The sequence below is a fragment of the Salvelinus alpinus genome, chromosome 11 (assembly GCF_045679555.1).
Source record: "Salvelinus alpinus chromosome 11, SLU_Salpinus.1, whole genome shotgun sequence".
Taxonomy (NCBI): Eukaryota; Metazoa; Chordata; class Actinopteri; order Salmoniformes; family Salmonidae; genus Salvelinus; species Salvelinus alpinus.
This window is the reverse complement of record NC_092096.1, coordinates 58,846,539-58,969,362: the sequence shown is the minus strand read 5'-3', so window position 1 is coordinate 58,969,362 and position 122,824 is coordinate 58,846,539. Positions and strand designations below refer to the sequence as shown.

Here is a 122,824-nt window from a genome sequence, read left to right as displayed (position 1 = left end):
CTCTTTCTCACACATGCAACACAAACACACACACACACACACACCCCTTCAGCCTGGATTAATCTTGCGAACAGGAGCATCATTCTTTTGTAAGGTCTCAGAGTCAGCCAGTGGTTGTTAAGCTGCTTTGTTGTGACGCAGTGCTGGCTGAAGTTTACTTGTATTCTTGAGTGTTTCAACTTGTCTTACCTATGTTCCATATAAACATTTTATAAAACAACAAAAGTCACATGGTCGACTTCTGCAGATTAATGTTACATACTATACATCCCCAAACAACCAAGAGAATACCAGCTTTGTTACTTGGTTAGGCCACACAAGAAAACAAGTGATTTTTCTTCTGAGAAACAAGTACCAACATATTATTTAAAAGGGCAGTAGAAAAGACCTTCTCTCTCCTGCCACATTCCAAGCCACCAACTGGTCACATTGTCCTCTTCCAGGCAGCTGGGTTACCCCACGTGAACCGTGGGTGGACTGAGCAGTAAAACATGAATGGCAGTGGTTCTGAACTGTTGGCATTCAGAGTCCATGGCATTTAGACAGAAGGCCATTGGAAATAATACCTTGAGTGTTGTGCAAATAACCTCTTGCATGCATTTGCCCCCATGCTCGTAGAAGGGGACTGTGAGATCTGAACTCTTCATTTTGTGAAGCGCTTACTGCATGCTGCTAAAGTTAGCTACCTGATTAGTTAATACCAACACAATAAGTGTCTGTTTCCCGGACACTGAATTAAGATTAGTGCTAAATAAAAAGCTATTTCAACTGAGATTCTCCATTCACCGTGCATTTCAGTCTAACACTAGGCTAAATCTGTGTCCGGGAAAATGTAGGCACCAGCCAACAAATGGCATAATTTTATTACTGTTATTGTTCTAAATAGTACTGTAACATCGTATTAAAATCGAAGGATCTACGCCCATTTATACTTACTTGAAGATCATTTACTTTAAGATAATATACTTACCTTAAGGGTCTCATTCACTATACTGCTTAGACCCCCAAAGCCTCTCAAACCACATGGAATAATCTGCAACAAACTAAAAACAAAATACATTACTGCCTTGGCATAACTTACACAATACAATTCTGAATATTGTCAAGGATAAACAAACAAACACTGATAACCAAAGTCAACATGCAGATTTGCAGGTGTTATAGCAGGTGCAGCGAAATGCCAACAGGGCAGTAGAATGCCTTATGTTACCAGCTCCAACAGGGCAGTAGAATGCCTTATGTTACCAGCTCCAACAGGGCAGTAGAACAAACGTCTCATGTTACCAGCTCCAACAGGGCAGTAGAATGCCTTATGTTACCAGCTCCAACAGGGCAGTAGAACATCTCATGTTACCAGCTCCAACAGGGCAGTAGAATGCCTTATGTTACCAGCTCCAACAGTGCAGTAGAACAAACGTCTCATGTTACCAGCTCCAACAGGGCAGTAGAATGCCTTATGTTACCAACTCCAACAGGGCAGTAGAACATCTCATGTTACCAGCTCCAACAGGGCAGTAGAACGTCTCATGTTACTAGCTCCAACAGTGCAGTAGAACAAACGTCTCATGTTACTAGCTCCAACAGGGCAGTAGAATGTCTCATGTTACCAGCTCCAACAGGGCAGTAGAATGTCTTATGTTACCAGCTCCAAAAGGGCAGTAGAATGTCTTGTGTTACTAGCTCCAACAGAGCAGTAGAATGTCTCACAAATACAATACAAATACACAAATAATCTAAAATCTAAAGAGAAGAGATCTAATTAACAATCAAGAGTGTCAGAATCCAGAATATAAATATGTGGTGTGTATAGACAGTATATCAAAGAAAATGCCATGTACAGTAGTATGGACCACACCCCAAAATTGTCCAGTGTAGCTCAGTTGGTAGAGCATGGTGCTTGTTATGCCAGGATAGTGGGTTTGATTCCTGGGACGACCCATACTTAAATGTATGCACTCATGACCGTTAAGTCGCTTTGGATAAAAGCAACTGCTAAATGGCAGTTGTTATTATTTACTCTCCAACGGAATGGTCACAAAATGGTTGCCCTCAAACAAATAGACTGATGCAGCAACGGCAGATCACACTGTACATTCAGAATGAAGCTTTCACCTGAACAGGGTTATGACTAGTTACCACAGCCACAACATCAAAATTGTCTATATTATAAAAATTCATAAAAACGTCATTTAAGGTTAGGATTAGGCATAAGGTTAGCAGCGCGGTTAAGGTTAGGGTTTGGTTTAAAATCAGATTTTAAGAAATAGGCAGGGTTTAGCCATAATTATGACTTTGTGGCTGTGGTACCTAGTGATGACCGCTGAAGAGGTCTATGGCTGCTATTATACTATTTGTCATGTCCCTTCCTAATTAGGGTCCCCTGGGAAACACTGACCAAAGAAATGATACCTGCCCTATGAAAATACTTTATGGCACAAGGCCACTTGTGCAGGCAGCAAAAACATAGGACATACATCATGAAACATGGTTTCACTGCGCCGGGTGGCGCAGTGGTCTAGGGCACTGCATCGCAGTGCTAGCTGCGCCACCAGAGTTTCTGGGTTCGCGCCCAGGCTGCGCTGGGTTCGCGCCCAGGATCTGTCGCAGCTGGCCGCAACCGGGAGATCCGTGGGGCGACGCACAATTGGCATAGCGTCGTCCGGGTTAGGGAGGGTTTGGCCGGTAGGGAAGGTTTGGCCGGTAGGGATATCCTTGTCTCAGTATGTAAAAAAAAAATATATAATAATAATAATAATTAAAAAAAATACAAAAAATGTAATAAAATGTATGCACTTTACTGTAAGTCGCTCTGGATAAGAGCTAGGGATATCCTTGTCTCAGTATGTAAAAATGTAATAAAATGTATGCACTCTACTGTAAGTCGCTCTGGATAAGAGCGTCTGCTAAATGACTAAAATGTAAAAAAATGTAAAATGTAAATACAAGTTATAAAAGTTGATTTATTGAAAGAGCATAGCCTAGTTGCTTAGGCTTGTTCATGTGGTTCAGGCCGGCAGAAAGGAAAGTAAAGGACCACGCTCACACACACTGAAGGGTCGACAGCACCACAGAAGAAGCACCACGCGCTTTATTGATTTGGAACGGAAAATCGATAGATTTCGTAGTCTTGATTGGATTAGGCTTAACTGTTTGGAGATCCAGCTTTAATTGGATTTCTACACTCTTTTTTTCACCTACAATGACATCTAATGTGAAAATCAATATGCCAAATCAATACCTTCACTGACCAGTCCAGAAAGTGGTTCTGCTACAGCTGCTAGAGTTGGGAGGAGGGACATTCCAACCACCTGCTAATTTAGACACAGTAATGAAGAAGAAACCCCACTTTTAGAACCACCTGCTAATGGAGACACAGTAATGAAGAGGAAACCCCACTTTTAGAACCACCTGCTAATGGAGACACAGTAATGAAGAAGAAACCCCACTTTTAGTACCACCTGCTAATGGAGACACGGTAATGAAGAAGAAACCCCACTTTTAGAACCACCTGCTAATGGAGACACAGTAATGAAGAAACACCACGTTTAGTACCACCTGCTAATGGAGACACGGTAATGAAGAAGAAACCCCACTTTTAGAACCACCTGCTAATGGAGACACAGTAATGAAGAAGGAACCCCACTTTTAGTACCACCTGCTAATGGAGACACGGTAATGAAGAAACCCCACTTTTAGAACCACCTGCTAATGGAGACACAGTAATGAAGAAGAAACCCCACTTTTAGTACCACCTGCTAATGGAGACACGGTAATGAAGAAACGCCACTTTTAGAACCACCTGCTAATGGAGACACAGTAATGAAGAAGAAACCCCACTTTTAGAACCACCTGCTAATGGAGACACAGTATTGAAGAAGAAACCCCACTTTTAGAACCACCTGCTAATGGAGACACAGTAATGAAGAAGAAACCCCACTTTTAGTACCACCTGCTAATGGAGACACGGTAATGAAGAAACCCCACTTTTAGAACCACCTGCTAATGGAGACACAGTATTGAAGAAGAAACCCCACTTTTAGAACCACCTGCTAATGGAGACACAGTAATGAAGAAGAAACCCCACTTTTAGAACCACCTGCTAATGGAGACACAGTAATGAAGAAGAAACCCCACTTTTAGAACCACCTGCTAATTTAGACACAGTAATGGAGTAGAAACCCCACTTTTAGAACCACCTGCTAATGGAGACACAGTATTGAAGAAGAAACCCCACTTTTAGAACCACCTGCTAATGGAGACACAGTAATGAAGAAGAAACCCCACTTTTAGTACCACCTGCTAATGGAGACACGGTAATGAAGAAACCCCACTTTTAGAACCACCTGCTAATGGAGACACAGTATTGAAGAAGAAACCCCACTTTTAGAACCACCTGCTAATGGAGACACAGTAATGAAGAAGAAACCCCACTTTTAGAACCACCTGCTAATGGAGACACAGTAATGAAGAAGAAACCCCACTTTTAGAACCACCTGCTAATGGAGACACAGTAATGAAGAAGAAACCCCACTTTTAGTACCACCTGCTAATGGAGACACAGTAATGAAGAAACCCCACTTTTAGAACCACCTGCTAATGGAGACACAGTAATGAAGAAGAAACCCCACTTTTAGAACCACCTGCTAATGGAGACACAGTATTGAAGAAGAAACCCCACTTTTAGAACCACCTGCTAATGGAGACACAGTAATGAAGAAGAAACCCCACTTTTAGTACCACCTGCTAATGGAGACACGGTAATGAAGAAACCCCCCTTTTAGAACCACCTGCTAATGGAGACACAGTAATGAAGAAGAAACCCCACTTTTAGAACCACCTGCTAATGGAGACACAGTAATGAAGAAGAAACCCCACTTTTAGAACCACCTGCTAATGGAGACACAGTATTGAAGAAGAAACCCCACTTTTAGAACCACCTGCTAATGGAGACACAGTAATGAAGAAGAAACCCCACTTTTAGTACCACCTGCTAATGGAGACACGGTAATGAAGAAACCCCACTTTTAGAACCACCTGCTAATGGAGACACAGTATTGAAGAAGAAACCCCACTTTTAGAACCACCTGCTAATGGAGACACAGTAATGAAGAAGAAACCCCACTTTTAGAACCACCTGCTAATGGAGACACAGTAATGAAGAAGAAACCCCACTTTTAGAACCACCTGCTAATTTAGACACAGTAATGAAGAAGAAACCCCACTTTTAGAACCACCTGCTAATGGAGACACAGTAATGAAGAAGAAACCCCACTTTTAGAACCACCTGCTAATGGAGACACAGTAATGAAGAAGAAACCCCACTTTTAGTACCACCTGCTAATGGAGACACGGTAATGAAGAAGAAACCCCACTTTTAGAACCACCTGCTAATGGAGACACGGTAATGAAGAAACACCACTTTTAGTACCACCTGCTAATGGAGACACGGTAATGAAGAAGAAACCCCACTTTTAGAACCACCTGCTAATGGAGACACAGTAATGAAGAAGAAACCCCACTTTTAGTACCACCTGCTAATGGAGACACGGTAATGAAGAAACCCCACTTTTAGAACCACCTGCTAATGGAGACACAGTAATGAAGAAGAAACCCCACTTTTAGAACCACCTGCTAATGGAGACACAGTATTGAAGAAGAAACCCCACTTTTAGAACCACCTGCTAATGGAGACACAGTAATGAAGAAGAAACCCCACTTTTAGTACCACCTGCTAATGGAGACACGGTAATGAAGAAACCCCACTTTTAGAACCACCTGCTAATGGAGACACAGTAATGAAGAAGAAACCCCACTTTTAGAACCACCTGCTAATGGAGACACAGTAATGAAGAAGAAACCCCACTTTTAGAACCACCTGCTAATGGAGACACAGTAATGAAGAAGAAACCCCACTTTTAGAACCACCTGCTAATGGAGACACAGTAATGAAGAAGAAACCCCACTTTTAGAACCACCTGCTAATGGAGACACAGTAATGAAGAAGAAACCCCACTTTTAGAACCACCTGCTAATGGAGACACAGTAATGAAGAAGAAACCCCACTTTTAGAACCACCTGCTAATGGAGACACAGTATTGAAGAAGAAACCCCACTTTTAGAACCACCTGCTAATGGAGACACAGTAATGAAGAAGAAACCCCACTTTTAGTACCACCTGCTAATGGAGACACAGTAATGAAGAAGAAACCCCACTTTTAGAACCACCTGCTAATGGAGACACAGTAATGAAGAAGAAACCCCACTTTTAGAACCACCTGCTAATGGAGACACAGTAATGAAGAAGAAACCCCACTTTTAGAACCACCTGCTAATGGAGACACAGTAATGAAGAAGAAACCCCACTTTTAGAACCACCTGCTAATGGAGACACAGTAATGAAGAAGAAACCCCACTTTTAGAACCACCTGCTAATGGAGACACAGTAATGAAGAAGAAACCCCACTTTTAGAACCACCTGCTAATGGAGACACAGTAATGAAGAAGAAACCCCACTTTTAGAACCACCTGCTAATGGAGACACAGTAATGAAGAAGAAACCCCACTTTTAGAACCACCTGCTAATGGAGACACAGTAATGAAGAAGAAACCCCACTTTTAGAACCACCTGCTAATGGAGACACAGTAATGAAGAAGAAACCCCACTTTTAGAACCACCTGCTAATGGAGACACAGTAATGAAGAAGAAACCCCACTTTTAGAACCACCTGCTAATGGAGACACAGTAATGAAGAAGAAACCCCACTTTTAGAACCACCTGCTAATGGAGACACAGTAATGAAGAAGAAACCCCACTTTTAGAACCACCTGCTAATGGAGACACAGTAATGAAGAAGAAACCCCACTTTTAGAACCACCTGCTAATGGAGACACAGTAATGAAGAAGAAACCCCACTTTTAGAACCACCTGCTAATGGAGACACAGTAATGAAGAAGAAACCCCACTTTTAGTACCACCTGCTAATGGAGACACAGTAATGAAGAAGAAACCCCACTTTTAGAACCACCTGCTAATGGAGACACAGTATTGAAGAAGAAACCCCACTTTTAGAACCACCTGCTAATGGAGACACAGTAATGAAGAAGAAACCCCACTTTTAGTACCACCTGCTAATGGAGACACAGTATTGAAGAAGAAACCCCACTTTTAGAACCACCTGCTAATGGAGACACAGTAATGAAGAAGAAACCCCACTTTTAGTACCACCTGCTAATGGAGACACGGTAATTGACAGAAACCCCACTTGTTAGAACCACCTGCTAATGCGAGACACAGTAGTGAAGAAGAAACTCGCACTTTTAGTACCGACACTGCAGTAATGGAGACACAGTAATGTAGATGAAACCCCACAATTTTAGAACCACCTGCCTAATGGAGACACAAGTAGTGAAGAGGAAACCCCACTTTTAGAACCACCTGCTACATGGAGACACAGTGAATGAATGAAGAAACCCCACTTTTAGGACCACCTGCTAATGGAGACACGGTAATAGAAGTACAACCCACACTTATTAGATGACCACCTGCTAATGGTATGTACACAGTAATGAAGCATAGTTTAAACCCCACTTTTAGATACCACCTGCTACATGGAGACAGCAAGTATGCAGTGAATGATATACCCCACTTTTAGATACATACCTGCATAATGGAGACACAGTAATGTAAGATATGTAAACATTACTATTAAGTGGCACTTGTTTAAAGTGGCTAGTGATACATTTTTACATGAATTTCCATCAATTCCCACTTATTAGAAGTGGCTGCGAGTTGAGATACAGTAATGTTGAAGCAGCGGCCACTAAATGTTAGTGGTGGCTGTTTAACGGAGTCTGATGGCCTTGAGATAGAAGCTGTTTTTCAGTCTCTCGGTCCCTGCTATTGATGACACCTGTACTGACCTCGCCTTCTGGATGATAGCGGGGTGAACAGGCAGTGGCTCGGGTGGTTGTTGTCCTTGATGATCTGTATGGCCTTCCTGTGACATCGGGTGGTGTAGGTGTCCTGGAGGGCAGGTAGTTTGCCCCCGGTGATGCGTTGTGCAGACCTCACTACCCTCTGGAGAGCCTTACGGTTGTGGGCGGAGCAGTTGCCGTACCAGGCGGTGATACAGCCCGACAGGATGCTCTCGATTGTGCATCTGTAGAAGTTTGTGAGTGCTTTTGGTGACAAGCCGAATTTCTTCAGCCTCCTCCTTTTAGAACCACCTGCTAATGGAGACACAGTATTGAAGAAGAAACCCCACTTTTAGAACCACCTGCTAATGGAGACACAGTAATGAAGAAGAAACCCCACTTTTAGAACCACCTGCTAATGGAGACACAGTAATGAAGAAGAAACCCCACTTTTAGAACCACCTGCTAATGGAGACACAGTAATGAAGAAGAAACCCCACTTTTAGAACCACCTGCTAATGGAGACACAGTAATGAAGAAGAAACCCCACTTTTAGAACCACCTGCTAATGGAGACACAGTAATGAAGAAGAAACCCCACTTTTAGAACCACCTGCTAATGGAGACACAGTATTGAAGAAGAAACCCCACTTTTAGAACCACCTGCTAATGGAGACACAGTAATGAAGAAGAAACCCCACTTTTAGTACCACCTGCTAATGGAAACACGGTAATGAAGAAACCCCACTTTTAGAACCACCTGCTAATGGAGACACAGTAATGAAGAAGAAACCCCACTTTTAGAACCACCTGCTAATGGAGACACAGTATTGAAGAAGAAACCCCACTTTTAGAACCACCTGCTAATGGAGACACAGTAATGAAGAAGAAACCCCACTTTTAGAACCACCTGCTAATGGAGACACAGTAATGAAGAAACCCCACTTTTAGAACCACCTGCTAATGGAGACACAGTAATGAAGAAACCCCACTTTTAGAACCACCTGCTAATGGAGACACAGTAATGAAGAAGAAACCCCACTTTTAGAACCACCTGCTAATGGAGACACAGTATTGAAGAAGAAACCCCACTTTTAGAACCACCTGCTAATGGAGACACAGTAATGAAGAAGAAACCCCACTTTTAGTACCACCTGCTAATGGAGACACAGTAATGAAGAAGAAACCCCACTTTTAGAACCACCTGCTAATGGAGACACAGTATTGAAGAAGAAACCCCACTTTTAGAACCACCTGCTAATGGAGACACAGTAATGAAGAAGAAACCCCACTTCTAGAACCACCTGCTAATGGAGACACAGTAATGAAGAAGAAACCCCACTTTTAGAACCACCTGCTAATGGAGACACAGTATTGAAGAAGAAACCCCACTTTTAGAACCACCTGCTAATGGAGACACAGTAATGAAGAAGAAACCCCACTTTTAGAACCACCTGCTAATGGAGACACAGTAATGAAGAAGAAACCCCACTTTTAGAACCACCTGCTAATGGAGACACAGTAATGAAGAAGAAACCCCACTTTTAGAACCACCTGCTAATGGAGACACAGTAATGAAGAAGAAACCCCACTTTTAGAACCACCTGCTAATGGAGACACAGTAATGAAGAAGAAACCCCACTTTTAGAACCACCTGCTAATGGAGACACAGTAATGAAGAAGAAACCCCACTTTTAGAACCACCTGCTAATGGAGACACAGTAATGAAGAAGAAACCCCACTTTTAGTACCACCTGCTAATGGAGACACAGTATTGAAGAAGAAACCCCACTTTTAGAACCACCTGCTAATGGAGACACAGTAATGAAGAAGAAACCCCACTTTTAGAACCACCTGCTAATGGAGACACAGTAATGAAGAAGAAACCCCACTTTTAGAACCACCTGCTAATGGAGACACAGTAATGAAGAAGAAACCCCACTTTTAGAACCACCTGCTAATGGAGACACAGTAATGAAGAAGAAACCCCACTTTTAGTACCACCTGCTAATGGAGACACAGTATTGAAGAAGAAACCCCACTTTTAGAACCACCTGCTAATGGAGACACAGTATTGAAGAAGAAACCCCACTTTTAGAACCACCTGCTAATGGAGACACAGTAATGAAGAAGAAACCCCACTTTTAGTACCACCTGCTAATGGAGACACAGTATTGAAGAAGAAACCCCACTTTTAGAACCACCTGCTAATGGAGACACAGTAATGAAGAAGAAACCCCACTTAAATCAAATCAAATTTTATTTGTCACATACACATGGTTAGCAGATGTTAATGCGAGTGTAGCGAAATGCTTGTGCTTCTAGTTCCGACACTGCAGTAATGGAGACACAGTACTGAAGTAATCTAACCCCACAATTCCAGAACCACCTGCCTTATGGACACACAAGTGTAAAGGGATAAAGAATACTGTACATAAAGATATATGAATGAGTGATGGTACGGAACGGCATAGGCAAGATGCAGTAGATGGTATAGTGTACAGTCTATACATATGAGATGAGTAATGTAGGGTATGTAAACATAAAGTGGCATAGTTTAACCACGTGGCTAGTGGATACACAGTGTTGACATAAGAGATGGCACTTTTAGATGCACGTGCTAATGGATATACAGTACATGTATATACATACTACACTATGAGATGAGTACCTGCTAGTGGTATGTACACAGTATATGAAGATGAAGCCCCACTGTTTAGAAGCGGCTACGTGCTACATTTAGACACAGTAATGTCGCAGCAATCCCCACTTATTAGAAGCGGCTGCGAGTTGAGACACAGTAATGTTGAAGCAGCGGCCACTAAATGTTAGTGGTGGCTGTTTAACGGAGTCTGACGGCCTTGAAGATAGAAGCCTCGCTTTTCAGTCTCTCGGTCCCTGCTAATGGATGACACCGGTACTGAAGAAGACACTCGCACTTCTGGATGACCAGCGGGGTGAACAGGCAGTGGCTCGGGTGGTTGTTGATACACCTGACTGATCTAGTACGGCCTGCTCCTGTAGACATCGGGTGGTGTAGAGATGTCACTGGAGGGCAGGTAGTTTGCCACCGGTGATGCGTAATGTGCAGACCTCACAGTACACCTGCTAAGGAGAGCCTTACGGTTGTGGGCGGAGCCAGTTGCCGTACCAGGCGGTGATACAGCCCGACAGGATGCTCTCGATTGTGCACTCTGTAGAAGCCTGTGACGTGCTTTTGGTGACACAGTCGAATTGCAGCAGCCTCCTCACTTTTAGAACCACCTGCTAATGGAGACACAGTATTGAAGAAGAAACCCCACTTTTAGAACCACCTGCTAATGGAGACACAGTAATGAAGAAGAAACCCCACTTTTAGTACCACCTGCTAATGGAGACACAGTAATGAAGAAGAAACCCCACTTTTAGAACCACCTGCTAATGGAGACACAGTAATGAAGAAGAAACCCCACTTTTAGAACCACCTGCTAATGGAGACACAGTATTGAAGAAGAAACCCCACTTTTAGAACCACCTGCTAATGGAGACACAGTAATGAAGAAGAAACCCCACTTTTAGAACCACCTGCTAATGGAGACACAGTAATGAAGAAGAAACCCCACTTTTAGAACCACCTGCTAATGGAGACACAGTATTGAAGAAGAAACCCCACTTTTAGAACCACCTGCTAATGGAGACACAGTATTGAAGAAGAAACCCCACTTTTAGTACCACCTGCTAATGGAGACACAGTAATGAAGAAGAAACCCCACTTTTAGTACCACCTGCTAATGGAGACACAGTAATGAAGAAGAAACCCACTTTTAAAACCACATAACCTTTTACTGCACCTCAATGAATGTGATTCAAAGCAACTGGTATCAAGTAAACATTGTGTCCTACATAAAAAACAGTTGATTAAATCACACATTTTCTGTCAAGTAGCCATGGCATTTTAAAGATTGCAGGTTTGTGGATATACTTTTGAACCTCTGACATTCATGCTGGTCATGGAAAGTTCTATGTCGTTGCTCTTGTGAGAAGGCACAACATGTTTCATTTTTATGGAGATGCGACATGTTGGTTGTTTTGGCTATGATTTTCTTTGAAGATAACTGTGTTAGAATTAATAAAACATTGTTGGAAATATAATTAATGTCAAGGCAATTCCAACACACTACTAGATGCATATTGTAGATAAATTAAACGGACCAAAACATTTTTATGTGTAGTACATGTTTTGGAAGTTTTTTTGTTTACCAACGGAAATAAAGAGCACATCATAAATTCTATTAGCAAAGTATCACCAGCCGTTTCTATGCCATAATTATGTGGCAAGCAGACAGAGTGCTGCCCAGCATTTGTCATATAGCATGCATTTGACCCACCTGGAAACAAAGAGACCTGAAGTTTTTAAAAAGAGACTGTCTGCGATTAATTACCAATTAAAAAAATGTAAAGATGTTTGACATGTCTATCACATACTTAATCCTAATCTAGGTGCGGTGAAATGGAGCAGAGCCATTTGTGGCAGTAATGCCTCCAATCATACTCCTAATAAAGCTCTACGTAGGCATGGCTTGCATCCTCCACGCTTTAGTTATGTTTATATCAAGCCTATAATTGTTTCTTTTGTTCAGCCAGATGTCCTCTCCTGTACTGGTAACAGGTGGCCCACTTGTTTAATTAGTCCACTTGACGAAGCAGGGCCAGAGATTAAGGAAATAATTTAACATGGACTCTAGGTAGAACATTTTCATATCATATAATTACTTAAAGAAATATGCCATTGGCATCGACCACTCGTGATGGGTAAGAAGTAGGCCCATCTCATCTTCATCAGTGACTTTGTAAGTTCACTCAGACATACACAACATATGTGGACATGTCTAAGCATGGTTATATAGGGTATGTTTCAATGTCAATGTTACACCAAAGTTAAATTGGTTCATAAAAATCCATGTCATTATCTGAATATTAATTCGCAAAAGGGATTTGTCTGGTCCCGTGTGGCTCAGTAGGTAGAGCATGGTACTTGCAACGCCAGGGTTGTGGGTTTGATTCCCACGGGGGACCAGTACAGAAATGTATGGACTCACTTAATCGCTCTGGATAAGAGCGTCTGCTAAATGTCAAGTCTTCTTGGGACCAGACTTTAAAAAAAAAAAATTGCACTAGGTACAAAGTTTGCACCTGTTATTTCCTAAAGTAAATACAACATTTAGAAATAAACAAAAAGGTAAGATTTAGTCAGAAGAAATAAAACATTAAGGTAAATTGTAATGTCACTGGATTAGAGAATAGCCCCACAGTACCCATACACTTAAGTATGAAACATTTAACTTTGTAAATTTAAAAGACAGAAATGACCTCTATGTCAGTTTTGCTTGGGGCATCCAAAAGGCACAAGTCATCAGAGTTTGCGAGGAACGTGTGCCATACATGTTGCCACCAACAATGGTGGCATAAATTAAATTCACGGATCATGCACACATTATGAACACTTCATTGAGTTGTTTGGACCGGGGGGATAGGGACAACGGACAATGTAGGAGGACCCACATATTATTTTATTGAATTTTAGGACACCATAGTTACACCATGGTCATCTTACGTATGAAGTCATTCAAACAGTGAACAGTCAGTCATAACTACATCACACACCTATAACCACTACATACATGTGACATAACAGCTTTATAGATAATTACATTATCTATTTTTATGTATACTTCATTTAAATAACCAGGAAGATCATAATGACATAGACATTTAAGAACTTGAATGTACAGGGGTCAGCGGCCAGCCTGCTCTACTGAACGTAGAAGGGTTAATGGCCAGCCTGCTCTACTGAACGTAGAAGGGTTAACGGCCAGCCTGCTCTACTGAACGTAGAACGGTTAACGGCCAGCCTGCTCTACTGAACGTAGAAGGGTTAATGGCCAGCCTGCTCTACTGAATGTACAAGGGTTAAATGGCCAGCCTGCTCTACTGAATGTACAAGGGTTAAATGGCAAGCCTGCTCTACTGAATGTACAAGGGTTAATGGCCAGCCTGCTCTACTGAATGTACAAGGGTTAATGGCCAGCCTGCTCTACTGAACGTAGAAGGGTTAACGGCCAGCCTGCTCTACTGAACGTAGAAGGGTTAATGGCCAGCCTGCTCTACTGAATGTACAAGGGTTAAATGGCCAGCCTGCTCTACTGAATGTACAAGGGTTAAATGGCCAGCCTGCTCTACTGAATGTACAAGGGTTAATGGCCAGCCTGCTCTACTGAATGTACAAGGGTTAATGGCCAGCCTGCTCTACTGAACGTAGAACGGTTAACGGCCAGCCTGCTCTACTGAACGTAGAAGGGTTAATGGCCAGCCTGCTCTACTGAATGTACAAGGGTTAAATGGCCAGCCTGCTCTACTGAATGTACAAGGGTTAATGGCCAGCCTGCTCTACTGAATGTACAAGGGTTAATGGCCAGCCTGCTCTACTGAACGTAGAAGGGTTAATGGCCAGCCTGCTCTACTGAATGTACAAGGGTTAAATGGCCAGCCTGCTCTACTGAATGTACAAGGGTTAATGGCCAGCCTGCTCTACTGAATGTACAAGGGTTAATGGCTAGCCTGCTCTACTGAACGTACGGGGGTTAACGGCCAGCCTGTTCTATTGAACGTACAAGGGTTAACGGCTAGCCTGCTCTACTGAACGTACGGGGGTTAACGGCCAGCCTGCTCTACTGAATGTACAGGGGTCAGCGGCCAGCCTGCTCTACTGAACGTAGAAGGGTTAACGGCCATCCTGCTCTACTGAATGTACAAGGGTTAACGGCCAGCCTGCTCTACTGAACGTAGAACGGTTAACGGCCAGCCTGCTCTACTGAATGTACAAGGGTTAATGGCCAGCCTGCTCTACTGAATGTACAGGGGTTAACGGCCAGCCTGCTCTACTGAACGTAGAAGGGTTAATGGCCAGCCTGCTCTACTGAATGTACAAGGGTTAAATGGCCAGCCTGCTCTACTGAATGTACAAGGGTTAATGGCCAGCCTGCTCTACTGAATGTACAAGGGTTAATGGCCAGCCTGCTCTACTGAACGTAGAAGGGTTAATGGCCAGCCTGCTCTACTGAATGTACAAGGGTTAATGGCCAGCCTGCTCTACTGAATGTACAGGGGTTAACGGCCAGCCTGCTCTACTGAACGTAGAAGGGTTAATGGCCAGCCTGCTCTACTGAATGTACAAGGGTTAAATGGCCAGCCTGCTCTACTGAATGTACAAGGGTTAATGGCCAGCCTGCTCTACTGAATGTACAAGGGTTAATGGCCAGCCTGCTCTACTGAACGTAGAAGGGTTAATGGCCAGCCTGCTCTACTGAATGTACAAGGGTTAATGGCTAGCCTGCTCTACTGAACGTACGGGGGTTAACGGCCAGCCTGTTCTATTGAACGTACAAGGGTTAACGGCCAGCCTGTTCTACTGAACGTACAGGGGTTATTGGCCAGGCTGTTTTACTGAACGTACAAGGGTTAATGGCCAGCCTGTTTTACTGAACGTACAAGGGTTATTGGCCAGCCTGTTTTACTGAATGTACAGGGGTTACTGGCCAGCCTGTTTTACTGAACGTACAGGGGTTATTGGCCAGCCTGTTTTACTGAACGTACAGGGGTTAATGGCCAGCCTGTTTTACTGAACGTACAGGGGTTAATGGCCAGCCTGTTTTACTGAACGTACAGGGGTTATTGGCCAGCCTGTTTTTACTGAACGTACAGGGGTTAATGGCCAGGAGAGGGCATTATCGGCCTTGCCAGCAGAGACTGGAAACACATTGTGTGACCAAGACAAGAGGTCTGTTAAGTTTATCCTTCCTCAATGTCTTTGGGTGTGCAGGCTTTTGCTCCAACCTTATTCCAACACCTGATTGAGTAAGTGATTAGTAGAACCAGGTGTGTTTTAGCAGGGTTGGAGTGAAAGCCTGCACACCCAGGAGCAGTCGACCACCCCTGCTGTACAGAAATGATCACGTAAGAAACAACAATAAAACCCATTTCAGAACTTTGTTACACCATTTATTTAATACATGATAATAACTCTTGGCAGCATTTATATTCCCCATGATTAAAACATATGGTAAAATAAAATGTATATATTATAACCCAGATAAATTAATATTCAACATTTGTACATTAACTTCACATTATTTCTCTCCTTACATGTTCCCAAAAGATATTTGAACTGAACAATTAAAAAAAAAACTTTTTGGGATAATAAAAGGCCACTCTAAAATGTGCAGTTTTGTCACAAAACACAAAGCCACAGATGTCTCAAGTGTTCAGGGAGCGTGCAATTGGTATGCTGACTGCAGGAATGTCCACCAGAGCTGTTGCCAAAGAACTGAATGTTAATTTCTCTAGAGAATTTGGCAGTACGTCCAACCGGCCTCACAACCGCAGATCATGTGTAACCACGCCAGCCCAGTACCTCCACATCCGGCTTCTTCACCTGCGGGATTGTCTGAGACCAGTCAACCGGACAGCTGATGAAACTGAGGAGTATTTCTGTCTGTAATAAAGCCCTTTTGTGGGCAAAACTAATTCTGATTGGTTGGGCCTGGCTCCCAAGTGGGTGGGCCTATACCCTCCCAGGCCTACCCATGGCTGCGCCCCGGCCCAGTCATGTGAAACCCATAGATTAGGGCCTAATTAATTAACTTCAATTGACTGATTTCCTTAAATGAACTGTAACTCAGTAAAATCGTTGAAATTGTTGCATTTATATTTTTGTTCAGTATATGTATTATAAGTGCAATAAAAAAACTGTAATGGCGTATAGGTGGCCCATCAACATCTTAGAGACATTTCCTTTAAATATATATATTATGTTGCGTATGGAGACATCAGCATTGAGTAGAGTAATTGAGATACAGTTAAATTCAATTCCAGCTTATTGCAACCTCCTGGGGACAAAAGCTTATTAAGCTTCAAGCCTCTATAAATTCTAATACATCCCCAAGTCTATGTCTTGATGTCCGGTTAGAGTCCAATTCATTACACAACAGTCAGGAAGATATAAATGCTGTATGCACAACACATGCATTCTCCCTAATTACAGTGAGAAAGAAAAGTTGTTGCCGCACAAAAGGCCTAATGAGAATCAAATAGCAAAACGTACGAGTCAGCACAACTTTGGTCCTTCAAGCTGAAATCTCTAACCGTGAAATATTACAGCTTATTTTTTTAAATATAAGAGCAGCAAACAATGTGTAAATGTTTATCTTTGAACATGCGTGACTCGTCTATGCCAATTAAATTAGATTTAAAACTACAATAGACTTAACGTGGTCTCTCCTTCCTAGTTGTTCCTACATTTGAGTCATTCAGCAGGAGGTACTCTTATCTAGAGCAAGTTATTAAACGTTGATTCTAATAAGGAGGTTAAACAACAAAATAAAATAAAACATTTAGTAGATCCATGTCAATGGCAAATGTTAATGCCAATTTCCTTACCAAAACAAAATAAAAAAGTGCAAAATCCCAACATCAAGGCACATAATGGAGTGCAGTAGTAGGAAGTCCAATGACTACAGCAGAACTGGTACATTACATGACATAAGACAACACACCACCAAGTGATTAAGTTAGGGGGGAGGGTTTGGTCAGAATTGGCCCCTACAGTGACTTCAGAAAGTATTCACACCCCCTACTTTTTCCGCATTTTGTTGTGTTACAGCCTGGTTTTAAAATGGATTACATTTAGATTTTGTGTTACTGGCCTACACACCCCATAATGTCAAAGTGGAATTCTGTTTCTTGAAATGTTTACAAATTAATAAAAAATCTAAAGCTGAAATGTCTTCAGTCAATAAGTATTCAACCCCTTTGTTATGGCAAGCCTAAATAAGTTCAGGAGTAAATGTGTGCTTAACAAGGGACATAAGATGCATGGACTCATTGTGTGTAATAAGTGGTTAACATTATTATTTTTTTAAATCATTGACTACCTCATCTCCGTAGCACACACATACAATTATCTGTAGGATCCCTGTCGAGCAGTACATTTCAAACACAGATTAAACCACAAAGACCAGGGAGGTTTACCAATGCCTCACAAAGAAGGGCACCTAGTGGTAGATGGGTAAAAATAACTACAAAAATAATAGACATTGAGCATGATGAAGTTATTAATTACACTTTGGATGGTGTATCAATACACCCAGTCACTACAAAGATACAGGCGTCCTTCCTAACGCAGTTGCTGGAGATGAAGGAAAACGCTCAGGGATTTCACCAAGAGGCCAATGGTGACTTCAAAACAGTCACAGAGTTTAATGGCTGTGATGGGAGAAAACTGAGGATGGATCAACAACATTGTAGTTACTCCACAATATGTACCTAATTTACAGAGTGAAAAAAAGGAAGCCTGCTCAGAATAAAAAAAGATTCCAAAACATGCATCTGGTTTTAACAAGGCACTAAAGTAACAGTGCAAAACATTTGGCAAAGCAATTTACTTTTTGTCCTGAACAAAAAGTGTTATGTTTGGGGCAAATCCAATACACCGCATTACTGAGAACCAGTATCCATACGTTCAAGCATAATGGTGGCTGTATCATGTTATGGGTATGCTTGTAATGGTTAAGGACTGGGGAGTTTTTCAATATAAAAAAAGAAATGGGGATGGAGCTAAGCACAGGCAAAATCCTAGAGGAAAACCTGGTTCAGTCTGCTTTCCACCAAACACTGGGAGATGAATACACCTTTCAGCAGGACAATAACCTAAAACACAAGGCCAAATCTACATTACCCTGGAGTTGCTTACCAAGAAGACAGTGAATGTTCCTGAGTGGCTGAGTTACAGTTTTGACTTAAATCTGTAGGAAAATCTATGGCAAGACCTGAAAATGGTTGTCAAGCAATGATCAATAACTAATTTGACAGAGCTTAAAGAATTTTGAAAATAACAAAATGGGCAAATGTTGCAGAATCAAGGTGTGGAAAGCTCTAAGAGACTTACCCAGAAGGACTCACAGCTGTAATCAATGCCAAAGGTGATTCTAACATGTATTAACTCAGGGGGTTGAATACTTATCTAAGCAAGATATTACAGTTTTATTATTATTTTCTATTATATATCTATTTTTTTATTTATACAAATGGTATACTTTTTCCCCCAGTTTGACAGAGTATTTTGTGTAGATTGTTGACAAAAAAAATGACAATTAAATCAATTTGAATCCCACTTTGTAACAACAAAATGTGGAAAAAGTCCAGGGGTGTGATACTTTCTGAAGGCACTGTACATGGAGAACAGCAGGGGACTCAGCACTCAGCCCTGTGGGACATAGTGAGGATACAGATCCTCACAAAAGGCCCTTGTTAGACGCCAAAGTAGGTTGGTGATTCTGTAAGCAACAGTTGTAGTGTTAACAAATATTTTTTTCAAATACATCTATGGTTCAAGACAGTTGTTGGTAGAACTCCTATTGGTGATGTGCAATGCATTGACAGATACTTCAAGTGTAAACGAAAAACATGTACTTTGCATTAATGCAACATTAACATTCCCCTTATCCTATATATAATGCATACTATATGATGAAGAAAGTATGAAGTATAAAACATACAAATCAACACAATGCCAACCAGGAAATTAAAATTAAAGACAATATTGTTATAAAAAAGAAAGAATTCAGTGTCCACTACCATTTACGAACAATCAAAGAAACTACAAGTATGACAGACAATTGACAGCAGCTGTCCTCACAATTAACATGAAAACAATTCAACATCAATCAATGTCTAGATACTAACATAAACAGTGTTCTGAGACTCCACTAACCTAATGAGTCCCACCGTAATGCCGGGGCGTTTTGGACTTCTAGACCCTTTTAAACATAGTGTGTTTGAGCTACAGACTTCTGGGTTTCACCATTGGATTAATCTATTTCTTCTGCATCCGTAGATACCACTAGTCTGTGTGATTAACAGGGGCTGACTAGAGCTGTGTTGTGAGACAAGGGCGGATCCCGAGGGGGCTCAGACCGGTTCTTTTTACAAAAATGAGTCCGAATAGTTTGAGCTATAAAAACGATTGAAAGCTGCCCATGAAAAGCCAAAAATCTTACAAACACGCACGTGTAAAATGTTTTGCTCTGTGATGCCCACATGTTACACAAGAGTCATTAGAAGCTAAGGGGTTCTTCTACATAGAAGATCATAGGAAATCCCAGGGCATAGTGTCTATACTACTGTAACAAGCTCATAGTTGCTATCAAACTCCAAAGAGTTGTCACTGACGAGTTGGATATTAATTTCCCAGTAAGCAAACAATTTCTGCACTTACAGTGTTCATATACATTCATTTATATCAGCTTTTTGCTTTGGCTGATTATTATTATTATATATATTTTTTTTTTTTACATTTGTCAATAAAACTCATGAATGCAACTATTTATGTCAAATAGTTTTGTGTTCTACTTGTAGCCCTGATAACATAAGGGTTGTACATGCAGATACATTTAAATCAAATTTTTGCTGGGGTCTCGGGACTGATAGGGTTAATTAAGTCACACTAGGTTCAGAAAACTCAAAGTTAGTATCATATATTCAAATTATCAAAAGTAATCGACTCAACAGTCATGAAAACATGTACATAAAAACAAAATAAAACTTGAGTAGAAAAATAAAGTGGAATGTGTACAAAAAAATACACAGAGGTACAGTATATCAGTGTATATTTAGTAGGAGGAGGATTTATGAACAATGTTACAACCAAGTGTACAACAGCAGATAAATATAAATACATCTATTTGGTATACCCTGAAATTAATGTTGATACAGTTCATTGTGACATTGTGACATTTTTAGTCTTAGTCTGTGGTCATTGGTAAGGTTAAATCATTTGGCTTTAGGCAGTGTGGAGGTTTGAAAAAGCAAGAAGCAAAAATGTTTTTAAAATGGATGAACAAAGACTCTGTGATGTTTGTCTAATTGATGGTAATGAAAGTGGGAGATAAAGACACGGTTACCACTGTTGATGCAAAATAAGTCATGGTTGGTTGTTAAAGCCCTGTAGCTCGATACGTAATTAGCTATCTATCAACCAATTTTGTAAGGTACAGTATGTGAATAGTGCACACATTTGTACTTTTTTATTTATTTATACTATATAATAAATAAAATATATACCATTTAGCAGACGCCTAATCCAAAGTGACTTACAGTCATGCGTGCATACATTTTACGTACGGGTGTCCCGGGAATTGTACCCACTATCCTGGCATTGCAAGTGCCATGCTCTACCAACTGAACTACAGAAACAAACAGTGCAACTGAGTTGCGACGGCTAAGAAATTCAACTAACAACTTTGACAGTAAGATATTTGGGTAACGCTTTACTTGAACCCTGTCATAAGGCCTGCATAATACTATCATAACATTTACATTTACATTTAAGTCATTTAGCAGACGCTCTTATCCAGAGCGACTTACAAATTGGTGCATTCACCTTATGATATCCAGTGGAACAACCACTTTACAATAGTGCATCTAACTCTTTTAAGGGGGGGGGGTTAGAAGGATTACTTTATCCTATCCTAGGTATTCCTTAAAGAGGTGGGGTTTCAGGTGTCTCCGGAAGGTGGTGATTGACTCCGCTGACCTGGCGTCGTGAGGGAGTTTGTTCCACCATTGGGGTGCCAGAGCAGCGAACAGTTTTGACTGGGCTGAGCGGGAACTGTACTTCCTCAGAGGTAGGGAGGCGAGCAGGCCAGAGGTGGATGAACGCAGTGCCCTTGTTTGGGTGTAGGGCCTGATCATAAGGCCTGCGTAACTGTCATAAGGCCCGCGTAACTGTCATAAGGCCTGCGTAACTGTTATAAGGCCTGCGTAACACTTTCATAAGGCTGACATTATAGATATTATTAGGCGTCATGCTAGTTTATGGCAAAATGATGCATGACAGACAGTCATGTTGCAAGCAAAGGTCTCCTTCATTGCCGGTCTCTACCATATATCTGTGGCATGGGCACAACGTTGGGTTTTAGAAGTGGGGGGGACATTATTATTATTAGATTAAAAAAAATAATAATAAAGTCTGATAAACACTCCAAACAACCGACCCGACCGCTCGGAGGCGTCGCACGGTCCTAAAGTCCACCGTTACCTCGTTTTGTATCACATTCCAATTATAAAATGGGGGGGGGGGGCAAAAATGCAACTTCAGTATATGTCGGGGGGGTGGTATGTCCCCCCCCCGTCCCCAGTGGAAGTTGCACCCCTGATCTGTGGTACACTAAACCTTGTGTTTCAGTGCATAATATAATAATAATAGAACATAATATAACTTTATTTAGCCAGGTGAGTAAATTCTCCTTCAAACCCTTCATAAAAAAGTTCATGGAGCAAATATCAAAGATGCGACACATAATGAGTTTCATGGCAACTTTAAGTTTACCTTCTGTACGAAGCATTATAACATTGTTCAAATCAGGTGTTACTAGTGGCATTTCTTTTTGGTAGGAGCATCATAACACATTCTTTAAAAAATATGGGTAGAAAAGTCAAGCAGAGGAACTCTTTTACAATATCATTATGGAATGCAGTTCAATCATGGAACTACTCTTTCTTATAGCAATCCACAAACCAATTTGCCCACCACTTGATATCCAACTTCTAACCAAAATAATTACTTGTATAGCCTTCTGTAAAAGGCAAGTATACAAACCACTTGGGAGATTGACAAAAAAAAATCATTTTTTATCTTGAAAACAACAGGCCACAGCCCACCAGACAACAGCAGAAACTGTTGATTTATGACACATGAATGGACCATAAGTCCCAAGAAGAAGGCACAAATTATATATATTTTTTAATTGGCTGTCTATTGGCTATTGAGTTAGAGTTAGCATCGTTTGAAGGTCTACATGGCCCTACAATCAACTTGTAGTTCTTAGCGATTTCCCTTTTGTCAAAGTTTCCTTTAAAAAGCAATTTCCCCTTAAAGTGGTTCCCTCAATGTAACAACAGAGCACAATGGAGCCCCTAGTAAGTATAAGGGAGGGCATTAGGTTGCACTTGGTAAAATGTCTCTCGACTGTGGCAGAAGTTTGTGACCCAGTTCAAGCACTTTCAATGTGATTCCTATAGGAAAAGACGAAAAGGTATCCACTGGCCAACCAATACTACCAACCAGCTTAGATGGCACAAAACAGGGAGGTGAAGGCAGGTGGGGGGTGCTGAGAGTGTGCATAGTGTATTCTCTGTCGGAGATGGCAGCCTACCGTCTGGACTGAAGTGGGACAGAGCTCCACTTATCTACACATGACTGCGGAAGTGGTGGGGAAAGGTCAGTGGTTGCCTGCTCCTCAACGGGATGAACCACAGGATTTTCCAGGTAGTGCCAAACACCTCGGCCAGAGTCCGCTGCCAGGATTTCTTTGACCCACCACCAGACCCGCCTCTGTGAAAGAGAAAATAATGTGCACAAGCGTGCGCACAGATCTCAAGTCTGAATGGGCCCAAAATGGAAAAACAGAGGTACCAACACTGAACCTTGTGGAACACCTAATTCAACGTAATGGTACTGCAATGACTTGTCAACTAGCTGGACAAATTGTGTCCAATCAGATAAGTAAAATCGGAACGTGAAGAGGCTGTCCAGAGCCCGGCAAATTATTTTCTTGTCCCTTGTATCAAAGGCAGCACAAAGGAACAAACCCATGCTACTTACATTTCATTTGAGAAGTGAGCCATTTTCTCAATAGTGGTGGTGTCCTGTTAGGCGGTAACACAAGAGGAACATAGTTTAAACATTGATAGATTTCACATCTTTGAGTAGGGTGGCTAAGAAATCTGCCGATGTGCCCTTGAACAAGGAACTTAACACTAATTGCTCCTGTAAGTCGCTCTGGATAAGAGCGTCCGCTAAATTACTAAAATGTCATTTGCATGATCACAGGCTGTCCTGGAATATATATTTGCATGTGTACTAATTAGCCAGGTAAATCTCCTCAAATGGACGCCTTACACACAAAGCGCGACACCAAACAGATAACACACCACATGCTAATTAGGAGACATTAATGCACCTGCCCACCCGTGCTGTGAGGCCCAGGTTTCCAAATTAAGTTGTTTTCTGAAAAGGACATTTCTACGTGTTTCATCAACAAGAAAATAGCCTAACTAGCACATGACTATCCATAGTTATTGTCAATTGTTAACATGCTGTTATCATCTTAACGTATTCCTGAAAGGTTGTTTTTCTCTGTGAACAACAAACAACTGATCAACATCCTGCAATTCCCTTCCTTACCATAGGATTTGTTGTCTGAAAATAACCTATGGCCTCTGGTGACATGCACCTATACATTGAGACCTGAACGTGTAGGGATTTGGCCAATCACCAAATCTGTTACTAAGCTTGATCATGGGTCTGTGCAACAAGACAAGTACGAAACTAACTAGGCCTTCAAGGCCCCAATCCCTTAATGTCATCAAGTAGAAAAAGTCCGTGTGGCTACGAGAAGGCCCCACGTTTACCCAGAGGGACAGTAATAGAAATAAAGACTTAGCAGTCCAGATAAGACGGTTTTACGCAGCTGGGCTCACATGTAAGCTGTTAAGTCTATTACACCTTGGTGCTGGTGCATTACATCCTGTCAATCCACTCACAGAGGTTAAAGGTGAGGTCTCATCTGGTAAGGAGTCATGACAGTCAAGGACACGGTAAAGTTCACCAACACATCCTAATATTCCCACTACTCCAGTAACAATAGCTGAATGGAACTGAAGGCAGATTGGCATACATCGGAATTAGAAAAGAACTAGGTTGCATGAAATGGGCAGTGTAAACAGTGCATAACATGCTACTTTGATACATAACAAATACGTTGATATTTACTTGACTACAATTTTCTAACAAGAGACAGTAGGAAGAGTAGCTGCTGCTTCTGCAAAAGCTAATGGAGATCCAAATAAACAGGAGAGAGATTTGACTCACTGTCAGGATGCCAGCCATCTGAGTATAGAAGAGGCTGCTCATGCCTCCGATCATCACCAGACCCATGATCGCAGACACACGGATCAGGGCGAGCTCATGACGTGCCATGAATGCCTCCTATGACAGTACAACCAGAAGAGGTCAAAGTCAACTTCACAGCACCATGTACATACTCCCGTACTCCTTTCACACATTCAGCATACTGCCCATCTACACCTCCTACTCTGCATGTACTCTGCTTACAAACCTTGGAGTCTCATCTCTGCAGATTCTTTGCTCAGAAGCTTGCAAAATCCCAGGAAAACAGCACATGGTTGTCTGAGACGAGGCCATTTCTGTTGCAGATCTACCCGATCCAGTCAAACGGGACCTTCCCTACTCTCACTGACATATTACTACAGCCCTATGCCTGCCCTACTTTGTGAGACTGCTCAATGCTGCTGAACTGTGAAAAAGGTTTGATGAAATCTGAAATACCAGTAACTTAAAAAATATCTGTTTTGTTTATTTGCCTACGTAGGCCTATGTATGCTGCAATTCAGCTTTTAGCTGCAAATGTGTACATGTACATCTCTATTAAAATGTTCATCATCAAGGCATAGAAGGGAGGGTTGTTTTAGGGGTGCGGCAGGCAGTTATCTGTAAGAGCTTGATTACACACTTTCCAAGGAAATATGGAAAATCTTGAATTGAATTAGAAAGTAATCCAAATCGTTGATGACGAAATTCTTCCTTGTGATTGCTATTACAACAACAAAAAATCATGAAACCAAGCTGTCCAGTAATGTTCATTCTAGTTTAGCGTTAAAGCGCTCACTTTTCATTCTTGACTTTACCTGGTCCAATGTGGTCAAGGGCTGGAAGTAATAGAACTGGCAGAAGTCTAGAACCAGGGTGAACAAACTGAGGACCTGTGTGTAAAAACAGAGTTGCAAGAAGAGCCAGTGGTTGTCCTCCCCTACACAATTATTGATCCTGCCAGGAGACAAGAGGGAGAAAAATACATTTTACAGGACTGCTCAAATGCCTAGGTTACAAGTATTACAAATATCAAGCACATTTTCCCAAGCAGATAAACAGATATGTCAGCCTAAACCATTCAATGAACTGTCTATCAATTTTTAAAATATATGGCAATCCTGGGGGTGCTGCTAGAGAAGAGGTGCAGCGCGAACTACTGTGCAGTTGTCCCCCTCTCTTGGCCGGTTCAGTGAAAGACACCCTGACAATATCACCGTCAGCTCTTTTAATGCAACAGAAAATTCTAAATGTCCCCCCCAGAACGAGCTGTCTTGTTTAGCTGAATGTCCTATGGGAGTGATAGAAGTGTCTGAAGTCTTACCATGGACAGTGGTGGTCCATTCTACGTACACAATGGCCACAACGACTGCAGTGGTGGGACCTTTTTGGTCTCCTCATGTTGCACTTGGTACACATTTCCCACTGCTCTCGCTCTGAAACAAAGTAACCATGTCGGAAACCAAACTTTTGCCATGAACCAGGCAACAAACCTCATATCAGTGGACCTTATCCCGAGTGTACAAAACATTACGGACACCTTCCTAATATTGAGTTACACCCCCCGTCCCCAGATGTCCTTTGGGTGGTGGGCCATTCTTGATACACACAGGAAACTGTTCAGTGTGAAAAACCCAACAGCTTTGCAGTTCTAGACAAAGTTATTGCACCTACTACCATACCCCGTTCAAAGACACTTAAATAATTTGTCTTGCCCATTCACCCTTTCAATGGCACACACACAATCCATGTCTCAATTGTCTCAAGCCTTTCAAATCCTTCTTTAACCTGTCTCCTCCCCTTCATCTACACTGATTGAGGAGGACATCAATAAGGGATCATAGCTTTCACCTGGCCAGTTTGTGTCATGGACAGAGAAGGTGTTCTTAATGTTTTGTACACTCAGTTTATATTATATATCAGTATTTGTGACAGAGGGTGTGGAATGTCAAATTACCTGAGTGAGGGATGTGAGGGTCGGGTGTGAGTCGGCCAGGATTGGCTGTAGAAGCTCTAAAAAGTGCAGCCATACAGAGGGCTGATGCTAAGTAGTAACCTAGGAGGAGAGGTACAGGATGACTACAGCAGTCAAAGTCATTGATGAAGCAGACCGAACTAAACACCTGGTCTGTGGGATTAATACTCACTGACAACCAAGGCCCAAGGGATATTCCCCTCATAGAAATGGGGCAGTAGCACCAACTTGGGGACGAAGAAGGAGTTGTAGAGCCAGATGGCGAAAACCATACTGGTGCAGAACCAGCCCATGGGGTCCATCACAAAGTGCAGCCGAAGCTTCATGGCTCCTGTCACTTTGGGACACAGATGGACAATGTGTCATAACCTCCCTGGAAAAAAAGATAGCTAAATTAGAGCTTATGATCAGAGTTAATCAATAGGTTAGGTTGCACCTGTTAAGGCTGTTCTCAATAACCATTGAGTTTACAGTCAATTTTATCTCACTTTCTCATACACTTCTTCTGACTTTTATCTGAGGTGTGTACAGGAGTTATTAAGATAGGGTACACCCCCCACAACACGTCTCCTTAGATACACACACCCACAACAACACAAGTTAAACAATCTGATTGTACCTTACATACTGACACTTTAGTAGCCAGCTACATATTTTCTGAAAGTAGATCATGTCAAGCATACAGGTAGATACTAGAATATAGAAACATTAAACATGTTGGCCTATCTACTGTACCTTGCTAGCTAGCTATTCTGACAGGTAGCTAACGCGTTAGCTAACTAGCTGGGCTTGGTCTTCCTAGAAATTTAACTTGATTTGTAAATAACTAACGTTAGACCTGGTGATAACTAGTTAGCATAGCAGTAACCGATCAAAATGTAGATATCACATTACTTTAGTTACTCCACCTACCTATCAAGCTGGGGATGTGTATTGCTAAACTTCAGAGGGATACCCACTTACAATCGCTCTTTTACCATGAGCACACACATACTTCCGTGGAGGTGCAGCAACACTGTGATGAATGATATGCCGTCAAAAATATGAGTTCTGCTGCCACCTATTGGACTTGCGTTCGAACTTATTTTGAGATTTATTTTTTGCCAGACCACAAAAAAATATTCTGGCAGTGTTATTTCTATTCGTAAAAATTATATTCAAACGTCAAAAACAAAAAATATATATAATTTCAAAAGCTAAATGTAATTGACCCCTCATGCAATCTGAGGTCAAGGTTCGTTTTGCATTGCTACTTCCGCCTCACTTGCCGGCCGCTTCTTGTTGTCAAGAAACGTCACTTCTCAGCTCAGAAATTTAATTGTGATATTGGGGATAAAATGGCATCACCTAACTCATATAAACTAAGCTGCTCTATACCTGGTCATGAAATGGATGTGCGAGGTCTTTCAGCTGCTTTTTTCCCTGACGGAGCCTTTGTGTCTGTTTCCCGAGACCGAACCGGACGAGTCTGGGTACCAAACTCAAGGTACCGCGAGCTAGCTTAGCTCAACAGACAATAATGTGGTTCTCACCATTTTAATGTCGTAAAGATAATCAGTTAGGAACCCTAGCCACACACATCGATGCCTCTCTCAATTCACCATAAGCATTATGTAAAGGCAAACCAACAAGTCGCTGCTATTGCAACGACGCTAGCTAGCAAAATTAGCGTTGTCATTCTCTCAGCAAGTATTATGCCGTGTTTTTTCCACATCGGATAGTCCCCCATTCATAACACGCCAACTGTAGGTGACACAAGGTTTCTAAAACTTGAAGGACGAGATTTATCGCTCGACATTATGGCTATTGTTAGCTAGCTAGTTGGCTAACGTTTCCTTTATAGCTAGCAACGCTTTTCTATAGCTAACGTTAGTTAATCATTAGAAATAGCCAGAGCCTGTTCAGAATTTGACACCGCCCTGTTCTGCGTTTTAAATGTAATACAATTTAATTTCATATAACATGTTTTGTCTCTCTTCAGCCCAGACAGGGGGTTCACAGAAATGCATTGCATGACAGGTCATCAAAATTTTGTATCCTGTGTATGCATCATCGCTCCAAGTGACACATATCCTCGGGGACTCATAGCCACTGGTGGAAATGACCACAACATATGTGTTTTCACACTGGACCAACCGCAACCATTGTTCACCCTCAAGGGACACAAAAATACAGGTAGAGTTGATACAGTTGTTGCATTATTGTGCAACACCTAATTGAACGTGATTACTTTACTTCAAATACCAACTTGGTCTGATGACACTTTCGTTGTGAATAGTTAGAAACTATCCATGATATGTATGTCCACAGTGTGCACTCTGTCCTCTGGAAAGTTTGGAACCCTACTGAGTGGCTCATGGGACACCACAGCAAAAGTCTGGCTCAACGAGAAGTGCATGATGACCTTACAGGTAAAGTGTATGAGACATGTTCAGTAGGGCTCAATTTAGCAAAAACGTTTTGCGACATAAAACGAAAATCTGTGTTCTTAATGAATAAGTTTCGCAACATTTTCTCTGTACTGAACACAACCCAGGTGAGTGAATATGGCTAGATGTGCTCTTTTGTATTCCAGGGGCACACAGCAGCAGTGTGGGCAGTGGTCATATTACCTGAACAAGGCCTCATGCTGTCAGGATCAGCTGACAAGACCATCAAGCTGTGGAAGGCTGGGCGTTGTGAGAAGACATTTACAGGTGAGAGATTAATGCACCCACAAACCACCGTTCCCTCCATAAATATTGTGGCAGTACTGAGGCCAGACATCACTGAATGCGTTCGTCTGTCCCAGGTCACGAGGACTGTGTCAGAGGGCTAGCGGTGGTCAGCGACCTGGAGTTCTTCTCCTGCAGCAACGACGCCAGTATCAGGAGATGGCTGGTGACTGGGGAATGTGTGCAGGTATACTACAGCCATACCAACTACATCTACAGCCTGGCCGTCTTCCCCAATGGACAAGGTACAGTATGGACGCCTGATACCAGACAATCTACCTGTGCCCTGTTTGTAGAACCACTATGCCCTAGGAAAGTTTGACAGTCTGTTTGTGGAACCACTATGCACTAGGAAAGTTTGACAGTCTGTTTGTGGAACCACTATGCCCTAGGAAAGTTTGACAGTCTATTTGTAGAACCACTATGCCCTAGGAAAGTGTGACAGTCTGTTTGTAGAACCACTATGCCCTAGGAAAGTGTGACAGTCTGTTTGTGGAACCACTATGCCCTAGGAAAATTTGACAGTCTGTTTGTAGAACCACACGTCCTGGTAATTAGTCTGGCCCTGCGGCCTGGTGAATGTTGACCTGTTTAAAGGTCTTACTCACATTGGCTACAGAGAGCGTGATCACACAGTCGTCCGGAACAGCTGATGCTCTCATACATACTTCAGTGTTGCTTGCCTATAAGCGAGCATAGAAGTAATTTAGCTCGTCTGGTAGGCTCGTGCCACTGGGCAGCTCGCGGCTATGCTTCCCTTTGTAGTCTGTAATAGTTTGCAAGCCCTGCCACATCCGACGAGCGTCTGAGCCGGTGTAGTACGATTCAATCTTAGTCCTGTATTGACGCTTTGCCTGTTTGATGGTTCGTCTGAGGGCATATTGGGATTTCTTATAAGTGTCCGGGTTAGAGTTCCACTCCTTGAAAGCGGCAGCTCTACCCTTTAACTCAGTGTGGATGTTGCCTGTAATCCATGGCTTCTGGTTGGGGTATGTACTTACGGTCACTGTGGGGACGATGTCATCGATGTACTTATTGATGAAGCCAGTGACTCATGTGGTGTACTGCCATCAGGAGAATCCTGGAACATATTCCAGTCTGTGCCAGCAAAACAGTCCTGTAGCTTAGCATCTGCGCCATCTGACCACTTCTTTATTGGCCGAGGCACTGGTGGTTCCTGCTTTAGTTTTTGCTTGTAAGCAGGAATCGGGAGGATATAATTATGGTCAGATTTGCCAAATGGAGGTCTAGGGTGAGCTTTGTATGCGTCTCTGTGTGGAGTGAAGGTGATCTGAGGTCATTTTTTTCCTCTGGTTGCACATTTCAATATGCTGATAAAAATGAGGTAAAAAGGATTTAAGTTTCCCTGCATTAAAGTCCACGGCCACTAGGAGTGCCGCCTCTGGATGAGCGTTTTCCTGTTTGCTTATGGCCTTATACAGCTCATTGAGTACAGATTTAGTGCCAGCACTCTTTTGGTAAATGGTGTGGTCTACAACTTATCATGAGATACTCTACCTCAGGTAGAGTCCCGCCAGCTGTATTTTATCCATGTTGTCATTCAGCCACGACTTGATGAAACAAGATATTACAGTTTTTAATGTCCCGTTGGCAGGATATTCGTGATCGTAGTTCGGCTATTTTGTTATCCAATGATTGTACGTTGGCTAATAGGACTGATGGTAGAGGCAGATTACACACTCGTCGTCAGATCCTTACAAGGCACCCCAACCTACGTCCCCAATATCTCCATCTCTTTCTCATGTGAATGACAGGGATGTCATAAGAGACGGTGTCAGAAACATTATGTACAAAATAAGTTACAAATGACGCAAAAGAACACACACAATAACACAATTGGTTGAGAGCCCGTAAATGGCAGCCATCTCCCCCGGCACCATTATGTTTTCAGTAGTAGAAAAGATAACTCCTGCACACACGATATTGCCTCTGCACATTTACTTTGTTGAAGTTTCCGTCAGACATTTTTCAAGACAATCTGTTGGTGCTCTCCTCCCCTCAGATTTTGTGAGCACAGGAGAGGACCGGACCTTGAGGATATGGAAGCAGGGCGAGTGCCAACAGACCATCCGTCTCCCAGCCCAGTCAGTGTGGTGCTGCTGTATCCTGCCCAACGGGGATATAGCTGTGGGAGCCAGGTAAACCCCAAACCCCACTGTTAATCCACTGTCCAACCATTTCTATCTCACTGTCAAAGGATATGAGACATAGCAGTATAATACATGAAAACCATTGCATCACCTCTTATCAGAGATAGATATACAGTACCAGTCAAAAGTTTGGACACACCTACTCATTCCAGGGTTTTTCTTTATTTGTACTATTTTCTACTTTGTAGAACAGTAGTGAAGACATCAAAACTACGAAATAACACGTGGAATCATGTAGTAACCAAAAAAGTATTAAACAAATATTTATATTTAAGTATCTTCAAAGTAGCCACCCTGTGCCTTGATGACAGCTTTGCACACTCTTGACATTCTCTCAACCAGCTTCATGAGGTAGTCACCTGGAATGCATTTCAATTAACAGGTGTGTCTTGTTAAAAGTTCATTTGTGGAATTTCTTTCCTTAATGCGTTTGAGCCAATCAGTTGTGTTGTGACAAGGTAGTGGTGGTATACAGAAGATAGCCCTATTTGGTAAAATACCAAGTCTATATTATGGCAAGAACAGCTCATATAAGCAAAGAGAAATGACGGTCCATCATTACTTTAAGACAGGAAGGTCAGTCAATATGGAAAATTCAAGTGCAGTCGCAAAAACCATCAAGCGCTATGTTGAAACTGGCTCTCATGAGGACCACCACAGGAAAGGAAGACCTAGAGTCACCTCTGCGGCAGAGGAGAAGTTCATTAGAGTTACTAGCTTCAGAAATTGCAGCCCAAATAAATGCTTCAGAGTTCAACAGATACATCTCAACATCAACTGTTCAGAGGAGGCTGCGTGAATCAGGCCTTCATAATCGAATTGCTGCAAAGAAACCACTACGGACACCAATAATAAGAAGAGACTTGCTTGGGCCAAGAAACACAAGCAATGGACATTAGACCAGTGGAAATCTGTCCTTTGGTCTGGAGTCCAAATTTTTTGTGTCTTCGTGAGACGCAGTGTAGCTGAACGAATTATCACAGCATGTGTAGTTCCCACCGTGAAGCATGTAGGAGGTGGTGTGGGGGTGCTTGGCTGGTGACACTGTGATTTATTTAGAATTCAAGGCACACTTAGCCAACATGGCTACCACAGCATTCTGCAGCAATACGCCATCCCATCTGGTTTGCGCTTCGTGGGACTATCATTTGTTTTTCAACAGGACAATGACCCAACACACCTCCAGGCTGTGTAAGGGTTATTTGAACAAGGAGGAGAGGGATGGAGTGCCGCATCAGATGGCCTGGCCTCCACAATCCCCCAACATCAACCCAATTGAGATGGTTTGGGATGAGTTGGACCGCAGAGTGAAGGAAAAGCAGCCAACCAGTGCTCAGCATATGTGGGAGCTCCTTCAAGACTGTTGGAAAAGCATTCCAGGTGAAGCTGGTTGAGAGAATGCCAAGAGTGTGAAAAGCTGTCATCAAAGCAAACGGTGGCTACTTTGAAGAATCTAAAATATATTTAGATTTGTTGAAAACATTTTTGGTTACTACATGTTTTCATGTAAGAAAGACCCTTGAATGAGTAGGTGTCAACTTTTGACTGGTACTGTATATATTTATATATGCACACACATACAGTATATACACATACAGTATATACAGTGCATTTGGAAAGTATTCAGACCCATTGACTTTTTCCACGTTTTGTTGCGTTACAGCCTTATTCTAAAATGGATTAAATAAAACATTTTCCTCATCAATCTACACACAATACCCCATAATGACATAGCAAAAACAGGGTTTTAGAAATACCTTATTTACATAAGTATTCAGACCATATGCTATGAGACTCAGAATTAAGCTCTGGTGCATCCTGTTTCCATTGATCATCCTTGAGCTGTTTCTATATCTTGATTGGAGTCCACCTGTGGTAAATTTCAATTAATTCGACATGATTTGGAAAGGCACACACCTATCTATATAAGGTCCCACAGTTGACAATGCATGTCAGAGCAAAAACCGAGCCATGAGGTCGAAGGAATTGGCCATAGAGCTCTGAGACAGGATTGTGTTGAGGCACAGATCTGTGAAAGGGTACCAAAACATTTCTGCAGCATTTAAGGTCACCAAGAACACAGTGGCCTCCATCATTCTTAAATGGAATAAGTTTGGAACCACCAAGACTCTTCCTAGAGCTGGCCTCCCGGCCAAACTGAGATATCAGGGGAGAAGGGCCTTGGTCAGGGAGGTGATCAAGAACTCGATGGTCACTCTGACAGAGCTCCAGAGTTCCTCTGTGGAGATGGGAGACCTTCCAGAAGGACAACCAGCTCTGTAGCACTCCACCAATCAGGCCTTTATGGTAGTGGCCAGGCGGAAGCTACTCCTCAGTAAAAGGCACACGACAGCCCGCTTGGAGTTTGCCAAAAGGCACCTAAAGGACTCTGACCATGAGAAACAAGATTCTCTTTTCTGATGAAACCAAGATTGAACTCTTTGGCCTGAATGCCAAGCATCACGTCTGGAGGAAACCTGGAACCATCCCTACGGTTGAAGCATGGTGATGGCAGTATTATGTTTTGTGGATGTTTTTCAGCGGCAGGGACTAGAAGAGACTCGTCAGAATCGAACTAAAGATGAACTGAGCAAAGTACAGAGATCCTTGATGAAAACCTGCTCCAGGTTCACATCCCAACAGGACAACGACCCTAAACACACAGCCAAGATGATGCATGAGTGGCTTCGGGACAAATCTCAATGTCCTTGAGTGGCCCAGCCAGAGTACGGACTTGAACCCAATCTAAAATCTCTGGAGAGACCTGAAAATAGCTGTGCAACAACGCTCCCCATCCAACCTGACAGCTTGAGAGTATCTGCAGAGAAGAATGGGAGAAACTCCCCAAATACAGGTGTACCAAGCTTGAAGCGTCATACCCAAGAAGACTCGAGGCTGTAATCGCTGCCAAAGGTGTTTCAACAAAGTACTGAGTAAAGGGTCTGAATACATATGTCAATGTGATATTTCCCTTTTTTTATATATACAAATTACCCAATATTTTTAAAAACTTGTTTTTGCTTTGTCATTATGGGGTATTGTGTGTAGATTGATGAGGGGGGGGGAACTATTGAATCCATTTTAGAATAAGGCTGTAACATTACAAAATGTGGAAAAGTCAAGGGGTCTGAATACTTTCTGAATTCACTGTATATTATTATTAATTAGTCAGTGAGTAGTTCACAGTAAATTAAGAGAAACAGTTAGATGGAGAGAGCAATGTTGCTGCTATTACCTTGCTTTTGTGTCACCGATTTGTTTTATTCACCTCACAGTGACGGCCTCATCAGAGTGTTCACTGAGATGGAAGACCGCATGGCCAGCCCTCAGGACCTCCAAGCTTTCGAGGATGAGCTCTCCAAGACCACCATCGACCCCAAGACCGGGGACCTGGGGGACATCAAGATGGAGGATCTTCCAGGAAGGGATCACCTTGATGAGCCTGGTAATTATATTACGTACATATTCCATTATATTAATCCATTTCATTACACTACATATGTATTGATATCTATATATTCAATTAACAGAAAACTATTAGGACATTACATGCCCAACATCGCTGTTTGGCTGTTATTGTTTTTTTGCATCTACAGCCCCTGATCACTGACATCTTTCATGAATGATAAACGTATTTTACCAATCACCAATCTTTAGTAGAACCTGAAACTATAAACCACAGAAGCACATGAAATGTGGAGTAATTCAGAAACCCCCCTTGTTGTATTGGAGTGTGTAAAGTATGCACACTCATTAAGATGTGTGTCTGTCTCCCAGGGAATCGGGACGGACAGACGCGGCTGATCAAAGAGGGCCAGAAGGTGGAGGCGTACCAGTGGAGCGTGGCCGACAGCCGCTGGATGAAGATAGGAGATGTGGTGGGAGGGTCCAACCAGCAGACCTCCAAGAAAGTCAACTATGAGGGGAAGGTGCGGTCACAAAATTTTGTCAGCCGGTGATTGTCAAGCAAATAACTGTCGGTCTCACGGTAATTGACCGTTAATTAACATGAACACATTTAGCATATCCTGGCTTCCCCATTGATGCAGACATTTGGAACATCTACATTTTAAAAAGTGTAATAAATACATTTATTTTAGACAGGTCTAAAGAAGCATGACATGAAGAAATTGTAGTCTTTCAGAAGAACAGAATAGCATACTGTGAGTTGTTCTTATGTTGGGTCCAGATCTGGCAATGCCAAATGGCTGTGGGCTACGCAAGTTCATTTAGGAGACGATATTTGCATTCAATTCCATGGCATTTGTTTATATTATTTTATAGTATGAAGAATACAATTGAACAAAGTTTAATAAAATAGAAAGGATATTTTCTCAACGATTTGAGGGAGTGCAAACATGCAGCTATTCTGTGTTGAGTGGTTAACAAAGAAATAGGTACTCCTATATGCTTTATTTAGAGTTATTCATGTAACTTTAGTTGTTCTACAAACGTTGGGCATGATGCGACACTGATTTGAAAGTTTTTTTTGAAAGGTAAGAGTTCTTCTTTGTTTTTTGTGCAGGCTGTACACACTTCATCAGTCTCATTCAGAATTTGACAAGCAATTGATAATGACTGAAATTTCACGGCGGCATCCCCTTTGTGGGGCCATAATGCACCCTAAAAAAATCTGCACTTTTTGTGGCCGTTGTGCCCTAGGCCTGGAGTTCTGTGTTGTGCCCTTCTCCCTGAGTGCTGCGCGCTCCGAAGCACCTCGCACTCATATGGCTCTCCATCACATGATCAGGTCTTTCTCGCAGGCTACAAGTGAAGACAGACGCATCGGGGACGCAACTGCGCACGTCCTTATCCAATTCCGAGGTGCATATTGAAGATAATGGAAGAACTGTCCACTTTTACGTTTCGTCAGCCAACAAGATGGTTAGGGTTAGGCCTAACGAACAGCAAAAGCATTAACCTATGTAAATTTACTGTCCCCCAGTCGTGGCCAAAAGTTTTGAGAATGACACAAATATTAATTTTCACAAAGTCTGCTGCCTCAGTTTGTATGATGGCAATTTGCATATACTCCAGAATGTTATGAAGAGTGATCAGATGAATTGCAATTAATTGCAAAGTCCCTATTTGCCATGCAAATGAACTGAATCCCCCCCAAAAAACATTTCCACTGCATTTCAGCCCTGCCACAAAAGGAACAGCTGACATGTCAGTGATTCTCTCGATAACACAGGTGTGTGTGTTGACGAGGACAAGGCTGGAGATCACTCTGTCATGCTGATTGAGTTTGAATAACAGACTGGAAGCTTCAAAAGGAGGGTGGTGCTTGGAATCATTGTTCTTCCTCTGTGAACCATGGTTACCTGCAAGGAAACACGTGCCGTCATCATTGCTTTGCACAAAAGGGCTTCACAGGCAAGAATATTGCTGCCAGTAAGATTGCACCTAAATCACCCATTTTATCGGATCATCAAGAACTTCAAGGAGAGTGGTTAAATTGTTGTGAAGAAGGCTTCAGGGCGCCCAAGAAAGTCCAGCAAGCGCCAGGACCGTCTCCTAAAGTTGATTCAGCTGCGGGATCGGGGCACCCCCAGTACAGAGCTTGCTCAGGAATGGCAGCAGGCAGGTGTGAGTGCATCTGCACGCACAGTGAGGCGAATGAATAAAGAATGCTACCAACACATCCTCCAAGAGTAACTTCTCCCAACCATCCAGGAACAGTTTGGTGACGAACAATGCATTTTCCAGCATGATGGAGCACCTTGCCATAAGGCAAAAGTGATAACTAAGTGGCTCGGGAACAAAACATCAATATTTTGGGTCCATGGCCAGGAAACTCCCCAGACCTTAATCCCATTGAGAACTTGTGGTCAATCCTCAAGAGGCAGGTGGACAAACAAAAACCCACAAATTCTGACAAACTCCAAGCATTGATTATGCGAGGATGGGCTGCCATCTGTCAGGATGTGGCCCAGAAGTTAATTGACAGCATGCCAGGGCGGATTGCAGAGGTCTTGGAAAAAGAAGGGTCAACAATGCAAATATTGACTCTTTGCATGAACTTCATGTAATTGACAGTAAAAGCCTTTGACACTTATGAAATGCTTGTAATTATACTTCAGTATTCCATAGTAACATCTGACAAAAAATATCTAAAGACACTTAAGCAGCAAACTTTGTGGAAATTAATATTTGTGTCATTCTCAAAACTTTTGGCCACGACTGTACATAAGTTGACATTCTATTCTGTGCAAGAAATAAATATTCAGAACAGTCTGAGACAGTTGTGAGATGTGATAGATCCAAAATGTAATACAACTACTAGCATCCTGAAAAATGTTTACGCAATGTGTCTAACGCAACAGATCAGAACGTTTAGCTTTACATTTTGATAAACTATTAGGTTATTTGTTCACATTTAAAAGCACAGCAATGCGCACATGGCAATAGGCTAAAAGTGCGAATGTTCCATTAGCGTGAAAACACCATTATAAAAAGTGACCACAAATGCGATTATGCATGTAATGCTTTTATTATAAAGGTGCATTTTTAAGGTGAAAATTATCTTCCCCAAACTTGAAACTCACGCGCTGCAAATGTATGCCAGTTAGGCTCTACAACCGTTGTAAAGCAGATGAATGTGCTTAACTTTTTTAAATTATTTGGCCACTTTAGTTGTGATACTAACCTTATCAAAACATATAGGTCAGAAGGGCAAGGCTACATGAGGTGTGCGACTATGATTAGAAAAAGTCGCAAAAAAAGGCATTGTTTCTTGCCTTAAGCTGGGCTTCATAAGTGATAATATATAATTCACAAGTGATTGGCTAATATTGTCACCCATCAGAGTATTATTGATTTAATCTTGTCATTACATATACTAAATAAAATATTTGTTTTGATTTAGAATGTGCCTTTATCATGCACCTGTCTCAAAACAGGGGCAGCGGGAAAAAATACGTCACCTATGCACTTAAATAGCGAATGGAGGACGCTTTTTCCATGGTTCATTTTCATGACAGCCAGGTAGGCTATACTCCTGTTGTAAAGAGAAGCAATGTGCTTAATATTAGGAAAGTTGAGAAATAAATATAGTAGGCCTAGCCTATAGAAAGCTGATGGGATCCTCCTCTTTTTAATAGTGGCCATCACTCTGTTTTCTCACTCAATTGCGTGGCCAAAGAAATGTTGCGTTACATGAGCTTCTCATGAAGTGTTTGATTAGATTTTCAATCACATTTGCATTGATGTCAGCGTTATTAGAGGGACAATAGAGTGCTGAGTACCAGGCAGTTAAGCAAGTTTGATAGGCTACTAATGACCATCAGCAGCATTAGAGCTTGGAGAAGCCTAATTACTGTGACTAAACGGTCACTTGGAATTTGACTTCCTTCATGACTTGTGACCGCCGGAATGGCGGTAATAAGGTCACCGCAACAGCCATAGGTGCACCCCAACGTTAGGTCAATGATGATAACAATAGATGGACGGATAGAGAGAGACTTTGTCCTCAGAGGAAAATTTGTGTGCTGACTACAAGACAACTCTGGTGAACAGAGTACAGACGCAAGGCAAATTATTCACAACAAGTGCATTTGATCTTCACTGAGGCGAGCTGTCAGACAGTGAATCACTCAACCCATCTTCCGAATGATTTTCCAGGAGTACGACTTTGTCTTCACCATCGACATCAACGAGGGTGGCCCGTCCATGAAGCTGCCCTACAACGTGACGGACGACCCCTGGCTGACGGCTCACAACTTCCTGCAGAAGAACGAGCTCAGCCCCATGTTCCTGGACCAGGTGGCCAACTTCATCATCGAGAACACCAAAGGACACACCTTGGGAGCCGCCCCACCCAGCGCTGCCGACCCATTCACTGGTAAAGCCACTGGATCAACGAGCGCCACAGGCTACACTTAGGGCAATGTTTTCTTCTAAAGAAAACTTGCAGTGGACCAAGTTCCCATAATGTTTGAAATAGACCAGCCTAGCCCAGTAGTATCAATCCATTCACTGGTGAAGCCATTGAGCCATCTTCACTCTATAGCCTACCCCTTGTTGCAGCATATTTCTCTTCGAAGGGCAATTCCACTGTAACAGAGTGACTCAGAATTTTCACTTTAAAATGTATGTCAAACAAAAACCAGTGATTGCAAAGTTAAACAAACCACACAAGTCTTTGCACAAGAACGACTTTCTAAAAAGGTTCACTGAAAATTTCACAAATGCATTGACTTGAAGAACAGTGCAGACGCAAAGTCCGGTAACAGAATGACGGCACCAGCAGCACAAACCGTCATTCCGTCAACTGCACTCTTCTTCAAGTAAATGTGTTTTTGTAAAATGTTCTTTGGAAATTCTTAAGTCATCCTTGTGCAAAGAGTTGTATAGAATGTTTAAATTTGCAATCATTGTTTTTTTGTTTGACATACATTTTAAAGTGAAAAATCTCAGCATCAAATCAAGTTTATTTTATATAGCCCTTCGTACATCAGCTAATATCTCGAAGTGCTGTACAGAAACCCAGCCTAAAACCCCAAACAGCAAGCAATGCAGGTGTAGAAGCACGGTGGCTAGGAAAAACTCCCTAGAAAGGCCAAAACCTAGGAAGAAACCTAGAGAGGAACCAGGCTATGAGGGGTGGCCAGTCCTCTTCTGGCTGTGCCGGGTGGAGATTATAAAAGAACTATGCCAAGATGTTCATAAGTGACAAGCATGGTCAAATAATAATCATGAATAATTTTCAGTTGGCTTTTCATAGCCGATCATTAAGAGTTGAAAATAGCAGGTCTGGGACAGGTGGCGGTTCCATAACCGCAGGCAGAACAGTTGAAACTGGAATAGCAGCAAGGCCAGGTGGACTGGGGACAGCAAGGAGTCATCATGCCCGGTAGTCCTGACGTATGGTCCTAGGGCTCAGGTCCTCCGAGAGAGAGAAAGAAAGAGAGAAGGAGAGAATTAGAGAGAGCCAAGATTTTCAAAATGTTCATAAATGACAAGCATGGTCAAATAATAATCAGGAATAAATGTCAGTTGGCTTTTCATAGCCGATCATTAAGAGTTGAAAACAGCAGGTCTGGGACAGGTAGGGGTTCCATAACCGCAGGCAGAACAGTTGAAACTGGAATAGCAGCAAGGCATCACTCTGTTACAGTGGAATTTCCCCTAACAAACATTGTGCAACGTCACCGTAAACAATTGGAATAGACGAGATCACAGCAAGTAAATACAAATGTGTTTGGAATACCAGACTAACTGTATATTTACCCTGCTTTTGTCATGTTCACCATCAGGTTCAGGCCGATACATCCCTGTAGCTGCCGACAATAGAGCAGGTTTTGGGGCTGACCCCTTCACAGGTAAATAAAAACAATTGTCCTTTTCTTGTAGATTTCAGTTTGTTGAGAACATGCTGCTCTAATGCATTATATGGCATTTTCATTCTATGGCTATGCTAATACATTATTACGGCGCTTTCACCAGGCACTGGGCGGTACATCCCAGGATCGGGGACTCCCACAGGGGCGCCGGTGGGCGTGGCAGACCCCTTCACAGGTAACAGTCACTCTAGCAATGCCTCGGGTTCAATCAAAGGTTACATTGACACACAATCCTGTTTTTTTATTTTCACTCATAATAAAAGACAACCCTATAACACTGCTAAAGCAGATGAAATCTAGTCTCTAGTATTGTATTTTGTTTGTTTGAGGTGTAACATTTGCCTGTCTTCTCTTCCCAGGTGGGGGTGCCTACTCCTCAGCTGCCTCGAGGCAGACCTCCACCAACATCTACTTCCCCAAAACGGACGGGGTGACCTTCGAGCAGGCCAACGCCACACAGATAATGGGTAAGTGAGCACTGACCAAAACATGATCCCTTCGTATTCTATTCCATATTTTCCTACTATCAGAAATAATGTATATTTATTCAGCGTACAAAACTGATCAACCAGCACTGTGGCTGAACTGAAATAATGTGCATAGCTATATGAAAACCTCACTACAGAAAATACATACTGGAAATTAGTGTCCTAACATACTCAATTCCCTCTCTCTATGTTAACGTTGCCCTTTGCCCTTCCACCACCAGCCAAGCTGAGGGAGCTGAACGGTGGGGCCCCTGGGGAATACAGGCTGTCTGAGGAGGTGCTGGGGAGCCTGGAGAAGCTGCTGGTATCTGTATGTGACCCCTGTGCCTCAGAGCAGCCCACCACCGAGCAGATCAGCCTTCTCTGGAAGACCTCTCACTGGCCAGAAGGTAGGCTAACAAACATTATGGGTTTTGTATTTGTATTTATTAAGGATCCCCATTTAGTTACTGCCAAGGCAGCAGTTACTCTTCATATCAAAGTTTATTTGTCACATGCGCCGATTACAGGTGTAGACCTTACAGTGAAATGCTTACTTACAGGCTCTAACCAATAGTGCAAAAAAAGGTATTAGGTGAACAATCGAGAACAATAAAGAAATAAAACAACAGTAAAAAGACAGGCTATATACAGCAGCGAGTCTACATACAGACACCGGTTAGTCAGGCTGATTGAGGTAGTATGTCCATGTAGATATGGTTAAAGTGACTATGCATATATGATGAACAGAGAGAAGCAGTAGCGTAAATGGGGGGTGGCGGGACACAATGCAGATAGCCGGGTTAGCCAATGTGCGGGAGCACTGGTTGGTCGGCCCAATTGGGGTAGTTTGAACATGAATGTATAGTTAAAGTGACTATGCACATATGATAAACAGAGAGTAGCAGCAGGGTAAAAAGAGGGGTTGGGGGGAGGCACACAATGCAAATAGTCCAGGTAGCCATTTGATTACCTGTTCAGGAGTCTTATGGCTTAGGGGTAAAAACTGTTGAGAAGCCTTTTTGTCCTAGACTTGGCACTCTGGTACCGCTTGCCGTACAGTAGTAGAGCGAAAAGTCTATGGCTGGGGTCTTTGACCATTTTTAGGGCCTTCCTCTGACACTGCCTGGTGTAGAGGTCCTGGATGGCAGCTTAGCCCCAGTGATGTACTGGGCCGTACGCACTACCCTGTGTAGTGCCTTGCGGTCAGAGGCCGAGCAATTGCCGTACCAGGCAGTGATGCAACCAGTCAGGATGCTCTCAATGTTGCAACTGTAGAACCTTTTGAGGTTCTCAGGACCCATGCCAAATCTTTTTCGTTTCCTGAGGGGGGATAGGCTTTGTCGTGCATTCTTCACGACTGTCTTGGTGTGTTTGGACCATTCTAGTTTGTTGTTGATGTGCACACCCAGGAACTTGAAGCTCTCAACCTGCTCCACTACAGCCCCGTCTATGAGAATGGGGGTGTGCTCGGTCCACAATCATCTCCTTCGTCTTGGTTACGTTGAGGGATAGGTTGTTATTCTGGCACCACCCGGCCAGGTCTCTGACCTCCTCCCTATAGGCTGTCTCGTCATTGTCGGTGATCAGGCCTACCACTGTTGTGTCGTCTGCAAACTTAATGATGGTGTTGGAGTCGTGCCTGGCCATATAATGTAATGCCTGGGGTCCAGAAACATTAAGGCAATTATATGCAATTTTAAAATATTACATGACATTACATTTCATAACACTTTTCCCAACACGTTGTGTTCTCAGGCCACTACTCTATCACATATCTACAATACAAAATCCATGTGTGTGTAGAGTGCCTGTTCTACCTACATGTACATATTACCTCAATTACCTCGACACCAGTGCCCCCGCACATTGACTCTGTACCAGTACCCCCTGTATATAGCCTTGCTATTTTTATTTTACTGCTGCTGTTTAATTATTTGTTACTTTTATTTTCTATTTTTTACTTAACACATTTTTCTTAACTTCTTAAGGCATTGTTGGTTAAGTAAGCATTTCACTGTATTCGGCGCATGTGACAAATAACATTAGATTTGTTTTATCGTGTGTGTGTGTGTCTCTTCACAGTCCCCGCTGTTCCATAAGGTGTATTTTTATCTGTTTTTTAAAATCTGATTCTACTGCTTGCATCAGTCACCTGGTGTGGGATAGAGTTCAATGTAGTCATGGCTCTATGTAGTACTGTGCACCTCCCATAGTCTGTTCTGGACTTGGGGATAGTAAAGAGACCTTTGGTGGCATGTCTTGTGGGGTATGCATGGGTGTTCGAGCTGTTTGCTAGTAGTTTAAACCGGCACTTCGGTGCATTCAACATGTCAACACTTCATAAAAAAACAAGAAGTGATGAAGTTAATCTCTCCTTCACTTTGAACCATGAGAGAGTGCTTCCCTGTTCTGAGCCAATTTGTAATTTTCAGAGGTGCCTCTTTGTGACACCTGACCACACGACTGAACAGTAGTCCAGGTGTGACAAAGCTATGGCCTGAAGGACCAGCGCTTTATTATAGACAGACTTCTCCCCGTCTTAGCTACTGTTGTATCAACATGTTTTGACCATGACAGTTTACAATCCAGGGTTACTTCAAGCAGTTTAGTCACCTCAAGTTGCTCAATTTCCACATAATTTATTATAAGATTTAGTTGAGGTTTAGGGTTTAGTGAATGATTGTGTCCCAAATACAATGCTTTTCGTTTTTGTAATATTTAGGAATAACTTATTCCTTGTCACCCATTCTGAAACTAACTGCAGATCTTTGTTAACTGATGCAGTGATATCACTCTCTGTAGGAGCTGACGTGTATCGTGTTGAGTCATCCGCATACATAGACACTCTGGCTTTAGTCAGTCAGTGGCATGTCATTAGTAAAGATTTTTTAAAGTAAGGGGCCTAAACAGCTGCCCTGGGAAATTCCTGATTCTACCTGGATTATGTTGTAGAAGCTTCCATTAAAGAACACCCTTTGTGTTCTGTTAGACAGGTAACTCTTTGTCCACAATAAAGCAGGGGGTGTAAAGCCATAACACATACGTTTTTTTTTTTCATCAGCAGACTATGATCGATAATGTCAAAAGCCGCACTGAATTCTAACAAAACAGCTCCCAAAATCTTTTTATCATCAATTTCTCTCAGCCAATCATCAGTCATTTGTGTAAGTGCTGTGCTTGTTGAATGTCCTTCCCTATAAGCGTGCTGAAAGTCTGTTGTCAATTTGTTTACAGTAAAATAGCATTGTATCTGGTCAAACACTATTTTTTTCAAACGTTTCCAAAGGGTTGATAACAGGATGATTGGTGGGATATTTGAGCCTGTAAAGGGTGCTCTACTATTCTTGGGTAGCGGAATTACTTTTGCTTCTCCAAGCCTGAGGGCACAAATTGTTTTACTATAGCCTTGGGCAGGACTAAGGTTTATCTCACTAGACTGGAGTTCTGATAAGCATTTTATTGTTTGACTTCAGTTTCAGTGTTTGTGAGAACACGTGAAACTATTGCACATTCCAGTATTTAAACACATGGTGATGTCCCTTGTGAGCCTGCTATCACTTCATTGACCTGTAATCTTCTCTCTCCTGTCCTACAGACATCGTCTTCCCCGTCCTGGACATCCTGCGGCTGGCGGTGCGCCATCCACAGGTCAACGAGAGCCTGTGCGGCGGCGACGCGGACGATGGCGTTGCGCTCTGCAACCACCTGCTGAGCCTGATGAAGCCGCAGGCCCGGCCAGCCAATCAAATGCTGGCGCTGCGGACACTCTGCAACTGCTTTAGTGGCTGGCGTGGCCGAGCCCTCTTATTGGCCCAACGGGAGGCTGTACTGTCGCACGCTGCCGACCTGTGCTCCGTGTGCAACAAAAACATTCACATCGCCCTGGCCACTCTCGTCCTCAACTACGCCGGCTCCCTCCACGGCCAGCCTGACCTGGAAGCCAAGGCCCAGTGTCTGTCGGTGGCCAGCGCGGCGCTGGAGTCTGTGCAGGACAAGGAGGCAGTGTTTAGGCTCCTAGTGGCCCTGGGGACCACAGTGGCCTCCGACCAGACGGCCCAGGATCTGGCCAAGTCCCTGGGGGTCATGTCACAGATCGCCAAGTATACCTCCGTCACCGACCCGGCCAAGGTTGGCGAGTGCTGCCAGCTGGTATTAAAAGAACTGCAGTGATCTGATCTCATTTCCTGTGTTTTAATCCGCACCAGTATCCCCTTTCCCCTTACATTATTACTAGTCTTTGTTCAAGTGTTTTATTGATTTCAGACTGGTGGACTGTTGGATTGCATGTGCTGCAATAAAAAGATGTACAAATTGAATATTTCATTCAGCCTTTATTAATGATGGAGTTGGTGAGAAAGTAGAATTTAAATAGAAATGGCTGTGTTTACACATGCAGGCCAATCCTGATCTTTTGACCAATCAGATCAGCTCTGAAAAAGATCTCATGTGAAAAGATCTGACGTGATTGGTCAATAGACCAATTAGTGGAAAACATATCCGAATTGGGCTGGGATCAGGCTAGTTTATCACCCATCTGCTACATTAACGGAGTTAGACACGGTTGAATTATTAGATTAATACTGAAAGGTCATTGATCTTAAAGGAATAGTTCACTGAAATTACAAAATGACACATTTGGTTTTCTTACCCTGTCCATAGACTGCTTACAGGGAAAGGAAAGCAATATGGAATTTGGGTGAACTATCCCTTTAAGTTTAGAAAGTCATGTAACATCAAGCAAAAGCAAGTTTTCACCTGGCATCGTGATCCGAGACTCAGAAATGCATCAATAGCAGATCAGATCACAGGTGAAAGCATGCAATGAACGTCCACTCTGCAACAATGAAGTAAGTGGCATGTTGTCCCCGGTGCCACCCTCTTGGTGAACTATTTACCCAGCACCTCAGTTCCTCATGGTAAATACTGTAACTGTAAACAGTGGAATCTCAACTATGACGCTGCATGGGATAGCAGCTGTCTTACGGGCTCCTAACCAATTCTGCTATGTTTTTTTTTGAGCTGGTCTTAACTTTCTTTTGTGCATAATGTTTCTGCCATCATTTCCTATGACTGGAAACCGCTTCTGGACATCAGAACAGCGATCACTACCCTCTATTTGGACGAAAATGTCGACTTAAATGAGTTGGCAGCTCTGGACGTTCTGCTTACTCTGGACCAGGCCCTAATCCCCGGGAATCGAAAGAGGAAGCGGCGGAGAAAGAGAGGCAGGTGAGCCGGCACCATGACAAGACTTCGTCAGTGAGTAAATAGACCGCCATTGCCCTCTGTCCTACTAGAAAACGTGCAGTCACTGGAGAACAAACCATGACTATCCTATCAACGGGACCTAATATCCTATGTTTTTTCAGAAGTTGTGGCTGAACTAGGACATGGATATACCAGTCAAAAGTTTGGACACTTACTCATTCAAGGGTTTTTCTTTATTTTTACTATTTTCTACATTGTAGAATAATAGTGAAGACATCCAGACTATGACTAACACATATGGAATCATGTACTAACCAAAAAAGTGTTAAACAAATCAAAATATATTTTATATTTGAGATTCTTCAAAGTAGCCACCCTTTGCCTTGATGACAGCTTTCAACACTCTTGGCATTCTCTCAACCAGCTTCACCTGGAATGCTTTTCCAACAGTCTTGAAGGAGTTCCCACATATACTTCTCGTCAGATTCTCTCAAGTTGGATGGGAAGCGTCTCTGCACTGCTATTTTCAGGTCTCTCCAGAGATGTTTATCGGGTTCAAATCCGGGCTCTGGCTGGGCCACTAAAGGACATTCAGAGACTTGTCCCGAAGCCACTCCTGCGTTGTGTTGACTGTGTGCTTAGGGTCGTTGTTCTGTTGGAAGGTGAACCTTCGACCCAGTCTGAAGTCCTGAGCACTCTGGAGCAGGTTTTCATCAAGGATCTCTCCGTACTTTGCTCAGTTCATCTTTCACTCATTCCTCATTAGTCTCCCAGTCCCTGTGGTGATGCTGCCACCACCATGCTTCACCGTAGGGATGGTGCCAGGTTTCCTCCAGACGTGATGCTTGGCATTTTTGTTACTCATGGTCAGAGTCCTTTAGGTGCCTTTTGGCAAACTCCAAGCGTACTGTCATGTGCCTTTTACTAACGAGTGGATTCCGTCTGGCCACTCTACCAGAAAGACCAGATTGGTGGAGTGCTGCAGAGATGGTTGTCCTTTTTGAAAGGTTCTCCCATCTCCACAGAGGAACTCTGGAGCTCTGTCAGAGGGACCATCGGGTTCTTGATCACCTCCCTGAACAAGGCTCTTCTCCCCCGATTGCTCAGTTTGGCTGGGCGGCCAAGAGGAAGAGTCTTGGTGGTTCCAAACTTATTCCATTTAAGAATGATGGAGGCCACTGTGTTTTTGGGGACCTTCAATGCTGCAGAAATGTTTTGGTACCCTTCCCCAGATCTGTGCCTCTACACAATCCTGTCTCAGAGCTCTACGGACAATTAATTTGACCTCGTGGCTTGGTTTTTGTGCTCTGACATGCACTGTCAACTGTGGGACCTTATATAGACAGGTGTGTGCCTTTCCAAATCATGTCCAATCAATTACATTTACTACAGGTGGATTCCCATCAAGTTGTAGAAACATCTCAAGGATGATCAATGGAAACAGGATGCATCTGAGTTGAGTTGAATATTTATTTAATTAAGGTATTTTTGTTTTTATTTTTATATATTTGCAAAAATTTCTGAACCTGTTTTCGCTTTGTCATTATGGGGTATATTGATGCTTTCCAAATGCACTGTATAGGGAGAAGGTCAGAGACCTGGTAGTGTGGTGCCAGGACAGCAACCTCTCCTTCAACGTCAGCAAGACAAAGGAGCTGATCGTGGACTACATGAAACGGAGGAGGATGTAGTGGAGCGGGTTGAGAGCTTCAAGTTCCTCTGTCTACATCACTAAGGAATTAACATGGTACTCCCACACCCACACAGCTGTGAAGAGGACCCGACAACACCTTTTCCCCCTCAGGAGACTGAAAAGATTTGGCATGGGTCCCCAGATCCTCAAAAAGTTCAGCTGTAGGGGCCTCCCAGGTGGCGCAGTGGTCTAGGGCACTGCATCGCAGCGCTAGCTGTGCCACCAGAGATTCTGGGTTCACGCCCAGGCTCTGTCGCAGCTGGCCGCGACCGGGAGGTCCGTGGGGCGACGCACAATTGGCCTAGCGTCGTCCGGGTTAGGGAGGGTTTGGCCGGTAGGGATATCCTTGTCACATCGCGCACCAGAGACTCATGTGACGGGCCGGGCGCAGTGCACGCTAACCAAGGTCGCCAGGTGCACGGTGTTTCCTCCGACACATTGGTGCGACTGGCTTCCGGGTTGGATGCGCGCTGTGTTAAGAAGCAGTGCGGCTTGGTTGGGTTGTGTTTCGGAGGACGCATGGCTTTCGACCTTCGTCTCTCCCGAGCCAGTACGGGAGTTGTAGCGATGAGACAAGATAGTAATTACTAACAATTGGATACCACGAAATTGGGGAGAAAAAGGGGGTAAAATTTAAATTTAAAAAGTTCAGCTGCACCATCGAGAGCACCCTGACCGGTTGCATCACCGCCTGACCGGTTGCATCACCGACATCCAGGACCTATATACTAGGCAGTGTCAGAGGAAGGGCCCAAAAATTGTCAAAGACTCCAGTCACCCAAGTCATAGACTCTTCTCTCTGCGACTGCACGGCAAGCAGTACCAGAGCGCCAAGTCTAGGACCAAAAGGCTCCTTAACAGCTTCTACTCCCTAGCCATAAGACTGCTGAACAATTAATCAAATGGCCACCCAGACTATTTACATTATTATCTATGCATAGTCACTTTACAAATTACCTCCACACATTTACCTGTACCCCCACACATTGACTCGGTACAGGTAACCCCTGTATATAGCCTCATTGTTGTATAATTTTATTGTGTTACTTTTTGATTTTGAATTTTTTTACTTTAGTTTATTTAGTAAATATTTTCTTAACTCTATTTCTTGAACTGCATTGTTGGTTAAGGGCTTGTAAGTAAGCATTTTACGGTAAGGTCTACCTGTTGTATTCAGCGCACGTGACAAATAACATTTTGATCAAAAATGTAGATTTTGATTTGCATCACGGCTTGGTACAACAATTGGAACGCAGACGACCGCAAGGCACTACAGAGGGTGGTAAGTACGGCCCAGTACACAACTGGGGCCGAGCTCCCTGCCACACCCTGCCATACAGGACTTATTTGTGTTCCACCTGCTAGATGGGAATAACCACTCCCCCTCACAGCAAGTCCACATATCCCTCCAGGACATGGATAAAGGTTTGTGGACAGACAGACTACCAAATGGCACTTTTTATGACATGAGTTCATTGTCAGTGCTATAGCCACAATTTTTCTGGAATCATTTCCGTCTTCGTGAAGCCGGTGAAAACCAGCCGCGGCGAGTGTGTGGTCCTGACAACAGACGTCCTGCTGGTGACAGATGGTACAGACAAACCCGAGGCGCTGCTGGACATGGTCACGGTCCCACCCCGGCAACAGCCACATGGAGTACATCAAACACCCCGTGGTGGCCATCAGCACCTTCAGCCAGATGGACATCGCTGCCAACCTGGTGGGCTACGTCCACAACAACAGAACCGCTGGAGACACTACAGTAATGGCAACACCTCTTCCAATATATACAATTACTCTCTTAGGGGTCAATTCTAAGTTGATTTATGCACACCTACATATCCTGTGAAATCACTTTTTGTATTACATTTACAGTGTTCATTAAGCGCCAAAAAATGGTTATACCTGCTTTTCAAAATATACAATCAAAAAAATTATCAAATGTATCGAACAATGCAAGCTAGGTGCAATAATACCCTAGGTTCACACCCACAACCTTACCTAATATACAGGTATATTTAGTATCTATTGTTTATGAATAAGGTCTATTGCCTTACCCCGTTCTTTAACGGGTTTGTAGTCAGCAGCGGCAAGGCCACCCGTAACAGCACCCTGGAGATCTCTGTGGAGACCACCGGCAACGTCCTGCCCTTGCTGGCGTGTAACGGCGGCCTAAGAGTCCCCCAGGATTCCTCCATGGCAGTGACCCCCGACGCACTCGTCCTGTCTGACTCCGACACCCCGTCCCGTGACCTCCTGTTCCTCCTGGCACAGCCTGCTCTGGGGCGGCGTCCCGTTCACTGCCGGGAGTAACTTCACCCAGTGGGACCTGTTGGAGGTGACCTACAGGCATGGGGGTGGCCCCTCACAGATGGGCCGCATTGCATTCACAGCCTCACATACTACCAACAGGGGCCTCTTGCTGGAGGGGAGGGTTCAGACGGAGCCTGTGTACTTCACTATTCAGGTAGGACATACTCATCTGCATACACACCTCTGCCCAGATATTTAGCTGGAGGGGTCTATTCATACAGGTATAAATCAGCACAGCAACTTCTTCGTTAGTAATGGAATCTAAATAATAAGTAGGTTTTGAACATGTTCCAGAATGATCCGTTGGGCAGGTGCAGGTGCTGTCTCTGTGGAAAGCTGAAGTTCTGTCTGACGGTCGCTATGGCGGTCGCTATGGGATCTACCTCTCGTCCCGGGAGCTGAGAGCGCAGGACGCCTGCACCAAGGATGAAGACCTCACCTTCCACATCCACAGACCACCATACTTCGGTTACCTGGAAAGCACTATCACAGGTGTGGCCCCATATCCAGGGGCTTGAGGCCCCCTTCCCTCAGTTGAATATTTTATTTTATTTTACTCATAATTCATCTAAATGCATTGAATTTGGCCATCAGTGCCACTTCAAAAAAAGACCGTTACCATTGCCCATAAACAGGTTCATTGTGTTTGCTCTTCAGTAAACTGTGCTTTTGCAGGCAGCTTTGCCCAGCAACAAAGGGAGGGACCAGAGCCAGAGGACTATTGTGTATATCATAGACCCAGCAACGGAAGCTCTGACAAGCCTGAATTTCAGAGTGTCTGATCCTCTAGGGAACACTGGACCCTCCCACATGTAAGATGCTGCTCCGTGCACCACACAAATAGTATTAATATGGTCAGTTAGGGGAGGAGAACCAATGGTCACATACATACTATATGAAGATTTGGTAAATGGTCCTCGACGACTGTATTAGTCTCTTTATGTAACATATGTCCTGTATTCTTCTAATGAAAGAAGATACCATCACACGGAACCAATTTGGAAAGACAATGCACAATCCTTGGTTGGTGTGTAAAACAATTTTTTTGTCCCTCATGGCTCCCTGCTGCAGACTGGAATTGAAGTGGTCTCGCGTGGAGCTGGCTGTGTCTGAGTACCAGGCATCCACTGTGTACTGAGTACCAGGTATGTACTGTGTACTGAGTACCAGGCATATGACAACCAGGGCGCTGTCTCACTGGACATCCTACGGAAAGACAACGTGGCAGAGTCCTCGTACATCACCATCAGGGTTTCTTATCTATCCCTTTTTAAAACAGCCTATGATTCTTATACCAAGTCCTGTCATCTAGGGAATTGAGTGATAGATGGCACATTAAATGAATTATAGTGCGATGAATGTCACTTTTGGAATCTCTTTTTCTTAGTATCTTAGGTGAGAAAGTCACAGTGACCACTGGATTCCATTCTGAGCCCTTCCAGCCTAATCCAGTTTAATCCTGGTGTGTATGGCTTTGTAGTGGGATGTTGAACTACCAGCATAGATTAGAAACTAAAACCTCTGCTCTTTATGAAGGTGTGTCCAAAAGGAGCTGGCAGATGGAGACTACCCAAGACCAACTGGAGGATGCGTAGGAGACATTTGAATTGACTGGTGTCCCCTGAGGAGGCCGTGCTGGGCAGCACCTCCAGGGCTCAGGAAAAGGTGAGACTTTTGGGCAGAAGTACAGTCATGCTGGCGTAACAATGTGTTTGTCTAAATTGGTATTTTATTTATCACATTTTCTTTATTACATAATATGTATTTACATCAAGAAACATGATCGACCATGATAGATTCTCTCCAACTACTCTCTTGAGCCTTTTTTATTTAACCTTTATTTAACTAGGCAAGTCAGTTAAGAACAAATTCTTATTTACAATGACGGCCTACCCCAGCCAAACCCTCCCCTAACCCGGATGACGCTGGGCCAATTGGGTGCCGCCCTATGGGACTCCCAATCACAGCTGGTTGTGACGCCTCTAGCATGGCGATGCAGTGCCTTAGACCACTGCGCCACTCGGGAGCCCAGAGCTCAGGTCGGCTCCTATGCTGCAACGGGTCTCCTGGAAGCCTTGGGCTTCCACTAATGAGGTAATCAACCTGAGATGGATAGTGCCTGAAAAAGAATAGCAAATAATGTACCCCCATTAGTGGAGGCTGGTGGGAGGAGCGGGCTCACTGTAATGGCTGGAATGGAATCTATGGAACAATATCAAACATATGGAAACCACGTTTGACTACATTCCATTTACTGTACTTAATTTCAGCCGTTACAATGAGCCTGTCCTCCTATAGCCCTCCCACCAGCCTCCATTGACCCCTAACATTTACCCAATTGTGTTGTGAATGTCATACGTACACTATTTCAGGGTTGAGTATGGGTTACCCGGGAATCATATCTCAACATTCTGGGCCAGTTTCCTGGACTAAGCTTGATATGTGTCAGGGAAACCGACCCTGTATGTCAGTTGTTTCATGTTTCAGTAACCTCATTGGTTGGCCATTCCTCCTCACCAACACAGATGGTCAGTGCACAGACGTGTTGTAAGGGCTGGACTTATCACAACGGTTACTGCCACTTCCATAGTCCATAGCACCGAGCGCAAGGCGACATGGAGAGGTGAGAACAAGGAACATGTAACCTATTTTGATAGAATGTGCCCTTCTGTTGTAGGAAACTAAAGTTTCTTATTTTTCCTGTGGTTCAGGTCACCAAGCCAATCGGGTGGGCATTTTCTCCAAGGCTGATATGGACAGGCTGTTGGACTTAACTGGACGGAAACCATTCTGGATAGGTCAAATAAGTATCCTGTTCTATCTCCATTGGCTGAAAAGTGACTCAACATGCATGTGTGTGCGTGCATCTACCTCACCTCACTCACTGTCCTCTCCATATCTCAGGACTGAACGACAGTGAGAGTAGGGGACGCTGGGAGTGGGTGAGTGGAGAGCCCGTCACCTACACCAACTGGAGGAAGAGCCCGGCCAGAGGCAAGAGCACCAGGAGGTGTGTTCTGGTGTCGAGGAGGGCCAATCGGCAGATCAGAGACTGTAAGACTGGCAGGGGACATCGCTACGTCAAGACGTGAGCCAAGAGAGATCTCTACGTTGTATTCATGATATGAAACAGAACTATGTTTCTTTCCACTGCCGTTGCAACAGGAATGGAGCTGACCCTCACAAGACAAGCTGCATTCATACAGCTAATCAACCGATTACCTAAAGGTACCCAAATAACATGGTGGTACTACAGCAATAGACTAATTAAGAGGTCAGCTTCAATTAAGAGTTATAATAGTAGTAGTGCACTAAACATCAGTTGCAAATTCAAGTCAGCAAACATGTCAGATGCACTGCTGAAGCTCTCAGTTTATTAGGTACACCCATCTAGTGCCGGGTCAGATCCCCCTGTAGACATGAAGGGATGCACCTGGTCAGCAACGATGTTCAGATACGCTGTGGTACGCAACAGCCTGTACTGTTGACACCAGGCAGGATGGGTCCATGGACTCACGCTGCTTACACCAAATCCTGACTCTGCCATCAGCATGATGCAACAGGAACTGGAATTTGTCAGACCAGGCAATGTTTAACCACTCCTCAATAGTCCACTGGAGCTGCTTCTTATTGTTTTTAGCTGATAGGAGTGGAACTCGGTGTGGACGTCTGCTGCAATAGCCCATCCATGACAAGGACTGACGAGTTGTGCGTTCTGAGATGCCGTTATGTCTGTTTGTGGCCTGCCTGTTAGCTTGCACGATTCTTGCCTTTCTCCTTTGACCTCTCTCATCAACCAGCTGTTTTTGCCCACAGGACTACCACTGACTGGATGTTTTTTTATTTATCCCACCATTCTCGGTGACCCTGTCGTTAGTGAAAAGCCCAGGAAGACGTCCGTTTCTGAGATACTGGAACTGGCGCACCTAGCACTGACGATCAAACCACGCTCAAAGCCGCTAAGGTCACTCGTTTTGCCCAATCTAACTTTCAATAGAACAGTAACTGAATGCCTCGATGCTGGTTTGCCTGCTTCAGACCTGCCAACCCTGTCCAACTTTTTAGAGTACCAGACACTCACGGCAAATTGGAGATTCAACTCACGCGCGTAGCACGTGCCGAATTGGGATTTTCTTCCCCCGCACGATTGTGCGCGCGCTGTTTGTGAGTCTGGTCGCTAATCAACACAATTTTGAAAACATAGAAACAAAAACATATAATCGCATCGACCGCAAACTGGCTACCGCAAAGGGAATCTGAACTCTGTTCGCTAGAGGAGTACGGTGTTTCAGCCTATGTAAAGGTGCCTATTGTATTTCTTGGCAGAGCATACATAATTTCATATTTTCGAAATTGATAACATCTATATAGAAGCATTGCCTCGAAAATAGTGTTGTCAGATTCACTCTGGATTTTTATTTATTAGAATTTAAAAATAAAAATCAGACTATTCATTTCTGCGTACTTTTAACTCGAAAATCACCTGCGTACATGGACAGATAACTACGTAGTTGGTACGCAAAATGCGTGCATGTTGGCAGGCCTGCTGCTTTATATAGCAAGATAGGCCACGTGACTCACGGTCTGAAGGAGCGAACCTTTTCGTGAACGGGGTGGTGTCCCTAATGTCAATCTGCTCCTAAACACTATTCCAGCTCCAGTAGTTTAAAGGGATAGTACACTCAAATTACATGAGTTTCTTTACCCTTCTGAATATGAACTATCCATTTAATGTGCAGTAGCTTTAGAGATGTATAGTACCGTTCACCTGTGTAACATTATGCTAATTACTGAGAGCTATAACTGCTGCACTGGTCATCTGTGTATGAGTAATTGATACCTCTTGTGTACATTCCAAGTGTTATTTGACCTGTCTCAGTGGTAGCAAGGCTGTATTCAAATGTATGTCCATGATGGTAGCAAGGCTGTCATGTCTGAAATAAGTCATAACTGGGTTTGAGGAATACTGAATTTCTGTATAAAAAGACAAGTTATTTTATGAATAACATGGTGCCAACTTTACATATTATGCCACAGAAATGTTAACTTTGATACAGCTTTGTATGCCGTTTTGGGTTAGGGTTACTAAAATTACATTGTGATATTTGCACCATTTTAGCCAGTTATTGTACAGAATGTATTTTATTTTCAAATTCCAGTTAAATGTAATTGTGTGTGCCATTCCTATAGAATGTTATTATTCAAAATCCAGTGGTCTTCAATGCATTTCTGTAAATACTAATAATGCACAATTATTTTGACAACAGTGCTGCATTTGAGTTATGTAGAAGTTAAAGTTTATTAGAGGCGAAAGAACCGCACACCTGTTTAGGCGAGGTGCTTGCTAGCGGAGAATATACTTTGATGAAGACAGCTTGTCTGTCGAAACGTGGTTATTCAATTATTGCATCTGAGGTCCTAATGTGCAGCTCTCCTTTTTCAAAAGTTTTTTAGAGAACATTCCTGTCTTAAGTCAAATGAATGTGTATTAAATTTGACAAATGTAGTCTTACTCTGCCCCTTAGCCATTTCATAACAGGATTGTTGATAACATTATGCAATCACTGAAAATACATGATAGGGGACAGCAATATGGTGGATATGTCCAGTTATTTGCAGAAAGAAAAACAGGAAGGACGAAGACTACCACTAGCCCCGGTGTGGCCTTGTAGCAGACTCCTTCTGCTAACCTTGGGGGGAAAAACATACACTTTATCCATACCACAAACAAGTACCTTCTGAAAAGAATCTCAAAGTAGGACTTCGTCCTTATTGATAGAAACTATTTGGTCCATTAAACCCCAAGTGCTTAGAGAAAATATGAATTCTCGCTTCAGCTAAGAAACTTCATTCAGTTTGGAATTCATGATTATATTAATTTGATTTACTAGCCTCCCTGTCACACCGGCAACTGGGAATTAAGTCCAGCCACACTCACCAATAGGGTTGCACAATTCTGGTAACTTCACAGAAATCCTAATAGGGATTTCTGGAAATGTACTAAAATGTTGCAACCCTACTCACCAACAGTAGTAAGTACTCACTGTGACAAAATCATATAAGTCCTATTGCCAACATCAACAGGTTAAGAAAGAAAAGTCGATTTATGAAACAGAGACAAGACTGAAATTAGTGATCTAGTAAAAACATACCTCTGCACTGAGGCAGCATTTAAAAGAAACGAGGCACACACACAATATACTGTTCCTCTCAAAAGGCGAGGGTTAATGTCAACTTTACCATTTAAGGCAATTAAACTTAGGTATTATAATAAACTATGCTGGTCTCTTTTTCATAATACAAAGACAACACCCTCGTTGTCAGGAGTCGAAGCCAACTCAAGCCAACCTATTACAGTGTCTGGGGTTAACACCTTATTCCCTATATAGTGCACACATTTTGGTCACAAGTAGTGCACTATGAAGGGAATAGGGCTCCATTTCAGAAGCAGCCTATGTCTGCTTCACCACAGCAGCAGTTTGTAAAATAACATATAAGACATGAAATCAACAAATACAACCCTGGTAGGAACAGATGGCCGTGACTGGCAGCTTTGAACCGACAATGGTAACAACTGGACAAGACAGCCAACCAGGGCAGACTAGGTTTGTGTGCATGGCTAGTTAATGTTAGCATGGACGGTGGGAGGGATGAGGGTGGGTGAACCACTGGTTTGGCAACAAAGAGGTAGGGTGGTTACTGTACTGTCGTCACATCATACAAGACCTGGGTTAAAAAAGTATTTGTTTTCTTTCAAACACTTGAGCTGGGCTTGATTAAGAAAGCTAAGACTATTTAAACCCAGGTGTACATCATACCAGTGTTAAATGTGCTGTGGGGTACTTCTGACTCACTCCATCATTCCGACCTGCAATGGATCAAGTATGGGACCAATTAATGCACTAAAACCACAAGATTATGTAAACCAAATGTTAAAATCGAACAGAAACAGAGGGGGACTCAGCATGTTCTGTATCGCCTTCTACATGGAGGATTTTCGTGTTCAGCATGACTTGGTCCCGACGGTGTGCTCTCTAGTTCTCAGACATCTTGCGGATCATGTAGTTCAGGATGCCTCCATTGTGGAAGTACGTCAGCTCCACGTCCGTGTCGAACCTCATCCTCACCTGGAATGTTTTGCCCGTGTCGAGCTGTGACGGAAGGGAAAAGGAGAGCAGTAGGATATTAGGATAACTGCTGTTGATGCCGTATGCTCCAGGAGTAAGCTACCCAGCTAAGTATACTTTAATTTAACACTACAAAATAATAGTAAAATATGAGCACATTACTATATACAAAGTATTGCCACAGAAAGTGAACAGAAACTACTAAGTTCCATTTGTTAGCTGTGTCATGAAAGGATCTAGAAACTCCTGCAAAATTGACCATATGAATGATTGGTAACCCTTCCTCAGTCCAGTATTTCCCATCCCATTTTATCACCACGCAGACCAACCTTAATGTCAACAATCATCCTGGGTGTGAGTGGCTCAGGGATGACCACGGTGTAGCGCTCGTGTCCTGTCAGCCCCAGGCTGTCTGCTGTGTCCCCAGCCAGGTACTCCAGAGGAATCACCCCCATGCCCACCAGGTTACTGCGGTGGATTCGCTCATAGCTCTCTGCCAGCACCGCCTTGATTCCCTGGGAGAGGGGCACAGAAGAGGGGTATCAGGGAGGTATCATGGGGGTATCCCTGCAGCCCACCCTCCGAGAAACTCTTAATTATACATGACTGCCATGGCATCATCCAAGTGGGTGCTTCATTTTGGTAGTAGTGAAGGAGTAGCTAGCTACCTACTTACTACAGAGTCCATGGACTGCAATGCCATAGCTAAAACTTAAATCTGACTAAGTTATACTACGGAGCAGCCAGAAACAGTGAGACACCTTGATGAGACCGTGCTTCCTACCTGCCTCTGGACTTTTTCTCCCAGCTTGACCACCTCCTTCAGATGACCACTCAAGCCATGAACTTTCTAATGACTGTCCATCTCATGATGTTTTTCTAAATGACTTGTATTTTGTGTGTGCTTTAAAGAGCTTTGAGATTATTTGAAAAGCACAAAACAAGTTGAATAAATTATTCAAGAGTCTTGCTAATTGTGTCTTTTTCTTTACTGTCTTTCTCATGGTGCCATCTGATGTTTATGGCTTCTGTGTACATTGTCCCTACTTTGAATTGTATGTTTGTTCAATAACACAGCTCATCAGAATCTTATCTTGGCTAATGGAAAGTATCATACAGGCAAAGGCATTCAAATCCCTTTTTTCCATACATTCTTCTAATCTACAACACCATACATTATCAAAAGGTAATGTAAAAAAATAACGTAATAATGTATAACAGATAACATATCAAAACACAGTTATGATAAGAGGAGACAGACCAGGAGGAAGGGACCTTTAGCGGCCCAGTCTCTCGAGCTGCCCGATCCGTACTCCTTCCCAGCCAGGATCATGAGGGGGTGGCCAGCCTGCTGGTAGCGCTCAGCAGCATCAAACACATCCAGCTGTAGAGAAACAGACAACCCAAGAATACACATTGATTCAATTGGACAACCAGAGTACATATAACAGCTATACAACAAGGAAACTGTAATATGCAGTGAAAATACAAGAACAAACTCTAAACATACAATAAATGTAAGTTATTACATAAGCTAAAAAAAATTTACTCATCTGATAATGTAATAACGTTTTACATAATCTGGTGGCTAACATTATCAGGAGATTTTTTACATTATAAGAGACTAGTACAGAGATTATTATTGATAATTATTACAGGGCCTTACCGTTTCATCAGAAGGTAAGTGCAGGGTGTGCGGAGCCTGCTTGTTCAGGAACTTGTTGAAGAGACGGATGTTGGCGAACGTGCCCCGAGCCATCACAGCATCGTTGCCACGCCGAGATCCGTACGAGTTGAAGTCACGTGGGTTTAAACTGCCAGGGCAAAGGATAAAAGATTAAACCTTTGACCCTTCATATAACTTCACTCTATCATAAACATACTAAAAAACACAGCGTTAAATTTCACACCATCATGCGGACCAGAAACGTATACTCTGCTGGTTGGGATATTTTCGTTCCGCATGATCCTTTCCAGCACGGTTCCACCCATGGGGGGGGTGTATTACCAGGCAAGTGCAGTACAGCTCTGCTCAGTAGTATGAAAAAGACTATTAGTAATGTGAAATAGTGACTGCCTCCCATCTCTCACCCTCTGCTGGTCAGGTATCGTGCTGCAGGACTGGTTCGGGCGATGTTCCCAGCAGGAGAGATGTGGTCTGTGGTCACAGAGTCACCGAAGTTCAGCAGCACGTAGGCGTTAGTTATGGACTTGGGGGTCTGTAGTTCCTTGGTCTGAATAAATCACCGAAAGGTTAAGGGGGTAGTTCCGCGGAATTGCATGAATGACAATGACTTTATAATATTAGCAGTTGGTAAAAGTGTCTAGTTGTGGATTGCAGTCTCTCCTTGTCCATAGACTACTTGGAAACAAATATATAAATATGTACTTTCTCTGAACTATCCCTTTAACGAAACCTGAAAGCCGATGGGAAAGAACTCAGACATTACAATGACAGCATTAGGTTAGTGTGTTGTACCAGTCCATCGAAGAAGGGTGGAGACTTGATGTAGGTGGACTTGGGGTCCCAGGTGTACAGCTTGTCTGAGGGGGCGTTGAGGGCGTTCCAGCGTTCATTCACTTTCTGACAGGGCGGAGCAAGGTAGAACAGTCCCATATCAAAACTACAAAGACAACAGCTCTTTACACTAATGTACTAACCAATACCTTGAAAAAGTAACCTATTGACACACATTTTTACACTTTATGGCCTTCTAGCATTACTTAACCCCTCCCCACTAATCAACTTGTCTACACAATCAAACCAGGGGAAAAATCATATAAAATGAATATCCAAAGAGTTTAGTTGACCTCAATCTTCTCATAAACCTCTTTGAACATAGCAGGAATGACAAACTGTCTCTCCACAGCCTGGATCTCCTCCCGTGTGGGCCAGATGTCCCTGAGGAAAACCTCCTTCCCTTTGTTGTTCAGAGCTACACCATGAAACCAGAGGCGGCGAGAGAGAAACAACAGAAACCAGTATCAGCACCGACAGCCCAATCTACTGAAACGTCTTGAGAGCTCCAGGAACAGTGTATGTGTGAACCAGTGAAGGCTGGTGTCACCTTAAAATTGGAGGATTTGGCTCATTGTAATGGGTGGAATTGAATGAATGGAACGGTATCCCCTCGATTCATTTAATTCCACCCATTACAGCCTCCACTGGTGTGAATGCTATATAGAAAAACTACAGAACGATTGCCAATGCACGGCGTTGGTTTGAGGACACTCACCAATGGGCTCTGTATCAAAGTCAATCCTCACGGTTCCGGCGATAGCGTAGGCAATGACCAGCGGGGGAGAGGCCAGGTAATTGGCTCGTGTGTTGGGGTGGACACGCCCCTCAAAGTTCCTGTTACCTGATAGGATCCCAGCGGCTACCAGATCTCCCTGAAGGTAGAGGAACGTGTGAGGAGCTGTAGCCATTGACCATGCAGGGTCGTGTTCATTAGGCACCCAAAAGAAGAAAACGGACTGAAACAGGGGGATTAAATGGACCACCCCCCAAAAAATTATGTTTTCCATTGCATGCCCTAATGAACACAGCCCAGGTGTGGGTGTAAAATGTTAAAAGTCAGTAGTTACCTGAGTAATGGCCTCCACCACAGGCTCTGGGAGGGGCCCACTGTTGCCTATACATGTCATGCAGCCATAACCCACCACTTCAAACCTGACGGGGGGGAAAATAACATATACCGACAAAAAGGAAATTATAAACTGGGTGGTTCGAGCCCTGAATGCTGATTGGCTGAAAGCCATGGTATATCATGGGTATGATAAAAAAAAAAAAAGTATAATGTTGGTAAGCAGTTTATAATAGCAATAAGGCACCTCAGCTGTTTGTGGTATATGGCGAATATACCACAGAGTTGCGCATAAGAACAGCCCTTAGCCGTGGTCTACTGGCCATATACCACACCTCCTCGGGCCTTATTGCTTAAATACGTCACATACCGTCATCCTGAAATGGAGGATAAAGAAGCTAGCAAAGACTTTTGAGCTGAACCCCTCATTCTCCAGACAATTAGTCTTCAGGAAGGAGTGCCTTACCCGAGCTGGAAGAGGTAGTCCATGACGCCACTCTCCTTTAGGTAGTAGGTGACCACTCCGCTGCCGGGAGACAGGCTGGTCTTGATGTAGGGCTTCATGCTCAGACCAGCCTCGATGGCCTTCTTCGCCAGGAGACCTGAAAAGCAACGCAGAGCCAATTCAACCTTATTGACTGAGCAACTTCCCAGATATTAGTCAAATTACAGCCGCTGATAGCTGGGGTGTGGTCATTGGGGCACGAAAACGAAAACTTTGGAAACATTTTTTGTTATCTGCTGCAAAAACAACATTTATTTTTGGAGTCCAGGTAGTCCCTCTGTTTCCGTCAATTGTGTCTCCTTGGTGTCTAACGAACACAACCCAGACAGCGCAGGGTATGAGGTATGGAGCGAGGGATACGTACCAGCACCCAGCATAACAGAGGGGTTGCTGGTGTTGGTACAGCTGGTGATGGCAGCGATGACCACTGAGCCGTGGGAGAGGCTGTACTCCTTGTCATTGTATTGGAATGGAACCTTCACGTGATGAAGCTCCGGAGTCACCTGGAAACCTTTGAAGCCTTGCTGCAATGGCACACATCCACAGAGTTAGAAAAGCTAGTGGGCTCACCTATAGCACCTATATATGACCTATAGGTTTTCTAACTCTGTGCACACCTTATACACACACATGCAAATATAAAAAGGGAAGGACTTGAGATAACAGGATGCTATTAGCATGTAGATACCAAAAAAGTCAGTGTTAAGCAGGTGTCATCATTACCTTAGCTGCCAGGCAGGCCTCAAAGTCAGTCTTCATGTCCGACACAGCCACCCTGTCCTGAGGCCTCTTGGGACCACTGCAGCACGGAACCACAGTGCTCAGGTCCAGCTCATGCACCTGCATAGGATGGAGAGAGGAGGCGGCACAGAGGGAAAATCACAATGAGACCGAAAGCAAAAGGAGCAGATTAAAAGGGAGACATGCCAATCATTTTACAAATACATTCCAGTCATACACTTGTCAAATCATTTTCAAAACTGAATGACTTCCAAAAGTCACCATAGCTAGTCTAGCATGCCTGACAATCTTTCATCAAATGCATCCAGAAACTACAAGTCCTAATTTCTAAATGACTAAAGGTGTTTGAAAAGGATCCACTGTGGAATAGAGTACCTGGGTGAAGTCAGGGTCCTGGGAGGAGTTGCTGTAGTCTCTGAACATGGCTACTGCTTTCAGATACCTGGTGATGTAATCCAGTTTCTCAGCATCTCTCCCTGGGCAGAGTGAGCAGGGGAAAGAGGAATGAGGAAAGAAAATGAAGAATCCAGACATGAAGTAAATTAGACTTTGCCAGTTACATCTACAGTTCCCTCAGGATTTTAATACTACTATTATCATCCCCGTTTTACATTTAAAATGTATTCAGAAAGGTTTTTGCCATTACAAAAGGAGAGAAATTACTCCGCTAAGTAGGTGGTGTAACATTCAAAGGCTGTTTGAAAGTTTGCAATTTAAAAAGAGGCCAATGTAATATCTGTATTGCTTTCCATCGGAATCAGAAACGCCCATTGTAAATATAGACAAGTGCTGCTCATGTGCATTGGTGTGGATATCTCACCTGTCTGCTCCAGGTACTGAAGACTGATGTGGTCGACAGGGAAAAAAGCTGCAGTGGCGCCGTACTCTGGGCACATGTTGGCGATGGTGGCTCGATCGGCTATGGACAGCTGTGCCACACCTGGCCCGAAGAACTCCACAAACTTCCCCACAACACCGACCTGGCGCAGGTGCTGTGTGCACGGAGGGAGAGAATGGGACACTCAGACAAACAGTGTTTCTATGTGACATACACTGGTGAAATGAAATTGCTGCCACTGTTTATCTACAACTAATCTAGTCAATACAACTTTATTTATCCCCTTATCAAATCAACACAATTCTCCAAACCAACAGCATTGATAGGGCTACTTTACTGAATCATTTCATGCCTTGAGCTACATTGATTAGACAGATTTGTCCAAAAGAGATGTCCATTGATAAAACAGTGGCAGTCGTGGAACCGCGTAACCAGTTACCTTAGTGACGGTGAGGACGATGTCGGTTGAGGTGATGAACTTGTTGGGGGTGCCCTGTAGCCTGTAGCCGATGACTTCGGGGAGCACCATGCTGATTGGCTGGCCCAGCATGACGGCCTCCGCCTCGATCCCGCCCACACCTACAACAAACATGTTCGACAGGATTTATTCCAGCTCTGGGCACATTCCAGTAGCATGGCAAGATAGCTCATATTTTCTCAACGACATTTTGGGGTTTGGTTTATTGGTAGCTAAGTACTGTCCACTTGAAAAAAATAAAAAATAAACTCCAGTAAATTGTAAATGCAGTAATTGTGTAATTTGGGTGAACTATCCCTTTAACATCATTAGCAATGATTTGAGTCAATCCCATTTATCTTTTTAACAGTGTACATAATCCAATCTAGTAATTACCCCAGCCCAGCACGCCCAGGCCGTCGATCATGGTGGTGTGGGAGTCGGTGCCCACCAGGCTGTCAGGGTAGTAGTAGCCGTCCTGGTCAAAGACCACCCTGGCCAGGTACTCCAGGTTGACCTGGTGCACTATCCCCGAACCGGGGGGAATGATACGCATGTTCTGGAATGCTTTGGAGCCCCACTGTGGAACAGGAGGGAGATCAAGATCAATAGTTTAGAGAGGCTTGTGGGTTTTATACATGATATTGTTATTGCTATGATTGAAAGAGGGCCATGTGTGTTTTAAATTGTGTGGCCTTTATGAAAGGCTTATGAGTTAAACTACAGGTTTTGAATGGTGGACAAAGGATACCTTTAAGAACTCAAATCGCTCTCTGTTTCTGTCAAACTCCAAGTCCTGGTTTTTCTGGAGGCTGTCAGACCTGGGAAAAGAAAAATATAAATTGACTCAATCTGCATTTCTTAAAAACACATCCGTCGTAATCAGTTCTCATAAAAGTAAAACATCTAGGAAAGGAGTTGAGGATTATTTCAGCAATCAAGATATGTAACTTTCAGAATACAGAAATCTGGCTCGCTGGATGAGTTTTGCATCATATGATGCAAAATGCATAATTGGGGCCTGATTTCTGTATTTTGAAAGTTACAGTACATATCTTGAAAACTTGATTGCTGACATGCTAAACATTTTGGAACTATATCAACAATTGACTACTGAAACAAATACCAAAATAAAACTCCAGCCAAAAGCTTTCTTTTAAGTTCCAAGTGAAAATTACACAAATGTCATAATGTACATCTCCTAATATGTTTACTTGAAAGTAGAATGAGCACAAAATTACAAATCTGTAAGAAACAGTGTATCAGCGTTGGGAATTTGGAATATTTTGCTTTATAGGTTTATACCTCTCGGGACAAAATAGCAGTTAATATTTGCAACAATGTCAGCTTGGAGACTCAGCATGGTCACAATGTAGGTGTCATTATTTCAGCGTTATGCAACATTATGACGACTGGTGGTCGACAGAAATGTCGAAATCTACAGGCTCCACTAAGTCTCTTAAGAGCAAAGTCCAACAAACAAGCTCACCCTACAGAACATTCCACTGTGCTTACACATCAGCCTGTGTTTGCTTCATAAATATGTAGTAAAAAGGTATAATAATTTCTCCAGCAATTAGCCTGTGTAGCAGTATTTCACTGAAATGACCAGTATTCATAAACTTCTAATTCACAACAATTCCTCCTGAATGGAAATTCACTTAATTATGATGTTCAGCCCTACTTGTATTGACCCCCCCCCTCGCACACACACACACAGATCTGACCCCCTAGACTTACTTCCTGTTGAAGTCCACCTGGATGGAATGATCAATGACAAGGTCCGCTGGACAGACTGGGTTGATCTTCTCTGGATCTCCACCCAGCTTCTTCACAGCGTCGCGCATCGCAGCAAAGTCCACTACTGCAGGCACTCCACTGCAAGAGGAAAGAGAGACAAGTTATAATATAAATCCATTCACTATTCAAAGCAACCCCTTTAAAAAGGGAAAGAAAAGCCACCTCAATTTGGATACCTGCCCATCAGCTTTTCCCAGTTTACAATACAGATATTACCACGGCATATTTTACCATGAAAGATTTCTCATGAGCACACCTGCAGAATTGATACACCATGTGGTCTAACTCACGTGAAATCCTGCAGGATGACCCTGGCAGGTCTGAACGGCACCTCTACGCTTTGAGTCTGGGTCTGTTTCCAGTTCAGGATGCTCTCCACGTCTGACCGCTTCACCAGGAACCCATCACAGTTCCTCACAGCCGACTCAAGCAGCACACGGATGGAGAATGGCAGGCGGTCTGTAGGAGGAGGGAAGCATTTCATATCAACCATCAGGGTTGAAGTACAAAAATAGTGACAGTGCAATTAACTGAAATGTAATTCATGAATCAGAATAAATCTAGTTTGAGCATTTACTCAAATTAACTAAATGTCAGTACATTTCCTGAATTTAGCCTAGTACACCAACCATGCTCACCAACAATTGCCAAAGGGGTTATGGTACTTTGATATCCTACCATATCTGGGGTCTCCAAGCTTTGAGAGGTTGTAGAACTTGTGGTCGGGGTTGTTTGGGTCCAGAGCCTCAACTATGTGTGCAAAAGGATTACTCATGGCTGTAGACTTTCTCCCTCTCTCACACATACACCTGGGGTTACCTGGAGGAAACAATTCAAGGTTCAGCGTCAAAAACTAAAACAGTTGCAACTTCTTAGGGATTGACATTAAGGGTTGCCCTATTGCACAGTACAAGTGACCTGAGCAGTCACGAAAGTTGAGCCTGCTCTGTGGTTGCCCCATTGCGCAGGTACTTGTAATAAAAAAAAAATTAAAAATAAAAAAAATTAAACATAACAACCAAATGCAAAGAATTCCAGTATTCTGGAATTTTCTGGTTCCTCCCCTGTGTGTAGGTGAAAATCGCTACTTACTGCCTTTTATCTTTTTACGGGAGAATCTGTTAGGTCAAGGAAGTTTCAGCACGGACAGACAGGGAAGTACGATTCCAGCTAAATTCTGGGTATAACAGACCTGTGAATTAGCCAAAATACAATATTTCTGGATTACTACTATCCTCTGCTGCGTATTAAATTAGGCTAATCACTCAATAAGTGGAAAAAACTTGAGCATTGTTCAAACTGTGGTTTGAACTAATTCACTACCAATCCCTATCTAACATCCTTTTTATACTCAGGAAAGTGCAACCAAATAGCCTACAAATCGGGCTTGATAGGAATAGGCTAGAAGTATTAGCATAAGCCTATTGCCTAAAAATGAAGATTCTCTGCCAAGATTGAACAGACAGTGAAATCCGCAAACAACATCAGCCTCTATGAATGTGTAATCAGATGTTTGTGATGTAAGGGTACCCAAGGTTAATACGTGTCCCCATATGTATCTGTGTCAAAGGGGACCTCTGATAAGACAGTGCATCTTTGTAGCACCCTTGTGACTTTGAGGACAAATGGAATTGAAGGGAAAGTTTAAAAAAAACAGTCAACTCATGATGACCTAAGAAAGCCTTGTGCAGCAATGTACTCTCGCAACTTTCCAAGTACAGCCCTGTTACAGTATCCATTAACAAACACCCAGATGTTGAAATATAACTCTACATTCTCCATTGTCCCGGGGAATACATTTTCTCAAGTAAGCGTATGTTAAATGTTCGTGTACATGTTAAAGTTGTTAACTAAATGGTTAGCCCAAGATATATCCTAGTAGTGTCTGGAACAGGTCATTTGTATTATATTAGAATGGGAAATAGAATGAGATTATATTATGGGTTGGATTTTACAGGGGGATGTTAGGCCTGTTATTTGTTACACGATATCTAAGACCGTCATACTAGACTGAGAAGTTGATAAAGCTAGCTTTGAGGCAATCAGGAAATAGTATCCGACTAAACTCAACTTCAAGATAGTAGACTAACCCATCGGGACCAAGACTGGGTCCTGAACTGACAGTCTCCCACACCAGACACTGCTAACAACAGGCTTTGTGCGGTCCTAGTGTTAAACAAGATAACAGAGCGAGCGAGAGACATTTAGGGATTTCTAACAGCGGCTAACTATAACTATACCTACGCCTGGCTAAACGAGTTAGTTACTGGAGCTAGCTAGTTGACTTAGCTAGCTGGCTAAAGTATCTTGCTAGCTTTGAATAGCAATCAACGTCACCGGTTACTAACCAGTTATGCTGAGTCACAGCACTCTCCCTTAATAACTTAAATACAGTAAATGTACTTTGAAAGCATGGTGAAGATTCCAAATATTTGCAAAAAACAGTCACACATACCACTTCTTCTCTTTACAGTTGAAGCGAAGCTAATGTTTATTTTATTTTTTTTGTTCTGGTAGCTAGCTAGTCGGACCCAATGACGTATATAAATCCTGAATTGCTAACGCTATGTATTGGCCATTGAGAGGCTTTGAAGGCACCGGTCGGTCATATGACACTCCCAAGTAGGAGCAGTCCGCCATAAGAATTAATGAATGGAATTCTACAGTATTTCAATTCAATGTTTCAAGGACAAAATTACATGTATTTAAGTATTTTTGTTGTTGTAGTGGGGACAGGAACATTAGTACTCTCTAAAAAATACTTTAAGGGAAATGTTTTATATATTTGTAATATTAAATTTTTTATGTTTAGCTTACATAATATCATTTAAAAGTATGCATTAAAGTGTCTGTAATAAAATAAACGTGTCAAAAATGAATGTAGACATTAATAAATGCATTTCTAGGAAGAGTACCAAGATGGCTTCAATACAGCACCCCCTGATAGTCATCCAGGGTTTATGTGCATCATTGGTTGGACCACCTTAGCAATTGCTTCTGTGTGCGTAATTTTAAAAACATTATTATTATTTAACCTTTATTTAACTAGTCAAGTCAGTTAAGAACAAATTCTTATTTACAATGACTGCCTACCAAAAAGCAAAAGGTCTCCTGCGGGGACGGGGGCTGGGATTCAAAATAAAAATATAGGACAAAACACACATCAAGACAAGAGAGACAAGGGCCTCCCGGGTGGCGCGCTATGCTGCGCCACCAGAGTCTGGGTTCGCGCCCAGGCTCTGTCGCAGCCGGCCGCGACCGGGAGGTCCGTGGGGCGACGCACAATTGGCTTAGCGTCGTCCGGGTTAGGGAGGGTTTGGCCGGTAGGGATATCCTTGTCTCATCGCGCTCCAGCGACTCCTGTGGCGGGCCGGGCGCAGTGCGCGCTAACTGAGGGGGGCGGGTGCACGGTGTTTCCTCCGACACATTGGTGCGGCTGGCTTCCGGGTTGGAGGCGCGCTGTGTTAAGAAGCAGTGCGGCTGGTTGGGTTGTGCTTCGGAGGACGCATGACTTTCGACCTTCGTCTCTCCCGAGCCCGTACGGGAGTTGTAGCGATGAGACAAGATAGTAATTACTAGCGATTGGATACCACGAAAAATTGGGGAGAAAAGGGGATAAAATTTAAAAAAGAAAAAAAAAAGAAAAAATAAAAAAAGACAAGAGAGACACCACAACACTACATAAAGAGACCTAAGATAACAACATAGCATGGCAGCACACATGACAGCACACATGACAGCACAACATGGTAGCAACACCACATGACAACAACATGGTAGCAGCACAACATGGTAGCAGCACAAAACATGGTACAAAAATGATTGGGGAGAGACAACAGCGCAAAGGCAAGAAGGTAGAGAACAATACATCACGCAAAGCAGCCACAGCTGTCAGTAAGAGTGTCCATGATTGAGTCTTTGAATGAAGAGATCAAGATACAAATGTCTAGTTTGAGTGTTTTTTGCAGCTTGTTCCAGTGATATTGTAAAATATGCAGAATCACCAAGATTAGGAGTCCAAGCCAATGATGTATATAAACCCTGCATGCTAATGCTATGTGTTGGCAATTGAGAGGCTTTGAAGCCACCGGTCGCCCATATTGGCACTCCCCAGTAGGCGCAGTTCTCTAAAGGAATGAGTGGAATTCTACAGTATTTCAATTAAATGTATTTAAGTATGTTGATAATGTAGTTGAGAGAGTAACATTAGTAATCTCTAACAATGATACTTTAGGAAAATATATATATGATTTTTTTTTATTGTTTAGCTCACATAATATAACGCAAAAGTATGCATTATGGTGTTTGTAATATAATAAATGTGGCAAAAACTAATGTAGACATTAATATATGCATTTCTATATTTTCCAAAATATTTTTTACAACGGTGGGGGAGTTGGCTTCAACACAGCTCCCCCCCAACAGTCATCTAGTGTATATATGAATCATTGGTCCAAAGCTCCAAGACCTAAGTCCACTTTGATAAGTCCTAGCAGTGAGGGAGTGAGTGACTGACATTTTTTTTCTTCTTCTGAATGGTTAATAATATGGTTGATAACATCTTCTTCAAATAATGTTGATAGGGAGGTGTTTTTTCTGACCTATCACTGCTTAGAATCCAATACATGTGAATGTGTAAACAAGCCTAAACACTACTGATTCTTCATTAATGTGTGTAAAAAAAGGCCATCCTGCTCCCCTCCTCTCTACCTACATTTCCCTCACAGTCCCTTCAGTTTCCCTTGAGTGCCGTTAGTTTGGCTGTTTAGCCTACCTTAGTTATCCATCACCCATCATAGCCCTGCCATTCCCAACCAATCAGAGCACATGGAAAGGCGCATCTGGACACTGCACCCACCCACTCAGGTCAGTGTTATCGTTGTCCGAAGAAAGAAGACACATTTCTGAGGACTATTTGTATTGTGGACAGTAACAAGAATACCTGAAAGTGGTGGGTGCATCAAATTCATTCGGAGTAACACCAGTACTATTCCACCAAGATTCACTCCCAGTCAAGATTCATGTTATATGACGAAAAGTGTGTGTGTGTGTGTGTGTGTGTGTGTGTGTGTGACGAAAAGTGTGTGTGTGTGTGTGACGAAAAGTGTGTGTGTGTGTGTGTTGATGAAGAGGAAAAGGAAATAAATCCCTAAAAGAGAAGCATCAGCATTGTTCTTACTGGACATCCTGTGGAGGGTCAGAACCCAAATCACAGTCAGCATAATTGTACTAGTGGGTGAGGGCATTCACAGCCAACTGCTCAGATGGGTGAGGGCACACCAGCCAACCATTTTTATAATGTGCATTAAAAGATTATAGGTCACCTTTATAGCTTGATAGCTATTGTCTGACAGAATTTGTTACCTACACAATACACAATAGATTGTATCATATCACATGGTAGGTCTAACAACCATTTAAAAACACAACAGAACAGTGCTGTGTATCACCTCATCTTTAATGCCACAAGATAAAGATTTAAACTAACTTTTCAAATAGATAATTGGACACTGAGGAAACAATCCATTTCTCAACCATGCTTGTCATGTTAATTCCACGTTGTCACTCTCACTCTCTGAGTTAGGACTTTTCAATGGTCATTTTGACAGATCGGTCAGTACACTGGTAATTTGATATCTCATAGGCCTAAATAAGCTATTTTCTTGCCAAAGGGACATATGTAACATACAAGTAATGACAAAATGACGTTTGAGTGTGACATGGAATTATTTACTTTTGCAAAACATCTTCATTCACCATTCAAATGGAATATCTTCCCTTCATTTCTTTAATGATAAGGGAAATTCCCCATGTCCATAGAAAATCATAACAAAAAGTATCCCATTTTCATTTTAACAAATAACATGTTGACAATATATTTACAACTGGTGCTAGCTTGCTTGAACTAATCATCTATCGCTAGAATTAATGATTTGCTCATCTTGATACGTCTTCAGATCAGTTATATAGGTAGCAGTATTAAGGAGGGTTCAACGATGGAGCTCCTTCCTCCTTTTGCTGCCTTCCCTGATCCTCTGCATCCTATAGGTCTTCTTAGCCTGCGCTCTCTCTTTCCCTAGAACCTCAGTGTCATCCAGGATCATCAGGCTTGGGATCTGACTGATCACATACTGCCTGTGTGGGCCAGAGGAGGAACAGATTGGTAATTTCAGTGCTTTGAATGACATCATTGTGTTGCAGTTTGAGTTTAAATTACATCAGTGCTGGAATAATGTCAGAACACGCTGATGAGGGGCAGGAAGACAAATATGGTATATAGGCTAATATTTGACAGCACTGAAAATTATTTGACAGTGTGTCACGCTGTACATTAGCTTACGATTGATTTTTGGGGCCTCCCGAATGGCACAGCGGTCTAAGGCACTGCATCTCAGTGCTAGAGGCGTCACTACAGACCCTGGTTCGACCCCGGGCGGTATCGCAACCGGCCGTGATCGGGCTCTGCACAATTGGCTCAGTGTTGTCCGGCTTAGGGGAGGGTTTGGCTGGGGTAGGCCGTCATTGTAAAGAATAATTTGTTCTTAACTTACTTTCCTAGTTAAATAAAGGTTCAATCTTTTTTAAATTAAGCTGCCATGGATCGGGGACAAAATACATCACAGCAAGATATCAATCACACAACATCTGATTCCTTCAGGCACCGACTCTGTAACTTATTTAGAGTTATAGAACCATATCCTGCTCCTATTACCGTGTCACAATACATCATTGTCATCTTGTTTGTTTTTTTAATACACAGGTGCAGCTTTAGTGTATCAGCTGTGTTCACTCAAGCTCACCTGTAGTCTATGTACTGGGGCAGACTCCCTCCATTGAAGTAGCTGGGTGCTGCCTCGTTGTTCATCATGCTGAGGATCCTAAATGAAGTAGAAATATCCAGAGGTCGGACAACGACACTTAAAATGGTCTTTGTGGTATGGTGTCATGTTTTTGTACATTGTATTACCATGCCACTACCATGCTCTACAATGTTGCACCATACTGAACCCCAAAGAAATTGGCTTTAACAGAAACAAAATGACACCCAAGCAAACACACACACACACACACTCACATACATAATGCCCTCAGTGAAAGCCATTCTTACTTGATGTTGGGAAACTTGCGGTGGATCTCCTCCACGAAGATGGGCAGGTTGCTGATCTTGTTCTTGTTGATCCACACGGTGGTGACGCTTGGCATGTAGGGGAACTTGACGTGGGACGAGTAGCTGTTGCAGTCCAGGATCAGAGTGCTGAGCTGCTCCAGTTCACCCAGGAGAGCTGGGCTCCGTTGGCAGCGGAGTGAAGGAGAGATTGTTTGTGTGAATGTGCAGCGTGTACATATCATTCCATTTAAATTCCAGTCAATTCAGAAAATTAAACACATTCAAATTCTCCTTATTGAAAATCATTTGACGAGAACTGGAATTGGAATTTCAGTATACTTCCTAAATTGACTGGAATTTACATGGAACTGACCCCAACCCTGTTGCATGTCTCGTATTTCTTTGTGTCAGAGAGAGATGTGTTTGTGTTGCTTGTGTATGTATGTGTCTTCAACAGTGTAGTTTTCCATCTCTGGTGAGTGTATGTACATGACTACAAGTGTGTGTGTGTGTGACGACTGCGTGTAATATGTGTCCATGTGTGTATATACTGTCTGTGTACAGGGCTCATAACAGAAGGATACTCCTCCAGCAGGTTGTAGCTGAGGTCCAACACTTCCAGGGTGTGTTGCTGGGCTAGTATGACTTCGTAGGGGATCTCTAGCAAGCCCTGGTAGGCAAAGGAGAGACTCCGAAGCCCCAGCACTGGGCCTGGCTGACCGGGCTGGCTATACTGGCCTGGTGCAGCAGGCGGCCCCTCTGTCTCCATGGCTAAGAAGCCGAGCTACAGCCTCCGAACACCTCACTCTTCGGTGCCAACTAGCCAGATTACCAGGGTATTCAGATACATGGCGCCGTAATCCCTGAAATCCACCCTCAAATCAAAACAACAAGGGCATAATGGTTTAGTTATTGAGAGTACTTACTACCAAAAACCCTTTTCTAGGAGTTAAACATAAACAAGAAGCCAAAATGCTCATTCCGGACCCAAATGTTTTCTGAATAGTACAGGTCATATAACTGACTTACAAAATAGTTATTACCCAGGCAAACCTGGGTTAAAATACTATTTGAAATCGTTCAAATACTTTCAGCGTTTGCTTCAGCCTGCCTGGAGAGCCATGTGGTTGGGGTTTGCACTTTTGGGAGATTTCTATTGGTTCCATTGCAATAGGCAAGCTCAATCAAGTACAGCTAAAGTATTTGAAATTATTTCAATTAGTATTTAGTCCCTGATCAGCGGGATTGAATGCAAAGCAGCAGCTGCAGTAGCCCTTCAGGACCATCATTGAATACCTCAACAATTTCCCCTAATCTTTCACCTTTGAGACATGTTGGTACATCTTGAACTTTGGAATGTTGACATGAGTGAAGAACAGCATCGGTCAAAAAACTACACTAACAGAATCCAAACATGTTCTGGCTAGAGGAATACAATACAGTACTTTACCATCACCGAGGTGATTCAGTTTTCATTCAGTTCACCTAATGACCTTTATTTGTAGCATACAGTAGGTCAACAGCAGTGCCTGTTCTCATGTGCTATTATAGTCATTTCATCCTTAGATCCAGGCTGAGGTATTGGAGGTCAAAAAACACTATGAATGATCCACTGTGTTAGTTAGAAAACCAGACCAAATGCCTGTGCATGTAATTTACTCAGCGGCAGGTATCCTAGTGATTAAGAGCCTTGTGCCAGTAAACAAAAAGTTGCTGGTTTGAATACCCAAGCCAACTAGGTGAAAAATCTGTCAATGTGCCCTTGAGCAAGGCACTTAAACCTATTTTCTCCTGTAAATTGCTCTGGATAAGAGCGTCCGGTAAAACTTTTTGCATTTAATGTCAACTGAAGATAATCAAGGCAGATCCACCTGGTTCTACAGACATCTATAAATCTTGCCATCACAAATATCATATAAAAAAAAAATGCTTGTATGGTCAGCAACTCTTTAAAAAAAACAATCTACATCGCTCAAGGATAATACGAAGAAAGCAGAGCTGTCTCTTAAACTTGTCAGAGATACATAGGACCATTAATATTAAACAGGTCAACTTAAAACAGACAAACAACTTAAAACATTCAAAAACAAAACATACAGCACATTATAAACATATCTATTAACAAACAATCATTAATTTGACCCAACTCACCAAGATGTGTAGTGAGGTGGTTTTCAGGCAGGTCTACCAGCTGAGATGCAGTCTGCTTACTGCACATAAAAGGCACTCATTCATGGGACAGCTCTGGATCACAAGATCTAGATAATCACATTGGCCATTAACCCCCTCCTCTCCACAGGTTCTCCCAAAGGCTAAGACCCAGGCCACGTTGCTGATAGAAATAGTAATGAATAGAGCTGACATGATTCCTTGTTCCACCTGTCAGAGAGGCATTTTCATTCTACATAATTTATTTCTATCTGATATTTCCACAACGTACAGTTATTCCCAAACAAAGTAAAATCCTTCATATAGCTATTCCTCAAAGGACAAAGCACTCCATTGACAAAGGGTTTAGTAAATGTTGAACATTTTTATTACACAAAATAAAATGTAAATGTAAAAAGTCATGAGAAATTCTTCCATCTTTGTTTACAAACACATTATATTAACCTACAAAATGATTAATCTGTTATAATAGGAAAATTAAAGGCACTTTCTGAAAAGTAACATATTTTCACCACATTGGCACTGGCATGTGTTTGGCCACTGCCATAACGCCTATGATGGCTGTTGTCAGGAAGAGTACTTCATATCCCATACAAAACATGATAATACTGCTTTTAGTCTCTTTTCAGAATGGCCTACCTTGCAAAATACTTTTGGAGCACAAACTCTTGCATAAACTCTTCTGCAATTTATCACAATAACCAGACAACACTGAGATGAAATACTTTAGAACACTATAGATACTGCACATTTCCCTTGAAATAAGAAATGTAACATTTAACAGTAATAATACTGGCTAAAATAACACTGAAAATGTAATGGTTATGTTACCTATATATGCACGCGCATACACACACACACACACGTTAATAAGATAGGCCAGGGTTTCCCAAACTCGTTGCTGGGGCCCACCCTGGGTGCATGTTTTTGTCTTTGCCTTAGTACTACACACCTGATTCAAATAATCATAGCTTGATGATGAGTTGGTTATTTGAATCAGATGTGTAGCGCTAGGGCAAAAAAATTAAACGTGCAACTGGGGGGGCAGGACCGAGTTTGGGAACCCTGATATAGGCTATATGTTTACTATATACCGAGTATCCAAACATTAGGAACACCTTTCTAATATTGAGTTGCACCCTCCCTTTTGCCCTGAGAACAGCCTCAATTCGCCAGGGCATGGACTCTACAAGGTGTTGAAAGCGTTCCACAGGGATGCTGGCCCATGTTGACTCCAATGATTCCCACAGTTGTGTCAAGTTGGCTGGATGTCCTTTGGGGCGGTGGACCATTGTTGATACACATGGGAAACTGTTGAGGGTGAAAAACACAGCATCGTTGCAGTTCTTGAAACAAACCAGTGCACCTGGCACCTACTACCATACCCTGTTCAAAGGCACTTAAATCTTTTGACTTGCCAATTCACCCTCTAAATGGCACACATATACATTCCATGTCTCAATTGTCTCAAGGCTTAAAAATCCTTCTTTAACCTCTCTCCACCCCTTCATCTACACTGATTGAAGTGGATTTAACAAGTGACATCAATAAGGGATCATAGACTGACCAGGTGAAAGCTATGTCATGGAAAGAGCAGGTGTTCTTAATGTTTTGTACACTCAGCGTATAAGTCAAATGAGTAAGTTTAACAATGCAATGGATAAAACTATAAAATCTCTGACTCCAGAGACATTGAACAATTCAGTCAATAGGGATCAATACAATCCTGTCTTCATTTTTTTGACAAACTGTGGTATGCATGAAAATGGATTATCTGGAGCTAGCAGCACTGATACTAATAATAGCTGACTTATGTGATAAAACTGGATACGGAGGGAGAGAGACTGCAACTATTAGGGTAAGGTTACCCTTATCTATGTAGTTCTTCCCTCTAGATTATCATTGAGTTTTATATAGCTAGGAAATGATCAGTACACTTGATCAAGATATTCCTATCATTGAACACTGATAAAAATTTAAAAAATAGCGATCTCTCTAAAGATCCATTATCAGAATTCTTAGAAAGCTTATTTTAAAGCAATGTGGCAGTGAAAGCTTTCCACAACCCTGTGAGTTTTGCAGATCTTGTTTTAAAAAAAAAGTATTCTAAGTATGCTAGTTCATCGATAAGACTTACAGTACACTGGTTATGTCAATTTGACAGAGTGCTTCTTCTGGACACACAGAAGAGTGACATAGGGCACCCCAATGAAGGCCCACTTTTCACTGGGCCAGAACTTGACCACGGGGCCCTGCTCTGGGGCCTCAGAGGCTGCGTCGAAGTAGGCAAAGCACACGCACCCAAGGTAGGAAGCCAGGCAGATGAGTATGTGCCTACGGAAACAGAGAGGGGTTCATCAGGGGTTAATTACACAAGTGGGGGCGGATTAAATCAAGTGGCAGGCAGAAAATGTTTAAAAGCCCTGGCATGACACTTTCCATGTAATAGTACTAAAATTGGACATACCATGCACAGTGCAAATAGGGGAAGTTGACAGAGGACCACATATCACAGAAGATCCTGTCACTGATCCAGCAGAGCAGTGCCAGTGTCCACCACATCCCAGTGAGCAGACCCAGCTTAAACACACGCAGGTTCTCACACCTACAGACAACAGACGCACATTTACAGAGCGTTTCAGAATTGAAATGTTGATTGCAGGCTTGTCCAAACTATGGCCAGCTATTTGTTTTTTTAACTGGCCCACTGCACAATTTCTGACATAAAATTGAATGAAGTGACAATGCTGAATTTGCCCTGACCTCTTGATCTCAGTTATGAGCAAGGCGGTGCAGGGGATGCCCAGGCTCATTAGAGAGATGGCGTTGATGGCAGGTTTGACGAACGCCAGTCCTGTGGTGATTCCTGAGAGGATCCCAATGACCACTTTGAACCTTATCCTGGGGGAGAGAAGAAGGTGAGCTGTCACTCAACATACATAAATAGATCCGAATGGGAATAATCAAACACCCTTTAGTTGTTAACTCACTTCACTTGAATGTATGCCGTTTTGCAAGCATGACTGTGTGTATCAGTGGCGGTCGGTACCGTTTAAAGATTAACTGAAGTTAAGGTGATTTTGATAACCAAATGTGATAAAGAAGCATGTTCCTATCCTTAAAACTTCTGAAAACTCATATTTATGTAAAAAATTAAAATTGCCTCATCTGACTATTGTGTTCCGCCATCTTGATAACGTGTCATCAATGACATCACTTGAATGGTTGGTCTGACAGGCAGCCCAGATTACAATGCATGTTAGTAGCCTCATTGAGAATGTTTTCATTTTAACAATAATAAAACATATATGAAAAAAGTGCCTTTTTAGAAGACTAGCCAGGTAACATGGCATGAACAATAAATTTACAAAAAAATATATACTGTGCAAGGTGGGCTAGCTATCCAGATAGTTGAGCTTGCTGTGGTTTTGGACTATCATTGATGAATATTTTGCTAGCTAGCTGAACAGGTTGCTACAGAGCATGATTTTACTATGGGCATTGGCAGCATCATTTGGCAAGTCTCACAACTAGCTGCAATTGATTTAATAGGAGTGGACACTGAACAACCCTAGATGTCTGTAGCTAATGCTTTCAGAACAGACACCTAGCTAGCTTGCATTGACTGAATACTCGTTTTTATAACCCAGCCTCTCCTAGGTTTGGCACATCTGAAGTCCCTCACTGCAAACCATATTGAATACCATTTAATGCATAGTGCACACAATCTGCCTGCAATAGTGACTTTATTATTGTGGACATTACCATGCAGTTAGCTTACAAGCCTTGTTTGCTGTAAGCTAGCTGGCTATCTTTGGCTAACACAGTAAGATACGATGCCCATGTCAATACTACTGTAATGTTTAACACAGCTAGACCTTGATCAAGTGGGCAAGTGGGTTGTTGACTGGACTATACAGGCTTATTCGAAGCTAGCTACCTGCTTTGTTATTGAGGACATCATGCATTTAGCTAGCTTGCTAATGTTGATCTGACCAAAAAAGTATCAAAAAATGGACAGCTGCACCATACAGGTTTCAAAATAGTTGGGAGGAGAATTTCGATGTATCGATTCCATAGCACATGGTTTTATGAACTGATACATAAAATGACTCCGGATTCAAAACGTAAGAGTTTTTCAATTTAAATTACACAAAATTCTTGCAACCAATTGAATGTAATATATATACACAACTATCCCAGCTCTGCAGATTTAGCCAGTCTCCAGATCTCAAGCCCATAGAAAATCTTTGGAGGGAGTTGAAAGTCCGTGTTGCCCAGCAACAGCCCCAAAACATCACTGCTCTAGAGGAGATCTGCATGGAGGAATGGGCCAAAATACCAGCAACAGTGTGTGAAAACCTTGTGAAGACTTACAGAAAATGTTTGACCTCTGTCATTGCCAACAAAGGGTATATAACAAAGTATTGAGATAAACTTTTGTTATTGACCAAATACTTATTTTCCACCATAATTTGCAAATAAATTCATAAAAAAAATCCTACAATGTGATTTTCTGGATTTTTTTTTCTCATTTTGTCTGTCATAGTTGAAGTGTACCTATGATGATAATTACAGGCCTCTCTCATCTTTTTAAGTGGGAGAACTTGCACAATTGGTGGCTGACTAAATACTTTTTTGCCCCACTGTATATAGACAGGAGTGTGCCTTTCCAAATCATGTCCAACGTATGTCTGACTACATACATCTCCGACTCACAGACACACATAATTGTTGTGTCGTCATTTCCGGTCACAACTTGTAGACTTGTTTACGTGCTGCTGTGCGGTTTGTTGCTAACGTTTCTTTGCTACCTGCCAACTTTGCGGTTTATACTTTTTAATTACCGTTTTATATTTATTTTTCCATCGCTCTACTTTTTTCATTCAACTTTTTCACCCTGGACGCTTTATCTGGACATGGTTCTACACGACCTCCACGAGCCGAAGCTAAGTAGTAACACTAACATTATGCCTTCTAATTGCAGTCGCTGTACTCATAATACACAGGAGAAGGATCGCCTTATGGCGAGGATAGCCGTGCTGGAAGCCCAGCTTCAGACGCAATCATTAGGCAAGGGTCATTTAAGTGTAGGAAAGGATGAAACAGCATCTGTGCCACTGTCATGAAGTTGGCCGTTGGTGAGGTTTATGACCCCCCATAAATACCTTTCCCCCTTTTCTCTCTCTACTCTACAGAGTGGCTCTTGGAAAGCCCTTTGTTAACAGAGTCTGGTGACATCAAAAGGTGGGGAACAGAATCATATTTCGGTAATTCAACCACTTGAAAATATGCGTTGGTACTTAATGAATATGATGTCAGATCAGTTGGCGTCTGAGACATTATTACTGATGATAGGATGACATGAACTGTATCTTGGAAAGTTTACACATTCTAGTTATCAGATTCACATGGAATTGTTGTGCAATTTAAATGTTTAAATATGAAACTATTTGTTTAAAGATTAAATGTGCTTCTAAATGAGAGAGTTGGTTTTCATAAGTGAACTAGGCTCAACTCAGTGGCCCCGCCCATGTGATCAGACATTGGTTGTAAACTATGAAACATGCCCCTCTCTCCTACCACTATATAAGCCCCTGTACGAAAATGTAACTTTGTGTTCCGAGGACAGGAGGACGACGGTCCTTACGTTAAAAGGGCTAAGATAATAACCTAACGAAATTAGCATCGTGTTCAACATGAAGGTGACGATCGACATGCCCGAAAAGATGAATTTCGACTATACCAGCCAGAATATAGCATGAGCTTAAAAGTATGGCAACTTGGTATGAACTTTGAACTCTTATTCACTCCAGAAGTGATACCTCCTAGCCGTTGAGTTAGCAGCAGTCGCTGTAAACGTGGGCTAGGAAAGGACGGACGACGTATCCAGTCTAACACACAACGACGATACTACAACGTATCCAGTTTACCACCAGAGACATTCTTCAGAGGACAAGAGATCCCTGCTGGGCAACCCGGCCTTCCATCTACGACCAACCTATTGAAGCGCAGCTCAGAGTATATATTCCTTGCATTTTCCTTTTCCAAATGGGCGGGTATTTAGAATGCATAAGATTCTGTATTTACGATAGCATAGCGTCTCCCTTTGTTACTCAGTCTTCCCGCGCTTTCATTCAAGCCCAACCCCCTCTCTTTGTGTAACCAGCCGCCATATCTGTTCCGTCCACCAGGGACGTTTTCTTGTGTGACATAATTAGTATTCAATATATGATCCATTCTGTGTATATGTAAATCTGTATGATTATTTAGGTATTTAGTAAATAAATAATTAAACCAAATTTTGAATTGCTGATTCAACTTTTTAGCCAGGGTTCGTGAAGATAACCAAGAATTTACAACTTTCAGATCAGACTGAATAGGGTGACGATTAAATATTGACTGCTATTGAGGTAAAAGATTACCAGGTCTTTAAGAGTTTATTCGGAAGATAACAGCTCTATAAATATTATTTTGTGGTGCCCCGACTTTCTTGTTAATTACATTTACATGATTAGTTTAATCAGGTAAAATTACAGTAGAGATTATTTTATAGAATAGCATGTCATATCACTTAATCTGGCATAGCAAAGACACGACACCCCCAAAAAGTACAGATAGTAGTAAAAATCCCCTCGCAACATAGCTTCAGCGTGTAAATGAGCTAGAAAGATGTGTCGCATCGAGTAATTGTCTCTGGCCCCCTCCCAGTTAGGGGGAGTGATGAGCTCTACAGCAGTCTCACAACTCAATCGCTGGTTGAAAACTGTTTCCTGCCCCTCCCAAAAGATAGAATTTGTAGATAATTGGCCCTCTTTCTGGGAATCACCCACAAACAGGACCAAGCCTGGTCTGCTGAGGAGTGACGGACTCCATCCTAGCTGGAGGGGTGCTCTCATCTTATCTATGAACATTGAGGAGTTAGAGCCCTGTCTATCTCCAAAATGAGAAGGGTGCAGGCCAGGCAGCAGGCTGTTAGCCACCCTGCCAGCTTAGTGTAGTCTGCCACTAGCATAGTCAGTGTAGTCAGCTCAGCTATCCCCATTGAGACCGTGTCTGTGCTTCGATCTAGGTTGGGCAAAACTAAACATGGCAGTGTTCGCCTTAGTAATCTCACTGGAATAAAGACCTCCTCCATTCCTGTCATTATTGAAAGAGATTGTGATCTCACATCTCAAAATAGGGCTACTTAATGTGAGATCCCTCACTTCCAAGGCAGTTATAGTCAATGAACTAATCACTGATCATAATCTTGATGTGATTGGCCTGACTGTAACATGGCTTAAGCCTGATGAGTTTACTGTGTTAAATGAGGCCTCTCCTCCTGGTTACACTAGTGACCATGGCCCAGATTCACAAAACCTTTTTCAGAAGAAATTTCTTCTTAACTGCAATTTTTTCCTTAACTATAGATTTATGAAGAAAGTTAATCTTGGAAATGTTGTTAAGCTATTTAGTTTGTTTCTCCTTTAGCAAAAGTTATGAAGAAATTTGATTCTTGAAAATAACATTTTTAGATTTGTTCTTAATTCCAAGATAGCTAAATCCTTATCTTAAACTCAGGCAGTGAGAGAATAAGCGCATGAAAGCAATTGAACATGTTTAATTCACTCACAAAGTTCATCTGAAAGTTTCAGTATTGATTATTTTAAACCCAAGAACATGTTTTAGAACAGTAATCTCAGTAGGAAATAGCTAACATGATTGTCGGTTGCCTAGCAACAAACATTTTAACAAGATATTTGACAAGTTTGTAGGAAAATCATGAAATCTTAAGATACTGTGGAGGAATTGCACTTACAAACTATCAACTTATTTTTTCTTTCTTTCTTAAGACTCTTCTTAAGTTTTTGGGTAAGAAGTGTTTTGTGAATCTGGGTCCATATCCCCCGCGCATCCTGCAAAGGCGGAGGTGTTGCTAACATTTACGATAACAAATTTCAATTTACAAAAAAAAATGTTTTACTGTGTCTTCGTCTTTTGAGCTTTTAGTCATGAAATCTATGCAGCCTACTCACTTTTTATAGCTACTGTTTACAGGTCTCCTGGGCCATATACAATGTTCCTCACGGAGTTCCCAGAATTCCTAACGGACCTTGTAGTCATGGCAGATAATATTCAAATTTTTGGTGACTTTAATATTCACATGGAAAAGTCCACAGACCCACTCCAAAAGGCTTTTGGAGTCATCATCGACTCAGTGGGTTTTGTACAACATGTCTCCGGACCTACTCACTGCCACAGTCATACTCTGGACCTAGTATTGTCCAGTGGAATAAATATTGTGGATCTTAATGTTTTTCCTCATAATCTTGGACTATCGGACCACCATTTTATTACGTTTGCAATCGCAACAAATAATCTGCTCAGACCCCAACCAAGGATCATCAAAAACCGTGCTATAAATTCTCGAACAACCCAAAGATTCCTAGATGGCCTTCCAAACTCCCTCCACCTACCCAAGGACGTCGGAGTTCAAAAATCGGTTAACCACCTAACTGAGGAACTAAATGTAACCCTGCATAATACCCTAGATGCAGTCGCACCCCTAAAAACAAAAATAATTTGTAATAAGAAACTAGCTCCCTGGTATACAGAAAATACCCGAGCCCTGAAGCAAGCTTCCAGAAAATTGGAAAGGAAATGGCGCTCTACCAAATGGGAAGTCTTCCAACTAGCTTGGAAAGACAGTACCGTGCAGTATCGAAGAGCCCGCACTGCTGCTCGATCATCATATTTTTCCAACTTAATTGAGGAGAATAAGAACAATCCCAAATAAAACATTTATACTGTCGCAAAGTGAACTAAAAAGCAGCATTCCCCAAGAGAGGATGGCTTTCACTTCAGCAGTGATAAATTTATGAACTTCTTTGACGAAAAGATCATGATCATTAGAAAGCAAATTACGGACTCCTCTTTAAATCTGTGTATTTCTCCAAACCAGTTGTCCTGAGTCTGCACAACACTGCCAGCGCCTATGATCAAGGGAAACACTCAAGTTTTTTAATCCTATATCTTTTGACACATTGATGAAAATACTCTTAGCCTCTAAACCTTCAAGCTGCATACTGGACCCTATTCCAACTAAACTACTGAAAGAGCTGCTTCTTGTGCTTGGCCCTCCTATGTTGAATATAATAAACGGCTCCCTATCCACCGGATGTGTACCAAACTCACTAAAAGTGGCAGTAATTAAGCCTCTCTTGAAAAAGCCAAACCTTGACCCAGAAAATATTTAAAAAACTATCGGCCAATATCGAATCTCCCATTCCTCTCAAAAAAAAATGAAAAAGCTGTTGTATACGAACCGCTTCAGTCTGGTTTTAGACCCCATCATAGCACAGACTGCACTCGTGAAGGTGGTAAATGACCTTTTAATGGCGTCAGACCAAGGCTCTGCATCTGTCCTTGTACTCCTAGACCTTAGTGCTGCTTTTGATACCATCGATCACCACATTCTTTTGGAGAGATTGGAAACCCAAATTGGTCTACATGGACAAGTTCTGGCCTGGTTTAGATCTTATCTGTCAGAAAGATATCAGTTTGTCTCTGTGGATGGTTTGTCTTCTGACAAATCAACTGTAAATTTCAGTGTTCCTCAAGGTTACGTTTTAGTTCCACTACTGTTTTCACTATATATTTTACCTCCTGGTGATGTCACTCGGAAACATAATGTTAACTTTCACTGATATACGGACGATACACAGCCGTACATTTCGATGAAACATGGTGAAGCCCCAAAATTGCCCTCCCTGGAAGCCTGTGTTTCAGACATAAGGAAGTGGATGGCGGCAAATTATTTACTTTCAACCTCGGACAAAACAGAGATGCTAGTTCTAGGTCCCAAGAAACAAAGAGATCTTCTGTTGGATCTGACAATTCATCTTGATGGTTGTACAGTCATCTCAAATAAAACTGTGAAGGACCTCGGCGTTACTCTGGACCCTGATCTCTCTTTTGACGAACATATCAAAAATATTTCAAGGACAGCTTTTTTCCATCTTTGTAACATTGCAAAAATCAGAAACTTTCTGTCCAAAAATGATGCAGAAAAATTAATCCATACTTTTGTCACTTCTAGATTAGACTACTGCAATGCTCTACTTTCCGGCTACCCGGATAATGCACTAAATAAACTTCAGTTAGTGCTAAACACGGCTGCTAGAATCTTGACTAGAACCAAAAGATTTGATCATATTACTCCAGTGCTAGCCTCTATACACTGGCTTCCTGTTAAGGCTAGGGCTGATTTCAAGGTTTTACTGCTAACCTACAAAGCATTACATGGGCTTGTTCCTACCCATCTTTCGGATTTGGTCCTGCCGTACATACCTACACATACTCTACGGTCACAAGACGCAGGCCTCCTTACTGTCCCTAGAATTTCTAAGCAAACAGATTGAGGCAGGGCTTTCTCCTATAGAGCTCCATTTTTATGGAATGGTCTGCCTATCCATGTAAGAGACTTTACTGAAGGCTCATCTCTTCAGTAGGTCCTATGATTGAGTGTAGTCTGGCCCAGGCGTGTGAAGGTGAACGGAAAGGCACTGGAGCGATGAACCGCCCTTGCGGTCTCTGCCTGGCCGGTTCCCCTCTCTCCACTGGGATTCTCTGCCTCTAACCCTATTACGGGGGCTGAGTCACTGGCTTACTGGTGCTCTTCCATGCGTCACTTGAGTGGGTTGAGTCACTGACGTGATCTTCCTGTTGGGGTTGGCGCCCCCCTCGGGTTTGTGCCGTGGGGGAGATCTTCACGGGCTATACTCGGCCTTGTCTCAGCGTAGTAGGTTGGTGGTTTAAGATATCCCTCTAGTGGTGTGGGGGCTGTGCTTTGGCAAAGTGGGTGGGGTTATATCCTGCCTGTTTGGCCCTGTCCGGGGGTATCGTCGAACAGGGCCACAGTGTCTCCCGACCGCTCCTGTCTCAGCCTCCAGTATTTATGCTGCAATAGTTTGTGTCGGGGGGCTAGGGTCAGTTTGTTATATCTGGAGTATTTCTCCTGTCTCATCTGGTATCCTGTGTGAATTTAAGTATGCTCCCTCTAATTCTCTCTCTCTCTTCCTCTCAGAGGACCTGAGCCCTAGGACCATGCCTCAGGACTACCTGGCCTGATGACTCCTTGCTGTCCCCAGTCCACCTGGTCATGCTGCTGCTCCAGTTTCAACTGTTCTGCCTGTGGCTATGGAACCCTGACCGGTTCACTTGACGTGCTGTCCTGTTGCACCCTCTACAACCACTGTGATTATTATTATCTGACCCTGCTGGTCATCTATGAACGTTTGAACATCTTGGCCATGTTCTGTTATAATCTCCACCCGACACAGCCAGAAGAGGACTGGCCACCCCTCAGAGCCTGGTTCCTCTCTAGGTTTCTTCCTAGGTTCTGGCCTTTCTAGGGAGTTTTCCTAGCCACCGTGCTTCTACATCTGCATTGCTTGCTGTTTGGGGTTTTAGGCTGGGTTTCTATACAGCACTTTGTGACATCGGCTGATGTAAAACGGCCTTTATAAATACATTTGATTGAATGATCAATTGAATTTACCAGAGGTGGACTCAAAACAAGTTGTAGAAACATCAAGGATGATCAATGGAGACAGGATGCACTTGAGCTCAATTTCGAGTCTCATAGCAAAGGGTCTGAATACTTATGTAAATAAGGTACTTCCTCTCACCTTTTTCCTTCATTTGTGAACTTCATTGCACAACACAACAGCTGTCTGTTGTGAAGATGAAGAAAAAAACTCTCCAAGCCAAACCTTCCTACCATGACCGCTAACCGCTACACAGCCTACATCGTTGTCACCATATTAGCTAACGTCATAGTCAACATAGCTACTAGAACTAACACGTTAGTAAACCCACAATCCAATATGTGTACAAACACACAGTACAGTGTACAGCAAGCATTTTAGCAGGTACACCGGCGGGCCCCATTGGCAATAAATGAATAAAACCGAAAGCTTACCTTGACTTGGAAGAGTTGCAGTGTTGGATAGCCTTAGCATTCCTCTCTTTTTGAGTCAGGTTGTTGAGTAGGCTAAATTAGCTGCATTAGCTAGCTTAATAAGTGAAAGGTAAACTAAAAAGAACAAAAAAAATACAACAAAATATAGATAGCTCTCTCTTTCTCTCTACTGCTTCTCCTTAATTTTTTGCATAAATTAAATGTTCAAAACTGTTCCACTACTGTGTTTCTCTTTAAGTCCACTACTCACCACACGTTATGCACTGCAGTGCTAGCTGTAGCTTATGCTTTCAGTACTAGATTCCTTCTCTGATACCTTGATTGGATGGCTAACATGTCAGTTAATGTTGGAGGACATCCTCCGGAAGTTATCATAATTACTGTGGTAGTCTATGGAAGGGGACCTTCTAGGTTTTGTATTGAAGTCAATGCACCCAGAGGAGGACAGAAAATAGCTGTCCTTTGCTACACCGTAGTGCTACCCTAGAAGGCTACTGTAGACCTTCATCGCTAACCCCAGTTATTTGGTGACATGTGAACATATTTACTATAGTTTTATCTAAAAAGGATCACTTTTTTAATGTTTCACTGTTTATATTTTTATGAAATTCACTGAGTAAGATGGTCCTCCCCTTCCTCCTCTGAGGAGCCTCCACCGGTGTGTATGTGTGTGTGTCACTTGCCTGTTTCTGCGGAAGCTCTTGGGCAGGTATCTCTTTGGGAACCACATGCCGATGGCACACATGAGCACCCACAGGATGGCCAGCTCGTCCAGCATCTGGCCCAGGAAGCTAAGGGTGGCATGGAAGTAAGTGGATCCAATGCCTGGGAGAAGAGACAATGTTTACAGAGAGTACGATGTGAATAGAATACACAATCTGCGATCTATAGGCTTAGGCTAGATGCTGAGGAGATCGTCTATCTAGACATCCTGGTTGCCTCCCACAATGTTCCGGGTTAGGGTTGGATTTTCCGAGACTACTGAGGAGAGGCAACTCTTGTGTAGGATTTGGGAGTGACACCAAAAGATGCATATCTGCTGAACCAGAATCTGGCTTTACAGGAGTCATTGATATGGCAATACTCCTTTAAGCCCAGGAAGCAGCCATTCAACTTGCCATTCACCAGCTTTTCAAGCATTAAAATGCCTAAATAAGTTTGTTACTCACCAAATATGGAGGTGCCTGGAGGCAATTTTTCTGTTGCTTGTAAATTATTTATTTCGAATTTTTTTGGAAGTACATACAGGCCGTGAAGGCAGTAAATGACGAGTTTCTCGTCGAAACTTTGGTGAGTAACGTAGGTATTTTGACAATATAACGATAAAAAAGTTGGTGAATGGCTTGACGATTAAACAACTCCACGATTTACAATGGAGTTGAGCGGCTAGAGCGTCTACTAGTGTGGCCAGACTGGAGATCCGACATCAAATAGTATTTGGTTTTTATAAAAACTACTGATTTCAGCACCCAAGGAATAGTCAGCAATTACACACATTACATTGTTATGTGTAATTGCGGGCTATTCTTTAGGTGCTGAAATCAGTAGGTTTTTAAAGAAAAACATAATTTTATGTGACATCGGGCCTCCAGTCCGCCCACACTAGTTGCCACTCAACTCCATCATAAATTGTGGAGTTGAGTCAGCTAGTGAATGGCATGTTGAATGGCTGCTTCCTGTGCTTAAAAGGAGATTCCCCATATCAACGTCTCCTGTAAAGCCAAATTCTGGTTCACATCCCTGCTAAGTTCTGGCAGTGTCATTTAAAAAGGTTAGAGCAGTAGACTTACCAACCACAACCAGCAAAGCCCAGATCAGATATATCCCACTGTTGAAATGTGTAGCATATTGTCGAAACAGACACATCAAAATAGGTGGCAAAATAAAAAACAGTATGTTGCTGATCTGCAATGAATAACAAAATATAGGGGAGGAAATTGATTATGAGCAGATTGAACATATCTTTCACATTAGACATGACATTAGGCCTAAAGCCCCCCAAAAAGTTAAAATGTGATCAACCAGGAACATCTTTACCGTATTGTAGAACTCTGCAATTCCAGGGTAAATAAGATAATTTCCTTCACACCAATCCACTTCGGAGCTACCTTGACTCCAGAATACAAGATTGCTCATGTTTATAGATAACGTTAGCCAAAACTGCAAAATGACCTCGCTAACTAGCCAGCTATGTCATTTGAGTAGGAGAATAAGTTGGATACAAATTTGTAGCTGATAAAAAAAGAATCACTTTTACCGAATTGTCATGTTCGTACCTGATAATGCACGAGGTTGACTTACAAATAACTATTTTAAAGTATTAAACTAACTACCTGTAATGTTTTGAAAGTACACTATTTGGACTATCAGAGCTAACGGAGATATAATCGTATATGTCAACAACAGTGTGTACAGCTGTACTTGTACGTCACAAAAATTGAACTTCCGGTTTTTTACCTTCAAAATAAAAGCCCTCTCGATACACTGGGAGAGTGGATCGGTACCACTTTTGGTGTTTTGGGTGAAAGTCTCTGCTGTGTCTGAGTCTCTGGCAGAACCCTCTTATGTCTTGTCTTCCGTGGCTGTGACCTCCTGGCCCAGACCAAAAAATGTTGAACTAAATTAAATTGAAAAAACTAGCACTGGAAAAATGTACTTACTTCGTTTGTGATTCAGTGTGGTTGTCTAGAATATAGGCTACATGGGCCAGAGCTGTCCGGAACGCCGTAGCGGCACGTCTAATTTGGGGGGAATTGTGTATCGGCTCCTCAATAAAGAAAACAAAGCAGCCTATCGCTGGCCCAGATTCACACACCAAGGCAAAGAAAAGTTTGACCAAAGCGGAATGAATGCGGAATCTTTATTTAATAGCAATGGAGAGTGGGATTAATTTCCTGATTCCGCCTTGTTCAAGTTTAGAGTACTGGGGGTAACTAGCTCTTAGATTCCTCTGTATCATCACAGTTTCTGGAGATATTTCAACAAAATATTTTGTGGTAAATTGATCTCATTTTTTGACATTTTGAAAAAGTTGTAGATATATTCCAATGAAGTTAGATCTTTTTTTTTTTTTAAATATACAAGTAGAAAAGCGATAAAATAAATAATCCACTTGTGTAGAGAGAATCATTTAGAAAATGTTTGAGTAAAGTGTGTTGGCACCCCAGGGGGCAATATTACATTCAAATTAAATATCCTAATATAAATTAAAATGTATGGAATTCAAATACAATTTCTGTTGGCACTGAAATCTCTCCATAGGGGGGCAACTCAAATATTTTGCCTAGGTGGTGGGGGGGCTCCAATCTTTTGTTGTTGCTTTGGGCCCCCAAAAGTCTAGGGCCAGTCCTGCATGCCCTGAATAACCCAACCTGCCTAACATTCACAATTCTTCCCACTATCAGTTCATCTAGCAGGAAGCTCACCTTGTGACAATTTGGGAGGGAAATGGGGTTAGGCTGTCAGCTGATGTTTTTGGGTTAGCCAACTCCTCTGTGTGATAGTTGACGTGACCACTAGAGGTTCTGGGAGGGGGGGGCAGTGCCCCTGTGACAACAATTTTGGACCCCCTTGTGGCCCCCCTAAATGTGGAGTATGAAATAATTTTTACATAACAAATTTTTGCTATCGTTCTTTTTTAACATCCGTTATTAGACAGTGGCAATGCGGAACACTAATGATTATGAACATGGTCTTTTGCCTGCTAATGCTTGCAATGCAGTGAAGAAAACGATATGACAACAATAACGTCTAATGTAACTGGCCCCTCTAACAGTACAACTGGCCCCAGCTTGGCCCCCCTAGTTGAAATGGTCTAGAACCGCCACTGGATGTGACAATGATTTTTAGAAGGGTCGTTCCACCAATTCGGTGCCATTTAAGAATTGTAAAAATTATAATAATTGTGATTTAACCAAATGTTTACATTCTGTCATGAAGAGCACATGTTCAACTTCATAAAAAACATGTTTTGCCATCTCAAGAGGTTAAATTAAAAAAAGTACCTATGAAGTGCCAAATAAAGTAACGGTAGACTGTAACAGGTTGATGATTTCATCTTAAATCAGCCATAAATTCTCTTGTGACAGGGGAAATGGAAGCTTGTTTTGTGCAACAGGAGTGGCAATAGCTTCACCCCAAAATCATAATTGTTAAAAAACATTGCCTGTCGTTCTATGTGGTAAAGGGTTGGCAGATTATTCTCGACCCGCTCAGTTTCCCACCAGAAAACTGCAGAAAATTGCAACAAGAGTAGAACCAGCTCACCTGCTTTTACAGCATGATTTGACTATTAGGGGTTCAATGTTTCTATTGAAAAATGTTATTGAAACTCGAGTTCTGTTCACGTAACAGGGTTGACCTTAAAATGAGGGACAGACATAAATTAATCACTAATCACATGAAATAAATAATAATCTTCAGAAATTACTTTGTCAATTCAACAAAATACAATCGCTTTGAGATATTTTGCGGTTAAGTGTGTTAAAATCTTCCTAGAAGTCACAGTGTGCATGGTGTGACATGTCAAAATGCTGAATTTTGGCACTTTAGCAAGTCTTTACTGGAATGGAAAATCTGATTGATTGAATTCTCCATGTGGTCTACAGTAAAAGGCACGTCATTTAATATAACAGGCTTTTCAAATTCAATATTGGTGCACAATACCAAAGGGACGCAAAAGGCACTAATTTCCTGGAACGACCCAGAGGTGTTGGCTAGAGTGCTCAAGTTACCTGCCATACCAGGAGTTGGGTATAAGGAAGAACTGGTAGTTGATGTCTGTTCCTCATCAGTAGAGTGCACTATAGTGGAGCTATAGCTTGAAAGATGAGGGGTTTTTTTTACCACAAAGTACTTTTAGAGGTGCTTTAAGAGAAATGTAAGGTTGTAAGGTAGATGATTTTTGGGGTAAATTGCAGTGAATGTTGCTCTTTCCAAGTTATAGATTATAGCAGTAATAGTGAGAGAGCGAGGTAAGTGACTAGAATAGCCTTATTAATGCAATTGTATGTCTTTATTGGAAAGAAGACTGACATGCAATACTTACATTAACACGTGTTTATATTTCAGGAGATGTCATTGTTGTGACTGTAACTTGTTTTCCAACTTCTTGATTATCAGGCGAGTTATTAAGTGAATAAGTACAAATCCTACATTTTACACAATCACGTCATAAGCTTTACTAAAAACAATGTATTTTTTGTGTATCAGAAAAGTACCTGTTATGAGCACTGATGTTCTGGTGACAACTGTAGTACCACAAACTGCAGTAATAGCCAGTTTAATTATTAAACCATGCCACCCTTGGAAGAGAATAAAGTTATTTGGTATGCACCTGACCTAAGCTGTCAAACTGTGATGGCAGTAATAGCTAAGTGGATCTTCAACTCAGTATAGTACAGCAGAAATCCCCAACTGAGATTTTCGACTGCTTCGACAAACACCTACTAGAGGAGAACCCTCAAAAAGCATTTACTATGATTGATTTGTGTTTCGACAATGAGGAATACCGCCAGAGAAGCATCACATGATATCTAGATATCTGTCTTGAAGATGCAAGGACACGTCTGTCTAGAATTCCTCAGGGAATCCTGAAGTCAACAGTAGTAAGAAACTTGCATTTAGTAGTGTGCACAATGACAGAAACACCCAACAAGGTATCACTTACCATAATTCCTAAACTAGTGGAGCTGCTTTCTAGTGAGGAACTAAATGCTGATGTACAACAGTTGCTGTTAATTGTTACAACACTGTATGTAATCATACAGAAGACAAAAGACAAAGATGGCTGGAGCAAGTCCTTCCTTACAACATTACGCAAAGCTATTGTTCCTTTTTTGCAGAAAGAGTACACCTTGAACATAAAGGTCTACACCTATGGGTTGCTTGCAGATCTGCTTTCATTTCATTATGTCCCTAATATCATTACATCACTGGGAGTCTGAGGAATTGCTTAGTTCAGTAAGAATGGGGATGGACGAAAACCTGAAACAAAAATTGAGTAATCTAAACATGTCTTTAAAGAGACCATTTATTGTTTCCAGCTCAGCAAGTGAAGATTACAAAGATGGTATTTTCTCAGAAGTCAAGAAGAAGAAGAAAAAGAAGAAGAAGGAGAAGCATGACATGTCAAAAGACAAAGAGAGTACTGGAACCTGTAACACTTCATCTACCCCTGTTGAGGAATCTGGCCTTGATGAGTGTTCAAGTGTGAAGCCGTTCCAACCCACCATTGACACGTCACCATTACAGGGCAAATGGCACAAAGTCAGCAAGCGGTGGGAGACACAGTTAGAGAAGCTTGCCAACATGGATGAAAGTAAAGTTTATAAAGTAGGAAACCTTACGCTTATACATGATGATAATTACTTTCGCATAGCAAAGGGAAGTGATGGAACTGAGGTCTTCTTGGGCCTGAGGGATGATGGCACTGAAGTAGCAGTTAAGAGAATGACCAGGTCAAACTATCAAATTCTGAAGAATGAGGAAGGATTTTTACATCTTCCAGAGCTTGACAGTACCTGTATTGTGAGATACATGGACTTTGCGGAAAGACCGTTTTTTTTGTTATCTTTGTCAGGACCCGGTTACGAACTCGGGTCTCCGGTGTGAGAAACAGTCACTTAGTAAACTGAGCCACTAATAGTCGGCAGAACCCTGAAGATGAGGCAGACACAGCAGTACTAGAGACGGTGGTTTAATAAAGTAAAAAGGAAAAGATCTTCAGGCAAAAAATATAAATCCACAACGTCAAAAGTAATTCCAATTTAAAAAATGTATATCCTCCAAGACACAAGGAAAAATCAACAAAGTGGTAAGAACAGCAGGGAAAAAACAAACCTCAAAAGAATAATCAAAAATAAACAAGAACAAAACCAGAGTACCTCAAGAAAATCCAACTAGAGAAACAAATGTTCACAGCATGGCTGGGGCTGGGTGCTAACATACAAACACAGAGCAAAGAACTGAGGAACACTAAGGGTTTAAATACTTTCAAGGGAAATGAGGCACAGTTGCAAATAATAACTGGAACAAGGGAAAAAACAAAAGGGTCAAAAAAGCACAATGGGGGCATCTAGTGACCAAAACCTGAACAATCCTGGCCAAATCCTGACAATCTTGCTCTTCAGCTCTGTGAATACACTCTGGATGAATACATTAATACATACCTGTCCAAGGACGACACTCATGCCCTGATGAAAATCACTCAAGAGGTGCTCCGCAGTGCTCCGTGTCCTTCATTGTCCAACTACCAAAGTCCTTCATCGGGATATCAAACCTCAGAATGTTTTGATAGGTGAGAGATACAATAGTATTGCACAGTTAAGCCTTTAACTCTAAATCTGATACATGTTTTTCACCATTATGTGTTAACAAAATGCATATGCAGTATTTTAAAGTCATTTTATAGTACATATACTTATGAAAAGCATGATATTGTGATATTATTTATCCTTTACAGATATCAAAATTGGCAGATTTTGGCATAAGTCGCAGATTGACAGTGTAACAAACAACTCTATACACAATCCCTGTAGGAACAAAATGCTGGATGGCCAAGGAGACGTTAGACAAAAAAGGCTCTGGATATAAGAGGAGTTCTGATATACAGGTTGAGCAACGTGAAGATAGAATAAAGATTATTTCCTGTTTGTAGAGCGATGGACTGAATGATTGTTGAAATTTCAGGTGGCTGGGATGTTGGTATACTACATTGTTTCTGGTGGACACCACCCCTTTGAAGATTCACTTGGTGATGAACTTGAACAGAATCGAAACATAATCAAGGGGACTTACACACTAGAACATGTGCCAGATGAGGTGACAAAAGACCTCATTGAGTGGATGATCAATGAAGACCCTGATGAGAGACAAATGTATAAGAAGTCTGTGCCAAGACTGGAAGGCAGTTGTATTCATGATCCAGCTCGGCTTTTATTATGAAGTAATAAAAGTATATTTGAACTCACATGCTCCGGTATTTGTGAAATATGATTGACCAAATATTTCCACGACATACATTTTAAAAGTGCTGAACAAATAGTTATATTGACTATGTCCATCTTAGCTCGCTCATTAATTTCTTAATAGAAATCATGGATTGCCTTTTATCTGCTTGTTGTTCCCTTGTGCCATAGTTTGTACATCTCAATTGTCAGTAGAAACCACATTTGTTTAAGCGAGTCAGCCATATCAGCTATGTTTTTTTGAAATAAGTAAATGAGGCTGAATGAACTGTTTCGCTGCCAGACAAGGCTCCACTGATACCCTGGTGTATCAGTGGTAAGGTGTTGGGACTGCTGTTGGGACTCTGTTGTTGGGACAGCTTTATGTACCGTTTCTGGGCACAGTTTGTCACTGTTATAGTGCAATTCATGTTTTGTTTACTGTTGTGCTCTGTACTGGCTTTGCTGGCATGCATCCCACATTTTTTGTTTTGTTAGGCCCCACCAAGATTTACATGCTAAAATCGCCACTGGTTACAATATATAACTTTTTGGGCAACCTCACCAATTTCACATATAACTGTGAGTTATAGATCTGTCATTCTTGTTGAAAGCCAGTCTAAAAGCAGTAGATCTGTTCTATGTGTACTTTCTATGCTTCACGTTCTTAAGTTTTGTTTTTGCGTCTTTTACTTAGAACTTATAGCCACTTTGGCTTCATAAACCACCAGAAGCTACTGTTTACCACAAAGAGTATTTGATTCTGTCTCATCTCCGCTACCTTTGTCACGTCTACTCCTGCTCCTCCCCTCCAGTGTTCGACATCGCTGGTATACCAACCACGGGTCCTGGGAACCATCATTACGCTCACCTGTGCTTCATTAAGCACACCTGTACTCCATTACCTCACTTATTACCTCCCCTTTATCTGGCACTCCCTTATGTTCTTTCCCCCAGGCAGTATTGTATTATTTTGTTAATGTCAAGGCGCTATGCCGTATTGGTCCATGTTACTTGCTATATTAAACTTACCCCCTGCTTCTCGACTCCCAGCATCTGGGTTACAGAATACTGCCTCACAAAATGGAAGCAGCAGACGGTCGACGAGCAGGGATACCTGCTTTGTCAACACCACGACCAGCTGGCACAACTGGGGACGGCTATGGAAGAGGCTCTTCGCAGTGTTCAACGTCTCAAACATATCTGAGAGGTGTTGCCTTCAACTAGTGGAGGATACTCTACAACCAGTCAAGCCAGCAAACCAGCCTATTCAGCAAACTGCGCAGGTCAGTGACGTCCCTCCCGGATAAATATGACAACACCCCGTTTAAATGCTGTGGCTTCTGACTACAGTACTCCCTCCACTTTTCGCACCAGATGGGAGCTCCTACCACCGAGAGGTTCAAGGTTGCCACGGTAATTTTTCTGCTGACTGGGTGGGCATTGCAATGGGCCATAGATGTCTGGGGTAGAGGAGCTGGATTCGTATGAGGGGTTCAAGGCTCGGTTCAGAGGTATCTTCGATCATCCACCGAAGGGCAGAGTTAGTGCCGACAAGTACGGAGGACCAGACGGCTGCCGAGCATGCGCTCACCTTCTGGACAGTAGCAGCATCCAGCGGCTGGACTGTGCGAGGAGTTTCAGACGGAACTGGCCTGCCGAGATGACAACCTCTGCTTGAAAGCACTCATTGCGTGGCCATCCATTTGGATAACCTTCTTCGGGAGCATCGGCTCTCTCCCTCCCTCAGTGAACACTTTGGATCAGAGCCTGAACCCATGGAGGTAGGGGCCACTTGCCTCCCCGCGGCGGAGCAATGCAGACGGCGATAGCTGGGGCTCTGTCTCTATTGTAGTCAACGAGGGCTTCTGCAGTGTCCGATACGGCCCAACTCGGGATCCACAAGAGTAGAGGGATGGTCACGTGATCTCTATCCTCCTGGGGCAGGTGTGAGTATCCCCTCCATCACTTTCTGCCAAACCCTTTTTGGTGGCGATCACACTATTTGACTGTCCATGTACTGTTTCTACAGATAGTGGATTCCTGTGCTGTGGGGAACTTTATGACCAGACCCTTGCCGCCTCAACGTCACCTCATACCCGCTCTCCTCTCCTTTCCTGGTTCAAGCCCTTGATAATCAGCAATTAGGTTCCGGGACCATCAGACACATCAAACCACTCACTGCGCCCCCACGCAAATGTATCGACCCTCTGTCGGTGGCTGAAAACCAGGCCATGGAAGAGTACATCCATGAGGCGCTCCAACTAGGTTTCATCCGCACGTCCACTTCTCCTGCGTCGGCAGGATAATTCTTCGTGGCCAAGGATGGAGGGTTACGCCCATGTATAGATTAGAGGACTCGATGAAATCCCCACCAACTACCGTTACCCTCTCCCATTGGTGCTGGCAGCCATCAAAGAGCTCCGCGGGGCCCATTTTTATTTTTTATATATTTTTTTAAACCAAAAACGACCTGCGGAGTACATACAATCTCATCTGCATCTGGGAGGGGGATGACTGGAAGACAGTTTTTAGCACAGTTTCTGGTCACTACGAGTGTTCCAGGCATTAGTCAACGAGGTGTTTCGGGACATGCTCTGACGCCAGGTAGTCGCGTATATCGACAACATCCTGATTTACTCGGCTACCTTGGAGGATCACATTGCGTGGATGAAAAATTAAGACCCTGATGCGAGACCTACAGTGGAGGGAGACCCTGAATCATCCCTCCTTCTGGAAACCACAGAGGTGAAAATCATTTTTTGTCAATTGAAAAGTTTTATTAGTATGACACTGTGTATAATGGGTAATAATAATTAACCACATTTCATACATTGCATTCAACACACAAACTAAAGCTAAACATAAGGACAACATTTAGGATCAGGATTCCAGTAACAGTGACTGACAGTGACAGAATGATAATACTGTACATGCATAATGAAAATAATTAGTTAATAATATTCAGATGCATAGGATGCTTTAACTTGGGTAAAATGAGAGACAATGCTTAAGTACATGCATTAAACTGAGTACACAAAGTATATGAATGTATAACTAGACATTTCTACTGTACATTGTCTTTCAGGAGAGTTGGGAATGAGAGGTCGGTAAGTGTCGTGATGCTGACCAAGAGCTTCTAGAAGTGCTATGGAGAGAACCTGTCAGTGGAGATCCAAGGTGAACCAGATGTCATTTTATATAATATATATTAAAAGCGTGAGAGTACCCTCTCCCCTGGCAGTTTGTAGAAAGCTGAGGCTACACAATTTACAGATTGTTTTGTGTTCACAGCTGCCCTCTGAATTTAAGAAAAAGATCGATGGTACAAAGCCCTACCCTGAGAACATGTTGGGGTTCCTACGCTTCATACGCAACCTCCATGAGCACTAGTAAGTAAGACTAATGTTTTTCCCAGTACTTAAAAGTTTCACTGTCTTACCATTGCAGGTGGCTGAGTTTTGTTTCTTTTTCTGCAGTGCTGAGGATTTAGAATCGGTTGACCTAATGAAGATGTTCCCTGATCTCTTTGGATGCGTCTAGATGTTGGCCAAGGAACGGGGCTGGAATTAAAGGCCTGGTCCGAAAAACGTGTTTCAGAAAGATCTAAGCTCATGATTCTGAAACGTAAACTGTCGTATGACTTATTGTAATAATGTAATACTGTAATACTTTTGTAGCTAGACAGTGATCTTAACTGTCTCAAGAACATTTCATATTCTATATTTTCACTGATCTAATATCCATATGATTTTAACAAATCTTACATGGTTATATCCTACATATTATGGGAGTTCATATGAAAATACAGTACTCAAAGCTTTGATAAAGGTAGTGATAACTTTTTTACTGTCTTCAGTTAAGGTATACAGGATTTGTAATATGAATCATCTGTATGAGATTTATCAAGGATGTCTGAATCAAAGTAATAACATCCTATTTTTATATCTGTTTTGCTTGATATGAAAATGGTCTGCCCAAGACTGCATTGAAACATAATTGTATGTATCAATGCAGTGATATATCAATTGTGACGCTCTTGTGGAGAACTGAAGGTTACAAATGTAGTGTTGATCATGAACAGTTTTTTATTTTTTATTAACCACCCTAAAATCTTAATGCACCTCTCATATAATAAAGGCTATCGAAGAGCAACAGAACTGTCATTTTGACACACCCAGACATTCCCGCCCACCTGCAACAGCTGCTGGTGTAGAGTAAAAAAACTATAGCATGCAGTAGGAACAAAATATTGTCCTCGTTCTGGTATTAAGCCACAATAAGCCACACGTCCAGCACCAGCTCAACCACAAAGAAAAACAGACCTCAGTCACCAGGAATTCTGAAAGGGTAGTGGACCTACTGTCACCTGTGACGCCAGGTGGTCCCTTATCCCACCCGATTAGATGACAATCACCTCAAAAGGTGGAAGTCGCACCATTCAGGTGAATGTGGTTGACATGCTGTGTTAACCTAGGTAGGAAACAGTTTTTGACATTTTAATTTTCAGTACTTTTTTTGCGGTGTTTGGTTAATTTCGTATGCAAATAATGATGTATGTCCTATGTAGTTTGTCAAATGCAGTGTTCCTGCTGAGAGATGGAGTGGATGAGAAGCGAGAACAATCTCATCTTCATGTATGACATTACGTTTTTTTAATCTTCAGGGCCCAGCAGGAAAGTGGAGATAGAATAGCTGTTGCTAAGCTTATGCTTATGCTTTGTTTTTAGAATATTGGTTCTGAAATAATATCCTATTGGTGAGCCAACTGGTAAATACAGAGGGTCTTTTACTTCATTTTTACTTAGTTATAAGGAATTCTTATCACTTTACAAGGTCCCTGTAACACCTAAAGATTTTGCAATTGTTTTAGATGCCATTCCCTCAGGTGTTACTTTATTATTCAGGAACGTGTCAAGACCTGACCCTCAGAGCCTACCTTCCATTGACCCTGTTGACTCAGGGAAAGATTTGTTTCTCTTTTGGTCCATTCAACAACAGAGCGATACGAACCTTGTTGCAGCAGGATGCTGTATCTATACCTTATGTCATGCCTTATTGGAATGGATTTATTGATAATATCTGTTGGAAAAAAGTTTGGATGTTGCCACACACATAACTACTTGTTAACTAAATTAAGGAAGTTTCCTTTAAAATTATTCATAAATATTATCCTGCCAACCACTATATGAAGAAGTTTAAGGAAAACATCAACTCAAATTGTTCCTTTTGTAATGACCACCCAGAAACAGTGGCATTTTTGGCATTGTGTTCATGTAAGAAAACTGTGGCAAGACATCAGTAGATTTATAATTGAACACATTTATGAAGATTTTACACTATTGTGGAGAGATGTAGTGCTTGGATTCTTTACCTACGATAGAAATAAGCTGAAACATTTTTATATAATTAATTTTATTATTCTTTTGACCAAATTTCATATTCACAAATGTAAATTTACAAACAAAACACCACATGTTCTTACCTTACAAAAATAAATTGAACTGTATTTTAAGACAATGAAATACTCTACTAACAAAAAAGCTGTTAGAATTGTAAGTGTATGTATGTCCCTTAAGGTCCTTGTGTAATGTGATATTGTATCCCCTAGCCCAATTGTCCTTTGTATATTATTTATATGTACTTGTGTTCCCACATGTACTTCCGGTATTGATTTGTTGTTAATAAAAAATACATTAAAAAAAATCCTTTGTATATTATTTATATATACTTGTGTTCCCACATGTACTTCCTGTATTGATTTGTTGTTAATAAAAACATATATATAACATTTTTCAAATAAAAAGTAACCGGCTAAACCTTCCCCTAACCCGGACGACGCTGGGCCGATTGTGCGTCGCCTCGCAAGGGTTCCCGAAAGTCTCGCGATGTTGCGTCACTGCGTTTACAAACTCTGCTTTTGGGCTTCGCCACATCTTCTCTGATTTACAGAAGAACCGTTAATGTCCGTGTTTGAGGGTCATGTTTAGAAGTGATAGATTTTGTCAAATTAACCTTCTAGCCGTGTATTATAGGCAAATTGTAACTGACTGTTTAACAAATAATAATGAGTCGTTACGTATGATGCAAGGTGATTTGTAGATCAGTCAATCAACAGTCGCTTTGATGCTCTCGAACGCGGCCGATGTTATTTCCGCATCAGTAGAGCGGGCACTAACTTCAGCCTTTCTCATCTAAAGAACTAAGGGGTATGTACTTTTTAATTAGATTTTTGAGGCTAATGGCACAGTCCAGTGAATGTTGCTCTTTCCAAGTTATGTTAGTGGAAACAACAAATCCTCCGTATTTGAAACTATTAAAATTATTTTTTTCCCAAAAGTCTGTCAACAGTACTTTAGTCAGGTAAACCACCACACATTTAGTTGGTATGCACCAGAGCTGTCAAACTGCATGTTTTATTGAGTGCCACAGTATGACTCATAAAACCCGGAAATCGTTCCAATCGTTTTTTCACAATTTATTTTTCCATCAGGGGTTTTAAAACTACTTCATATAAGGTCTGTGTTTCGTGTAGGCTTACCCTGGGGTGGCACATCGATAACCGCGCAAATCTCTCTCGGACGTGGTAACTTTTTAATAAATATTTAGCATAGCAATTTTTTGTTGTTGTTGTAAATTGAAGCGAATACACGGCTTATCAGAACGTCACGCCAAGGTAAGCCTACACCAAACACACAATTAATTTGATTTTTTTTGGTAAAATTCAAACAGTTGTGTTTCAAACTGAAAGTAGACGGCCCTAAACCCTCAGCCCTTGGGGGAGTCCCCGCGGCTATATTTGTCGTCGGTTCAAATGATTAGCCAAAGCAGGGAAGTTTGCAACGCAAGCCCCTGTTTTTTTAATGGGGTTTGCGAGTGTACATTTATGTTCACATCGGGGCTTGAAACGCCCCATAATTCAATTCGCGATGATTGTATATCCGCGAAGAAAAGTATCGCCAAAACTTAAAAACTCTACGTCGATATGAAGTCAACATACAAGTGTAAGTAAAAACGAATGTAAATAAGTTAGAAATTGTGCTACTAATGCACACACGTCTCATAAAAGTAATGCATTTTTTGTTTGGTTAGCTTTTGGAAATTGTAGAAATAAAAACATTTCCTTCTTCAGAAGTAGCTAGGCAGGCTAACGTTAGCTAATTATTTTGCTAGCTATCATACAGTAGGCGTATATTAATAATTATATAGTTAATATAAGTAGACATGCAATCATAATTGACTGTAGCGCATATAAAGCACCTGCAAGCTACCGGTGACTGGAAACACAATCATCGCGGGATGAACAAGTGAGGAATTTCCGAGCAAGGGCAGTCAAATCATTACTTAATTTTTTTTATTTATTAACAACAAATCAATACAGGAAGTAAATGTGGGAACACAAGTGTATATATAAATAATATACAAATGACAATTGGGCTAGGGGGTACAATATCACATTACACAAGGACCTTAAGGGACATGCATACACTTATTATTCTAACAGCTTTTTTTGTTAGTAGAGTATTTAATTGTCTTAAAATACAGTTACATTTATTTTTGTAAGGTAAGAAAATGTGGTGTTTTTACCTACTTCCTTCCTCTCTTGCCTGGCAAGTGTATACTCGTCAGACGTCATGACACGTCATCAGAAGTGTCCATTTAATATGTGGGCTGAGGGGATAGGGTGTGTCTTTTAAGTGTTTGGAACGTAAGCAATGTGAAAATGAATGGCCGAAAAACCGTTGGAACCATTTCCGGGATTTTAAGGTATTATGACGCTTCCACTGTGGCAGACTATTCGAGAAAACAGTACAGGAGTTTTTTTATTTATGTATTATCCTCCTAATGAACTCCACCCAATTGCAATGTACAGTAAGTACACTCTTAGAAAAAAAGAGAGCCTAAAAAAGGGTTCTATATTTACGCAACAATGCTCGAGGAGGTGTGGTATATGGCCAATATTACACAGTTAAGGGCTGTTCTAATGCGCAACGTGGAGTGCCTGGACACAGCCCTTATCCGTGGTATATTGGCCATATCTAACAAACCCACGAGGTGCCTTATTGCTATTATAAACTGGTTACCAACATAATTAGAGCAGAAAAAATTAATGTTTTTCATACCCGTGGTATACGGTCTGATATACCACGGCTGTCAGCCAATCAGCATTCAGGGCTCGAATCACCCAGTTTATAAAGATCCTTATAAACTGTGTGGTTAAAACCCTGAATGCTGATTGGCTGACAGCTGTGCAATATCAGACCATATATCGCGGTTTACTGATGTCAACTTTGTGAACAGAGTCCCCCATGGTGGCGGTGTGGATATGGAATGGGCAAGCATAAGCTATGGACAACAAACAACTGCATTTTATCGATGGCAATTTGAATGCACAGAGATACTGTGACGAGATCCTGAGGCCCATTTAAATTTGTTGCGTTTATGTTTTTGTTCAGTATAAGTGTAGATTAGATATAAAATAAAAGGTCAGGCCTACTATATGTCCCAGAATTATTTGTATTTTTTAATTGAACAGTTCACTATACTCACCACATTGCTTTTCTTCCTCAGATATCCCTGCGTAGATAAAATCGTCAGGAGTTATGGAACACAAGATTGATTTTCAAGAACTCCTGGCCAAACTGGTTATCTCAGAGCCAACAGATCCTATTATAAAGTGCATTATTAATAATAATCTGGAGAGGCTGAAGAAATTGATTAGAGGCAAGGACATCAATGCATTGTACCCTTGTGTTGAGTTACAAGATGAAGTAACCCCTTTAATTGCTGCTGTTGCATTTTCAAATCAGGAGATTTGTACATTTCTTCTGGGAAAAGGTGCTGATCCCAACAAACCATCAAAGAGATATTTAGCACCTCTGCATTATGCTGGACTGCGTAACGTTCCAGTGAATATAGTGACAACATTACTGGAAGCAAAGGCAGATCCAAATGGTCTAGCAGAACAACCATTCTTTCCACTTCAATTAGCACATGACAGAGAGGATATTGTGAAGGAGCTTCTCAAATCTGGAGCTTTAATGTGGCTAAATCATGGCGTCCATCCTGCAATTGATCAGAAATTGGCCACAATAATTAGAAACTTTGCTGAAGAGAGCGAGTTCTTTTCCAAAATCAAGCTTTTTTTACATTTTGCACAAGCAATAAAACAAACATCCCCAACAGATGTTTTCAAGCACTATGATCTTCACTTACTAGAGGAGAACCCCCAAACCCACCTCACTATGATTGACATGTGCTTTAACATTGAAGGTGCAAATGAAGACGAATACTTCCAGAAAGCCATTAAATGGTTGAACGACTCCAAGAAACTAGTTTCCTATGTTGAAGATGTAAGCAGACGTCTGTCCACAGTTCCTCTGAAATTTAGGGCAGGTGCATTGAAATCCTTATATAGAGTTGTTTGCGCCATGAAGGAAATACCTAATGAGGTGTCACTTACCCTAATTCCTGAGTTAGTGAAACTGCTTTCCTGTAAAACAGAAGATTATCTCGTGCCATTGATCATTGTTACGCTCTATGGCATCACACAGAAGACAAAAGACAAGCATCATTGGAGTAACTCTGACCTTGAGAAAATATGCAAGCACATTGTCCCATGCACACAGAGGAAGGGTTATCCCTATGAATTGAAGATGTATGCCTATGCGTTGCTAGCAGATCTTTACACATTTAGTTGTGTTCCTGGTTACCTCAGCTCTCTGGGACTGACTCCGGTACCTGAAGGACTACTTAACTGGGGAAGTGATGAAAACCTGAAAGTAAAGCTGAGAGATCTAAACATGTCCTTAGACAGACAACGTTCTGTCGCAAAGTCAACATGTGAAGATTCAAAAGACAGTCATTTGTCAGAAACCAAGAAGAAGAAGAAGAAGAAGAAGATGATGAAGAGGAGAACGGCAGAAAAGCAAGACCTACCAAAAAAAGAGACAGGCACACAAGAAAATAATACATGTTTAGCCTTCAATACTTCATCTACTGCTGTTGAGGAATCTGGCTATGATAAGTGTTCAAGTGTGAAGCCGGTCCACCCCACCACTGACACGTCACCATTACAGCGCAAATGGCACAAAGTCAGCAGGCGGTGGGAGACACAGTTAGAGAAGCTTGCCAACATTGATGAAAGTAAAGTTTATAGAGTAGGAAACCTCACTATTGTAGATGATGCAGAATTCTACATAGCAAAGGGAAGTGATGGAACTGAGGTCTTCTTGGGCCTGAGGGATGATGGCACTGAAGTGGCAGTTAAGAGAATGACCAGGTCAAACTATCAGTTTCTCAAGAGTGAGGAAGGATTTTTACGTCTTCCAGAGATTGACAGTAGCTGTATTGTGAGATACATGGACTTTGCGGAAGACAGTTTTTTTGGTTATCTTGCTCTTCAGCTCTGTGAATACACTCTGGATGAATACATTAATACACACCTGTCCAAGGACGACACTCATGCCCTGATGAAAATCACTCAAGAGGTGCTCCGCAGTTTAAGTGTCCTTCATTGTCCAACTACCAAAGTCCTTCATCGGGATATCAAACCTCAGAATGTTTTGATAGGTGAGAGATACTATAGAATTGCACAGTTAAGCCTTTCACTCCCACTAAATCTAATACATGGCTTTCATCATTATGTGTTAAAAATCCATATGCAGTATCTTAAAGTCATTTTCTAGTATCTATACTTATGAAAAGCATGATATTATTTATCCTTTACAGATATCAATGGAAATGCAAAATTGGCAGATTTTGGCATAAGTCGCAGATTGACAGTGGAACAAACAACTCTATACACAATCCCTGCAGGAACAAAATGCTGGATGGCCAAGGAGACGTTAGACAAACAAGGCTCTGGATATAAGAGGAGTTCTGATATACAGGTGGAGCAACGTGAAGATAGAATAAAGATTATTTCCTGTTTGTAGAGCGATGGACTGAATGATTGTTGAAATTTCAGGTGGCTGGGATGTTGGTATACTACATCCTTTCTGGTGGACACCACCCCTTTGAAGATCCACTTGGTGATGAACTTGAACAGAATCGAAACATAATCAAGGGGACTTACACACTAGAACATGTGGCAGACGAGGTGACAAAAGACCTCATTGAGTGGATGATCAATGAAGTCCCCGATGAGAGACCTACAGTGGAGGAGACCCTGAATCATCCCCTCTTCTGGAAACCACATAGGTGAAAATCCTTATTTGTCACTTGAAAAGTTGTTTGTTAGTATGGCACCCTGTATAATGAATAATAATAATGAACTTTACTGACTTTATTGTCCACATGGGGAAATTTTGTTGCAGTGTCATGTACACGTTTAAATAACTAAACAAATGAACAATACAACTTTCATAAGTTACAACCAATAGAGTAGCCTACTGGCCTTACTGGGTCGATAGGAACATTAGCTCGAGCTATTTAGGAGGGATATCACACCACATTTCATACATTGCATTTAACACACAAACTAAAGCTAAACATAAGGAGATAAGGACAAAACATTTAGGATCAGGTTTCCATTAACAGTGACAGTGATTGACAGTGACACAATTATAACGCAATGATAATACTGTACATGCATAATGAAAATAATTAGTTAATATTATTCCGATGCTCTAGCTTGGGCAAAATAAGAGACGATGCTAATGTACATGCATTAAACTATGAGTACACAAAGTACATGAATGTGTGACTAGACATTTTTTACTGTATACTGTTGTCTTTCAGGAGAGTTGAGTACTTGAGAAGAATTGGGAATGAGAAGGAGGTCGGGCAGTATAGCGCTGCTGACCAAAAACTTCTAGAAGCTCTGAAACAAAGTGCCATGGAGAGAACCTTCTGTCAGTGGAGATCCATGGTGAGCCAGATGTCATTTTATTAAATGTATATACCTGTACATGTATATTAAAACATGTATACACTAATGCAAAAGAGTGAGAATACCCTCTCCCCTGGCAGAGAGTGTAGAAAGCTCAGAGGCTACACAATTTACAGATTGTTTTGTGTTCACAGCTGCCCTCTGAATTGATGAAAAAGATGGATGGCAAACAGCCCTACCCTGAGAACATGTTGGGGTTACTACGTTTCATACGCAACCTCCATGAGCACTAGTAAGTAAGACTGTTTTTCCCCGTACTAAAACGTTTCACTGTCTTACCATTGAAGGTGGCTGAGTTTGTTTCTCCTTCTGCAGTGCTGAGGATTTAGAATCGGTTGACCTAATGAAGATGTTCCCTGATCTCTTTGGATGTGTCTACGTGTTGGCCAAGAAATGGGGCTGGAATTCAAGGCCTGGTCTGAAAAACGTGTTTCAGAGAGATCTAAGCTCATGATTCTGAAATGTAAACTGTCTGTCATTGGAACTGATGAAATAGGAACTATTGTAATACTCTTGACTTTTTGTAGGTAGAGCCAATGATTTTAACTGTCTCGAGGACATTTTATATTCTATATTTTCACTGATAGATCTAATATCCATATGATTTTTACAAATAATGATCTTACATGGTTATAGCCTACATATTATGGGAGTTCATACAAAAATACAGTACTGCTTTGATAAAATGTAGTGATTACTTTTTTTAACTGTCTTCACTTAAGGTATATAGGATTTGTAATAATATAAATGATCTGTATGAGATTTGTCAGGGATGTCTGGATTAAAGTATTGACATGTTTTTTTATATCTGTGTTTTGCTTGATATGAAAATGAGGTCTGCCCAAGAGTGCATTGAAACAATTGATATCACTGAATTGAGTAATACAATGGAGGAGCTGTGACGCCCTCTTGTGGATAGAACTGTGAAGGTTACAAATGTAGTGATGATCATCAAAAGTTTTATATTAATCGAACACCACAATAAAATGTTAATGTACCTCTCTCAATATAATAAAGGCAATATAGAACTGTCATTTTTTTGACACACCCAGACATTCCCGCCCACCTGCAACAGCTGCTGGTGTAGAGTAAATAAACTAGTATGCAGTAGGAACAAAACATTGACCTCTTTCTGGTATAAAGCCACAATAAGCCACACATCCAGCACCAGATCAACCACAATGAAAAACAGACTTCAGAGTCACCAGGAATTCTGACAGAGGGTAGTAGATCTACTGTCACCTGTGACTACATTTAGGTCCCTTATCCCACCCGATTAGATGACAATCACCTCATTAAAAGATGGAAATCATACCAATCACACCATTCAGGTGAATGTGGTCGACATGCTATGTCGGGAACTTAATATGTTGCGCCGTCTGGCCCCAGACACTGACAACGTTATTGTTTTGGCCTATTAAATGATTTTTCACCCCCAAGAAACACATCAAAGCATAAGATATCAATTGTGATGTGTCCCTCTTTTATAACATTCACATTTACATTAGTCATTAGCAAACACTGTTATAGTTATTTATCAGTAGAGTACTATACATGACTGACAGACATTTTATTACATTTTATTTGTTTATTGGGATCCCGCATTATCCCTGGCGGTCCAAAAACTACTTAACCCGGATGATGCTATGCCAAGTATATGTTGCCCCACGGATCTCTTTACAGCAACAATGAAACTGGGTGCGTAGCCAGTAGGGCTTTGTTGGTTCAGCTGCACTGCGATGCGGTGCTTATGATCCACTGCAAAACATGGGAGGTGAAAAGTACTTTGCAAACCAAGCTGATGTGGATCAATTCAGGTGATAGTATCAAATAAAATTGTATTAGTCACATGTGCCGAATAAAACAGGTATTAACTTACAGTGAAATGGTTACTTACGAGCCCCTAACCGACAGTGCAGTTGAAAAAAATACAGATAAGAATAAGAGATAAAAGTAACAAGTAATTAAAGAGGAGCAGTAAAAATAACAATATATATACAGGGGGGTGCCGGTACAGAGTCATTGTGCGGGGACACCGGTTAGTTGAGGTAGTATGTACATGTAGGTGGAGTTAATTAAAGTGGAGAGGGGAGGGGCAATGTGAATAGTCTGGGTAGCCATTTGACTAGATGTTCAGGAGTCTTATGGCTTGGGGGTAGAAGCTGTTTAGAAGCCTCTTGGACCTAGACTTGGCGCTCCGGTACCGCTTGCCGTGTGGTAGCAGAGAGAACAGTCTATGACTATTATGGCTGGAGTCTTTGACAATTTTTAGGGCCTTCCTCTGACACCGCCTAGTATGGAGGTCCTGGATGGCAGGAAGCTTGGCCCCAGTGATGTACTGGGCCGTTCGCACTACCCCCTGTAGTGTCTTGCGGTCGGAGGCCGAGCAGTTGCCATACCAGGCAGTGATGCAACCAGTCAGGATGCTCTCGATGGCGCAGCTGTAGAACCTTTTGAGGATCTGAGGACCCATGCCAAATCTTTTCAGTCTCCTAACGGGGAATATGTTTTGTCGTGCCCGATTCACGACTGTCATGGTGTGTTTGGACCATTCTAGTTTGTTGGTAATGTGGACACCAAGGAACTTGAAGCTCTCAACCTGCTCAACTGCAGGCCCGTCGATGAGAATGGGGGCGTGCTCGGTCCTCTTTTTCCTGTAGTCCACAATCACAAAGGTAAAATGATAACATTATGCCTGAATGTAATATGCACTGCATTTTAAGTATAACTTCTATTGTTACCTTATACACAACGTGAACAAAATCTATAATTATTTGAATAGGCTCTATGCATTATTCCGCCTCATTTTCTTTTTTTAGTATTTTTTTCAGTGTTTGATTAGTAGTTTGTCAAATACAGTGTACCTGCTGAGAGATGGAGGGGATGAGAGGAAAAAACATCAATATCATCTTCATGTATAATTGCTGCTAAAGGTGCTTTCACAAAGTACTAATAAAAGGTCTGAATAATTATATAAATGTTTTTTTAATAAATTAGCAACATTTTCTAAAAACCTGTTTTTGCTTTGTAATTATGGGGTATTGTGTGTAGATTGATGAGGGGGGGAACCATTTAATCAATTTTAGAATAAGGCTGTAAAGTAACAAAATGTAGAAAAAGTCAAGTATTCAGAAAAGTCTGAATACTTTCCAAAGGCACTGTACATACAGTACATATATATATATATAAACATCAAATGTTACATACTACATTACAGGTAACACTTAACAAAAAATTTACATTTTATCTGTAATCTACTAATGTGACTAAATGTATCTGCTGTTTGCTATTGTGAGAACGGAAACACTTTAAACATACTACATTTAGAATTGAAGAGGTCTTTAACCTCCTGAACTAGATCTGCTCGGTTCCTCCCACCCTCCTGTGGTCCAGTTGTGTTTACACCTATGCCATTTAAAATAACATGGTGCAGAATGACACTTGACATAATATAGGACAAGTATAAGCACCCACCTAATTATTATTATTATAGGTATGCAAAGGAAAAGCCAAATTCTCTGACAACTCCAGTTGCCATGCCAACCTGTTGCGCTCCACTAGTGGCCAGGTGCTGCACCTCCTTTTGTCCTCCATATTTCTTCAAGATGAGGACAACAGCATCCACCCCCAGATCCTCCAAATCAGACAACTTAACAAGAAAAACATTTATTAAACTACATGAGAAACCAAACATTACATTTATAAGAAAGTCAATTTAACACTTTTTCTACTGAAAACAAATGACTGATTATATTTTCTGTAACACATTCATTCTGTTTAAGTCATCTCTGAACCTATATTAACCTCTCTCTTCTTCAAACTTCTTATCTTACCCTATGTGAGGTTCTAAAACAGAAACACATTTAACCCACACTTATCAGGCACTAATTTGCTGCTTTTAAGTAAGAGCCAATAGCTGCAGGGTTGCTGGTTGAAACGACTGGAGGGTTGCTGAAATCTAATTTAAGTGATACCTAATAAGGGTCCAATAAACAACATATGAAACACTTCGAAACTACAAATTAGAGGCTAAAAGGTGTGGGCTAAAATATAGTGTTAGGCTGCCATCCTAATGTCTGTTACTCTGAGCTGGGCTTTAAATTGCTTTATATGGTCATCCACTCTTCTAGCCCTAATGTCTTCAGTCATCTGTCCTTTATCCCTTGACTACCTGAGCTCTTCAATCATCTTCTGGAATTTCCTCCTCTAAACTCCCCAACCTGCCACTGTGGGTTGTCAGGTCACCTGAGATGACAATATTGTATACTGATGTCAACTATAACAGAAGATATTGTCGTGGTGAAAGTATCGTGAGCTATTGGCTTACTTGAACAATACAGGATCACCTTCAAACTGTTCATGCTCACCTACAAAGCACTGAATGGACTGGCGCTAAACATACCTTACTGACCATCTGCACCCCTACATTCCGACCTGCTCACTGCACTCCTCTAACAATGGCCTCCTCATCATCCCTTGCACCAGGCTCCGCTCCATAGCAGACATTGCTTTTAGCAGTGCAGTCCCCCAAAGAAGCACACAAAAACAGATAAAAACTAGCACGAATCTCCGGTTTATTGTACAGATGTGGTGGTACAAGACAGTGGGCGCTCTTGCTCCAGCGCTGCGGGATACAGTTCCACCGTGACAGAGCCAAGGCGAGCACAACATGTTGTTTCACTATTTAACCAGATATTCAACTGACTAACAAGCCAGATAAAGTCAGTTATAAACACGATCACGCACGTGACCCATGACCGTATCAATATTATAAAGACATAGTCCACATATAATATTCTCGAATAATATACTGTATGATAATACACGCCATTAAGCAGACACTTTTAAGCGACTTAGTCATGCGTAGCTTAACCTCTTTCTGTCACACCCTGATCTGTTTCACCTGTCTTTGTGCTTGTCTCCACCCCCCACCAGGTGTGTCCCATCTCCCCTCATTATCCCATGTATTTATACCTGTGTTCTCTGTGTCAGTTTGTGTTGTTCATCAAGGCTACCAGTGGGTTTCCCCCCCTTGCTCCTGTCTTTTCTATAGTACAGTTTTGACCATTCTGCCTGTCCTGACACCAAGCCTGCCTGCTGTTCTGTACCTTGCTCTACCACACTGGATTATTGACCTCTGCCTGACCCTGAGACTGCCTGCCATTCTGTACCTTTTGGACTCTGATCTGGATTACTGACCACTGCCTGGCCTTGACTTGTCGTTTTGCCTTCCCGCTGTTCTAGTAATAAACTTTTGTTACTTCGACACTGTCTGCATCTGGGTAATTCGTTGCGGTACTTTGCTCTGTGCTGCCACTCACCAGGAACCGAAGGGTCACAGACAGCCTTTCTGCAGCACAACCAGACCGGACAAGTCGCGTGTGCGAGCGTCACAAAATAAATGTAGAAATCCATGTTATTCAACTGCTCGCACGCGCCAACGAGCATCTGCGAATCCAAGGGCTAAAAATAACTCATTCCTATTTCTGATGCAGATCGCGCTGCAAATCCTGCCTCTCCCATCTCCTCATTGGTTTATAGAAGCAGGTACCCACGTGCCATCTCCTCATTGGTTATACCCACGTGAGTGATTGAAAGACGAACTGTTTTGCCGGTAGTTGTGGTAATACAATGAAAGCTTAGATGCGTTCACCATAAGTTAAACAGCCTGGAAGGAGAGGTGACTAGAAACAATTCAGTTGACCGTTTTGTGTGGATTAATTGTCGGAGTAGAGGTCCTTGTGCATTTCAGGTAAAATAACAACTCAATGTTTATCCCAGGACAAATTAGCTAGCAACAGCAAGCTAGCTAAATAGGACAAATTATCGTTAGCTAGCAAGTGCTAACTAGCCATACATGTTTAATGCTTTTCGACCTGTCCCCAAATTAATGTAATTGGTTCAAAGTTGTTTTGATATTTTAACCAGCGTGTTGTGATCGCGTTTGGTGTGGGGGGGGAATAAATGTATGCCGGATAGCTCACGATGGCGCACGCGCGCAACCGGTTTGGGTTCAGTGTTACGGGCATGCTGTGAGTTCTCTCGTGCGAGACGCAAATCGGGATATCTGACAACTGACACACAAGTATTAAATGTATTTTCTCGTCAATGGAGTTAAGCATATGTTGGACAAGAGACGTGTACAGTATGGTCTTGTAGTCTTCAGTGGACGAATTTCGCATGATCATTTTTTTTTCTTCCGAGTAATATCAGTTCAAACTCTTGCTGTTCAAGCTCTAGCAGTTGCAATTAATATGTTTGCTTCTGTGGCTAAAAAAGTACTATCGTAAAGCATAGAAGATCAGACAATCTGATAATCTAGCATATTAACAGACGTATCACACCGGATCCGGAAGTTCAAATATTGTCGCTAGCTAGTCAAAAAGAGTGCCTCGACCCCTCCCATGCCTCCCAGTGGACTTCCTCTCTGGGTGGAACGCAACAAAAAGAGTCTGCTGCTTCGCCAAAAACCGACTCCATGCACACAGATCAAAGGAGGGCGCTTCAAGTTAAATAAAATAAGAGTCAAGCATGAGCTTGCGGGATCCTATTAGCCCGTTTTGGCATATTTGCATATTTCCGTTAGGGAACGCTTACTCAGAGTTCACGTGTGCAATAAACTCAATTCACCTTTGCATTTGTAATAAATATAATTTATTATAACACAAGCATATTTGCTAATACATTGTTATAACTAACTTCTTTCCAAACAGGGTTTCTCACAAACTCATAGCAGATACGGAGACCCACACACACCCAGAGACAGATGGCTGTCACAGGCCTTTTCATAAAGACTGATAAGAAAAGGGGTGCCTGGTACTGCATATCACGAGAAACTGAGACCCACACACACCCAGAGACAGATGGCTGTCACAGGCCTTTTCATAAAGACTGATAAGAAAAGGGGTGCCTGGTACTGCAGATCACGAGAAACTGAGACACACACTTACCCAAGGACAGAGGGCTGACGTAAACCTTTCATAAACACAGATAAGACAGGAACATCTACGCACACACAAAAACTCCTCTTCAGTCTGAACATTTTACAGAGACACACAGAAATGTCAAAATAGGAACATCTACGCACACACCTAATCTCCTGTTTTAGCTGAACATTTCTGAAGACAAAGAACTCTACTCAGAGCCAATGGGACAGTGATACTGGCCTGAAGGAGACCTCGCCCAACTCATCAGAACCAACCAGAGGACCAGAACTTCCAGACTCAACCTACTTTCTGTACTGTATAAAATGTATATGCACTCTGTTATCTGGGCTTCTTTCAGAGAGTTCCATTTGAGCTTGATGAAAGGGTCCGTGCACGCTATTTCAGATATTTTTACCTCTGAATAAATTGCTTTTAATTAAACCTAATCCACCCTGTCCAGAGTCTCTACTTCGTCTCTGTTCTCCAGTAAACTTGTTTTATCAACACATTCCTTCTAAACGCACATTTTTACAACCTTAGCAAAGGTTAAAGTCTACAAAACGTAGTCCACCTTGTTCATAACATAGTTTTGGGAACAGAAAACTGTACTGAATGTCGGCCAAAACCCATCTTCTCCCACTGCTGGCCCCTGGGCTCTTACTACAATATTTGGTAGTGAGTGGAAACGCCAAGCGAAAGCTTCACATTTTTACATCCGGTGAAATATCTGTCTCATTGTTCTGTTCTTCCTCTCTCATTTCAGGAAGAACAGTTATTAATGGCCGTGTTCGAGGGTCATGGCTAGAAGGGATACAGCTTTTGTCAAATGAGCCTTTCAACCATGTATGTGTTCAAGAGTCAAAAGCAAAATGTATCATGGGTACATTGTGACTGACTTTTTAGTAAATAAGAATGAGTCGTTACTTATGATGCAAGGTGATTTGTAGATCAGTCAGTCGACAGTCGCCTGCAGTCGTTTTGATGCTCTCGAACACAGCCAATGTTTCCTCCACATCAGTAGAGCGGGCACTGTGCGCTTCAGTTTCTCTTAACTCTTAGAGGTATGTACTTTTTAAATTGATTTGAGGCTATTAGTCCAGTGAATGTTGCTCTTTCCGAGTTATGTTAGTGGAGACTACAAATCCTTCGCATTTAAAACTATTAAAATAAGTTTTTCCAAAAGTCTCTCAATAGTACTTTCGTCGGGTAAACGACCACACCTTTAGTAGGTGTGCATCAGAGCTGTCAAACGGCATGTTTTATTGAGTACCACAGTCCAGTCATACCATGTTTTTTCACCATTCATTTTGCAATCTTATTATGAAGTAGGGTTAGTTATACAATCCCAGGTCTGGGTTTCGTGTAGGCTTACCGTTGCGTGACATTTGGATAACCGCATAAATCTCTCGGACAAGGTAACTTTTATTGATAATTAACATTGGAAATGTTTGAGTACATGAGGCGAATACACGGCTATCAAAACGTCACGCCAAGGTAAGCCTACACCAAACTATTTTTTTTTGTAAAATTCACAACGTGAAAAATTAATGGCGGGAAAACCATTAGAACCATTTTAGTGTTTTTATGGGTATTATGACACGTCCACTGTGGCAGACTCCACCCGATTTTACTGTACAGTACACTCTTAATTTTGTTTATATTATATAGCCTAGAAAATGGTTCTATATGTATAAACTGGTATACCACGGCTAAGGGCTGTTCTTTGCAAACCTGTTCTTTCATGATGCAACGCCAAGTGCCTGGATACAGCCCATAGCCGTGGTATATTGAACATATACCACAAACCTCTGAGGTGTCTTATAAACTGGTTACCAAAGTAATTAGAGCAGTAAAAATAAATGTTTACCTGTCGTATACTGTCTGATATACTACGGTTGTCAGCCAATCAGCATTCAGTGCATGAACCACATAGTTTATAATTAAACAATAAGGCCCGAGGGGGTGTGGTATATGGCCAATATACCAAGGCTAAGGGCTATTCTTAAGCAGGACTAAACACGGAGTGCCTGGATACAGCTCTTAGCCGTGGTATATTGGCCATATACCACAAACCCCAGAGGTGCCTTATTGCTATTATCAACTGGTTACCAACGTAATTAGAGCAGTAAAAATAAATGTCTTGTCATACACCACGGCTGTCAGCCAATCAACATTCGGGGCTCAAACCACTCAATTTATAAAGAACCTTTTAGGATGCCATATATGAATCACGCAATAAAACCCCTTTGGGTTATAGAAACTCAACATATAAAGTGTTGGATTCATGAGCTGAAATAAAATATCCCAGAAATGTTCCATACACATAAAAAGCTTATTTTTCTCAATTTTCTACATCCCTGTTAAGTGAATATTTTTCCTTTGCCAAGACAATCCATCCACCTGACAGGTGTGGCATATCAAGAAGCTTATTAAACAGCATGATCATTACACATGTCCACCTTGTGCTGGGGACAATTAAAGGTAACTCTAAAATGTGCAGTTTTGTCCAACAACACAGTGCCACAGATGTCTCAAGTTTTGAGGGAGCATGCAATTGATATGGTGACTGCAGAAATGTCCACCAGAGCTGTTGCCAGAGAATTTAATGTTAATTTCTTTACCATAAGGTCTCACAACCGCAGACCACGTGTATGGTGTCGCGTGGCCGAGCGGTTTACTGATGTCAACTTTGAACAATGTGCTCCATGGTGGCGGTGGGGTTATGGTATCAGCAAGCATAAGCTAGGGATAACAAACACAATTGCATTTTAAATGATCCTGAGGCTCATTTTAAAATTGTTGCGTTTATATTTTTGTTCTGTAGAAGTGTAGATTAGATAAAGTAATAAACAGTTAGGCCTACTATAAGCCCCATTAATTATTTGTTTTATTTCATTAAAAAGTTAAACTATACTCACCACCTTGCTTTTCTTCCTCAGATGTCCCTGCGTAGATAAAGTTGTCAGGAGTTATGGAACACAAGATTGATTTTCAAGAACTCCTGGCCAAACTGGTTATCTCAGAGCCAACAGATCCTATTATAAAGTGCATTATTAATAATAATCAGGAGAGGCTGAAGAAATTGATTAGAGGCAAGGACATCAATGCATTGTACCCTTGTGTTGAGTTACAAGATGAAGTAACCCCTTTAATTGCTGCTGTTGCATTTGCAAATCAGGAGATTTGTACATTTCTTCTGGGAAAAGGTGCTGACCCCAACAAACCATCAACTATATTTTTAGCGCCGCTGCATTATGCTGGACTGCAAAAAGTTCCAGTGAATATAGTGACAACATTACTGGAAGCAAAGGCAGATCCAAATGGTCGAGTAGACATAGGCCTACCTGTAAAACCAAAGTTCTCTCCAATTCAATTAGCACATGACAGAGAGGATATTGTGAAGAAGTTGCTCGAATCTGGAGCAGTAATGTGGCAAAATCATGGCATATATCCTGCAATTGATCTGAAATTGGCCACAATAATTGAAAACGTTGCTAAAGAGAGTGAGTTCTTTTCCAAAATCAAGCTTTTTTTAAATTTTGTTCAAGCAATAAAACAAACATCCCCAACAGAAGTATTCAGACGCTTTGGCCAGAACCTTCTACAGGTGAGCCCCCAAACCCACCTCACTCTGATTGACATGTGCTTTAACATTGAAGGTCCATATGCAGAAAAATACCCCCAGACAGCCATTACATGGTTGAACGACTCCAAGAAACTAGATTACTATGTTGAAGATGTAAGCAGACGTCTGTCCACAGTTCCTCTGGAATTTATGACAGGTGCATTGAAATGCTTAGATGGAGTTGTTTGCGCCATGAAGGAAATACCTAATGAGGTGTCACTTACCCTAATTCCTGAGTTAGTGAAACTGCTTTCCTGTAAAACAGAAGATTATCACATGCCATTGATCGTTGTTATACTCTATGGCATCACACAGAAGACAAAAGACAAGGGTCGTTGGAGCAACTCTGACCTTGAGAAAATATGCAAGCACATTGTCCCATGCACACAGAGAGAGGGTTATTCCTCTGATTTGAAGATGTTTGCCTATGCCTTGCTAGCAGATCTTTACACATTTAGTTGTGTTCCTGGTTACATCAGCTCTCTGGGACTGACTCCGGTACCTGAAGGACTACTTAACTGGGGAAGGGATGAAAACCTGAAAGTAAAGCTGAGAGATCTAAACATGTCCTTAGACATACAACATTCAGTCTCCAAGTCAGCAAGTGAAGATTCAAAAGACAGTCATTTGTCAGAAACCAAGAAGAAGAAGAAGAAGAAGAGGAGAAAGGCAGAAAAGCAAGACTTACCAAAAGAAGAGACAGACACACAAGAAAATAATACATGTTTAGCCTTCAATACTTCATCTACTCCTGTTGAGGAATCTGGCCTTGATGAGTGTTCAAGTGTGAAGCCGTTCCACCCCACCACTGACACGTCACCATTACAGCGCAAATGGCACAAAGTCAGCAAGCGGTGGGAGACACAGTTAGAGAAGCTTGCCAACATGGATGAAAGTAAAGTTTATAAAGTAGGAAACCTCACTCTTATACATGATGATAATTACTTTCGCATAGCAAAGGGAAGTGATGGAACTGAGGTCTTCTTGGGCCTGAGGGATGATGGCACTGAAGTAGCAGTTAAGAGAATGACCCGAATAAACTATCAAGTTCTCAAGACTGAGGAGGAATTTCTACGTCTTCCTAAACTTGATAATCCCTACATTGTAAGATATGTTGACTTTGCCGAGGATACAATCTTTGGCTACCTTGTTCTTCAGCTGTGCGAATACACCTTGGATGAATACATCAAAGACCACTTACCAAAGGACAACCCTCATGTTCTGAAGGAAATTGTACATGATGTTCTCTCTAGTCTAGGAGTGCTTCACAGAAAAGACGCCAACATACTCCACAGGGATATCAAACCCCAGAATGTTTTGATAGGTAAGACCACATTTTATTATGTCTTGACTTAACCTCCTGTTTGCAGAGACAGCAGAAGACACAAACCAATGAGCATCAATCAGGGAGTAATGTGAAAAGCATTGAGGAGAATATGTTGTCATATGTACTTTATTTTGAATATACATTCAATGTCCGTTTTAAACGGCACTGATCATTGGAATAAAATATAATATACAACGATGTTGTTCTATAATTTAACAATAATGATAATTCTGATGTTTTTAAACCACACGTCATTATTAAACTGTTAGCATGGTTTTCTGAACAGATGTTACCGGCAGGGCAAGATTAGCGGATTTTGGTATAAGTCGACAATTGACCACGGAACAAACAACTGTAAACACAAGAAGTGCCGGAACAAAATGCTGGATGGCCAGGGAAACTTTGGATGAAGACAGCGATATCAGATATAAGCGGAGCACTGATATTCAGGTTTGTGTAATGAAAATAGGTAACCATATCTTGGTTTCCATCATGTTTTCTAATTGTTGAATTGCTTACTGTCATTTCCAGGTGGTTGGGATGTTGACATATTACATCCTCTCTGGTGGACACCACCCCTTTGGCAGAGGTCCTCGATGTGAGAGCAACATTCTGGATGGGCAGTACAATCTGGATAACGTTGTAGATGAGGTTGCAAAGGACCTCATTGAGTGGATGATCAACGAAGACCCAAAAAAGAGACCTACTGTGGAGGAGACCTTGGATCACCCGTACTTCTGGGACGAGGAGAGGTAAGAAGAACTGCTAATACGAGTCAATCATAAGGTTTGGTTAAAGGGGCATTCTGGGATTCAAGCTAAAATGAAGAGTTCATCTGGCAGTTTTTATAGTAAACTGCTGAGGGATGCAGCTGGAGAAATGTAACCACTCTTACATTTCTAGATGGAACTATGTCTGCAAATACTGACCATGAGAACTTATCACACAGATAAACATGGATAACTTGTTAACATGCTTGCTAGGATGCTTTAGCTTGAGCACAAGAAGAGCCAATGCCCAAGTATATAAAATATGCAACATGTATGTATTGACTAGACATTTTGTACTGCACACTGTTGTCTTTCAGGAGAGTTGAGTACTTGAGAAGAATTGGGAATGAGAAGGAGGTCGGGAAGTATAGTGATGCTGACCCAAAACTTCTAGAAGCTCTGAAACAAAGTGCCATGGAGAGAACCTTCTGTCAGTGGAAATCCAAGGTGAGCCATGGGTCATTTTATTAAATTGACACTGAACAAAAATATAAACACAACATGCAACCATTTCAATGATTTTACTGAGTTATAGTTCATATGAGGAAATCAGTCAACTGAAATAAATGAATTAAACCCTAATCTATGGATTTCACATGACTGGGAATACAGATATACATCTGTTGGTCAGAGATACCTTTAAGAAAAATGGGCCTCCGGATCTCGTCATGGTATTTTTGTGCATTTAAATTGCCATCGATAAAATGCAATTGTGTTAGGTGTCCGTAGCTTATGCCTGCCCATACAATAACCCCAATGCTTGGCAAACCGCTCGCCCACACGACGCCATACACGTGGTCTGCGGTTGTGAGGCCAGTTGGACGTACTGCCAAATTCTCTAAAACAATGTTGGAAGCGGCTTATGGTAGAGAAATTAACATTCAATTCTCCGGCAACAGCTCTGGTGGACATTCCTGCAGTCAGAATATCAATTGCACTCTCCCTCAAATCTTGAGACATCTGTGGCATTGTGTTGTGTGACAAAACTGCACATTTTAGTGACCTCTTATTGTCCCCAGCATAAGGTGCACCTGTGTAATGATCATGCTGTTATAATCAGTTTCTTGATATGCCACACATGTCAGGTGGCTGGATTATCTTGGCAAAGGAGAAATGCTCACTAACAGGGGAAAAAATTAATTTGCGCACAAAATTTGAGAGAAATAAGGTTTTTGTGCGTATCAAACATTTCTAGGATCTTTTATTTCAGCTCATGAAACATGGGACCAAAGCTTTACATGTTGTGTTTATATTTTTGTTCAGTGTACTTACCTGTACATTTACACTGAGTGTACAAAACATAATGAACACCTGCTCTTTCCATGACAGACTGACCAGGTGAAAGCTATGATCCCTTGCTGATGTATCTTGTTAAATCCACTTTCATCAGTGTAGATGAAGGGGAGGAGACAGGTTAAAGATGGATTTTTAAGCCTTGAGATAATTGAGACATGGATTGTGTATGTGTGACAAAATATACACTACCGTTCAAAAGTTTGGGGTCACTGAAATGTCCTTGTTTTTTAAAGTATCTGCAAAACACCAGTCTCAAAGTCAACAGGGAAGAGGAGACTCTGGGATGCTGGCCTTCTAGGCAGAGTTGCAAAGAAAAAGCCTTATCTCAGACTGGCCAATAAAAATAAAAGATTAAGATGGGCAAAAGAACACAGACACTGGACAGAGGAACTCTGCCTAGAAGGCCAGCATCCTGGAGTCGCCTCTTCACTGTTGACGTTGAGACTGGTGTTTTGCGGGTACTATTTAATGAAGCTGCCAGTTGAGGACTTTTGAGGCATCTGTTTCTCAAACTAAACACTGATGTACTTGTCCTCTTGCTCAGTTGTGCACCGGGGCCTCCCACTCCTCTTTCTATTCTGGTTAGAGTCAGTTTGCGCTGTTCTGTGAAGGGAGTAGTACACAGCGCTGTACGAGATCTTCCGTTTCTTGGCAATTTCTCACGTGGAATAGCCTTCATTTCTCAGAACAAGAATAGACGGAAGAGTTTCAGAAGAAAGTTCTTTGTTTCTGGCCATTTTGAGCCTGTAATCAAATCCACAAATGCTGATACTCCAGATAATCAACTAGTCTAAAGAAGGCCAGTTTTTTTATTGCTTCTTTAATCAGAACAGTTTTCAGCTGTGCTAACATAATTGCAAATGGGTCTTCTAATGATCAATTAGCCTTTTAAAATGATCAACTTGGATTAGCTAACACAACGTGCCATTGGAACACAGGAGTGATGGTTGCTGATAATGGGCCTCTGTACGCCTATGTAGATATTCCATAAAAAATCTGCCGTTTCCAGCTACAATAGTCATTTACAACATTAACAATGTCTACACTGTATTTCTGATCAATTTGACGTTATTTTAATGGACAAAAAATGTGCTTTTCTTTCAAAAACAAGGACATTTCTAAGTGGCCGCAAACTTGAACGGTAGTATATAAGTGCCTTTAAACAGAGTATTTTAGTGGTGCCAGGCACAACAGTTTCCTATGTGTATCAAGAATGGTCCACCACCCAAAGGACATCCAACCAAACTTGACACTGTGGGAAGCTTTGGAGTCAATATTTGCCAGCATCCCTTTCCATACCTTGTTGTTTCGTGTTCACAGCTGCCGTCTGAATTGATGAAAAAGATGGATGGCAGAAAGCCCTACCCTGAGAACATGTTGGGGTTACTACGTTTCATACGCAACCTCCATGAGCACTAGTAAGTAAGACTAATGTTTTTCCACGTACTAAAACGTTTCACTGTCTTACCATTGAAGGTGGCTGAGTTTGTTTCTCCTTCTGCAGTGCTGAGGATTTAGAATCGGTTGACCTAATGAAGATGTTCCCTGATCTCTTTGGATGTGTCTACGTGTTGGCCAAGAAATGGGGCTGGAATTCAAGGCCTGGTCTGAAAAACATGTTTTAGAGAGATCTAAGCTCATGATTCTGAAATGTAAACTGTCTGTCATTTTAAACTGATGAAATATGAACTAATGTCATACTCAAGACTCTTTGTAACTAGAGCCAGTGATCTGTGTTAAGGACATTTTATATTCTACATTTTCACTGATAGACCTAATATACATATGATTTTTACAAACCAAGATTACATGGTTGTAGCATACCTATTATGGGGGATTTGAATGTAAATTATAACCTTGTGAAATCTTCATCAGGCTATTTGTTTACTTATTACACAAAGCATTGATATGATAGCAATGACTTGTCAACTTTATTGTTCATACAGTAGTTTTTTTTAA

General features: G+C 42.0%; 8 protein-coding genes across 26 annotated transcripts; 4 read left to right on the top strand and 4 right to left on the bottom strand.

Annotated features, from left to right (window-relative positions):
• Window positions 1–8,097: 8,097 nt before the first annotated feature.
• On the bottom strand, window positions 8,098–27,898 carry LOC139534562 (palmitoyltransferase ZDHHC21-like). 4 transcript variants are annotated; one of them, XM_071333784.1, is made up of 9 exons: window positions 27,785–27,898; window positions 27,045–27,245; window positions 26,855–26,953; window positions 26,222–26,333; window positions 25,716–25,854; window positions 24,880–24,996; window positions 23,611–23,654; window positions 23,162–23,340; window positions 8,098–8,226 (listed from the first exon to the last, which is right to left on the bottom strand). In XM_071333784.1, the coding sequence occupies exons 2-8, from the start codon at window positions 27,196–27,198 to the stop codon at window positions 23,196–23,198; spliced, it is 810 nt and encodes a 269-aa protein (XP_071189885.1). In that variant the 5' UTR covers window positions 27,199–27,245; window positions 27,785–27,898; the 3' UTR covers window positions 8,098–8,226; window positions 23,162–23,195. The 4 variants fall into 4 exon arrangements, with proteins under 4 accessions (XP_071189885.1, XP_071189886.1, XP_071189884.1 ...); XM_071333785.1 differs by having other exon boundaries at window positions 8,128–8,229; XM_071333783.1 differs by lacking the exon at window positions 8,098–8,226 and having other exon boundaries at window positions 22,309–23,340.
• Window positions 27,899–28,126: 228 nt separating this feature from the next.
• LOC139534925 (phospholipase A-2-activating protein-like) lies at window positions 28,127–45,887 on the top strand. Its single transcript, XM_071334457.1, has 14 exons — window positions 28,127–28,358; window positions 28,854–29,047; window positions 29,183–29,283; window positions 29,448–29,568; window positions 29,664–29,831; window positions 31,610–31,745; window positions 35,033–35,202; window positions 35,535–35,686; window positions 39,381–39,600; window positions 41,015–41,080; window positions 41,205–41,276; window positions 41,461–41,568; window positions 41,811–41,978; window positions 45,167–45,887. Exons 1-14 carry the CDS (start codon window positions 28,210–28,212, stop codon window positions 45,739–45,741), a joined length of 2,400 nt encoding a protein of 799 aa, XP_071190558.1. The 5' UTR covers window positions 28,127–28,209; the 3' UTR covers window positions 45,742–45,887.
• A 6,450-nt stretch (window positions 45,888–52,337) lies between these two features.
• LOC139534927 (FRAS1-related extracellular matrix protein 1-like) lies at window positions 52,338–54,006 on the top strand. The gene is made up of 5 exons (XM_071334463.1): window positions 52,338–52,450; window positions 52,684–52,879; window positions 53,311–53,408; window positions 53,497–53,583; window positions 53,690–54,006. Exons 2-5 carry the CDS (start codon window positions 52,734–52,736, stop codon window positions 53,875–53,877), a joined length of 519 nt encoding a protein of 172 aa, XP_071190564.1. The 5' UTR covers window positions 52,338–52,450; window positions 52,684–52,733; the 3' UTR covers window positions 53,878–54,006.
• A 2,053-nt stretch (window positions 54,007–56,059) lies between these two features.
• Window positions 56,060–68,434, bottom strand: aco1 (aconitase 1, soluble). 3 transcript variants are annotated; one of them, XM_071334455.1, is made up of 22 exons: window positions 68,296–68,362; window positions 66,933–67,032; window positions 66,519–66,659; window positions 66,131–66,299; window positions 65,781–65,918; window positions 64,792–64,861; window positions 64,437–64,620; window positions 64,023–64,162; window positions 63,566–63,737; window positions 63,121–63,221; window positions 62,728–62,844; window positions 62,369–62,528; window positions 61,966–62,101; window positions 61,501–61,585; window positions 61,149–61,305; window positions 60,724–60,848; window positions 60,392–60,496; window positions 60,004–60,146; window positions 59,579–59,726; window positions 59,174–59,296; window positions 58,242–58,427; window positions 56,060–57,936 (listed from the first exon to the last, which is right to left on the bottom strand). In XM_071334455.1, exons 3-22 carry the CDS (start codon window positions 66,643–66,645, stop codon window positions 57,820–57,822), a joined length of 2,703 nt encoding a protein of 900 aa, XP_071190556.1. In that variant the 5' UTR covers window positions 66,646–66,659; window positions 66,933–67,032; window positions 68,296–68,362; the 3' UTR covers window positions 56,060–57,819. The 3 variants fall into 3 exon arrangements, with proteins under 3 accessions (XP_071190556.1, XP_071190557.1, XP_071190555.1); XM_071334456.1 differs by having other exon boundaries at window positions 66,933–67,017; window positions 68,296–68,317; XM_071334454.1 differs by lacking the exon at window positions 66,933–67,032 and having other exon boundaries at window positions 68,296–68,434.
• Window positions 68,435–71,280: 2,846 nt separating this feature from the next.
• On the bottom strand, window positions 71,281–75,225 carry LOC139534926 (leucine-rich melanocyte differentiation-associated protein). Of its 4 annotated transcripts, none has more exons than XM_071334458.1 (5): window positions 75,100–75,225; window positions 73,533–73,823; window positions 72,949–73,131; window positions 72,641–72,718; window positions 71,281–71,975 (listed from the first exon to the last, which is right to left on the bottom strand). In XM_071334458.1, exons 2-5 carry the CDS (start codon window positions 73,715–73,717, stop codon window positions 71,831–71,833), a joined length of 591 nt encoding a protein of 196 aa, XP_071190559.1. In that variant the 5' UTR covers window positions 73,718–73,823; window positions 75,100–75,225; the 3' UTR covers window positions 71,281–71,830. The 4 variants fall into 4 exon arrangements, with proteins under 4 accessions (XP_071190559.1, XP_071190562.1, XP_071190560.1 ...); XM_071334461.1 differs by having other exon boundaries at window positions 72,949–73,128; XM_071334459.1 differs by having other exon boundaries at window positions 73,533–73,811; window positions 75,100–75,192.
• Window positions 75,226–75,461: 236 nt separating this feature from the next.
• Window positions 75,462–89,521, bottom strand: LOC139534561 (alkaline ceramidase 2-like). Its single transcript, XM_071333782.1, has 7 exons — window positions 89,120–89,521; window positions 88,873–88,987; window positions 87,766–87,907; window positions 77,881–78,018; window positions 77,585–77,722; window positions 77,255–77,451; window positions 75,462–76,428 (listed from the first exon to the last, which is right to left on the bottom strand). Exons 1-6 carry the CDS (start codon window positions 89,216–89,218, stop codon window positions 77,265–77,267), a joined length of 819 nt encoding a protein of 272 aa, XP_071189883.1. The 5' UTR covers window positions 89,219–89,521; the 3' UTR covers window positions 75,462–76,428; window positions 77,255–77,264.
• Window positions 89,522–100,431: 10,910 nt separating this feature from the next.
• On the top strand, window positions 100,432–107,726 carry LOC139534559 (uncharacterized). 8 transcript variants are annotated; one of them, XM_071333775.1, is made up of 7 exons: window positions 100,432–101,237; window positions 103,600–103,752; window positions 105,760–105,920; window positions 105,998–106,230; window positions 106,771–106,900; window positions 107,056–107,153; window positions 107,237–107,726. In XM_071333775.1, exons 2-7 carry the CDS (start codon window positions 103,632–103,634, stop codon window positions 107,373–107,375), a joined length of 882 nt encoding a protein of 293 aa, XP_071189876.1. In that variant the 5' UTR covers window positions 100,432–101,237; window positions 103,600–103,631; the 3' UTR covers window positions 107,376–107,726. The 8 variants fall into 8 exon arrangements, with proteins under 8 accessions (XP_071189876.1, XP_071189871.1, XP_071189875.1 ...); XM_071333770.1 differs by having other exon boundaries at window positions 103,600–105,600; XM_071333771.1 differs by lacking the exon at window positions 100,432–101,237 and adding an exon at window positions 101,337–101,704 and having other exon boundaries at window positions 103,600–105,600.
• A 6,633-nt stretch (window positions 107,727–114,359) lies between these two features.
• LOC139534560 (uncharacterized) lies at window positions 114,360–122,818 on the top strand. Of its 4 annotated transcripts, XM_071333779.1 has the most exons (8): window positions 114,360–114,690; window positions 114,795–114,908; window positions 116,787–118,796; window positions 119,086–119,249; window positions 119,331–119,551; window positions 119,887–120,016; window positions 122,186–122,283; window positions 122,370–122,818. In XM_071333779.1, exons 3-8 carry the CDS (start codon window positions 116,819–116,821, stop codon window positions 122,488–122,490), a joined length of 2,712 nt encoding a protein of 903 aa, XP_071189880.1. In that variant the 5' UTR covers window positions 114,360–114,690; window positions 114,795–114,908; window positions 116,787–116,818; the 3' UTR covers window positions 122,491–122,818. The 4 variants fall into 4 exon arrangements, with proteins under 4 accessions (XP_071189880.1, XP_071189882.1, XP_071189879.1 ...); XM_071333781.1 differs by having other exon boundaries at window positions 114,360–114,908; window positions 118,726–118,796; XM_071333778.1 differs by having other exon boundaries at window positions 114,360–114,908.
• Window positions 122,819–122,824: the final 6 nt, after the last annotated feature.

Bases quoted from the DNA above. Each gene is read 5' to 3' on its own strand.
- LOC139534927 (XM_071334463.1), top strand. From the start codon at position 52,734: ATGGGACTCCCAATCACAGCTGGTTGTGACGCCTCTAGCATGGCGATG. The intron at 53,409-53,496 runs GTGAGAACAAGG...CCTGTGGTTCAG, and splicing joins GCGCAAGGCGACATGGAGAG to GTCACCAAGCCAATCGGGTG. The intron at 53,584-53,689 runs GTCAAATAAGTA...TCCATATCTCAG, and splicing joins ACGGAAACCATTCTGGATAG to GACTGAACGACAGTGAGAGT.
- LOC139534562 (XM_071333784.1), bottom strand. From the start codon at position 27,198: ATGAAGCTTCGGCTGCACTTTGTGATGGACCCCATGGGCTGGTTCTGC. The intron at 26,954-27,044 runs GTGAGTATTAAT...CTCTCCTCCTAG, and splicing joins CCCTTGGGCCTTGGTTGTCA to GTTACTACTTAGCATCAGCC. The intron at 24,997-25,715 runs GTAAAGTCAAGA...GTACTGTCATAG, and splicing joins CCTTGACCACATTGGACCAG to GAGGCATTCATGGCACGTCA.
- aco1 (XM_071334454.1), bottom strand. From the start codon at position 66,645: ATGTGTGAGAGAGGGAGAAAGTCTACAGCCATGAGTAATCCTTTTGCA. The intron at 60,849-61,148 runs GTGAGTGTCCTC...TTCATGGTGTAG, and splicing joins CTTTGATACAGAGCCCATTG to CTCTGAACAACAAAGGGAAG. The intron at 57,937-58,241 runs GTTGGTCTGCGT...CTTCCGTCACAG, and splicing joins GGATGATTGTTGACATTAAG to CTCGACACGGGCAAAACATT.
- LOC139534925 (XM_071334457.1), top strand. From the start codon at position 28,210: ATGGCATCACCTAACTCATATAAACTAAGCTGCTCTATACCTGGTCAT. The intron at 31,746-35,032 runs GTAAACCCCAAA...TTCACCTCACAG, and splicing joins GATATAGCTGTGGGAGCCAG to TGACGGCCTCATCAGAGTGT. The intron at 41,569-41,810 runs GTAAGTGAGCAC...TTCCACCACCAG, and splicing joins CAACGCCACACAGATAATGG to CCAAGCTGAGGGAGCTGAAC.
- LOC139534926 (XM_071334458.1), bottom strand. From the start codon at position 73,717: ATGGAGACAGAGGGGCCGCCTGCTGCACCAGGCCAGTATAGCCAGCCC. The intron at 72,719-72,948 runs GTAAGAATGGCT...TACTTCATTTAG, and splicing joins CGCAAGTTTCCCAACATCAA to GATCCTCAGCATGATGAACA. The intron at 71,976-72,640 runs GTGAGCTTGAGT...TGGCCCACACAG, and splicing joins CCCCAGTACATAGACTACAG to GCAGTATGTGATCAGTCAGA.
- LOC139534559 (XM_071333770.1), top strand. From the start codon at position 103,632: ATGGAACACAAGATTGATTTTCAAGAACTCCTGGCCAAACTGGTTATC. The intron at 106,901-107,055 runs GTGAGCCAGATG...TTGTGTTCACAG, and splicing joins TCTGTCAGTGGAGATCCATG to CTGCCCTCTGAATTGATGAA. The intron at 107,154-107,236 runs GTAAGTAAGACT...CTCCTTCTGCAG, and splicing joins CGCAACCTCCATGAGCACTA to TGCTGAGGATTTAGAATCGG.
- LOC139534560 (XM_071333779.1), top strand. From the start codon at position 116,819: ATGGAACACAAGATTGATTTTCAAGAACTCCTGGCCAAACTGGTTATC. The intron at 119,552-119,886 runs GTAAGAAGAACT...GTTGTCTTTCAG, and splicing joins TACTTCTGGGACGAGGAGAG to GAGAGTTGAGTACTTGAGAA. The intron at 120,017-122,185 runs GTGAGCCATGGG...TCGTGTTCACAG, and splicing joins TCTGTCAGTGGAAATCCAAG to CTGCCGTCTGAATTGATGAA.
- LOC139534561 (XM_071333782.1), bottom strand. From the start codon at position 89,218: ATGAGCAATCTTGTATTCTGGAGTCAAGGTAGCTCCGAAGTGGATTGG. The intron at 88,988-89,119 runs GTAAAGATGTTC...TATTCATTGCAG, and splicing joins TTGCAGAGTTCTACAATACG to ATCAGCAACATACTGTTTTT. The intron at 77,723-77,880 runs GTCAGGGCAAAT...TGTTGTCTGTAG, and splicing joins CTCATAACTGAGATCAAGAG to GTGTGAGAACCTGCGTGTGT.